The 130,932-nt window shown below is 61.0% G+C and overlaps 1 protein-coding gene and 1 long non-coding RNA gene across 2 annotated transcripts; one reads left to right on the top strand and one right to left on the bottom strand.

Moving 5' to 3' along the window:
- Positions 1-15,297: 15,297 nt before the first annotated feature.
- Positions 15,298-25,173, bottom strand: LOC125089525 (uncharacterized). Its single transcript, XR_007123969.1, has 3 exons — positions 24,516-25,173; positions 18,841-24,280; positions 15,298-16,941 (listed from the first exon to the last, which is right to left on the bottom strand). It is a non-coding gene; the product is annotated as an uncharacterized LOC125089525 (long non-coding RNA).
- Positions 25,174-55,937: 30,764 nt separating this feature from the next.
- Positions 55,938-130,487, top strand: JPH3 (junctophilin 3). The gene is made up of 5 exons (XM_047712444.1): positions 55,938-56,783; positions 85,766-86,543; positions 124,958-125,082; positions 126,997-127,895; positions 129,648-130,487. The coding sequence occupies exons 1-5, from the start codon at positions 56,402-56,404 to the stop codon at positions 129,726-129,728; spliced, it is 2,265 nt and encodes a 754-aa protein (XP_047568400.1). The 5' UTR covers positions 55,938-56,401; the 3' UTR covers positions 129,729-130,487.
- The last annotated feature ends 445 nt before the right edge of the window (positions 130,488-130,932 follow it).

The raw sequence follows: 130,932 nt of genomic DNA, 5'->3' as shown, positions 1-130,932 counted from the left end.
TGGGCCCGAGTCTCCTCTAAAGCAGCTGCCATGGCCAGGGGGGTGCAGAGCCCTGGCCCTCCAGCGGGGTCGTGAGCCACGCTCTGGCCCAGTGAAGGGAGGGGTGCGGAGACGGCCACCCTGAGGACCACAGGGACTTGGCCAGCAGTCAGGAAGGAAAAGTGGAGTGTGGTTGTTTGAGGAAGGGGCGCCATCCTGGGGTGTAGAGGCAGCCCCACATCTTCCTTATGAATTGCTCTGCCCACCGAGAGAACGTTGTATTTATTAAGGTGCACGTGGTAGGGAGCTGGGCAAAGGAACCCAGCGAAATGGGAGTCATGCTGCATTTCCAGCTGTACTTGGGTGGGATCTGGAGAGAGCAGGAGAACATCACGATGTGCAAACTGATGCCTCGGTTACCTTTGTTCACGTGAGGAACCGACTTTTTCCCCAGGGCCGGCTCTGTGCTCAGCACGGGCTGTTTTATATACGTTCTCATTCGGTGAGCCCCCAGCTCTTGGAGGACAGGGACTGAGCCTCCCGGGCAGCATCTGGCGCACAATGATGTGTATTAATTAGGATTACATCTTGGCTACTAGAACAGAGGCTGAAATAACAGTGGCTTAACCCAGGAAGAGGTTTCTTTCTTTCTCTCACAATTGCCCAAGACTAAATAATTCAGGCTAACATGACAACCCTCCCTGCTCTGTTGTATTTCGTCTCGCTGTGCTGCCAACCCCAATATGTCATATCCACCCCGAGATCTAATACGGCTGCTCCAGCTCCTGCCAGCACATCTGCGTTCCAGCCAGGGCAGAGGGAAGCCAAAGGAGGGAAAAGGCGCCCCCTCCCCTTTGAAGGCCCAGGAGTTTTACTCATTCCTTCTGCTTACATCCCATTGGCCAGAACTCAGTCACATGGTCAGCTAGCTGCAAAGGAGTCTGGGAAATGTAGTCATAGCCAGTGACCATGTGCCTAGGGAAACCCAGGTTTGTAATGCTAAAAGGGGAGAGTGGCCATTGAGTGACAGCTAGGAGACTCCGCCTAACATTCCCAAAGCGGTAAAGTTGGTAGTACTCCCTGCGGGAGTTGCCGTGTGTGTCCCAAGAGCTCAGGCTCCCGAGCCAAACATCCAGTGACTCTACCCTTTAAGAGTGGCGTCACCCTGGCTCGATTTCCAATCTTTGTACCCATCAAAGAGGGGTGACGATAGCACCCCATGCCGTCGATCGAAGATACGTGCGTTAACATCTCTAAAACTGCAGCGTGTTTACAAGTAGGACGTGTTTCACTGTCTCTGTGATTCTAGATGGTATAGAACTTAACAGTGCATCTTACGACTACTGGCGTCTGATATTTGATGAAATGCAGTTGTTTTGAGGATGAAATATGGAGCCGACACATTCTGTGTACGAGTAGAATTATCTTCTCAGGAGATTATACAGAATGCAGACATCAGTATTCATATTTTTCACTTGGCTAGTGCCAGGACTGTAGGAAGGACTCGGTAAATGCCAGCCATTGTTGGTACCAAGCAGTCCCATGGGGAGAAGGAAGGGGCTCGACAGCTGGGGCTGACGTACACCCAGGGCTCAGTGAGTCTGTAAGCCCCCATCCTTCAGCGAGGCAAGAGCCCAGCACGTCCTTCCTCATCCCACACTCCACTCTGGGTCTTGGGATCAATTTGGCAGTTGGTGGCTGGATGGAGGGGTGGAATCAGTCTACTTACTTTGCTCCAGCAGAATATCGCAAACCGAGCCGGGGTGGTGTGGAGGTATTTGGAGACAACGCATTCATTTCCCGTAGTTCCGGAGGCAGGGTGCAGCCCGGTGGGCTCTGGTGACCTCTCACTGTATCCTCACGTGATGGGGGCAGAGCGGGGGCAACAAGCACCTCCTAATTCTCGGAAGGGCACGGGTTCCATTCCCGGGGCTCCATCCTTACGGCCTCATCTAGCACATCCCAAAGACCCCCCTCCTCATGTCACAGCAGGGGTAGGGTTTCAACGTAGAATCTGTGGACATTCAGTCCACAACACTTACCTTCTTCGGTTTTTCATCGTAAGCCCTCAAAGACTTTTCTGTGGCTGCCTTACACACGACTACAAACTAGAACGCCTTCAAACCAGAGAAACGTGTCCTCTCAGTCCTGGAGTTTGGAGGCTGAAGTCGTGGTGTGGGCAGGACCGTGCTCCCTCTGGAGGCAGCAGGGGCTAGGGTCCTTCCTGCCTCTTCCACCTTCGGGGGACTCCTGGCCTCCTGTGGCTTGTGGCTGTGTCCCTCCACCCTCTGCCTCTGCTGCCACCTGGCCCCTCCTCCGTATGTGTGTCCTGTCCTCCTTTTACAAGAAGCGGGCCCACATTAGGGCCCGCCCCGATCCCATACGACCTCCTTATAGGCCTAGCTACACACCTGTTTCCAAACAAGGTCATGTTCCGAGGTTTTGGGCAGATGCGAACGTTGGGGGGCCACCCTCTTCAACTCAGAGCGCCCCTCCTCATGGCCTGCTCCCCGCCTGGCTTTGGTGGATTCTGCTCCTCACCTCCTCCCGTTTGCTTTCTTCCTCTCCCCGGCACATCTGCCAGTTCCGCGTGGCATCCCCGACACCGCCCGTTCCGAACATTCTGTTCCCCGCAGATGGGGAAGGCGGTGCCACCAACCCTCCCGCTAGCTGCTGTTTAAGACACAGTAAGCTAGAGGAGAGGCGAGGGGAGCCCAGTCCGGGAGCAGTAATTAATAGGAAGGAATGTCACCCGGCGCGAACATCCCTCGGTGCAGAGCAAAATTGTCACTGAACGCCTCCTCGGAAGTCATCTCCGATTTATTTTTATTTTGTTCTTTCTTTCGGCAAACCTTCCAGGTGGGCGCTGAACTTGCCAGAGTGCAAAGAAATGACAAAAAAGGAGTTTGAGTGAGGCGTGTCGGCTTTTTCCTCTCCTGAGGGTGGAAAAGGAAGCACTCAAGGAAGTTGGTTGTGCGTGTGGGTCACCCACGGGCGGGTGGTCTCCGCGGGGACAGAAGGAAGCCCCTTGAGGGCCCATGGGGCTGGCGCATTGAAATCAGCTTCTGGACACATGTGGGCCGCTGTGGCGCAGCGACGGGTTCGGAATTCTTTAAAAGGCACCCCACACTCAGGTTTTGTTAGAATCGTGGAAGAAGTTTTCGGAGGTCAGTTTTATTATTTAGAAGCTGGAAGGGAACCGAAGAAATCCAACGGAGCTCAGTGGTCCCCAGACCTATTTTAGCCCTGTCAAACACCTTGAAAATTTTGGTGAATGCTCCCTTTCTTATTCTGAAATGAAACTCATAGGAAACCTAATCTATCCAGACGTCCACTGCAAACAAACACCCACACGAGGCCCTTCCTGTAACGTAAAGGAAAGGTCATCTGAAATAAAGCAGTATGGATTTCAAAGACAGGTGTTTGGGGCTGGACCTACTAGGCAACACAGTGGTCCATCGCTTGTATGGTTGGGGGAAGCTTGGTGACACCAGTGTGTCCCACGGAGGCTCAAACACCACGAAGGCATTGCTGCTGGCGATGTGATTTTTCAAAATGGTGGCCAACTCTTGGCCAAGTCCAAGTAGAAGCGATGGTTTCCCCTTTACTGCGTGGTCATTGCGGTCCTGGACAACCCAGCGTACATTACAGCCCTACAAAAAGCAGACAAACAGGAAATGGAGCTAGTTTCCTGACCCGTAAATCATAAGAGGGTCTTTCATGCCCACGAAGGTCGGGTGGGACAATGGAAACTTGGAAAGGTTAGGGGATTCTCCCTTTTGGGAACTGTCCCACTCATACAACCCCTACAAATTTCTAGAATACTCTTTGGGGGCAGTAGTGCCCCTGTTGAGGACCAGTGACATGTGGGGTCCCTCCTTTTTTAAGGTAAGCGAAAGGAGGCTGGAGACAGAATGGGGCTCACCGAGGTTGCCCCTCAGTGTAGCCACAGAACCGAGTTTCGAAGCAAGAAACCTGTCCCCTTACCCCGGGCTTCCTTCCCGCAACAGAGGGCCCTTCCTTCCAGATTGTGTGCTGGGGTAGGAGGCCGATCTTAGCCTAGGTAGCCTTGCGAGATGCAGAGTCCCCAGAACCAGCATCCTGGAGGAGGACAGAGGGGCCCTGCGGCAACCCAGATACCACTCTATGACAGAGAAGCGCCTAGAACACAAGTTTTGGGTCTGATGGACCAGGGTCCACGTCCTGACTCTTGCTGTCAACTACCAGTGGCTTCCTCTCACTCTGAGCCTCCATTTTCTCACCTTGGAATGGGGTTGACCATCTGACCCAGCTGTAGGGGCATTGAAGGACTTAGTTGGAAACGTGCATGTGAAGGGCTTCCTTAGCCCAGGACCCCGGGCAACTGGGCCAGTTCCACTCAGCGATCACCAGAGGCTTGTGGAAGGCCCTCGGTTGGGCGTGCGTGCACGCGTGTGTATGTGTGTGTGTGTGTGTGCACGCACACGCATGGAAGCCCTTTGGTCAATCCTGTACTTTATTTGCTTTTAGTCCGGCGGCTTTCAGGACAGTCAGACGGTTGCACAAACATCATCACTACCTGCTCCCAGAATCTCATCACCCCCAAGAGAAGCCCCGAATCCGGTGCAGCCACTCCCCCATCCTCCTGCCCTTCAGCCCCTGGCAAGCGCCGATCGGCGTTCCGTCCCTGCAGACTTCATGTGCACGGAACCCTGTCGCGCCTGGAGCTTCATGACCGACTGCATTCACTCAGCAAACCTTCTGGGTTCATCCCCAGGGTGGCCCGAGGTGGGATGTCACTACTTCTCACGGCTGAACGGCTCTCCCCTGGGTAGACTGCACTCTGCTGGGGCATTCGTTACTTGCTGGACACTTGCTTTTGCCCCACAGTTGGGCTCTTATGAGTAATGCTCCGCTTTTGACGGGATTACGCCCGGTGCGTGCTGGGTGCTGAACTCGGGTGAGCTGAGTCTCTTCCGCATCTGGGCCTTTGCTGGGGGTGGAAGGACATGGATGGGACAAGCCTGGGTTGGGATCCAGTTTTGTATAAGCCTCTGTGTGCCTTGCTGTCTCTGCATCTCTGTCTCCTCAGTGAGCAAATGGACGGTTAGGAGGAATCAAGATAGGGTTTTGTACCCGACTAGCCCATAGGAGGTGTTAAGTACATGGTCTCATGCATCTGAGGGCAGCCCCTTTAATGCCTAAGTGCCGCTCTCTGGTGAGGGCGGGGTGTCCCCCTTCCACCCGCTCCCATTTGTAGGGTCCAGTGGGTTTCAGGGAGGAGCACTCTGGAGCCGGCTTACAGCTTCCCAGCTCCACAGTCAATGACCTTGATCGGTAGCTTAGATCAAGTGGGAGTCTTAACACCCTGGAAATCTGCAAATCTTCAAATGAGGGCTCCCCCCAGCCCCTGAGAGCCTGTTGCTAAACACTAACCAGCACACCATGGGTGCTCGAACGTTCTGTCGGGCTTACCTGGGTGGCAGCAGGCCAGAGAAGTCAGGAGGGGCTCAGGTGAGACGGCCTGTGGGCGAAATCTGAAGGTGCTGGAGCAGATGCGGTTTTCGGCCCCGCGTCCCCCGCCCCCCGACTCCGGCCACAAAGGGCCGGCCACCTACTGGGGAGGTGGACACCCCCATCGGAACCTGACCCTATAGCCAGTAAGGCCTGGTGTGGGGGCTGCTTTGGGAGAATGCTTTCCTCCTCCCAATAAGTCTCTTTTTTGTTTTTTTTATTTTATTTATTTATTTATTTATTTATTTTTAAAGATTTTATTTATTTATTTGACAGAGATCACAAGCAGGCAAAGAGGCAGGCAGAGAGAGAGAGAAGGAAGCAGGCTCCCCGCTGAGCAGAGAGCCCGATGCGGGACTCGATCCCAGGACCCTGAGACCATGACCTGAGTCGAAGGCAGAGGCTTAACCCACTGAGCCATGCAGGCGCCCCCCCCATAATACATCTTGTAACGCCCAAGATACACCTGTTCCTGGGTGTTTCCACGTCCTCATACGTGATGCCTCAGATGACAACCGCCATCACGCTCCATGTGCAGACGAATGTGCCGGGGACGAGCAGAAGGAAAGAGGTGGGGGTCCTCAGGGGCACCCTTGTCCCCCAAACCAGCCCTGCAGCTGCCCAACTCTGGACTGCTCCCATTAAATTGCCACAATTCTTCATTGTTTAAGCCATTTTGAGCCCAATGTTCTGCTGCCTGCAGCCCGCTTCATCCTGACTCAGGCAGAGAGGAGCGGAAGGACACTGGGCATCCCCGAGAGTCAAGGGCAGCTCGGATGCAGGCGCTGAACCGTGCCCTAGAGCCGGCCGGACAAGGGTTCTTTCAATTCAAGCAGCAGCGGAGAAACGGAGACAGTATTAGAAAAACACATCAGCCAGAATGGGCTCACGAAGGAGGGAGTCGGAACGGTCCCACAGCCAGAGGATACTGAACTTTCATTCCAAATCCTGGCACAGAGAGAAGCCCGGGCCCAGTGCGCTTCACGGACGGCGTTCTACCAGACCCTTCAAGTCCACCGCCGTGGTCTGAAAAACTCTTCCAGCGAGTACAGAAAAGGAGGAACATTTCCAGACTCGTTCTCTGAGGCCACCGTAATCCCAATGCTGAAAGAACACGGACACCAGTAGTTTGAGAAAGGAAAATGAGACATCAACACTACCCATGAGCCCAGACCCAGGAATCTTATAATACTGGCAAACCTCGTCTTTGATCTATAAAATGGTATCACTTCAAAACAAATGTGAGTTTACAGCAGGGATACAAGACCGATATGGTAAGTGAGAGTCTATGTCAGTCGTCACAGGAGCAGACTGAAGGAGGACACCGAGGCAGGAACAGCAGTCGCTAAAACTCAGCCCCCTTTTATCTTGAAAACTGGGAATGAAGAACAAAAGTAAACTTTGGCTGGGGCACCTGGCTGGCTCAGTCAGTGGAGGGAGCAACTCTTAATCTCAAGGTTGTGAGTTCAAGCCCCACGCTGGGCATGGAGCTTGCTTAAGATAAAAAGTTAAAAAAAATTTTTTTAGGGGCACTTGCGTGGTTCAGTGGGTTAAGCCTCTGCCTTCGGCTCAGGTCATGATCCCAGGGTCCTGGGATCGAGCCCCACATTGGACTCTCTGCTCAGCGGGGAGCCTGCTTCCTCCTCTCTCTCTGTCTGCCTCTCTACCTGCTTGTGATCTCTCTGTCAAATAAATAAATAAAATCTTAAAAAAAATTTTTTAATGTCTTAAAAAGAACGCAATTAAACTTTCTTAGTATGATATACCACACCTACCAAAATGCTTTAGTAAATACCATTCTTAGCGGGGCCCATTCAAAGCAGTGTCTTTAAAATCAGGCTCAAGGCAAGGATCCTTCAACATTGTATGGGGGCAGTTACCAGCCTAGGGAGTGAGAAAAACAGTAAAAACTCTCAGAGTTGGAAAGGAAGAAACAAAGCCATCAGTACTCTCAGATGATATGACTAGTAAAAACCTGAACCTACAGGGGTGCCTGGGGGGCTCAGTCAGTTAAGCGTCTCCCTTCAGCTCAGGTCATGATCTCAGGGTCCTGGGACCGAGTCCCACAATAGGCTCCCCGCTAAGCAGGGAGCCTGCTTCTCCCTCTGCCTGCTGCTCCCCCTGCTTGTGCTCTCTGTCTCTCTTTGTCAAATAAATAAATAAATAATCTTTTTAAAAGTCTACAGAAAAAAGAATTAGGAATGATAAGAGTTTAAGGTTTAAGGTTATGTCCAATAATTAAAAACTCAGATCTAGAGCCACAGGAACAGAACAGCAAGCGGCTGGACTTAGGCAGAGGCCCCAGGGCATGGTCCATCACAGAGCCACTGGTCTCCAGGATGGGATGTGCCCAAGGCCAGAGCTGGTGCAGGAATGTGGGTGGGTGTGGTTCCACCTGGCCGGAGAGGAGGCATGGCCGGGTGGGGAGCAAACGTTTCCTGGTGCTAACCTCCCAAATTGCACGCTTCACTCTCCACCGGTCCCGGAAATACCGTCTCTGGGTTTCAGCTAGCCTGCAACCCAAGGTCAGCTCAGATTCACGTTTGCGAGCCAGAGGCCCACTCAGACCCCACGCCCCCCTGCTCTGCTGTCAGTGAGTCTGGTGTCCTCGTACCGTTCTCCTCTGTCTCCGCGTGCCTGCCGCCCGCTGGCCCCACCGGGGAGAGAGGATGTGCTTGAGCACGCCTGTCCGTCACCCGCACTCACCTGCTCTAGTTCTCCTTCTCTGACACCACCTCACCAACTACCCTGAACCTAGTCTCCAGAAGAAAAAAGGAAATCATGCAGTATGGTGACAAGTCTGTGTTCTGAGTGGGGCTTGGCAGGGACCACAGGTCTGTGCTCTGTGTGGACTCAGGGTGGGGCAGCTTGGCTCCCGAGGGTGATTCCGTGGCTGGGAGCTGAGATCTGCGGAAGGTTCTCTCACTCGGAGGGCTGAAGGGACCTCACCCAGGCGCCGGCATGGTACCTCTCCATGGGGGCCGCCTTCCGAGAGCTAGCATCCCGAGAGAACCGGGTGGAAGGTGCATCACCTCTTTGACCCAGTGCCAGATCTGGAATAGCGTTACTCTGACCACGGTCACAAGCCCACTCCAACTCAAGGGAAAGAGATCTAGTCCCCACATCTTTTGGGAAGAGCAGAAAACTCCCAGTGTAGAAGAGCGTGCAGTTGGGAAGTAATGTTGGGAAAACACAACCTGTAACTCCTTCCCTGGCTCCCGACCCCCCTCTGTCTCACAGCCCCATCCTCCGTCCATAGAGGAAGCCCGTGACCCAGGCTGGGCCAGCCGTAATGCCCTGTCGCTCCAGCTGCAGGGATCGGGCCAGCCGAGGGCACGTGACCCGGACCAGCCTGGCAGAAGCCAAGCCCATGGCCACAAACCCCGTGTTGGAACGGACAGCGCGGCAGAGAGACACGGATGACCCTTCCTGTGCTGTCCACCCAAGACTCTCGTCCTCAGGGTCTTACGAGAAGAACGACAGCCTAGCTGGACAAGCCACGGAACTGAGTTTTGTGTGACAGCCTAGCGCAATCCCGGTTTACCCCGGTTTATCCCCGGAACAAACAGCCACTTCACGTCCACGCCGCGTTTGTCAGGGAAACGAACGGAATGCCCAGCATCCCGAGGACGGCGACTCTGTTTGAAGAGCTGCTGGCAGAGGGACCACGTCCTTTCGTTCATCTTTCCAAGCACTGGACAGGAAAGACTCTGGATAAACTTATCTGGGATGAGTGAGTGAGTGGAGCAGACTGACGAAAGCTCCGTGACGGGGGTCCGGTGTCAGATAAATCTGCGTTCGAAGCCCTCTCCCTCCTCTCACCGGCTTTTGGATCTTGGGGTCTCGGCCTCGGGGCCCAATCTGTGGAGCGGTGATGCCACGATCAACCATCCCAGGCTTGCGGTGAGGATGAGCAGGTCCAGCGGGGGCTCTGTCTGGTGTTGTTGCTGACCCGGGCAGGAGCAACGGCGGCGCTGAGGACAGAAGAGGTGGAGAACAACAGGGAGGTGCCCCCACCTCTGTGCCCGCAGGGGTGGGTTCTGGTTCCAGCATTTACATGTTCCTGACCCTCAGGCAGGGCAGTTTGGGCTGGGCTCAGCCGGTGACTCTTCCATGGGACGGTGTGGGATCCCGCACGTGGCTTGGTGATCTGGTGGCTCCCCGGGGCTACGTGGTCAGAGGTGGCCACTGCCGCAGGCCTGGCGGTGGGTGTGGCTTGCTTGGCTCTCCTCTGCTCCCCATGGCCTCATCTTCCTTCTGCAGACTGGGACTCCTCGTGGCCGTCCAAGAGAGCAGGAATGGGGACCGCAGGGCCCCTCAAAACTGAGGTCAGAGGTCACACATCGCTCCTGCCACACTGTGTGGACCAAAGCCCTTTGCACGTTTGCCTGGTCACTCCATGGAGGGCAGGTCCCTAGGCCTGCGTGTTTCAGCAACTTCTCCCAACCGCACCCGCCCCTTGCTAACCTGCCCCCGGAAATCTGCCGCTTTTCCTCTCAACAGTTTTCTACTGCTGTTGTCCTAGAGAGCCGCAAACCTTGTGTTTGAGTTCTGGAGGTCCCAAGTCTACAGTGGGCTGCAGGTCTGCGTTTCTTCTGGGCCTCTGAAGGCAGATGTGTTCTCAGGCTTCTCCTGTAGTTTCTGGAGGCGCGGTGCTCCCTGGCCTGCGGCTCCCCGCCTATCTTCCCAGCCAGTGGCCTGGCGCGTTTGCCCCTGCCGGACCCCTGCCTGCCTCTCCTGCCCCTAAATTGCATTTATGCGTCACCTGATTGTCCGGAACAATCAATCCACTCATCTCAACACCCTTCATCACATGGACACGGGCCCCTTTGCCTCAAGAGGTAAATACTCGTGGGTTCCAGGCGCTTGGGACCGGACACCGTGGGGTGGTTACTCTGCCGCACAGAGTCTCACGTGCTCTCTCTCTAGTCTGGTAGCTTCCGGACTTTTCCCAACATATTACCCTTATGAGGTTTAAAACAAAAGAGCCTGCCCCACTCTGTAATAAAAGGCTGGGCTCCCCAGCCCACCTCCCAGGCCACCCCCTGTCTGCGGCATTGGCCTCGGCCCACAACCTCCCCACACCTCTGCTCCCCACCTGCACGTGGGGGCTGCTCGTGTCCCGTGGCTGCTTTAACGAAACGGCACGTGCTGGAGGCCAGTCGTCCAAGGTCACGGTTTCCGAGGAGGACGCTGGCGTGCAGGCTGCCACCCTCCCGTCGCGTCCTCACATGACGGAGGGAGCGGTGCGCTGTCCGACGTCTCTGATCCTCTTGGGGCGGGGCCCCAGGGACTCCTTCTAGCTGGGACCACGGCTGCACGTTCAGCCGCGTTGGGCTTCGACGTGAACGTCCTCCCAGCCACGCACCCCTGCAAGCCAGAGGAATGGAGATCCCTGCTTCCCTTCCCGGCTCCCACCCTCCTTCCTGGCTGCTTTCGCTTTCTGCCCTCCACTCTTCTTTTCCACGCTGCCATTCGTCTTTTTTTTTTAATTGAAAAATTAATGTATGCAAATGATTAAACAAGATGCGGATGCTACAGAGAGGTTGGCCTCAAAACTACGTCTCCTTCTACCCAACACCTTTTAGGCTGCTGGACCCACCTGTCCCAAGCTAATAAGCAAAATCATCCGTTTCTTGTGTGTGTCTGCGGAGATGGTATCTCCCCGCACGCGTGTGTGTACGTGTGCCCGTGAACACGTGTGTGCACACAGGTGTGTGTTTACAACATGGCACGTGTCTCTTCTTACACAAATAGCATCTGTGCACCTCGTTCTTCTTAAAAAGCTTCGTTCATCCCAGAGCCTGTTCTGATCCCTTCGGACAGACACACCCCCTTCTTTCTCTCCATGCACTGGCGGCTGGTCTCCAGGTACTGGGCAGAGCGTATCCACCCCTCGCTCCAGAGAAATGCGAGGTCCTTCCGGGTCTTCACTGAAGTCAACAGGCACGATCCTTGCCAGCTCAGGAGTAGCGACATCCGTGCCCGAGCTCCTCTGAGCCTGCCCTAGTCCCCAGGTCGGCAGAAGGGGTTTTGAACACCCACGTCGCCCCCTGCCACCACGCAGCCGGCTCTGCTAGGAACATCCCTGGGGTTTGCAGACAAGATGGAACCGCCCCAGGTATGTTCTCTGAAGCAGAAACTGCTGCGGGATGGGGCTAGGCTGCCCCAGCCCAGAGGGACAGAAGAGGGCTACGACCTTGCTTCCCGAGCGTGCCCGTTTCCCGTGGATGGTGGCCCGGCCTGCCACCACCACAAACCGCCCTGCCGAGCCCACCCCATTCACACCTCAACGAGTGATCTAGAAATTATTTATAGACCCGAACTGCACAGAAACCATTGTGTCTGCTGTTGCTGTGGAAACCGGGATGTGGCGCAAGCTTGGGCTTGAAGGGACCACAGAGGCTGGTGAAGGCGGCTGATCTCCAGCCGGGAGCCCCCAGCTCACACACACCATTGGGGGTCACCAGGAATGAAAGGAGTCCTTCGATGGTGCTTCCGGGGAGGGCTGGCATGTGTCCTGGAAAGCAGCACCGCCCGAGTGTTCAGCTGCTGGCTGCTGGGTGGGTTTTGTTCAGACCTGGTGATGAAATCGTCCAGAACGAGGTCCCCGAGCCCAGCGAGCGTTGGTCAGCCGTGGAGCCTTTCAAGATGCCGGTTCCTCACCTCAGGCTGGCTGCAGCAGGCTTCCAGGGGTCCACACGTTACTTTTGGATTGGTGGAAGACCATCGGAGTCAGTGACCTGAGCCCACGCACACTTGGTCCACTCCCTGTCCTAGACGCTTTTGCTAATGTCGCAGTTTCCGCTGGTTTTCTGGGTGGAGACCAGACGTGTACAATGGAAGTTCCGTCCTTCCCCTTTCAAAAAATACAGATACTCTATCCACTCTTGGGCACCTTGTTTTTTTCACTTAACAGGTTTTACTTTATTTTTTGTATTTCTTTAAAGATTGTGTTTATTTATTGGAGAGAGTGAGCGCATGCAGGGCAGAGGGAGAAGCAGACTCCCCACTGAATGGAGAGCCCGATGAGGGGCTCCATCCCAGGACCCTGGGGTCATGATCTGAGCTGAAGGCAGATGCCCAACCGACTGAGCCCCCCAGGCACCCCGACACTGTATTTTTTAAAAGATTTTATTTATTTATTTGACAGACAGAGATCACAAGTAGGCAGAGAGGCAGGCAGAGAGAGAGGACGGGAAGCAGGTTCCCCGCTGAGCAGAGAGCCCGATGTGGGGCTCGATCCCAGAACCCTAGGATCATGAGCTGAGCTGAAGGCAGAAGCAGAGGCTTAACCCACTGAGCCCCCCAGGTGCCCCAACACTGTATTTTAAAGGTGTGCCCAGATCAGTGGCCATGGCTGCTGGGTTTTTGTAACCGCACAGAGCTGTCTCCTCTGATGCGGGTCCTGCACACTTTCCCTGATCGTTTTTCTTAGGACAAGTCGCCCAGAAGCAGAACGTAATATGCAGATTTGTTTTCAGGTGACTATTAGGTGTGTCCGTCCCCTGGGGAAATGGGTACAGGCCAGGGGGGAGGAGGCCACACAGGATGCCCGTGTCTTGGAGTGACATAAAGTCCCAGGTATCCCACTGGTGAGGGCAGAGGGCCTGCAGGAGCTCAGGACATTCTCCGAACAGTCCCCACAGGCCTGGCTGTGGGAGATGGAAACACACCAAAGCTCCAGGTTCACAGAAATGACAAGCATGGATGCCCCCAAACCAGGCAGGAGGCCAGACCCTTTGCCCTGAACCAAACTGGTCCCTGTATTTGAATCCCACAGGCGGCTTCCCAGCGGCTCTGCCCTAGCTCGGGGACCATCCCTATCTGTGGGGGACCTCCGTGAACAATGGAGTACAAGGGGTCCGCAGAGTACAGATCCATTCCCCCCAAGCCTGGTGCCCAGCAGACGGCTGCTGTCAGACCCACTCCCCCCACTCCCCCCTGGCACCAGAGCCTCGAGAGCAGGCACCCAGGCTGCCTGGCCGGCGTGCCTGAGCCCCGGTTCCAGAATCACCCAGTTGCCCCCACGTTTTATGGATCTGTTTGTGCCATCGGTGTACAACACATTTATTGGCATTAACGTGGTGATCGATTCCGCATGTTGGATAGTAAAGGTTACGGTCAGGTATGCAGGGTCCTGAACATGCTGGCCTCTGCGGTCCCCCCTAGTCACTCCCCACACGGCTGTGTGAGCTCTGCATGTCATCCTACGGCTGGAGGCCCGGCCCCGGCAGGGACCGCGTACTTCCCGGGTGAGCCACGTTTCTGCTAAGAAGCTGCTTGTCAGGACTTCTGACTGCTGGCCACCTGTCTCGCTGTGACCGGCCTCACGTCTTCCCAGGCCCATGCAGATCCTGCCGTGGGCAGGCAGGGGCCCTCCTTGTCTTCTCCTGCGAGTCTTCAAGGCCACGCAGCAGGTGGGGTGTGAGCCGGCCCGTGGGATGTCTCAGGGCCGGTCGGAGAGCACAGCCCTGTGGGTGCAGGAGGCAGAGACGGACTCAGTGTTAGCTGCGGGTGCGTTAACCCTGACGAGGAGGAGCAAAGCATCAGAGGAGGTTTCTCTTTGCGTCTCTCATGTCAAGGTCGGGGTGGCAGGGCTCAGCATCTCCTCACTCAGAACTCTCCGACCGCTGGCGCTGACTTGCTCACCAGGCTGCAGGCCGGCCCTGCGGGAGATCTGCACACAGAGCGTTCCCCAGGCACTGCCAGGCAGAGACCTCAGTTCTGAGGCTGGGGTGACCCTTTGGAGGTGTCCCAGGCATGGGGGAGAGGCCAGGCCTTCGTCTCCTGCAGGGACTACTGGGGTCTGTGGCTCGGGGCAAGGCCTCTGTCTTCCGCTGGGGGTGTTCCTGGAGAGGGCAAAGGTGGAGGGCCACCTCCCAGCGGCAGGTGGAGTAGGTGAAGGGCCACGTTCCCTGGGGCACATGGTGCCTAATCGGGCTGGCTTACGTCGGGCTGCACCCCAGCCAGCTGAAAGGGGGTGCGAGGGTGGGTGCCACCCAGGCCCAGGGAAGCGTTCGAGAGCGGCACCCCTCACCTCTGCTCAAGCCCCTGGTGGGAACCCGGTCCCCTGGCTGCATCTCCCCGCAAGGAGGCCGGCCGTGTGGTGTTTACTGTGAGCTACGTGCGCCTGTCGGAAGCCGGGGTCTCTGCTGGGAGAGCCAGGGGCCCGCTTAGAACCCAGGGGCCCTGAACATGACTGCTGCGAAGGAGAGACGCAGGCCTGACTGCTTGCGGTGGGTAGGAAAGGTGGGAAGTTTAGAAGAACTCAGGAGGTCCGTGCGTGTTCATTTTCTAGGCCGCATAATCGTTATCACAAGCTCCGTGGCTGCAAACACCCAGCTGCTGTGGGTCGGGAGTCCAGGCCTAGCTGTGCCTCGTTCCTGCTCCAGGCCTCGCTGTGGGCTGCAGTCCTGGTGTCGGCTGGGCGGCGCTCTCGTCCGGAGTCAGCGGGGGAGGCTGGCTCCAGGCTCACTCAGGTCACTGGCGACTGATGGACCCAGGCTCTCACTTCATCACGGGCTGCACCTGGAGGCCACGCTCAGGCCCTGCCTCACAGCTCCATCCACGGGCACTTCCCAGCAGGCCATTTATTTCTGCGAGGCCCTCGGGAGGCTCTGTCTCCCTCCACCTGCTAAGACAGAGCCTTGTGTGATGAAATGTAGTGGCGCCCCACATTCCGTTGGTTAGAAGCAAGTCACGGGGGCGCCCGGGTGGCTCAGTCGGCTAAGTGTCTGACTCTTGGTTTCGGCTGAGATCACAATCTCGGGGTCGTGGGATCGAGCCCCGAGTCAGGCTCTGTGCTCAGTGCGGGGTCTGCTTCAGATCCTCTCTTTCCCTCTCTCTCTGCCCCTCCTCCTGCTCTCGCAAATCAATCAGTCAATCTTTTTTTTTTTTTTTAAAGAAGCAAGTCCATAGGTCTTGCCCACCCTTGAGGGGAGGGGATCCCACAGGACGTGGTTCATGGCCAGTTGCCGTGGTAGTGTCTGCCACAGCATGAGGCTTGAAAACAGTTTCAGAAGACCCTTGTTCCAGACCCATCTCTGCTACTGCTGTGTGACCTCAAGCAAGCTACTCACCTTCTTTGGGTCCCAGCGTCCTCACCTGTGACTAAGCAGTAAAGGTCAGTAGTCAGCGGTTTCAACATTAAAATAGATGCACGTTTTTCTTATGTTCGAAGATGGTGTTCAGCTAGCAGTGCTGTTCTTGTGTTAACCCTAGGAACGCTCCTGACCGCGGCTACCACGCTAACCATAACCAAGTGTGCCACAGTGTGGACGGGGCATAGCCACGTCTGAATAATTCTCCAAGGGCAGGAATGCCACCCTCACTTCACGGACCAGGACACCTGGCTCAGAGAGGCTGAGGGACCTGCCCAAGCCACCCAAGCCACCCAGCTAGAAAACGGCAGCACTGGGCACTCGGCCCAGGCAGGCCCAACTTCAAAGCATGTGCCCTTCCCCCGCTCTCCCCTCTATCTCTAATTGGCAGCTGTCACTGCTCTCTGACGGAATTTAACTTTCCAGCAGGCAGGCTGGGGGTTAGGAGGCTGCTTGCTCTGACCTTGACAGAGTTCTGGGGAAAACCTGGGCCCATCACCACACCCTCCTGCTAACCCCTCCCCTTCGCCACCGAGCAGCCCCTTTCAGCAGAACTCAGGAGGGGACAGCTTGGCTCTCTGGTAGCCAGGCTGGCCCTGGAGTGTGCTGAGCGTCCCCATACATCTTTATGACATCCCGTCTCAAGAGAACAGTGACCCGACCGGTCACCACCAGTGAAACTGTCTTCAGAACCCGCCGATGCATTTGCCTGCCTTTAACTGGGGCTTCTGTCTCCACTGAAGGCAGCGGGGGTTTCTGAAGGGGAGAGGTGGCTGTTGCCACCCACAGTAGGACTGCGCGGGGAGGGGCTCATGGGGTATCATTTACAGGGGCATGGCAGGCAGAACGCCACCACGAAGACGCGGTGCTCCCACGTGGACAGCTGCTGAGCTTCATCCACGCTGGGCCTGGGGCGCGCAGGGGACTGGGGCTGGAATGTGGGGGGAACGTGGAGCCATAGCCTTAAAGGGTGTGACCTTCAGGTGAGAAGCCTGGCCGGACGCCACCTGGGGAAGGGTGTAGAGGACGAGACACTTGGGCCTCCTTCTGCACCTTCCCACTTAGCTGGTAGCAGGGCACCCTCTGGGCTCCAGAAGCCAGAGAGCAAGGAGGGCTGTTTCTGCAGAATGTATCGGTCAGCTCCGAGGGCGGAGAGCAGGGTGGACGGGGTGGAGAGTGGGCGGGCAGGTGGTTTTGGTGAAGGATGTCGGAACAGGGGTTGGGTGGGCATTGGCATCAAGCTTTGCGGCGGGCTGAGGATGTGACCGACATCGCAGGGCGAGCAAGTGACAGCGCCTGTGCGTTTCTTCGACTTCCTGGCCCGGAGCTGGGTGCGGGAGGAGGGCGTGGGGAGGAGCGGACTGTTCTGCAGGAGAGACGGAGGGCTGGGGTTGGGGGCCAGAGAGCAGACGGGGTGGGGGGAGCATGTGAGGAGCGCTGGAGGCAGAGAGAACGGACAGGAGCCAGCAGGTGGCAGGAGGCTGCGGTGGGGACCGAGGTGACCAGCAGTCTGACTCTGTGATGGCACGTCGCCGTCAACACCCAAGAGGCCTGACAACAAAAAGCAACATGCGTCCATCTCTGGGGGAGAGGAAGCCGCATCTTCCTGACCTGATGGCTGGGAAGGAATTAACAAGATCCTCAACGCACAAACTGTGGAAGAAAATATTGGTTGCTTTGACATTAAAAATGTGAAAATTTCTGGGGGCCCCTGGGGAGCTGTCAGTCAGGCATCTGCCGTCGGCTCAGGTCATGGTCTCGGGGTCCTGGGATGGAGCCCCTTGTCCGGCTCCCTGCTCAGCGGGGGCGTCTGCGTCTCCCTCTCCCACTCCCCGGCTCATGCGCACACACTCTCTCTCTCTCCCCCCCAAAATAAGTAAATAAAATCTTTAAAATGTAGAGATTTCCATTACAAAGTGAAGACACAAGTCACGGACTAAAAGTCACTGGCAGTATAAGCCGCTGAGTACAGAGACAGAGTAGCATCTGAGGGACTTCGGAAAACCTGTCAGGGAAGACCGGGAGCCAGACGGAGAGACGAGCAAAGCGCACAGGCCAGTCGGGCAAGCGGAAGACGGGGCTTGGGTCCAGAGTGCGGCACACTGCGGGGCTCGCCGGCCCGCGGGAACACACGGGCTGGGTCACAGCGTGCCACCTTTTCACGCCCAGCAGGCGGGCAGAGCACCAGGCGTGGTCAGGATGGGGGACGTAGGCATGTGGCACTCGCAGCAGGAAGGCCCCGTGGGCATCCCTGTAGCAGAGATGCCACGCACGCGCCATGACCCGGTGGTGAGTGCTCTGCGGAGGGCAGCCACGGGAGACTGCTCCGGGCGTGCAAAGACACACGCATCAGCGTTCATGGTATTGTTTGTCACAGCAAGCAGCCTGGGAGCGTCGATGGGCGGGAGAATGAATCACTCGATTATGGTAAATTTGTACAATGGGATCTTGGGGACTTGACAGTTAATGAATGAAAGCCGGTAAACCCCCCGACATAATGAGTCAGAAAAGCTGAAGGGCACGTGTGGCACAGCTGCTTGCACGCCGTCTGAAAGGAAGCCCAGGGAAGGTGGTCTAGGGCTCACCCGGAAGCTGTGTGCAGTGCTGAGAGCCGGACCCTCCCCCACGCTCCACCCGTCCCGTCCGTGGGGCTCCACTGCTCAGGCCCGGCGGGGACGGGGTGGGAGGCAGCGTGTAGCAGTGTGTGCATGGGGTGGCGAGTGTATGTGTGAGTGTGGGTGACTGTGCCCAGCAGAGGGGGCAGGGGTGTGTATGTGAGCAGGGGTGAGTGTTGGTGGGGAACGGAGTGTGTGTACACATGGGCACATATATGGGCACGTGTGAGTGGGCATGCTTACATGAGTGTGGGGTGTGAGAGCGTATGTGAGTGCGTGACCGCGTGTGGGTGACGAGGGTGAGTGTGTGACACGTGAGAGCCGGTGTGAGTCTGAGCATGAACACGCGTGCATTGTGATAGTGTGAGCGGCGTGTGACAGTGGGTGTGTGAGTGTGTGCTAACGTGAGGCTGAGCCCTGAGGCCACTTGTGGGAAACCCTGAGCAGCCGGCCCCCCAGTGCGGGTGACTTGGGGGCCATCCCTGAGGTCCCCATCACTGGGCTTGGGCCACTCTAGCAGCTAGAGCCAGAGGGGGGCCCAAGGAACGGGATCGCTGGCCTCCTTAGGAGCCGCCTTCAAGGGAAGATCGCTGTGATGGGCCCCAGACACGAGGACCTCTGGCCCCCCAGTTCTTCAGGAAGGTTCCTACCAGGTGCACTTCCTGGTCCGTCCAGCAGGTGGCGCTGCCCAGGCAGTTTGCAGTGGGATGTCTGGGTCTGGGCCCAACCCCCTGTGCAAGTTGGGGAAACTGAGGCAGGACTTCTCCTGCCTCCAAGGCTTTTCCTTCCACACCAGGGAATTCACTCCCACAGGTGCCGAGTGTTCATGGGGACTTGCTCCATGCTCAGGGCTGTGAACAGGGGTGAGCAGAGCAGGGCTCCCTCAGGAGTTCACGTCCCGGAGACGGGACGGGTGCGGGTCCTGTGGGAAGTGCCTGGCCCTGGAACAGTGCCCTCATCCCACATCCAGCCCAGTGTGCACGGGAGCCCCCCGCGCCAGCTGGCCCCAAGCCCCCCTGGGATTTACGGTCATGGCTGTGCGCCTCAGCTCCCTCGTTAGCACCTGGTCTCTCCTGTCTCCATGTTTCTGGGAGAGGCAGCATGTCCCAGTGCACAAGAATGGGGACACAGATGGACATGAGACACCCTGCAAAGGCACTGGGGCCCCTCCACGTGGGCACCTCAGCGAGCCCTTACCTGTGGTGCTGGGGGCGGGTGCGTTCAGGACATGTTTGAGTCCCAGACGCTACTGTGGGTGTGGGTCTTTGGAGACGTGCTCCGGTGAGGCTGAGGTCCTGTCGGATGGAGTTGGGGGGCTTTAAATCCAATGTCAAATGTCCTTAGGAGAAGAGACACAGAGACAGACTCACCCAGCAGAGAGGCCCCGTGAGGACAGAGGCACAGGTTGGAAGGACAAGTCTGCAGAGGAAGGCCCTGGGTTGGTAGCCAGCATCAGCACCCGGGGGCGCAGGAAGGATCCTCCTCTAGAGGCCTGAGGGAGTGTGGCTCTGCTGACCCCTTGATCTCAGTCTTCCCACCTCCAGAATGGGAGAAAACAGACTTCTTTGTGCCCAGCCCCGCGGTCCTGGTCTGTGGTGCGGGTGACTTGGGGGACCACTTGCTGTGGCTGCCCTGTGCTGCTCATGTGGAGGGCATGCCCAGGACCGGGAGGGAGCCTCTGGCTCACAGCAGCCCCGAGGGGCAGGCTGGCTCCCCACCCCCTTTTCCTCCGAGACCCAGCTTGGCGGGGCCAAACATGGGCCAGGTGGGTGCCTCTGGGGCTCCTAGCCAGACTTGCCCAGATCTCAGCTTGGCGGCTGGATGCAGACCCCTCAGCCACCACGTTCATGCACACGTGTCCCGGTGTGTCCCCCACCCCGGCCCGTGCATGCTCTGAGCACACGCCTGAGTGGCGCTCCAGGCTGAGGCACAGTGAGGCGTCCTGTGCCTGCCACTTGCAAGGCAGGGATGTGCCCTGGGAGCCTCCGCTGTCCCATCTGTAAGGGGCTAGTCCTAGCTGGCCCACAGGGCCATTGTTAGGATGACCCCAGACATTGCCGTCCCGTGCGGGGAGAGCAGGAGCTCCGTGAGTGGCGGACCCTGACTGTGGGTGTGCATCGCAGCCGAGAAGACCGGGTGGGCGAGCTGAGGGATGGCAGCTCGATTCCCACCTATGAGCGGCTGCCGGGCCGCAGGGAAGCTGGTGGTGGTTCAGGCAGGAGGGGTGGGTCTCGGGCAGCCCGAGGGCCAAGAGAGAAGAAAAGTCCGCCTGCGGGCAGGGCTCACGCGTACCGCTCCCGCACAGCCAGTGGGTTAAAACCTGATTATTGAAGAGACACAGGTTCCGCCAGCGGATGAGCAGGTGCGTGAGGTTCACAGCCGGCCTTAGCTTCGGATGCACGGAGTCCAAATGGAAGGCTCCCAAAGTCGGGGTGCAGTGGGGGAGGGGGCGGCACACAGGGGATCACATGATTTTCTCGCAACGTGTGTCAGCGATCCAGTTTCAGAGACTGACCTTAAAATCCGTTCACGCGAGTATAGGTTCTGACCATACGGCCCAGGGCAATGGTGAGCACAGGCAAGAGCAAGTGGGGGGCCTGAGGTCTGATGGGGGGAGGACATGGATGGCAGCGCCGGGCGCCACATAGGGGAGGGCTGTGTGGTCTGGCCCGCGAGGCCCCCTCTACGACCAGAAGTATCTGCTTCCGTCTGCAGCGGGAATAGGCAGCTGGAGCCCCAGGGGAGGGAAGTTGAGGTTCGATTTTTGTTGCTTTTTTTAAGGTCCGATATTTCTGTAGGACCCACTTGCTGGGCGTCTCATGGGGCGCTGTCCTCCTGCTGTCAGTGGACACGCAGACCACAAAATAAAGCAGTTATTCCCGTCTGATTTGTCACTCCAGTGTAAACTTTGGCGGGTATGGCTGTTCTAAACGAACCATCCAGCACGGGCCTCGGGGTCCCTTTACCCTGGTAAAGCCGGGCCAGCCAGAGAGCAGTTCCAGACACAAAAGCCAGTTTGTGCTTGAAGACGTCCCCCCCCCCCGGTGTTATGTATCACGGGAAGTATTGGGAACAGCAGACGCGTCCAGCCACAGGGGATGGCCGAGTGCTCAGCGCGGTTCCTCCAGACAGAGCGTCACCGACCGTCCACAGACGCAGCCAGAAATGTTACCGTGTGCTCTCGAGACCCAGCAATGTCACTTCCAAGAAGCCCTCTCCAAGGCACACCCAAGGGAGAGTCCACAACCTTTCACAATGATTGTGAAAAGCTGGACTCCACCTGGCTGCCCCCCGCGGGGTTGAACGCGGTTGAACCAGCTTCCGAACGTGGAGTGCGGAATGGAGCGCAGAGACCGATGGGCAAGTTTGAAGAATTCAGGTGAGGGTCGATCTGCACAGGTGCGCGGGGGGCTCAAGGCGGTCAGCAAAGGACGTGGGAACCAGCAGCCGTGCCTTCCGGGAGCGCGGTCCCCTGCCCACCTGGGGAGAAGGAAGGGGCCTCTGTGTGGGGCCAGCAGCTTCGCAGGGTCCTGGGACAGAGGCCGCGGCACTTAACGATGGATATGAGTATGTGCAGAACTTCGAAACATGATTTATTTTCGTGTCTTTGCTCTCCTATCACAGGGGCTGTGTGAGACCATGCAAGAGGTAAAACATGACTGCACGTACATGTGTGAACATGTATGTATGTGTGGATATGTACGTGCACACACACGTGTGTACATGCATTTAAAGTCAGAAATATCACAGCACGCACACATGTAGGTAGGGTCTTTAGTGTGTAAATAAGTGAGCAAATACCTTTCTCCAGGGAGGGTTTTTAAAAATCGGACTGGCCCGGTGAGAACCAGAGGGTTGACAGTGACAACCCCTGGGTATTAGGGTTAAGGGCAATCTTTTTTTCTTCTCTCTTCCTCACACTTTTTATTTTCTGAATATTTTGCAATGAGTCCGTACTCCTCTTACGAGGAGAAAAATAACTATTTTGCAATAAATGCATAAATAAATGTTACAAGGGAATGCCAGTGTTTACCAGGATTACGAAACGGCACCGACAGACCCTTGCAGAGGTTCTGTGAAGTGGGACAAGATGGAGGGCTGCCCCGGTGTGCTCGGTGCCTATATGACACGTGTGGACGGCGGGGACCCTGCCTGGGTGGGAGATGAGGGGCGGCCCCCTGATGGGCTGCTTCTGCCCTCTTTCTCTGCCCTCATCTTTGATGGAAGATTCCCCCACAAAAATGAATCAAATGGCTTTTCAGAGAGGGCCGAGAGGAAGGGAGCTGGACGCCGTCCCCAGACAAGAGGAAGGGGTCACATCAGATCTAGACGGCCCTGGAAGATGGGACAGAGTCTGCTCTCCCAGTTCCCACATGGGGAAACTGAGGCCGAGAGGCGCTAACCCTCCTTTCTCACTCACTGTGCCCTTACTGTTGTCACATGGGCTCCCTGCCAGAGCCCTTAGACTGGATGCTCTGGTAATCCCCATCTTACTGAAACAGAGCAGTTACGCAACTCGCCCGAGACCGCACAGCCAGAGCAGGCTTTGAAGCCCAGAGCCAGACTCAGAGGCTGCATGCTCGGCCCCGACAGCTGCCTCCAGGAAGGGCCTGACCGCCCTGGCCCACGGTTCTGTCCTTGCTGCTGAACTCCCCACCTGTGTCCAGGCCATTCTCTTGCCTGAAACACCCTCACTTTTCTGCTCTGTCTGAGGGGAGGAAGGGCTGGGCTGCTCTGTGGGCAACATCCCTTCCCATACACTTGGACTTGCCAACCAGCTGGGGGCCATATTGCTCACACCCAGCTTCCCCGGGCACCGTGGCCACTCACTCACCACTGGGCAGCACCTCTGCTTCCCAGACAGACAGCGTTTTCCCATCCTGCCTACACTTTCTGGAAAACCAGTGTCATGGCTGATGACTGGACAGGCCTGGCCCTGAGTGGCCTTCCTGGCTGGCTGGGCCCTGGGGACATGGTAGGCACAGAAATAGCCTTGCTTCTCCCCAGCTGCTAAAAGACCGCCCAGCTGCTGGCACGAGGTCTGAGTGCCCGACTGCCCTGTTCTCTGCTCAGGACTGGCCCTGTTTCCTTCCTGGACAGAACAGAAAGCAAATCCTCAGTCTGTGACCCCCAGAGTTTCCAGGCTGGGACTCGAGGTGGGATGGGATGAGGAGCCGAGGCCATCACCTCCAACAGCCCGGACATTCCCGCTGCCACTTGGGCTGGCAAGGTTTAAAAGTTCCCATTGCTCGGGAAGGACAAGGACAGGCTAAAGGGTCTGCCAGCCCAGCAGCGAGGGTTGATTCTCACTGGGGCAGGGATTCCTATGGGGTTCATGGGTCTGTAAACTTAGATGGGAAGAAGGAATTACACCTTTGCCCCAGACCCCAGCCTCAGCAGGATTAGCCAAGAGGCAACTTTGCTGCCCATGGAGACTTCAGACGGGCATATCAGCCAGAGTCAGTGCAGATATCTCAGAAATGCCGTCCTCACTCCAACCTTCCAGGCAGGTACCGTGATCATCCCCTTTACAGAAGACAGAACCAGGGTCGGCAGGGACCCATGACTCAAGCTTGTGAATTCCAGCACGGGTCCATCTAACCCCACCTCCCCAGCCATCCTCTTATTTTTGGACATATTTCTGTGTGTGTACCTTTCCCCCTAAGTACTTTGCCACGCGTATCACAAACAAGATGTCAGTACTGTAGACGCTTTACTTCTGGAAATGCAGATCTCTTGCCCCCTTCTTGCCTATCCCCACACCCACCCTGCAGTCACAAGCTGAGAGATCTTGGGCCAGGAGCCAGCAGGACCCCCTGAGTTACCCCCTAGACCCCTGGTCCCCTCTTCCTTGGAGAATCTGAGGACAGAAGCTGGTGTCTTAGTTTTTGCCCGGGCTCGTTCCTCTTGAAGCTTCAGTGCAAGCCGGGTGCTGCCTTTCTGCTATGGAGACACACATGCAACGTCTTCCCCTGGGGGGTCCCGGCAGCTCTGGCACCAGTGCCCCAGCTCCTCAACTTGTACGGCCTGATCCCATAGGTAGTGAGCCCTCCGTCACTGGAGGCATGTAAGTGAAGCCTGAAAAGAGCTCTGGAGAGGGTGGGGAGATGTTGTAGAGCACATTCGAACCCAGAACATGGCCTGACTGGCATCGGGGTTTCTGCACCTCTGCCCGTGGGCATGCCAGGCGGGAGAGCTCTGCAGCTCTACCCCATGCCCACTGCAGGCTGTTTTGTGGTGTCCTGCTCCCTGTCCATTAGACGCCAGGAGCACCTCCCACCCAACCAAAGTGAACCCCCAGAAGTGTCCCCTGGGGGGAACTCACCCTGTTGAGAACTTCTGAAGTAGCGGGAACTGAAAGTCCTTTCTGTCCTCAAATCCCAGGACCGAATCTGCTCCCAGGACAGCCCCCTCGTCCTCTCTGTTCCTGGCGCCGCAGCCTTTCGGTTGCTATGGAAACTGGGCCTTTTCTTGCCTCGCCATCTCCTCGCCCTCACTGATACCTTCTTTCAACTCAGGGAACCCGTGTGGGAGCCCGGGGGCGCCCGCAGACAGCCCCCCGGTTCCTCTCCTGCCAGCCCCGAGCGACCGACCCGGGCCTCCCCAGGAGCGAGGATTCAGGGAGAGGGGCCGGCGCGGAGGGCTCCCTCCCTGAATCGGCCGCAGGGAAGGAGGGGCAGGGGGCTGGGTCGGGTGGGGCGGGGCCCGCTGCCAGAGGGACGCGGGGGTCCGACACCCGAGTGGAGATAAGGAAGCAGAGGTGGACGGTTTGCGGTGTGCTGCGGCTGCAGAGACCCGCCCTGGCCTGGTCCTTGCCCTGGAGGCAACAAACCCCACACCGGCCTTAAGCAGGGGTGAGTGACATACCCTGGGAGTGAGAAGGGGGTAGGAGAGGGGCTAGGAGACAGGTGGGAGGCAGTTGCAGCAGTCCAGGAGGAGGCAGTGAGGAATGGGCCCCGTGGTGGTGGCCAGAGCGGGGGCTGGGCAGGAGGAATGCAGAGGGAGAGCAGGTCTGATGCAGCGGGAGGAGCCACGGCTGGGGCCAGGCCTCCTGGGGGTGGGGCCAGGTCTCCTGGGGGTGGAGCCAGGCCTCCTGGGGGTGGGGCCAGGCCTCCTGGGGGTGGGGCCAGGCATTGGGGTGGGGGCGGAGGGGGAGCCATATGTGGTGGGGGTGGGGGCCAGGCCTCTTTGGGGTGGGGCCTTAGGCCCATGGGGAGGGGCCAGACATTGGGGGAAGGAGGGGAAGGGGCAGTCATATATTGTGGCGGAGGGTTCGGACTGCATATGCTAAGAGTGGGGCCCTATACCCTAGGGGGTAGGGCCATATGTCCTTGGGGCAGGGCCAGGCCTCCCGGGGGTGGAGCCAGGCCTCCCGGGGGCGGGGCAAGGCCTCCCAGGGGCGGGGCCATGTGTCCCTTGGGAGAGGCCCGGCCTCCTGGGGGTGGGGCCTATGTCCTGAGGGTGGAGCCAGGCCTCCTGGGGTGGGGCCGTATAGCCTAGGGGTGGAGCCAGGCGTTCAGGGTGGGGGTGGAGGGGAGCCATATGTCGTGGGGGTGAGGCCAGTCCTCTTGCGTGTGGGGCCGTGTATCTTAGGAGGCCGGGCAGGCCTTTGGTTGGAGAAGGGAAAGGAAAGCGTCCTTCTTGCCGGCCCAGCTTCCTTTTCATGGGCTCCCTCCGTGTTTCCCTCCTAACCTTAGCCATCGGCCCAAACAGTACCTGCCGAAATCCTTACCTGGAAAGCGTGTGCCTGGAATGGTTCTGTCCGTGGGGTTCGGCTCACGTCCCCGGGGTGAAGCGGCACGTGGAGCACACACTGCGCCTGGTCTGGGAGGGACTGGAGGCGCTAAGGCAGAGGCCGGGCTGTGGGCCGCGTGCCACCGTGCGGGTGGGGAAGGAAAACAACGGGTAAGGCTGTGTGCGTGTGTGCCCATCCACGTTTCCGGGGCGACTCCAAGACGCTGGCCGCATTGCTGTGTTGCTTCCCTGTGGGGAGCTGGGCACTGAGAAAGGCCGAGAAGGAGACTTCTCACCTTATTCCTGAGCCAGCTGCGAGCTGCTTGTGGGCACGTCAGGGAACAGAACCGGGATCAGCGTGGTGAATAAGGAGCCCGTCTCATCATGGGACCCAGAGGCAGGCAGCTGGGGCAGCAGGGACCTCACCTGGCTCCTGTCCTCATGTCTGCATGACGGCGGCTGCACCACCGCCCTCCGTGGCCTCCACACTGGAAGGAGGGCCTTGCAAAGCACAGAAACCAGCTGAGTGGGAAGGGCTCTTCCAGAAGCCTGTTCATGCCATGCATGAGCTGTCAGCGGTGCTGGGTCCCACAGCCCAACCCAGGGAAGGCTGGGACATGGGGGTTTTCAGCAAGGACTTGATGCCCCAGACAAAATCAGAACGCTGGTAGCAAAGAAGACAGAAGGCATGGAGGCAGGATGGGCACACTGTGTGCCTTTTGAATTTTGTACTAGGAAACTCCCTCGCCTACTTAAAACAAACAGCCCTCTCCGGCAATTGTCCTGTCCCCGTGGCCCCCAGCTTGCGTCCATCCCAGAACCTTGGTCTCTGCACACAGCACCCCCATGGGAGCAGATGCAGGCACAGTTTGGAGCAGGGAGGCTCAAGGCAGCATGGTCTTCCCCCTTCCTGCAGCGGGAGGATGGTGCTATGCCAGGGACAGGTGAGATGGCAGATGGTGGCTGAGCGGGGTGGCAGTCTGCAAGGTAATGAGGTAGCTCATTATCAGGCAATTTTTGTTGGTGGCTAAGAGCCCAGCCCCAGTCCAGCTCACTCAGCCCAGGGAGGTGAGGTCTGGGCCCGGTCCTGCCTGTTTCGAGAAGGCTCAGCTATGCCTGCATGCAGAAGGTCCTTTGGTGCCCCCCCTGTGAGGGGCCAGGATTCCCCAATCTGCTGCCTAGATTGGTGTGCTTCAAAGACAGGTGCTGGGCTCCTCCGCCCAGAGAGGAAGATTCAGCAGGTCAGAGGGGCCCCGCAGCCTGCCGTTCCAGACAAGCTCCGGGTGCTTCTGATGCAGTGGCGTCCCTGGCTCAACCTGGGATCCACATCCACAGAGCTTTGCCGAGTGCCTGCGGGACTCCCTTTGCATGCGCTGCCTCCCGTACGGTCCCCGGGATTGCCAGCCACGAGATGAAACTGGCATGAGCCCGTTTCACAGACAAGGAAATAGAAACCTAGCCTGTGAAGTCCTGCAGTCAAGGTCACACCGCTGTCCGGAAGGAGCCTCTATCCTGGCAGACAGGCTTGCTCCCAGGAGCGGGCAAAGTCTGTGCCTGTTGGCCCGTGTGACCTCCGTGACCTGAAGGTGTCCCATGGCTGGTCCTCTCCAGCAGAAGACAGACTGATGCCTTAGGGCCATATCCTCACCTGAGTTCCAGCCCCATCAGACGGCAGGCACCTGCATTTGTCAAAGGAGCAGAATTAATATTATGTGACCGATACACATTTGTATATATTGCACACCACACACATAAACACACATTATGTATTTGTATATATAAATCTCTCGCCCACACACACACGTGTATATATGTATGGAGGCCTGCATTCCAGAGTGTTCAGGGTGGGCTGGCCTGGGCTGGAGACCCCGAGGACAGCTGATGCTACCGTCCCAGTCTGTTGTGTGCTGGCAGAATGCCCTGCCCTCTGACTTGGAGGAGGTCAGTCTTTTGTTCTATTCAGGCCTTCACCTGATTGGATGAGACCCACCCTTATTGTGGAGGGCAACCTTCTGTACTCAACCCACAGATTTAAAAGCTAGTCTCATCTAAACACATCCAGAATAAGGTTTGACTAAATAAATATCCAGGCACTGTGGCCCAGCCACCTGGACTCATAAAATCTATACCTCACTGTGCCCAGTAGGTACTTGTGGAATGAATAAATCCAGGCCCATTCTGTTAGGGCAGAATCGTCTTTGATGGGCAATAGCCTGGACATGGGAAAGCCTGCTGTGTCCTAGGCCAGCCCTTGCCCTACTGACCACCTCTTGGTGTGGCCTCAGCCCTGAGCTCCCATTTGTTCCTTTGCTGGAGGGAGACCAGTCTAGACAGGGGCCAGCTGGGAACCTGCCCGCTGCTCTGCCCAAGCAGAGGTGTCCAGCCCCGCAGGGCATGGTGGCGGCCTCCCCAGGCAGCCGCCAGCTCTGCTGCCCTTGGAAGTGTCCCGGGTCTGAGCACTGACCACTGGCTCTGGGAGATTGTGGACTGGTGTGCCCACACACTGACCTTGAGGCCCGAGGCTTGGCTTCCCTCTCCTGTTATGTAGCCTGCCCCCCGGCAGGGTCCCAAATGCTCACCCCAAGTTTTCTGTGCCGCAGTGGCTTTGCCATCACCAGGGAGCGCAGTCAGGGCCCAGGCTACCTGTGGTGGGGGCGGGGGGCTCTGGACTCCGGCTTTCTGGGTTTCAGTCCCCACTCTGCCACCTGGCACAGCGTGAGCAAGCAACGTGGCTCATTTCCTCTGCTGCCGCATGGACAGCACCTGGGTGGCTGCAAGGGTCCAGCGGGCGGTGTGGGCAGGCTCTGAGGGGCCTGCGGACGGGAAGACATTCATGGGTCAGCACTGTGGTGCCGTCCACAGAGGCCAGCGTCCCTCGGCCCTGCCGTGGGCTCCCTGAAGGGAGGCCTTGGGGGCAGCGGTGGTGTGCCCGGGTGTTCATCGGCGTCTCCTCCCACCGTGCTCTTCCCTATAAACACCTCCCCTGAGGGCCGCGTCAGGCTGGCCGCCGGCGAGGACTCAGTCCACTTGCCTGCGGGGCGGCCCTGGACAGTGACCCGCCTTCTGCTGCCACACGGCTGTTACCGAGAGTCCTCATCTGTAGTGTGGGGGTGACTATCGTGGCGCGCCCTAGGATGGCTTTGGAGACGAACGGGACTGTAGGAAGCGGGCTCGCCCTGGAGCTTGGCACAGAGAAGGACTCAAAACACAGGCGTAGTGGCATTGCCGGGGGCGTGTGGATTAGAAATCCCAGCTCTCTCGAGATTGAGCTGGCCCCTTGAAACTTCCACTTCATTCCTCGAACATGAAACTCGCTGTTTCAAGGGTGCATTCAGTGGTGTTCGGCACATTCTCGGAGTTGTCACAATTATCAGCACTACTTACTTCGAGAACTTTCCATTGCCCCAAACAGAAACCCCGTCCCCATCAGCAGACACTCCCCACTTCGCTCCCCAGGCCCTCCGTCCCTGGATTTTCCTCCTCTTCATGCACAGCTTGTGTGGACAGACCCTCACAGCAAGTGGGGACTCTGCACCCCTGTTTCCCCCTCCCTCTTGTAGCACGGGTCAGCCCTTCCTGTCTTTTCACTGCCCGCTAACATCCCACTGTCCCCACAGCGTGTGTACCCGTGCTTCAGCCGATGGACACTTGGGCTGCCTCCTTACGCTAACGTTGGAAACATCTTTATCTGAAGACTTTTTATTGAAATACGACACACCAGCCAAGCACACAAATCCCGCCTGGGCCGGGGGCTGCGTTCTCAGAACGAAGGCATTCATGTAACAGTAAGAAACAGATCATCGCCAGCCCCGTTAGCCCCCGCTTCCCGGCCTCCTTGACACTGTCCACATCGAGTGAGCGTCAAAGTGACCTTCAGCACGGAAGGTTGGCTTCTGACCCAGCAGGCATCTCTCCAGCTCACTGCTGTCTGGGACTCGTCCGTGCTGCACGTGGCTTCCGCTCGCTCCTCTTCATCGTGGCGTGGTGCTCCATCGTCCAGCAGACCACGTTTGTTTATCCCTCCTGCTGCGGACGGATAGTGGGTGGCTCCCGGGGACAGCTGTCACCAGTTGCGCACTGTGGACGTCCCGGCACGTGCCTGTGGAATGACAGGTGCGTCCGTTTCTGCTGCAACGGGGGCTTGAAGTCGTGGTGTGTGCGTGCTCAGCCTCAGGAGGCACGGCTGGCTCAAAGCTCCATCACTCAGAACCCCCGAAGTGTCTGAAAGTGCCCGTTACACGTGCCCTCGGCCTCCGTCAACATTCGCTCTGTTTAGGCTTCCTCGAGATACAAGGCGCAGACCGCACGATTTGTCCGCGTCCAGCACGCGGTTCGGCGGAGCTGAGCGGACGCAGTAGGGCTGCACGGCCGTCGCTGGGGCCAATTTTAGGACATTTGAATCACCCTGAAAAGAATCCCTCATGCCCTGGCCATCAGCCTCAGACCCCACCTCGTCCCACCCTGGGCTGTCTCTGATTTACCTTCTCTCCCCGCACAGTGCTGTCAGATGGGCCGCGGTATCCTGGGACGGCTTCACTTGACGCAGGGTTCTGGGCTCCCGCCTGGTGGCACGTGTCAGCATGTCTACGTCGTTTGCGGCTGATTCGTATTCCAGGACAGCTCGTGTTTCGTTCGCCTGTTCAGCAGGTGACTTGGGCTCTGTCGTGAGTGGTATTGCCGTGGGTATTCTGGTCCAGGGTTTTGTGCGGATGCATGTTTTCATTTCCTTCGGGTCGATACCCAGGAGTGGGAATTCTGGGCAGTTCCTCCACATTGAACTGTTGGAGGAAGTGCCAGACTTGGTTCCCGCTGTGGCCGCACCGCTGTCCCCCCGCAGCAGCCGTCTCCGCTCCCAGCAAGGACCATGACTCCACCAGGTGCAGCCAGGCGTAGAGAAGCCCCAGGGAAGGTGGGATTTTGTCACCGTGGGCGCGCTGGCGGGGAGCCGTGCTGCGATCGTGTGGACGGCCCGAGACAGCCAGCGTCTGGGGAGAGTCCAGTCCCGCCTTCATGTACGCAGGGGCCACACCATGTCTCAAGGCAGCGGTGTTGGGCCGAGAGTCAACAGTGGAGTCTGTGGCCACAGGCTGTAGCTCCTCTCCCTGAGCTGTTCCGAGTCTCTGGTGGCAGGAGTCTCCCGGGAAGGGCGCTTCATCCCACAGGGTGCAGAAGCCAGCATTGGTGACTTGTGCAGTTTCTAGGGAGTGTCACACAGGCCCGGCCGGCAGTGCTGTCCAGCCCCGACTGGTGGTCCTGTGCTCCTGTTTTGCCAAAGCCCAGGTTTTCCTTCTTGGGGAGGCTGGGACTGGTTACCAGTCACTCACAGAAAGTTCCAGAAGTTGTCTTTGACGTGGAGAAACCCCCCAGAACAGAGGAAGGGGGTCTGGCTCCTGACTGCAAAGTGGTCAGCCCTCCCAGGGGGCCGTTGCCGCTTGGACGGAAGCACAGAGGGTCCAAGCGGGCTCTGGTCTGTGGAGACACCAGCTTCGGCATGAAGGCATCGGGTGCTGGGCGGTCCCTGGGCACTGTCGTGCCTGTGGGGGAGGCCCTTCTCCTCACCTGAGCTCTGGGCCTCTTCCTGGAGCGAGACGCATGGTCTGCTGGAATCTGGGCTTGGCTGCGTAGCAGGGGTTTGGATTCAGCCCCTGACTCCCAAGTGGCCTTGAGCAGGTCATTGGCCTTCCCAGTCTCAGTTTGCCCATCAGCAGGAGCACAGGGTCAACCCGATGATGCTTTGGGCTCTCCTAGCTCTCTTGGGAAGTGGACCCCGGCTGCACACTGGTCTTTGGACAACAATCCTCCCTCCAAGGCAGCTAGCAGGGCCTGTGGCCCTCCCAGAGGCCGCGTGGGATGTGTTTATATTCTGGAGCAGAAGAATGCCTGGTTCCTGGAGGCAGGCCGCCCTGGCCATCCTGCCTGTCCGCCTGGGACCGCCAGGAGTCTGTCCACGGAGCCCTTGGGCCTCCCAGTGGCAGGAAGGAGAAGGGACAGTTCCTGGGAAGCTCCAGACATTTCCATCCCTCCCTCCCTCCCTCCCTCCGTCCCTCCCTTCTTCTCTCCCTTCCTTCTCTCCTTCCCTCTTTCCTTCCTTCTTTCCTTCCAAAGATTTTATTTATTTATTTGAGAGAGAGAGAGCGTGAGAGGGAGCAAGCATGAGTGGGGGTGGACGGCAGAGGAAGAGGGAGACACGGGGGCTCGACCCCCACAACCCTGGGGTCATGACCTAAGCCAGAGGCAGACCCTTCACCTACTGAGCCCCCCAGGCATTTCCATTTCAACAGAGACAAGAACTTGCCCAAAGCAGTGAGTTTCTCTTTCCTTTCTTTCACTCATCGGTTTTAGTGCAGCGGCCTGCACGCGTACGCATCTGATACACTCACTCCTTCGCTGGAGGACAACGTGGAAGTCTGTGGTCAGAAAGTGGCCACGGGGGTTGCAGGCTGGGTTATCAGCTGTGCTGCGGGGGCCGCATTGGGCGAGGGCTGCACCCTTCTCTAACTTGGCCTCCGCAGAGCCCTCGGGAGGCAGGTGCCTTCTGTCCCCTTGAGGAGGAGGAAATGCGGAGGGCCATGGACCCAGGACCAAGTGCCTCAGGACTACCCATCCCCCAGGCCCAAGCCGGAGGTGAGCCTCACCTGCCCATGCTCCAAAACCCCCGCCCAAGGCAGGGCAGCACTGTGGGAGCCCCTGTGTGGGGGGGAAGCTGCAAGGGGCCCGTTGTGCCCTGAGAAGTGTGGGGAAGACACGGCAGAGCAAGCCACCCTCTGGACCTCCCTGCAGGCGGCCAGACGGCCCCCCATGCAGGAGAGGGAGCTCTGGGAGACTTGGTGAGGCCGTGTGCAGCGCCGTGGTGGGCCCCACCCCACAGGGCCGTGCGAGGGTGCTGGGCACTTAGCAAAGCTCACTCTATTCGTTTATTTATTTTTTAAAGATTTTATCTACTTATTTGAGAGAGAGAGAGAAAGAGCACAAGCAGGGGGAGGGGCAGGCAGAGGGAGAAGCAGATTCCCCGCAGAGCAAGGAGCCCGATGCAGAACTCGATCCTGAGACCCCAGGATCACGACCCAAGCCAGAGGCAGACGCTTCCCCGACAGAGCTGCCCAGGCACCCCGAGGGCTCGGTTTGAAAAGGCTGTCATTGCACTGGGCCACTGCAAGCCCCTCACTTCGTAGATGGAATGGGGCTGGGGCCTCCGTCTCGGGGCCGTGATACTAAGCTAGTCCGATGGTGAGGACGGCAGCACTGCTGACCAGCGGTGGGACGTGCACATGCTGATGGCACCAGGGCTGACCCGAGCCGCTCCAATGTAGGGGCTGGAGAAGAATCCTATCGTTTGAAACCCAAACCCCCGGCAGCCCCCACTGCCTCCCGGAGCTGGTGGGTGACGGTCGTGTGGGCGTTCCGGGGCTGCCCAGTGTAGCCGCAGACCCAGTGGCCAGGAACAACACAGCTTATTCTCTGGCGGGCTGGAGATTGGAGGTCAGCTGCGGCCTCCCCGGGCGGATGTCCAGGTGCCTGCGGGCTGGCTTCTTCCGGCGGCTCTGAGGGGGTCTGCTTCCCTGTCTCTTCCAACTGAGGAGGTGTCTGTGCTCCTTGCCTCGTGGCCCTGGACCCACAGCCTTTCCTCTCCCTGCATCCCCACCACCCTGCCATCTGCCTCTCCCACAGGCAGACCTCCTCTGGCCTCCCACTTCCAAGGCTCACCTCCCACCTCCAGATCCTCAGTCCCACGGCACATTTGTCCTGTGGGGTCTCACAGCCCCAGAGTCCGGGGACTGGGATGGGGACATCCTGCAGGGCTGTTACCCAGCCAAGCACAGTGACATCGTGAACCCCAGGGTGCACATGCCCTTCCACAGACCAAGACTAGAGCTGGCCGGAGAAGGATCTAGAAACTTAAGAGTGGCGGCCTGTTCTTCCTGCCATGCAGGGTGAGACCCAGAGCAGGCGTCCCTAACTCAGTGAGCTGCGAGTCACCCCAAGGGGAGGCCCCAGGAAGTAGAGACCCCGACAGCAGGAGGCCTTGCTGGCACCCAGTTCGCGCCTCACCCCCAACTTCCTCAACTTTGTCCCTGTTGGGGCTCCCGATAGGCCAGGTCCTGACCCCGATCGGCACCTGTAGAACGGGTGCATGGCATACTCCTTGGCTTGTGGGCGGCAAGAGACACAGTCGGGAGGGGGCCCTCTGGCCTGCAGACTTCTGAATGGCGTCCCTGGCTGTGGCCAGGGCAATGCAGCTGCGTCCCTCCTGAGTCACGTTCCCAGCCTGGATGGGGTCCCTTCTTATCCAGGTGACGGGCTGCTCTGTGGGGTCAGAATGGACAAGAGCGCTGGATAAAGAGCCCATTCGGCCCTGGGAGGCCAGTAGGACAGGCCCCCAAAAGGAAGGTGGGTGAGGCAGGGTCAGGGGATGGCCTGGGAAGTCCAGGTCCAGATCAGTTCTCAGGATGAGACCCACCTTCGGGCTGAGAGAGCTGAGCTGGGCCCAGGACACAAACACGGGCCCCCCCAAGCCACATGAATTGCACAGTTCAAGGTTTCCATGATTTGTACTCTGAAATCTCTCTTTGCGGTGTTTTCCTGCTGACCCTTGAGAGTCCTTGTGACCTCTGACTGCTGACCTCCTCTGCCTCCCATCGGTCACAGCAACAGCCACCACCCTGAGGGCTCAAGGGGCCACCTCATCCCCTGCCGTCTGGTTTCAGAGCCCTGCCTTCCTCCTGGCGACAGCTGGCCCTTGGCACGGACCTGCTCCTCCAGCCTGTGACCTGAGCTCCGGCTTCCCCTCTGCCTCTCTTCCCTGGAAGAAGCCCTGAGAAACCAGGTTCACCTGACTCACAGCTCCCTGGTGCACAGGTGGCCCAGAAGACGCTGGCCTGGGTGACCACTGTGGTCTCTACACACTTGTGGCTTCAAGCTAGGCGCCATCACGGGGTGGGGGGTGCAGGTGCACCAAGTGGGCTCTGGGTGGATGCACCCTAACCGGTACCCCAAAGCCTGGTGGATGGCCCAGTGCAGGGGGCACTGCCTCCGCTAGGGGCCAAGCTGGAAGTCTCTGGAAGGAGGTTGTTGGTCACAGTGATCGGGGTGCAGCCTGCCCTTGGTGGGGGGCTATAGTAAAATTAGCCTTGTCCCTGGCGGCATGGGCAGCAGAGTCAAGTGGGAGAGGCGGCCTTAGAAAAAAGAGCCACTCACACGGAGGAGGACAGCAGCCCTCTGTGGTGTCCTCCTATCTGCTCTCAACTCAATTCCCTGCTGCCCCCAACGGGCCTGATTGATTGATTACCTCTGCCTCCCTCCCGTGCCGCCTCCCCCTGCCCGGAAGTGCATGCTCCTGGCTGCCCGTCCTGCCCCTGTTTTAATGACAGTGGCCTTGGGTATCCCATGGAAGCCCAGGGCTGAGCCCTCCACCCAGCTCAGCTCATCACTCCCCCGACTCTTCTCAGAGGCAGGGACAGTTACAAAGTCCCTTTCAGCATCCAGGCCTGGAGGAAATAGTCACTTGCCCAGGGTCACACCCCCCGTTGGCTCCGAGGGCCCCATTCAAACCCCAGCACGGCCTCGTGCTCCTGCTCTTGGCTGTGGGGGCTCTTGCCGCTGCTGGCCCTCGTGTTCCTCTAAGTCGGGCTGGGCTGCGTCAGGCTTGGCAGACGATGGCTGCGGGTCACGTTGAGCCCCTGCCAGGTTTTGTAAATAAAGTCTTACTTCTGGCTCTTTGATTCTGCAACCCCGAGTCCCGGAGCGGCCGCAGGAACCGTTTATCTGCCGAAGCCCCACTGTTTACTGCCTGGCCCTGCTCCGGAAAGGTCGGCTCAGCCCTGAGCTGCCTGGGACAGGACGGAAGAGGAAGGGGCTTCTCCCTCCTGAACCTCGGTTTCTCCACGGCCTCTTCTTGAACCGGCTCCGAGAAGGATCCACTGGTTTTCTGGAAGGCAACTACTGTTGGGTTGTCCCAAGGGCGGTGGGCACGAGGGTCTGTGAGGCACTCATGCTGCTCCTGTCTGTGTTGGAAACCGCCCCCCCCCCGGCTGAGAAGTAAATGATAATACAAATGGAACACGTGAAAAGGCAGGTCACCTAATGACCGTATCTCTACGGGTCAGTCTCTCAGTTGTTTTATTTGGAGTCTGCACGTCTGTTTGGGGAACAAAGCCTCTTCTGCAACGGCCTCAGCAGAGGCCCTCGTGGGGGCACCGGGGGGAAGCAACGAAAGAGGCAGCAGACGCGGTCCGGCCGGCCGTCTGCAGGGAGGGCCTCCCGAGCGGAGGGGCCGCAGCGACAACACCTTCCAGAGGTTTCTTTGGGGAGAAATTCTGTAAGCGCCGCCAGCCAAAGACCAGGCCTGGCAAGCTGCGCGTGGACGTGGGAGCCGGCCGCGTGCTCGGCCCTGCAGACGTGGGTCCTGTCAGGCCATCCTCCTCCGCAGTGCGGGGCGGCACCCCCACCCCGAGGGCGCAGGGCGAGCGAGCGGCCGTTGGGCTCCAGGACTCAGTCGAGGCGCGATGTCTCAGACGGGCTCCGAGGCTGGGGGCGCGCGGTGAGTCTGGAGGCCGGCGGGTCGGTGAGCGCAGTCGGTGGCCGCGCCCGTCACGGAGACGTAGACCTCTGTGTGCTGTGAGCCGCTGCTTGCTCCCTTCTCCCCTCGGTCGTGGTGGTGGGTCTCCGGCAGGCGGTTGTCGTGTGGGGGGACCCGCCGTGCCCCGGGGCAACAGCATCCTGGGCTACCTTCGGTGTCCGGCGGCACGTGGGCTGCGCGCCGGGGGAGGCTGGACATGCGGGAGGCTTCTGAGGCCAGGCTGGGAGCGGCACACAGTGTCACTGCTGGAGTCCCGCTGAGAAAACTGTCCTGTGCCTGCGCTGTCAGCGTGGCTGGGACGTGGAATCAGCCTGTGTCCCCAGGAGTGAGAGGGGAGCTGTCGGGTGGATGACTGGCCACATGTTCTTGCTTTGTTTTTAATTTATTTTTCTTCTTCTTTTAAGATTTGATTTATTTATTTGAGAGAGAGCAAGACAGCACGTGTGCACAAGCAGAGGGGAGGGCAGAGAGAGAGGGAGAGCAGACTCCCCGCAGAGCAGGGAGCCCAGTGGGGGCTCGATCTCAGGACCCTGGGATCATGACTTGAGCCAAAGGCATGCATCACCGACGGAGTCCCCCAGGCGCCCCTCGTGCACCTTTTCTGTGCCGGGCACGTATTCTCTGTAACCTTATGATCTAACTTTATGATCTAAAATTGCATTTCTAACCTAATTGACGAATTAAATCTCAATAGCATTCCCGCGACACCTTCTTTGACAACCAGAACATTTGTATACTCAGTCCGGACGGAGAGCAGCTTGGAGGATTCTACGGGGCGTTTCTGGGACTGGAGGCTCCCCGATATGCAGGCCCTGGTGTGACTTCTTGGCTGGGAAGGATGTTTGCAGACAGTAGGGCAACAGGGCCAGCTGAGGCAGGGACTGTCGCTGCCGGCTCGAAGCTGCCCTCCCTCAACGATGACTCGGGGGCCTGCTGGGGGGCTCGCAGTGGGACAGCGCCCGCCGTCTGACCGGTGAGAACACAGCCAAGCACAGTAGGTTTTGTCTTCCCACGAGAAAAGCACGCTCCTATCTGCGTGTGAGAAGGGCTGTGAGGGGGCCCCGCAGGCGGGAAGAGCGGCAGTCCTGGGGTTAGAGCGCGAGTGTGCATTTGGTCAAGGTGCTGCTGAACGCACATGCGGGAGAGCAAGTAGGTCGGAAGTCAAAGGAGCACAGAGGTGCCGCTTCTGCCTGGGCCCTGCTCCTCCGCCCAGGGGCCGCCGCCCAGCTTCCCGAGCCGCCGTGAGTTACTTAGTTCGGTGACGGTCAGCGGCGATCACGGAGCGCCCAAGCCGGGCTTCTGCCGGGAGCGCTGTCGCCGTGTGCGCACATCAGGCTGGTTCACCTCCTCACTCTGCGGTGGACTTGGGGGTTTTCAGTTCCTTCTGACGTTTATCTGCATTTTCTTGTTTTTCTGCAATGTGTATATATTGCATCGTGAAACACATCTTTTAAAAGATCACAGCGCGGAGGGGAGAAGCCCCCTGATGGCAAGGAGAATCCCAACGGCTCTGTCCTGGGCTTTCTGGTTCAGGAGCAGCTTCAAAACACATCCTTTCTGGCCAAGGCCAGCCTGTCTGGTGGCCGGAGCAGAGAGTGCGGGCAGCTGTCACCACAGGTGACGTCCTTCTCCCGTCCCATGATCCGACCCTGGCAGGCAGACGAGCCGGGAGCCAAGAGGGAGCGGCCTTGCTCCTCTGCAGGAGCTAAGCTTACCCTCCAGAGGTGCCTCTTCCCGCCTTCAGCCTCCGCTGGCCCTTCTCCCACTAACACGCCCTCCAGAAGGCGTGGTCAGGCAGGAGCTGCCCTGGGGAGAGAGCGGTCCTGGCAGCCTCCGGCTGGAGAAAGGACACAGTGTGTGTGGTCCTGGCAGAGGTGTCCTGCCGTCTGGCGGACGTGCGGGACTCGGGGCTCTGGGAGGGTCTGGAGCCACACCTGTCACCGAGGGCCATGCTGTGGCATCTCTCCCTGCGGTCCCTCCCCTGGACGGTGCAGTGAGCACGGGTACCAGTACACTCTGGGATTTCTTGCTGGCCTCGCTGCGAAAGAGGCAGCACACGAGGAAGGAGCGTCACTGACCGGCGGCCTGGGGAGGGGGCGGGTGGCAGGAAGACAGGTGGACGTGGTCGAGCACCTCCCTGGAACAGCAGAGTTCGAGCTTCAGAGTCAGCGGTCGCTCTCGTCCCGTCCCGCACCTACAGCTCTGGGCCTCCCTGAGCCTCAGTTTCCCCATCTGCAGACGGGCGTAATGGCAGGACCGAGGCCGCAGGGTTGTGCAGACTCAGTGGGTCCCAGCACACAAAGCCCCAAGGCTGATGCTGGGCCTGCGAGTGCTCCGTAGCTGCTGTGAGGTGTGCCGCACACACACGCACAGTCCACTCAGGCACACATGCACACACCAGCATACGTATACTCACCCCACGCACCCGGGGGTACGCACATGCGTGTGCACACACGCGCACGTGCATATACCTGCCCACGCAGCCACACGCGCAAAACATGCAGATGCACGCACTTAGGTGTTCATGCACACACACGGACATGCTCACACGTGTGCACACAGGTGTCCACAGAGGCCTTGTCTACTCTCAGGACCGGGGTCACCAGGACAAGGGGGTGCTGCCCCCAGGACTCTGAAGGGGCGCCTCGCTTGCCTCCCCTGGTCAAGCCTGACCTGTGTCTTGGGGGGGAGGTGATGGAGCGGCAGGCAGCCCCCCCGAACCAGAGCGTGTGCCCAGTGCAGCAGCCTCAGGAAAGCCCCTTGATTCTGGCTAATCCTTCCTGTATATGACCAGGCGTCCCTCCTGATGGCAGGGCGGGTCCTCAGCTGACCAGAGGGCACGCCCACCGGCTTCCACTGGGTTCTGGGAACAGACCCTGAGCCAGGATCCCTGTGGGTTCAGTCAATCTGGAGGTGAGGGAGGACGATATGGGGTGTTCATTCTGACCGCTCTAGGATGCCATCCCACTGTTGTCTTTGGGGGCCAGCGTAGGACATAGCGTGGGTCTGCCACACCACTGGCCATTCAGTACAGGCTGCCCTGTGTACAACCTGCGTATGAACCCCCAGCACCTCAGCCCACCCCATGCCTGCCGAGCGTGTGTACGTCTGCTGAGGGGTCCTGCTCTGGGTCCTGGGGCTTCCCAGCCACGTCTCTGCTCACCCATCGGCTCATCCCTGCAGGCCGTCCTCACAGGAACAGGTGCTCACTGAATGTCTTCGTCACCAGGCCTGGGTGCGGGGTGAGCACGCCCCCGCCCCTGCCCGGCTCGGACCGCCAAGCAGACCGAGTCCGAAAGTCTCATGGAAAGTGACCCCTGGAGAGCCCGCAGTCTGAGGGCTTGGTGGGAGCTGGCAGGTGCGGGGGGGGTCCTCCAAAGCAGACGGTCCCAGGGAGTCCACGCCCTGGTATCTCCCCAGGAGAAGCGAAACCTTGGTGCCCACAAAACCGTGCGCGTGCGTGTCTGCGGCGGCACTCACGACATCCAGATGTGCCAACAAGCAAAGCCCACCCACTGAGAGCCGACAAGCAGAGGCGTCTGCCCTCACGAGGCCACCTTCCTCAGCCATAAAGACGGGTGACACGGACGCAGGCTGCAACGCGGATACACCCGAAAACGTCTTCCGACGTGAAAGGAGCCTGCCTTAGCAGGTTCCGTAGTGCTGGTCTCCTCTTGGAGGAAACATCCAGAAGAGGCAAATCTGTAGAGACAGAAAGTAGATTCGCAGTGGCCAGGGGCTGGGGGAGGGGTTGGGTTTCCTTGGGGGTGATGGAATGTTCTGGAACGAGATTGTGGTGACAGTTGCAACAGCTCCGTGCCTGTACTAAATGCCATCGGACTGTTCACTTTAAACAGTTAATTTTATGTTGTGTGAATTTTACCTCAATAAAAAAAGAAAGAAAAAATAGAGTTAGCAGGGGGTGGGAGGCAGCGTGTTTCCATATGGAGCCTAGAGAAGGCCCCAGGGACACGGGAGGGACCCTCCCTGCCGAGGAGCCCCTCCCTGCCTCGCCCCACCACACCCTGCCACAGGCCTCCCAGGGACGCGGGGCTCAGCCACAGGTCCCAGGCCTCCCCCAGGGCTGGGCCACCGAGCACCTCCCGCCACGGCATTCATAAGGGCTGACACGGGCGCAGCACGCTCGCTGAGGGCGCTCCACTCGGCGCCGGCCCTCCTTGTCGGCCTCGATCCTCTCCGTCGTCCTGGAGATCGGCGTGATTCTGGAGCCCACTTTCCGGAGGGAGCCTCGGGGGCAGAGATGGTGGGAGGAGCCTGGAAACCCAGTCTGTCTCCAAAGTCTCTTGACTTGGGGGCAAAATTCCAAACATCTTCTACGACAAGGACTGCTGGGTTCTGTGTCAGAACTGACATCGGGAAGGAAGCGAGGCCAGGAGACCGAGGGACCGGTCGGAGCTGGTGTGAGATGGTTCTGTGGTGTGGGTTCCCAGAGGGCCAGATGGTGGGGCTGTAAGGGAACCGGCTGAGGACGGCAGGCTGGGGGCCACGGAAGGGGACCGGGAGGAGGCGTTTGCCACCGGGGCTCATACGGACGTGCTGCCCAGCTCAGCATGCTGGGTCAGGGGTCCACACTGGGCCATCACCACCCCGTCCAACGGCAGGACACTACGAGGAACAGATGCCTGGAAACTGTCGGTGGTGGGGCCAGGTGGGTGCCCAAGTCGGCCGGTGTCCTGGCACCCAGCCTCTGAGGGACGCCAGATGGGTTTATTTGTTATCACCTAACGCAAAACGAGGACCCCCAGACCCAGGAGCTTAAAACAACACACGCGTGTTAGCTCCTAGTTTGGGTGGGGCCAGGAGTCTGGGAGCTGCCTGAGTGTTTCTGGCTCCTGACGTCTCGTGTGGTTGAGGTCCGGGGTCGTGTGGGGCTCTAACTGGGGCCGGAGGGTCCCCTTCCAAGCTGACTTCGTGGTTGTCGACGGCCCCAGGTCCTTGCTGGCTGGTCACGGGAGGCCTCTACCCCTCGCTGCGTCTCTCCCTAGGGCGGCTCCCATCCTGGCCGCTGACTTCCCAGACTGCGCAAGCTGAGGAAAGGAGAGAGAGAGATGGGGGGGGAGCACTTCAACTCTGACTTTGATCTCCTTAAAAAACACTCAAAGCAAATACGGAAAAAAAAACCTAACATTTGTTCGATCTGGGAGGTGGTACACGGGCGTCTGGTACAAGCCGAACTCTTCCTAATTGGGAACCTTGAGTGTCTGTCGACAGCGGAGCCGCCAGGAGGCCGCTCTGGGAGAGGCGGGCTGAACACTCCCCCACAGACGCTACCGCGCCGGAGACTGCCGGGGTCGTCATGCGCCCCGTTCGTGGTTTGCGCGCGTGTGCACACGTATGCCCGCCACGCGTGTCCCCGAGTGTCTCGGAACAGGGAAGCGGGCATGTCCACCTGCGGTGGCGTCTGACCCCATCTGAGACGCTGCGCTGCTGGTGGCAGTTAAGCCCACCCTGCTTCCCGGGGCCCCGCCACCCTGCAGCCCGCCGGCGGACAGAAAGCCCGGCTGCCCCGTCCTTTGGTGCTGTTGTAGGTTCACAGCCCACAGCCCCTTTCCGAGTGGAGGAGCCCTCCTCCCCCGGCCCCACCCTCCAGCCACGGGAAGCCCCAGGCCAGTCTCCTTTGCCGGCTCCTTCTGGCCACTTCGCAGCCGTGTGGGAGCTTCCGTGCTCTCCCCAGAAAGCCTCATCACAGGAGTAATGGCCTGTTCCTACCCTCGGAGTGTGTGTGTGGCGGGGGGGGAGGCTCATCCCTCTTGACATCCGGACCTAAATTTGGGTGGGGGTCTGCCCTGTGTCTTCAGTGTGGATGAACACAGTGACACCTGGGATGTAGTCACCTCCCGATTCTGGAAGGCAGGGCCCGGTGACTCTGAGATCTGGCCGTGTGCTTACTATTTTACTACTCCTATCTGCTAATTATTTAGTATTTTCTAATTTACTATGAGCATGTTGGTCTCCTGGAGCCCTGCCCCTGGGTTAGCATTCTCCAGGGCCTGGAGCCCTCGGTCTGGCGGCCGTCCCCACCCAGCCCGGGGCGCTTCGCTGGGGCTGACCCTCAGAGTGTTGGTGGGAGAGAAAAGAGGAAGAGGGCGGCCCCCATGGACACGGAGAGAGGCCAGGCTTACGAAGGACCTCCTCCCCCGTTAGCTCATCGCCCCTCACAGGCGTGTGGCTCACGAAAGTGTGCGAGGAGGCACAGCAGCCCTGTTACGCTGGAAAGAGGAAACAGGAGCGCTGACTCTCTAAAGCCCCCAGGGTACTGTCTGGGACTCCTCTGTTCTCAGAGAGACAGAGGGACCCAGAGCACCTGACACTCGGTGGCATCTCAGATTCCATGACCTGGGGCACCTGGGGGTAGCAACAGGTGTGATGAGATGTGTGCTTGTGTGCAAATATACCGGCTTCGCGTGTCCCAAGAACGGGGGAGTCTGGAACCACGACTCCGAATTTGCTCTGAGCACTAACATTGAACCGTGTGGAACTGCCTTTTTTCTAGAAGGCAAAAATGGCCCAAATCAGCAATTTCATGTGGTCCGTTTTCATATTCCATTTCCAATTTCATATGGAAAGCAAGACCCTCTAAGTGTTCTGTGGCCTCCCCCCTACTTTTACCAGGATTAAAGTTATTATTATTATTATTATTTTTTTTTTGCTTCTCCCCTCCCCCAGCCCCAGCACAAGGAGCCCACAGGCCTCAGCAGCCTCTTGCGGGTAGAACGGAAACCCCGGCAGACACTGGCTCCGGCTCCCCGTTGCTGGGGTTTGCAGCGGAGAGACCCGCCTCCGGCTGCACGGCGACTCCCGTCCAGACGGGGTCTCCCTCGGCCCGCCGTCCTCTCCGGGCTCCCTCGGTGCTGTGCTGCGGGGACCGGAGCCCGCAGGCCCCGGAGGCTGCAGGACAGGCCCTCCACACACAGGGCTGGCCCCCCGCTGCCTGGCCTTGTGCAGAGAGCTGGACTCTCCAGTCCTCTCTGGGCGGATTAGATTCGCAGGAATCGGCTGCATAAATGGCCAAGCTGGGCGAGCGGCCAAAGACGGAGGTTCGGGCTCTGCGGGGTGGCAGGAGCCGTGCCGGACGGGGGCCGCCTGCCAAGAAGCTTTCTGCAGCCTCCGCGTCCAGTGCTGCTGACCGTTCACGCCCTGGCTGGGCCTGTGCTCTGCCGGACCCTCTGAGCGCCAGCGCAGGGTTCCCTGCAGAGGGAACCCTGGGGCATGCAGAGAGCTCGGGCCCCTCCCAGCCCGCTGAACCAGTTTCTCCTTTTTCCCAAGAGTCCGGGTGGTTCTGGTGCTGCGGAAGGTTGAGCCACACTGTGCTAAGGGGGGCTGTCCCGCGGTGGCAGCAGGCTTGCGGAAAGCACGTGCCCTCTGACCCAGCCCTTGCGCATTTTGGGATGTATTCAAGGGAAGTGATCAGAGGTGCATACATGGGAACGTTTGATCTGGGGAGGAGGCGCTTACCACCGATGTCCCGTTCCATCCTTGCAGCAGCCCTGGGCTATGGCTCTCTGAGGCTCCCGCAGCGAAGGAGGCCCGCGTCGCCCAGCCGGGACCCGCGGGGTTAGGAGCTGAGGTCAGACACCGTTTGCCCGCTGTGTGGGTGACTTGTGTGTTCGGGTGGGGCAGGACCATTTGCCTCCCGCCCTGGGGGCTGGCCAGGTAGGACGCAGTCTGTACAGCCGGCAACTCCTCAGAAGGTGAAACAGAGTCATCGCATGACCCAGCAATGTCATCCCTGGCTTTCACCCACAAGAAGTCAAGACATACAGGCACACCAAGGCTTGAACGCGAACGTTCACCACAGCCTCATTCACAGGACCCCAAAGTGGAAACAATCGAAACGTCCACCAACGGAGGGACAGATGCGCACACTAGGGTCCGTCCACACCATGGACTACGACTCAGACACCTGCTATGGTGTGGATGAGCTGTGAGGACGTCGTGTTCAGTGAAAGAAGACGGTCACAGAAGGCCCCTCTTGGAGGGTTCTATTTGGTCAGCAAATCCATCACGACGGAAAGCAGATTCATGCTTTCCAGGGGCGGGGGCTGGGGCAGGGAGGAACCGGAGTGACTGCGAGTAGCTCAGGGCTTCTCTCTGGGGTGAAGAAAAGGCAAAATTACACTGTGGTGGGAGCTCACAACTTGATGATTGTACTGGAAACACTGATTTATACACTTTCCATGTATGTATTATACGGCAAGTGAATTATGTCTCAATAACACTGTTTAAAAAAATCCTTTCGGGGCGCCTGCATGGCTCAGTGGGTTAAGCCTCTGCCTTTGGCTCAAGTCATGATCTCAGGGTCCTGGGATCGAGCCCTGCATCGGGCTCTCTGCTCAGTGGGGAGCCTGCTTCCATCTCTCTCTCTGCCTGCCTCTCTGCCTACTTGTGATCTCTGTCTCTGTCAAATAAATAAATAAAATCTTTAAAAAAAAATCCTTTCGCAAATGTCAGGAAACCCAGCTTGGAGCGGTATAAGCAGAAAGGGAATTCGTTAGTTTCTGTATGTCAGTGAGTGAGTAAATTCGAACATAGGCTGGCTTTAGGTCCTGCCTGATTCAGGAGCTAAAACAGGTCGTCAGCACCTGGTGGAGACTCCCAACACCCGGGCTGAGAACCGGGGCATGGTCTGAACGCTTTGGCCTGCTGGGGGCAACAGATCCTGAGCAACCCTCTCTCTATCCACTGCAGGCTTGAGGTGGCTCAGGAGGCAGGCCCTGGAGAGGCAGAGACAAAGGACCTCCTGGCTTGCCTATAGGGAAGGTGAGGTCGGGGGACAGGCTGGAAGCGGGAAGAAGCTGTCCCCGCACTTGGTTACCTCTGAGTCACCCTCTGACGCTCAGCACACGCCTGACCACCTTATTCACTCAGCCACGAGAACATTCATTACTGAGCACCTGCTGTGTCCGGACCCTGAGCTGGGATAGAATGTGAATCCCGCAGCCTTGGTGTCTGTCCTTAATCATCCAGCAGAGAATGGTGCTGGGTAAGCAAGCCTGGACCGTACAGTGTGCTGGGTGCTAGGTCCCAGGGGCTTTGGGAGCAGCTGGCCTGGCCTTAGATGGGGTGGGCGTCAGGCCAGCCCCCTAGAGGAAGCAGTCACTAAGCTTGAGCCATTCAAGAGCACAGCAGGAAGGGGAGCAGGACCTTCGAGGACGGAACTGGCCTGGGCAGGGCAAGGAGGAGGAGCAGGAGGTACGGAGGGGAGCACCAGGAGGCAGAGGGTTTGGCAGGCACCGGCCAGGGAGGCCTTGTTCACTGTCAAGGAGGCTGGACGTGATCCACAGGCCCGTGGGCTCTGATGAAAACTAGCATTACTAAGACAGTGTGAAGGCACCTGGCCTGGCCTGTGTGGAACTAAGCTGGTCGACAGTGGTCAGGGCTCCGGTCCACAGTTCTCACTTCTGGATACATGTCCCCAGTCTCTGAGCCTCTGCATGTCAGCTTGGACCCTCCGATACGCCCCCAACCGGGGGGAGCTCAGCCCCCTGACCAGGGCCCTCGTTCACCGTCCGTGACTTTGATCTTCCTCTTTGACGAAGGAGCAGATCCGGGAGCTTCCTGCCACTGCGCAGCTCACTTGTCTTCCCAGGGATGGACAGATCAGGTACGCGGTAGGTAACGAAAAGGCAGGAGGAAACCACTAGCTGCCTCCTTCTGAAGAGATCTAATCACACTTATTAGCCCTGGGAAGCAGAGGAGGAGGGGCAGAGGAAAGGAATCCAGCTGGGAAGCGTCTCTCTAGATGTCTCTATGTCCACGCGCCATCTGCTGACAGGGAAAGAGGCCTCTGTGACCTCCCCGCTCCCCTGCCAGGAGTCCGTGTGCCCGCGTGCCGTGCCGGAGATACCGGCCGGTGTCTTCCGAGGTCCAGATGCAGATCGGAAACAGCCACAGCTGAGTGTCTTACCGGCACCTCCGCGCCCCGCCTCTCACGTCTGTGACGCGCTTCGATTCAGCAGATGTTGGGGGATGCCGACCGTTCACCCGCGTCTTCCTCCGCTCGTTCATCTTCTACTCAAAATGCTATGGTCGCATTTCTAATGCCAGACACCGTGCTGGGAGCGGGTGGGGATGAGAGGAACCTGACAGGGGCCCGGCTGGCTGCACTCCCCCACCCCGTGTGAGGGGATGAGGCCGTGAATTAAAAGACAACTACCGGGCAGAGCGACGTGCGCTGTAACGGGGGGAGCACAGGGGCTCACAAAGCTCAGAGAAGAGGCACCCCCAGGCCTGCGGATCCCAGGGAGGGAGGTTTATGGTAAGGGTTCCTGGGCACATGTCTCGGGATACACAGACGGTAGCCCTGAACTGGCAACAGTCCAGATGTCCAGTTACGGTGATGTGGGCATCCATGCCATGGGACACTGTGCAGCGAAGGGACAAAGGGCCTGAGAGTCACACAACCATGAGGATGAACCCCGAGCACAATGCTGGGCAGAAAAAGAATACGTATCGTCCAAATCCAGCCACATAAAGTCCAACAGCTAAACTGCAGTGCGGAGAGACGCACGTTCACGGGGGTAAGGCTATAAGGGAAAACGAGGTGATGGTAAATTCAGATGAACGGTTCCGTCTCAGGAGGGGAGACGGTTATGACTGCGAGGGGCACGCAGTGGGTTTTGGGATGTGAATAATGTCCAGCTCCTGGGCCTGGGTGCTTAACTGTCCACAGACATTTGCTATATAACCATCTGTTAAATTGCACGAATACGGGGCTTGAGCACAGACAACAGCTCCTCTTCCCCAGGGAGGGGACGTCTATGCACTTGAGACAGAGGAACATGGTTGGACACATGCTCATGCTCTGCTGTCAGCTGCCTTGGTTCACTTCCACTGGGGCAAGTGACTTGACCTGTCTAAGCCTCAGGTTTCCTCATCTGTAAAATGAGGACAATAGTAGCAGCTTCATGAAGTTGTTTTAGGAAGAAATGTGATGGTGAATGTAAAGTGCTCAACACAGAGTCAGGCACAAAGATGTAACCAGCACCAGCATCATAACCATTATCACTCTCATCTTTATCATCACCACCATCACTGTCATCATTGTCACCATCATCATCACCAGCATCACCATCATCACAATCCTCGTCATCACTAGCATCACCATCACCACCACCATCACTACCATCACCATCCTCACCACCATCACCACCATCACCATCATCGTAATCATCACCACCATCACTATCATTACCACCCTCATCACCACCACCATCACTACCACCACCATCATCACCACCATCATCACCATCACCACCATCATCACCACCATCCCCATCATCCCCATCAACCCCACCATCCTCATCACCATCATCACTGTCATCATTGTCATCACCATCACCACCATCCCCATCACCACCATCATCACCATCATCTCCACCATCACCACCATCACTATCATTACCATTCTCATCACCACCACCATCACTACCGCCACCATCATCATCACCACCATCACCATCATCACCATCATCACCACCATCACCACCATCACCACAGCCTCTGTTTTTTTCTTCTTGCTAATTCATCCAAATCACTTCACATTATCTTCCTTTTCCATTTCCTCCTTCCTTCCTCCGCCTCTCTCTTTTTCCTAATAATCTTCACTTAGAAATTGAATGGCCGGTGAGAGTGCCCCTGGGGACATAGATAGCTCTAGATCTTGACAAAGAAGGAAGAATAATTATGCCTATTATTTTTCAAATGTCTTCCATTCTCAATTTCTTTTTTTTTTAAATGATAAATGTCTTATTTATTTATTTATTTGACACACAGAAAGAGTGAGCACAAGCAGGGGGAGTGGAAGAAACAGGCCCCTGCAGAGCAGGGAGCTCGATGCAGGGCTCGATCCCAGGACCCTGGGATCATGGTCTGAGTTGAAGTCAGAGGCTTAACCCACTGAGCCACCAAGGAGCCCCTTCCATTCTCAATTTCAAATCATCTGTCCCATCAACAGAATATCCCAATTTTTGCCTCAGAATGTGCTTCCTCTACTTGTGCTAGAAAGGCCAATCATGTGTTCTTCCCGCTATCACAGAGAGGTCTCCACTCTCTGACCATGACTGACGGTCAGGAATCAGTGCCTGACTCAAGCTGCCCCCATTGGAGTCTCTCCTGGGAATTTTGATTGATAGAGTCCAGTTCATTGATGTTAGGGCTTGGACTGAGAGGCAGAGGAGAGAGCAGAGTGTGGCAGACAGTAGAGAACAGACACACAGAGCAGGTGGACCAAGAGGAGAGACAGGGGCCCAGGATGAGGGACAGATGTGGGTTCTGACTTCGTGGTTCTCTTCTGTCCAGAGCCTGCTTTCCCCTCTATCTTCAGGTTGGGAGAGGTCACTATGTCTTCAACAGGCGCCACATTCCCATCTGTGCAGGTCTATTAGTTGCAAAATATCCCTCTTTAAGGGTTCTCCCCCAACCTCCTTTTTTTTTTTTTTTAACTTGGATGGATTTATCTTTAAAGAAAACTCTACATTAGTCATCTAAATAGAAAATCAGTAGCACACGGTACTTTCCGGAGACTGGAAAGATAAATACTGCCGACAAGTGACAAGACCAGGTTTGCTCATATCTATTCAATTAAGATTAAGGAGTGAGCGACAAGTCAAAAAGAAGCCTAATTAAGTTACAAAGTGTTTCAGGACTGCAAATCAGAATCACAATGAAATACCACTGCATTACCCTAGACTGGCTAAAATTTACAACGCTGATATTATCAAGTGTTGGTGAGGACACGGAGCAACTGGAATGTTTGCCCCATGATGGGAGGCAGGTTGCAGACTGACTTGACCCCTTTCAAGAACTAAATACTCAAGTACCCCAGGCCCTAGGAAGTTCACTCCTAGCTGTATGCTCAAGAATGGGTGTCTGCCAGAAGACACATACAAGGGTGCTCATGCCGGATTGTTCAAAATGACCTCCAACTAGGAAACAACACATGTGCTGATCAACAGGAAACAAGAGAAATAATTTGCAGTATATTCACACAGCGGAATATGATGCAGCACCGAAAGGAACACACGAACCCCTCAGGTGAATCTGAGACACGATGTTGAATGAACAGAACAGACGCAGACCTGTTCGTGGGTGTGAGGCTCAAGGATAAGGCAGAACAGATCCACGCTGATGCAAGTCAGCATAGCTGTCTCCTGTGGGGTGTGTGGTGGGGAATATTGGTGGGAGGTCTGAAAGAGAAACTCTTATCTTGTACTGGCTGGTGCTTTCGGGGCCGCTGTGCTCGGTACATGTGTGGGGTGGGCTCCGGTAAGAGCAGTGACAGAGCACACTTGCTGCTGTTACCGCTGTTGCTCCAGATGCCATGATTCCAGCCGCTGAGTGGGAGGGGACGCTGCTGGCCAGCACGTGGCCGTATGTCTGCTAGGCGCCCAGACTGCGACTTCTGGGCAGGCCAGCTCGTCGGCCCTTGCCTCTGACTCCTCATCTGCAGAGTGGTGGCCCCCCAGGGACTGATGTGTCTTGGGGGAGGTAGGGATTTCGGGGCACTGAGCCCAGCTCGAAGCAAGCCCCCTGGCTGACCGTGTGGAGGATGGTCAGGGATCTGGGTTTCTGGCCCTCCAGGTGGAGGGGGCAGTTAGTTTGAATGGACTTGCAAAGTCAAGCTTGGAGATCTGACTCCTCGAGCGTTTACTTGCCTCCCTTAGGGCGACTCGTTCATCTGTTCCTGCCCCAGGTTCTTCATCTGTAACATGGGGATAACAGCATCATTTGGAGTCTTTATGAGGAACAGATGAATTAACCACTGGCACTCCACAGCTGTCCTGTTGGCCGCCGTTACCCCTGTGTTGTCTGGAACTGAGATGGGAGCGAGCCAGCTCCAGCATGAGGAGAAAATGCTCCCCGCAGGGTGGCTTAGCGTGTGCTTTCGAAGCTCAGACTAGGCATCTCAACCTTTCTCCTCGGCAGACTTTCGCCCCTGGAGCTGACCAGCAGCTCCTCAAGTACAAAGAATTCCCGTCTCCTGTCCCCGTGGATCCGTCCCTGGGGATGGCATGCCTGCCTCAAGGCCAGGGTCTGGCAGCCAGAGTCCCAGGAGGACATTCCCCTCAAAGTTCACCTGACCTTTTGGGGGACAAGCCCTGGAGCTGGCACTTGCGAGCTGTATGCGGCCTGGGGCTACTCACTTTAGCTGCCTGAGTCTCAGTTTCCCCATCTTTAAGAAGGAAGAGATGGTCACAGTCTGCACCCAAAGGGCCATGCCAAGACTTAGATGGAATGACATTCAAGGTCTGCACGGAGAAACTGTCCAACAAAGCCAGTGATCCTGACTGACCCTGATTTTGCTCCCACCCGGGGCGGGCATCTTTTTCTACCTCTGGTTTGGGGAGAATCAAGAGCCCTTACGCAATCTCGAGGCACCCCACGTTAACTGCCATCTTGTGTGGTACGGTTTACTTGTCCATGCACGTACGGCCGGGAGGAACATTAAAACCGGAGGATGAGCTGTGGTGGTTGGGAAGAGGACAGGCAACACCTCCAGCAACCTTGGGGTGATCTTCATCCTTGGGAACGACCACCCCCAGAGAGGGCGAGGAGCTATAGCTGTGAGTTGTTGGGCACTAGTGAGGCACTAGGGACCCCCAAACTCCTTCCTCACCTTTGCCCCAGCCCTGCAAAGTAGGAATCAGTGTTGGTGACATTTTACAGAGGAGGAGAAAGGGACGTAGAGCCATCCTCATGGAACATACGGACTGTTCTGGTGGCTACTGCTCTGTACCAAGCCACCCCAAGACTTAGTGACTTAAACCAGGGTGTTACAGACTGAACGTTTGTATCCTTCAACCTCCAATGTGGCTGTATTTGGAGTAAGAAGTAATTAAGGTTTGGGGCGCCTGGGTGGCTCAGTGGGTTAAAGCCTCTGCCTTCGGCTCGGGTCATGATCCCAGGGTCCTGGGATCGAGCCCCACATCGGGCTCTCTGCTCTACGGGGAGCCTGCTTCCTCCTCTCTCTCTCTCTGCCTGCCTGTCTGCCTACTTGTGATCTCTGTCTGTCAAATAAATAAAATCTTTAAAAAAAAAAAAGAAGTAATTAAGGTTAAATGAGGTCATAAGGGTGGGACGCTGATCCCACTGGATTAGTGTCCTTTGAAGAAGAGTCACCAGAGGGTTTTCCCATTCTCTCCCTTCTCACCCCACCCTCAACCCCCTGCCACATGAGGTCACAGTGAGAAAGTGGCCCTCTGCAAGCCAGGAGCACAGCTCTCCCCAGAACCTGACCCTATTGGCACTCTGAGCTCGATTTCCAACCTCCAGTATTGTAGAAATAAGCTCCCATAAACTGAGTGAAAGCACTCAGTGTACGATGTTCTGTTTCGGCAGCCTGAGCAGACTAAGACACGGGGCTTGGCTTGCTTTTTATGTAAAGGGCAAGGTGTTGAGTTGTTTATGGGCCACATGGTTTCTATGGAAACTCTTCAACCCGGACGCCGTGGTGTGAAAGCGACTGTAGCTGTGTGTACGTGGGCGGGCCTGGCTGTGTTCCAGTCAAGCTTTGTCCCTAAAAACAAGCATTTGGCCCCTGACCTTGTAGTTTGCATGACCTCTGCCTGGCTTAACATAACATTTATTTGGTTCAGATACTGAAATTATGATGGATGAATGGATGAGGAAAATGCATGTGTGTATAATGTCATGAAATATTATAAAGCCATACAAAAGGAAATCGCGTCATTTGCACCAGCATGGACGGACCTCGGGGACATTATGCTAAGTGAAATGAGTCAGACAGAGAAACACAAACACCATACGGTCTCGCCCATATGCGGAATCTAGAGAAAACGAAGAAAACTAAACTTACGGGTGCAGAGAACTGACCGATGGTTGTCAGAGGGGGTGGGCCGAATGGATGAAGCGGGGTCGAAAGGCACAAACTTCCCGCCGTAAGAGAAACAGGTCACAGAGATCTAATGAACACTGTGGTGCCCATCTGAAAGTTGCCAAGTGCGTAGACCTGGAAAGTTCTCCCAGGAAGAGACACACTGTGTGGCGATGTAGGGTGATGGGTGTTGGCTAGACTTCCGGCTTGGTCACTTTGCACGCACGGATCCCCTATGTTGCCCCCTGAAGCTCTGGCATTATGACGCCACTTTTTCACGTTGAAACCATGACGAGGCACGGGAGGAAAGCTCCGTGGGTGGGGTCTCTGTGCGTCCACGGGCACGTGCAGAAGCCGTGTTGCCATTTACGTGACCTTCCACGTCACATTGCATCACTGGGGCGAGACGCGGCAGCAGGAGGCGTGTCCAAAACTCAGTGGCGGGTGGGGGGTGTCCCTTATCTGGGGGACCCAGGAGCCTTTCTGCCACGGAGACTGGAAAATTTCTGGGCCCCGGGGAGAGGGAGCAGGTGAGGGAGAGAGTGCCGGGGCGTGGAGGCCAGAGAGCTTGCCGGCTGGGAGACCAGCCCGTTTGGACAGCAGTCCTACTCTGGCCCTCTGTCGTTCCCTTCCCTTCCCTTCCGTCGGGCACTTCCCAGAGGCAGCCCCCGAGCTGGTCTTTTAGACAGGTGAGTATGGCAGCGCGGGTCACCTGAGGAGTGCCGATGGGGTCGCTAAGGTACGGTTCTTGTCCCAGAGCCTGGTGCCCAGAGCCATGAAATTCTGCGTGGTGCTCTGGCTTTTTGATTTTCCTTCTGGTTTCTGTTTTGAAATTGCTGGGGGTGGGTCCTTTGTTTGTAGCCTTACAGAGTTTCCTCCAAAATGAAATCAGTACCACCCGCCATCCATTATGGGAGAATGATTTCCAAATGGGACAAAACGAATGCCTCTAATGCCTGCACTTCAGAGACTGAAGTCGGTCAGGGCTGAAGCTAGCGCGACCATGGCCATGCGTGGGAGAGGAGGGAGGTGGGCTGGGGGAGGTGGGGCACAGTCCCTCGGAACTGCCGGGGGAAGGGTGTGTATTAGCCAGAGGTAGAAGGTGCTGACCAGAAATTGCTCAAAGCCTCCAGTCCTCATTTTCCAACAACATCTTGGTCGTGACCCACCGTTCGTGTGAGGAAAGGCTGCTGAACCAGCAAAAAACCTGGGTGGGGAATAAAATGGAAGAAATTAAGTGCAGAGTGTAAAGGCAACAGCAATTTTATGTCAGTGAGGTTTGGGGGGAGCCGGCCAAAAGTCAGGAGTCCCACGTAGGAATCCACGACCTTCGAGGAGGGGCTGGACTCCTGATAACACCACTGTTACCCCTTCTCTCGTGCCTCCCATGCCCCAGACGCCGGCTCCTTGAACCCCCAGGGCAATTTGTGGGAACCAGTATCTGCCCATTTTACAGATGAGAAAACTGAGCTCAGAGGTAGTAAGTGACTGCCCAAACCGCACAGCTGGCCCGCTCCAGAGGCAGAGCGTGAGCCTGAAGCTGGTGAAGAAGGGCGGGTTTGTGCACACATTCACAATATGCAATTTTTCATTTACACCGAACAGCCCTAAGACACTACTTCCTACAAATAAACAAAAGAAAATAAATGCAAACATAGTAGGAAGTCTGAAATTCCTAGGCGCAGCCAGGATGCCGAGAGCCAGGAGGACTCCGAGAGCTAGGAGGACATGGCACTGCGGGGAGAGAAGGAAACTGCTCTCAGCTCTGTTAAATCCCAGATCAGATCTGCTTGACCCAGCAATTCCACCCCTAGGCCAAACTCCCTAAATATGCCTCCACAGACCGGGTGGGGTGTGTGTGTGGGGGGTTAAGGTGGTAACTGCTCTCCAGCAGGTGGAGGTTTAGGGAGGGAGGGGGCTTTGGAGCCCCAAGCAAGAAAGTTGAGCTTGAACTCTGGGACTCCTGGAGGGGCTGGTTTTCCTGGGAGAGCCTGTTCAGCCAAAGATGGGATCAGTCTTCCCATCTTTGGGAAGCAGGAGAAGGTGTGAGCTGGGCCTCCGGTTAATTGGGGCTGTCAGGCTGTCTGCCTGGCTTGCAATTCCTGTCTCCCTGACCGCGGAGTCCCAGGCCCGCACTGCAATTAGCCGCGACCCTGTGCAGTGTCGCCCCTCCCCCCGCAGCACGCGGCCGCTGCCATTTGCTGCCATTTGCTGTCCACGTTCCGGGAGAGCTGAGAACCGGGCTCCTGTCTGCGGATTTATGGCCCAGGAAATGCATTTTAAATTGGTCCCAGGATACTCGGATCCAGGAACCAGACATCATCCCTTGGGGGTGGGGTAGGGGGAGTATGCATGGAGAAAGACCTAGTAACGCCCTGGTGACGATCCCACTTTGCTCCCCCACAGCGCAACCGCTCCAGGAGTTGGGGGGCTACCTGTTGGTCAGGGCGCAGGGAAGGGACAGCATTTGGGTATCTTTACGCCAGGACATGTGCGTGTGGCCGGACTTTCTATTAATTTATGGGGAGGGGACATTCACCAGCTACATGTTTTCTGGGGCGATCGCCCCCCTTCCTGCAGCATGTGGAGCCAAAACTGCCCATAAGGAAGAAGGATGGATTATTTGTCTTAGGGAAAACCACCTGTGGTCTGCCAAGAGCCTCTCCAGTCAAGCCAGGGACAGGTGTCGCAAATAGGAGACAGGGGGCGAGGCGCAGGGTGGGAGAGAGGAAACGCGAGGGGTGCCCAGGAACGCCTGGGGCCTGCTCTGCCAGGCTTCACCTCGCGGCTCGCTCCCGGGAGGGGGAGGAGAGCGCCCTGGGTGCTGGGCGCCTTCCCGTTACGCAGTTCCTGTCCCTTTAAATCTAAGTCCCGGGAAAGGGGGGGCTGGGGCGACCTGTCCGGACCCCTATTTCCAGGCCTGCCCCGTCGAGGGGGAAGCCCGGCGGGGGGGGGGGGGAGCGCCGGCTGAGGGGGGCGGGAGGGCGGGCGCCCGGGGTCCCCGCCGCTGTCCTGCGCTCTCCGCCCCAGCGGGGCAGCGCCCCTCTCCAGACTGTCCGCGCGCCCGGGGCAGGGGGCCGGCTCAGGCGCGCGCGGGTCGAGGTGGGGCGGGCGTGCGGGAAGCCCGTGCCGGGGCGAGCGGGTGGGAGTCGCGCACGCAGAGGACCGGGTCGGGGGCGGGTGGGGAGGTGCGCGAGCGGAGGGTCGGGTCGGGGGCGCGCAGGGGGACGCGCGAGTCCGGGGCCCGGGTCGGGGGCGCGCGGGCGCTGGCGGGCAGCGGATCGGGGAGGGGGGCGCGGGCGGGGCGCGGGTCGGGGGCGCGCGGGTCGGGGGCGCGGGTGGGGTGCGGGCGCGCGCCGCGCCGGCCCGAGCGCGCGAGCCGGGCCCCGAGCGCACGCCGCCGCCGCCGCCCGCCCGCCCGCCCCGCCGCATTGCTGCTGCCGCCGCCGCCCGGCCCGGCCCGCGGCCCCCAATATGGTGCAGCCGCCCGCGCCGCCGCCCGTGCCGCCGCCGCCCGCGGGCCCCGCCGCCGCCCTCGGGCGCCCGCAGCGCGGCAGCCGCAGGTGGGGGGCTGCGCCCCGGGCCTGAGCCGCCCGCCGTCCCCGCCCCGGCCTGCGCGGCCAAGCCCGGCGGGCTCGCCTCCGAGGGGCACTTGCCGCTGAGGTGGAGCCGTTTGCACCAGACGCTCCTGCTCCTGCCCCCTCCCTCCCCCTCCCCTCCCCTCCCCCTCCCTCCTCCCCTCCGGTCCTGTCTCCAGCGGGAGCGCGAGACGCTGGTCAGGCTCCGCGGCGCAGCTCGGGAAGGAATAATCGCCCCCGATTGACTTAGATTCCGCCGGAGCCGGCGCCGCGGCCGCCGCCGCCCGGGACCCGCTCGCCGTGTTTTTCGCTTTCTCCATTCTTCCTTAAAAGAAAAACCAAAAAAAGGCAAAACAAAACCAGCCAGCCAGCCAACCAAGAACCCGGTTTGTTGATCGCCTTGGTTTTTGTTTTGTTTTTTTTTTTTTTTTTCACCGTTTGCGGGATTTGCAAACCGAGTTACATGCATGTCCAGTGGGGGTAGGTTTAATTTTGACGATGGAGGGTCCTACTGTGGAGGCTGGGAGGACGGCAAGGCGCACGGCCATGGCGTCTGCACCGGCCCCAAGGGCCAAGGCGAATACACCGGCTCGTGGAGCCACGGCTTCGAGGTACTGGGCGTCTACACCTGGCCCAGCGGCAACACGTACCAGGGCACTTGGGCGCAGGGCAAGCGCCACGGCATCGGCCTGGAGAGCAAGGGGAAGTGGGTGTACAAGGGCGAGTGGACGCACGGATTTAAGGGGCGCTACGGGGTGCGGGAGTGCACGGGCAACGGGGCCAAGTACGAAGGCACCTGGAGCAACGGGCTGCAGGACGGCTACGGCACGGAGACGTACTCAGATGGAGGTAGGTGCCATGGGGGTGGGGGTGGGGGTGGGGGGGCAGGGGCCGGGGGCTGTGGGGGCGGAGGGACCGTCTTCTCCTGCCTCTTCTGTTTACCTCTGGGGAAGTTGAGCTTCTCCCTCCAGTGGGGCCCTGTGCACCTGGAGCATTTCCTGGGGCTTCCTGGAGGCCATAGTTGCCCTGGCTACAGGTTGCCCCACTGCCTGGTGGGGGACAGCACCCCCGTACCAGCTGAAGGGTGTTGGGGGCTTTCCAGGAGCAGAACCAGGCCCAGAACCATGGGGCTGAGCCCAGAGACTGTTAGTGCATGAGCCAAGCGCAGGCCAGAGACCTGCTGGAAAGGCCAGACTGGGCCCTGGGCCCAGGGCCTCATCTGGGACCCACCAAGGGCAGAGGGGAGCAGGGAGAAGGCCCCTTGCCCTTGTTGGTAGAGCTCCATGGTGCCAGGCTGCCAGGGGTCAGGCCCCAGCTCTGTTCCTTATTTTCCTGCCGTGCCGAATGGCCTCCCTTAGTCCTGATCAACCCAAGCCAATGGAAAGGGAGCGATTGGGAGAGGGACACAAACCCAGAGCAACACAACACGGCAATAAACTTCTAGGTGGTTGGACGCGGGCTAGCACAGCCAGAGAGGCTGCTGGAGGGAGGGAGGGGGAGGCCCATCTGTTTAGCGAGAGCCCAGGAATCTTGCCTTCCAGTGGCTGAATCATTTTCAAGGTAGTTTAGGGAATGCTCTGTGCCTTCATTCCAGCATGCCACCACATCCAGGGCTGAGCCTGGCTGCAAGATGGTTTCTGTGCACAGAGCCCTGGCCAGCTTTGCAGCTTCTCCTTGTCCCGGACACTCCAGTGTCCACTCCTCCCTGCCTCTCCGAGGCATGGAGTGTTTACTGTTCCTGGAAGCTAGACCCCAAACAAGCCGGCTCTCCAGATGCCCCCTTCCCCCATCTGGGAGCTTATCCCCAGAGTGGCTCTGTGCCTCCCTCTGGGTAATTTCTCAGGCATGGATGCCTGGGGAAGGCGTGGGGCACGGAACTGACTCGTGTGCTTCTGCTGGGCATGGAAATCGTGAACGTATGTGTGGTCTTCTCCCTGCCTGCTGCCTTAGCATCTCATGAAGCAGGCACCAAACACCTGCTCCCCGGCCACATTCAGGACTGACGGAGGGCTGGAGAGTAATTATTATTTTGGCTTATGCAACCGAGAGGCAGGGTTCATTACTACTCAAAGGGGAGGAGGCGTGGGGGGGGCAGTTAATTATATAATGCTCCTGCCTGTCAAAGCCGTGCCCAGCCTCGTCCCAGGCGGCCTCTTCTGTGCTCTTGTTTTCATGGAGGTTGGAGAGCGTCCGTGACCCTGGGGCGCAGGGGCTGGACCGAGCAGACAGCCCTCTCTGGGTTTCAGGCCGTGTGTGCATGCAGGAGTGTGTGCGCGCGCGGCGAGGCTAGGGCAGCAGATGTGGGTGGCTGAGGTGGGCGGCTCTGCAGCCCGGCGCTCCCAGCTGGGCTCTGTGGGAGCCTAGGGGTAGTTGTCACCCTGGGGGCTCTGGCCGTGCCGCTCTGAGGATCTGTCTCTCCAGAGGTGCTCCCAGCTGTGCCTGAGCCAGGAAAGCAGCTTTGTGGCCTCCTGTGGGAGCCTGAGGAGGAGAGGAGCCAGGCCCTGTCTCTGTGGAACTCCCCAGAATAGCTAAGAGTGTGAGCTGGCCCTCCAGGCTGCCCACCTTCCCCAGACATCTTGGGCGGCCTGCAGAAATCCGTCCTTCATTCAACAGATACTGCTATAGGCAGGTGCTCTGGGCTCTGGAAACCAGCGGTGAGCAGAGCAGACAAAAGTCCTGGTCCTCAGTTTCATTTCAGAGGGAAGGGTAGTAATTTCCTCTGTGCTCCCTGGGGGAAGAGAGGCTCTGATTCGGTAGTTGCCCCATGAGTTTAGGGTCTGATGCTTCCTGAAGTGGATCAGTGTTCTTGGGTCTCTGTCTCCCATCCAAGTGGCTGCATAGGGTTTTGCTCCCTAAAGCTCCTCACTTAGGTCCTCCCCTGGTGGGGGTGGGGGTCAGGTCCAGTGTGCAGATGAGGCCAGAGTCCCCAGCCTGTAGTGGCAGAGTCATGGTGGGAACAATTGGTTTGGTCCTGAGTGGAGCCCCATTTCCCACATCACACCACCTGTAGGCCAACCAGGTAGCAGGGTGCCCGGGCTGACTGCTCCCTTTTGGTTGGCGACATGGCATGACGGAAAGTTGGGATAATCGGACCAGACATCTGGGGCCACCTTTCTGCAGCATGGCCCGTGCTTCTCACCAGGAAGGAAGTGACTTGCCGTCCAGCAGTGCATCAGGCAAGCAGAACCCAAGGCGGGTGTTGCGGTGTGGGTCTGGATGTGGGTCTGGGTGCCTTCTCCCCAGTCGGCGGGTGGGCGTGGCACCTCATGCCCAGGAAGGGCAGGCGGAGCCTTAATGAGTTCGTGGTCCTGACTCCAGTCCGACTTTTCCTTTGCACGAGGGATGGGAAGATCAGGCAGGCATCAGCACATCTCCTGAACTCCAGCCCAGCTCCCAGTGCTGACTTTGGGAAACAGCGATTTTCATGAATAATGCACAAACGGCAAATGTATCCTACATTTGGCTGGAATTGGTATGGACTCCATTTCAACTGGGGCCCCTTCTGCCAACCCCTCCTCCTCTGGGTTCATCCTCCCCCAAGTGCAAGGAAGGCGTTTTCTACCGAAGTGAGCCAAGTGATTTCCACAGTTGGTCGGTCTGCTGGGGACCCCTTGGAGATGGCGAGGCCCTGGGGCGCGGGGGCGGGAGGAGCACATGCTGTATTTGCAACTGTTCTGCTGTGTGACCTTGGGCGAGTTCCTTAACATCTCTGAGCTTTTGTCTCTCAGTGCGTACGAATGGCTGATAATATCTGTAAAGTAAGTGGGGATTGATTGAGGCGTGTGCATGGCTGTGCTGGGCTTACAGTAAGCTCTCGTGGCCACGTATCGCTCTTCTGTTCTCACGTGACACCTGGAGTGAATGCCACTTATCACGGTCCTTGCTGAACCAATAGCCAGGTGTGGTCGCCGTCATAATGATGCTAAATTGCAACATTAAATGCTGAACGCGTGCCGGGCGTGGGGCAAGCGTTTGCATGCATTCTAGCCTTTAATTCCTCTGCGGGGTTGGTTTCCTCGTTCCCCTGTGTCCACACTGGGCAGCGGAGGCTCAGAGAGGGCAGACGGCTGGGTTGGTGGGTGTTGGGCAGCACCAAGATTCGCGCCAGGACAGTGATTCCAGAACCCCTGCTTTTGTGTGGAACACGTTCTCAAACTCCCTTGTGCAAAACTGCCTCCTCGTTCCTTCCTCTTCCTCCGCACCCCGCTTCCCCTCTGGGTGCAGCAGCCTGGAGTTGTCAGCAGAGGCACAGGTGTGCACCCAGGTGTCTCCTCCCTCCCGCCCGGGTGCGCGCGTCCCCTTCTGCACGCGCTGGACTCCTGAGCTTGGCCAGACAGGTAAATATTTCCTCCTGCAGCCATGTCTGCAGGACCCCTTGGACCAGCGTTCCCCCCACAAATAAACCCTCCCACAGCCTGAGAGATGTGAGTCATCTCACACACCAGGCCTCCCCCCTCAAATGCAGATTCCGTTCACTGGCCCAGATCCCTCGGCCCACACAAATCACACACGCCCACGGTCAAAATTCCAGGCCCTCTGCGCCTGTGCGCATACACACGCACAATACACCTGTCACCCAGAGATGTTTCCACCCTGTCCCCCAAAACACAGCCACGTGTACCCTCCAGATCCCTCCCAGCGCCTGCTCCTGAGAAGCAGGAATCCCTGGGAAGGGAGAGCGCCAGCCTTCCAGGAGGGCTCAGGTTACAGAGGGGGCAGTGATGCATTGTTTCCACTTTAAACACGCGTTTATACTCTCCGTGCCCCTGTTACTGGGGAAGCGGCCCTCATCCAAACAAAATAAAGGACCAGGGGGCTTATTTTTGATACTAGACCATGAATATGCAAAAGCAAACTTAAAAAGAGAGAAAGAATCCAAATGCCCAGGTTAGGAAGGAAGGAAGCAGGTTCACGGACACGGGCGACGGACAACGTAGTCCACTGGGGATTCGTTTCAGAAACAAAAGCAGCACTCAGCCGCCGGAGATAAAAGCCTGTCCTCGCAGATTCTGGTTCAGCCACTTTGGCAAGGGAAAAGGCTCCAGGAGGTGAAAGGAGGAAGAAAAAGCAAATAACTAGTTCTTTGTTGCCAATAATAGCTGAGAAAGAGTGTTGCCGCACGCTCCCCACACCCAACAGCCCTGGAGTGAAGTGGGTGCTTTAGATCAGGAGCCCCACCGCACGCTGGTGAGGAGATGAGGGTCAGCACCCTCCGGAAATAGCCCAGCTGACCGAGGGAGGAAGGGGCACGGCCCGGAAGACAAAGAGTGCTGGTGGCTGCTGGGGGAAAGCCAGGAAGCTCTGCCGCTGTTCCTGGAGGCTCGCTTTCCCCCAGGCCTGCACAACTCTAAAGTCAAGTGGCCGTGGTCTCTGAGCTGACAGCAGGTAGCTAGCCCAGCATCCCAGTGACAACAAGATGTGTGGGTCTGTGGGATCTCCAGGGGACGATGTTTGTTTGGACTTCCCACCGTGGTCACCCCTCTTAGATCAGCCACTGCCCCAGTTTAGGGTCTCCTGCCTCCTGCGAGGCACGCGGTGGGTGGGTGAGCGCTGCCCTGGGTCCTGGCTTTGCCTCCGACAGGCTCTGTGCGACAGGCTCTGTGCGTCCCACCAGGGGTTCTCTTGGACTCTCTGTGTCTTCCTTTAGGACAGAGGAGCGGTGGGTCCCTTCAGCACCGTGGACAGCACCACACCCCCCGGCTGGCTCTGCTTCCTTCTCTCGGGACAACCCCTTGCAGCCAAGAGGCCAGACTGACCCTCCTGGCCAGTGACCCCCTGGCTCTGACCCGTCCAGCACCCTCGGCCACGAGAAGTTTTTCTGTCCCTGCCTGTCTCAGGTTGGGTGCGCCTCTGTGCTCACGGGGCGTGCAGGGGCTATGCTGAGGCTGGCAAGGGAATGATGTTGCCCATGACAGCCAATGAGGCCACCATGCCACCTTCCTCCTCAAGTCAGAACCCGTGGGTTCCTCCTCTAGACCCACCCGTGGCTGCTGGCCACACGTGGCCTTTCCAATTTGAATCCGAAAGAATTTCGAGGAAATAAAACATAAATAATCAGAGTTTGCCTCTCACTAGCCGTATTTCAAGGGCTCGATAGCCACATGGGACACGTGGACAGTGTAGAGATAGAACACGTCCCCATTACAGAAGGTTCTGTTGGAGCGTGAGCCTCTTGTGGGGAGGCACGGGTCTGCGCCGGCATGCTGTTTGTGGAATGAACCAAGGCCGTGCCTCACCTCCATCTCACCGCATGTCACCTCATTGCACGCACCTGCAGCGGGCATTGAGAGCTAAAAGGAGAGTTCCCTGAGACTGTCTTGCCGGTGGGGTCAGCCTCGCTCCCTCTTCTCTGACAGCATCGCAGTGACAGGTTCCCAGTGGGTTTCGCTTTGCTCCTGGCTCCGTCCTTGCTCATAAGACGCTCTGCCATTGTTCCCGTGAGCAAGATGGATGGCGCAGAGCAAAGGGGACCCGTTCTGATGGTGTGCTGACGTCCCGAGGGCGCGGTGCTGTTGTGGCCAGAGGACACGGCGGGAGCACTGTGCAATGAACAGCGTTCACGGCAAAGCGCTGGGAAGAAGCCGAGAAACAAGTGGCCGTTCCTCCACCGGCTTTGTAACTCTCTTTGCTCTTACGGCTGCTCTGGCTTGATTGGTCCAGTCGCCGAAATGCGTTTCCTGAACCCTCTGTATGCTCGAGGGGGAAAGCCACAGAGTCCAGGGCAGCCTTTAGGAAGTCGACCTGGGATTACTTGCTGACCCTCCTGTGCCTTCATCCGTTGGGGCTGCTGTCCCAGAACCCTAGAGACTGGAGGCTTCTAAACAGCCGTGTGTATCTCTCCTAGCTCTGGGGGCTGGGAAGTTCGAGATCAAGGGGCGGGCGGGTTGGTGTTTGGTGAGGGCCTGCTTCTGGGGTGCCAACTGCTGCCCTCCCTGTGTCCTCACGTGGGGAAAAGGGCCGGAGGAGCCCTCTGGGTCTCCTTTATCGGGCACTAATTCCATGCCTAGGGCCCGACCCGCACATTCAGTTGCTAGCACAAGGAATACGGTATGTAGTTAGCAGCGATGTCGAAGACACGAGATGATGTGACTTCTCCCAAAAAGTCTGGAAGTGAAACTAAAATGTATAATATAACCCAGGGTTTCTCACTCCAGAGTTTGGGGACTCTGGGGAACCACTGCAGGGGAGGGGTCTGAGAAGGGAAGTGGGGTTGCATGTGTCCTTGAGAGCAGCAGAGGGGCATCCCAGGGGAGGGGACCACTGGGCTCAGGCTAAATCATGGCGGGTTGGGGTCTGGGCTCCGAGACTGGGTTGCTGACTCTGCAGGAGGCATGTCCTCGTAGTGGAGTCATAATACTTTTTCCATGTGCTGGCTCCCACCTTCCTGGGTGTCTGGAGGTCTCCCTGGTGCTCCTGGAGGCCTCGGGAAGGAACCAGGGTCCTCTGTGCCCCTGGGGGAGCAGGGGTTGGGCAGGATGCTGGCCCCCCACCGTCGTTCCTCGAGGTCAGTGCTTTGCAAACTTGACTGTGCATCAGAATCGCCTGGAAGGTGCCGAAAACAGATTTGCTGGTCTCACCTTGAATTTCTGGCCTGAGATCCTGCCTGATAATGTGCGTTTCCAACATGTTTCAGTTGATGCTGCTGCTGCTGGTCTGGCGACCCCACCTTTAGAAGCCTGGCTCTGGGCTGGGGCTTCTTTTTTCCTTTTTTTTAAAATTCGGTTAATTAACACAGGGTGTTTTATTAGTTTCAGAGTTAAAGTTTAGTGACTCATCAGCTGCGCGGAACACCCGGTGCTCATGCATCCCGTGCCCTCCTGAATGCCCATCCCCCCCACCCACACCCCCACCCACCCTCAGTTAGTTTCCTGGAGTTAAGAGTCTCTTATGATTTCCTCTTATTTTTTTCCCTCCCTTCCCCTGTGTTCGTCTGTCTTGTTTCTTAAATTGCACACATGAGTGAGATCATATGATGGTTGACTTACTTCACGAAGCATAAGAGCCTCTAGTTCCATCCACGTCCTTGCAAATGGCAAGATTTCATCCTTTCTGATGGCTGCACGCTTTTCCATTGTCTATATGGGCCACATCTTCTTGAACCGTCCATCTGCTGATGGACATCTGGGCTCTTTCCACACTTTGGCTGCTGTAAACACTGGGGTGCACGTGCCCCTTCCGGTCACTGTGTTTGTATCCTTTGGGTTAAGTATCTTGTAGCACAGTTGCTGGGTCGTAGGGTAGCTCTATTTTCAACTTTCTAAGGAACCTCCATACTGTCTTCCAGAGTGGCTGTAAGGCTGGTGCTTCTTTTTTTTTTTTTTTTTTTAAGATTTTATTTATGTATTTGAGAGAGCGAGAGAGCGAGCAGGAGAGAGGAGGAGGTCAGAGGGAGAAGCAGGCTCCCTATGGAGCCAGGAACCCGATGCGGGACTCAATCCCGGGACCTGAGCAGAAGGCAGTTGCCCAACGAACTGAGCCACCCAGGCGCCCAAGTGTGGGTTTTGTCTTTGTTTTCTTTTTGTTTTTGTTTGCTTTTGTTTTTTTAAAGATTTTCTTTCTTTGTTTGACAGAGGGAGAGATCACAAGTAGGCAGAGAGGCAGGCAGAGAGAGAGGAGGAAGCAGGCTTCCCACCAAGCAGAGAGCCCGATGTGGGGCTCGATCCCAGGACCCTGGGATCATGACCCGAGCCGAAGGCAGAGGCTTTAACCCACTGAGCCACCCAGGTGCCCCTCAAGTGTGGGGCTTCTTAACACCAGCTGTACAGCAGAGCCACTGAGGCTGGTTCCCCGGGGAGACCGTTAGATGTGCAGAATCCTAGCACCGTCCCCCCAGCCCCAGCCCAGGGGCCTCCAGGGCCGGAAGCCCACGTTTGCGAGATGTCCGGGTGGCCCGAATGGAGGACCTAGTGCACTAGTCCCAACCTCCGCAGCACGTGGAGTCATCTGGCTGCGTTGGGAAATGCTGATGCCCGGGCCCCACCCGGAGACACTGACTGAGCTGGTCCGGGTGCAGCCTGGGCATCGGGATTCTTTGACAACTGTCCCGGTGACCCTGATGTAGAGCCGAGGTGGAGGGCTACTCGCCGGGGGCGTCGCTGGGAGACTGGCTCGGAAGACACGGCTGGAAGGCAGGGTGGCCCCTGACCCAGGTCCCCGATACGAGCTGACAGGGCTGAGCCGCTGCTCTGGACAGTTCTTCAAACGCCGGGTCTAGTGGCTCCTGGAGGAGATGTCGGGCTTCACTTAGAGTCCAACAGACTTGCAGATTCCCCAGCATTGCCGATGCCCCGGCAAGGAGAGCTGCTGTGTGTGCGTGGCCCCTCCTTGCCTCTGCCTTTACCTCCTCCTTCCTTACAGGGTGCCCGCCCCCAGGTTTAGGGCCCCACCAAGATCCAGAACAGTCTCTCAGGATCCCACAAGGCCTATGTCTGTGTGAGGGCCCTAGGGTTAGGACGACGACATGACCGTGTCTTACAGACCCCAGTTTGAAAGTGCGCCAAACAGACACGGGCCCCTGGAATCCCCAAGCCACGGGATCGCTCTGAAGGAAGGACACTGACCACGTGTGAACGAACGTCTGCTTCGTTCCGGGTTCTGGCCGGCGCGCTTTGCCGTAGACCTTGTTCCTTTTAGTCCTTAAAGCTGTGCTTGGGGTGAGGCACGCTCTCCCACGTCTGAGGCATGTGCTCACAGCCTGGGGCGACTTGGCGAGGCCACGGGGCTGCTGGGTTGTGGGGCTGGTCTAGCGAGGTCTGCAGCGCCCGGGGGGGGGGGGCGGCGGGGGCTCCACCTGGTGGACACTTGTCTTGGCCACCCCCTTGCTGTACAGTTGAGGCAGCAGAGGACCAGGGAGGTGCCCAGGTCTGGTAGTAACAGAGAGGCAGGGGAGGGGGGGCCTGGCCTCCTGAAGCCGGGCTTTCCGTGGCAGTACGTAAACTCATGGTCTCTTCCAGGCTCCTCCAAGAGTGTGGGGGAAGCTGCGGGTCCTCTCCCAGGATATATGCAGGTTCCTGCACACACGAGGCATTTTGTGGGTACTTGTGGGGGTTCACAGACTCCCCAAGACTTGTCCGTGGACCCCAGGATAGGAACCGCCCCATTCTCCATGGCAGCCCAGGCTCGCGGTGCACAGCAAGTGGGAACGAGAGGAGGGCCAGAGCCAGCGGCCTCCTATAGCCCGCGAGTCCAGAGCAAGGGCCCGGCCTTCCCTGTCTCCTCTGCCATGAACGCAGCCCTCCCCGTGTCGAGGCTCCAGGGCCCTCAGCTACTCCCACAGGACTCCCCGGTCTGCACCCACAGACTGCATTTGGCCCTCAAACTTCTTCATACTCCTCCTCCCCACCAGTCCAACAACACTCAAGCCTCAGCAAGCATCTGGCCACGAGCTGGGAGCTGCCTGTGCCTTCTTCCATTCCATTGGCCTGGGAGGAAGGCAGGACTCCCCCATTCTGGAGGTGAAAACTGAGGCCCAGGGAGGCCAAGGAAACGGGGATGCTGGTTCAGGGTCTCAGTGTTCTGCTAGTGGTCTGCTCCTGACCTCCCACCCTGGGCTCGCAGGACAGGCTCCCCAGGAGGGAATCTAGCAGAGGGCATGCCTCTGGGGCTGTCTGGGGCAGGGATCCTGGGGCCCACACCTGAGAAGCCCCTGTCCGTCCCTGTTGGCCTCTGCCTCGGGTGAGGACCATTAAGGGGAAAAGAGGAGACCCCCGAAGGTGGCAGAGGGGTGGTCTCACTGTAGGGAGCCCGGGAGGGATTTCCTGTGGGGAGAGTTTCAGGTCCTAAGGGAGGCTCGGGCGGGGGCCTCCATGGGAGGCACACACTGCAGACCAGAGCCGGCTCTCTGGGAGGCTGGTTGCAGAAGCCAAGGTGAGGGGCTGTGAGTTGGTGCCCCGCTGCCGGCCTGGGGGCTGTGCACGACATTTCTGTGCCCACACCCCCCCCCCCCCCCCCGCAGCTGTTTGCTTGCTTCCTGGTGAGTTCAAAGGCCTGGCTGTCTGTGGGTACCTCTGGGGGAGAAAAGGCAAGAGCTGAATGCATTTCAATGAGGATGGTGTGGGGATGCCAGACTCTCAGGGAGCCTCCGAGCCCTCTGGGCACACCTGTTCCTGGGAGGGTCCCTTCCCGGTGGATTGGAGGCTGGGGGTGTGTGTGCGTGGCAGAGACTGGTGGTCCCTCCCTGGGACCCGCAGCAGGAAGAGCTCCAGAGATTCTGGTTGGCTGATGCGTGGATGATAGGACGGCCAGTGGCATGGAGAGCAGGAGAAAGGGCACGTGAGGCCCCGAGGAGGCCGGAGCTGGTGTGGCTCGTTAGAGGCCCAGAGGGTGAGCTCGAGGGGGTGGGGGTCTGAGCACAGCGTCCCGGACCCCGGAGGGAAGGGCACGGAAGGATTCAAGCGCAGCACCTCGTCGGCTGGTGTTCGTGTTTTTGTGATTGAGTTTGAATTCCGAGATGCTGGTAGACTCGCACGCGGTGGTGACACCGGCGGAGGCATCCCCTGTGCCTTCCAGGCAATCTCCCTACAGGAACCCCTGACGTAAGGACCACACGGGCTGCGGCCGGGAGACCACGGAGACACAGCGTTTCATCAGCGGGGAGCCCCAGCCGCCTTGCCCGGCCACACCGTGCTCGCTCCCCTCCCTGACTCCCACTCCGTTGCTCTCCCTCCTGGCACTTTCTCATTTCCAGAATGTTCCATCCATGGGACCGGGCGGGGCGCCGCCCAGGTCGTGCGTGCTTCCACACTCCGTCCCTCTTTGCGGCTGCAGACCAGGGTCCTGCGGTGTGCGTGTGCACGGACCGCGGCTTGTGTAACCACGTGCCGTCAAAAGCCACGAGCCGTCGAGGGGCCGCGATGAGTCCCATCCCTGCAGACTTTCACGGAGAGGCTGTTAGGTGAGCGTGAGCCTTCGTGCCCTTGGGAGACACGCCTAGGAGCGTGGCTGTTGGACCGTTGCCATCTGTGGTTTGTGTTTGGGTCATCACATTGGTTGCTGGATGGGGATGGAAATGGGGGCCAGAGTGGAAGCTGGGGACCCCTGGGAGGGCGCTGTTGTCCGGGGGAGGGGAGATGATGGCCTGGGTCTGGGTGGGGGCAGTGCATCGGGGAGACACAGAGCCCTGAGGGTTGGCAGTGGGCTGCGCAGGCGGGCGGAGCCCGGGACAGCCAGCTCCCAGGTCAGGGCCGACCTCCTGTTTCAGAGGGGGCTCCGAGGGCAGGGTGGGGTGTGCGGTGGGAGAGACTGGAGGCAGCCGGGTGAGGGTGGAGGGTGCAGGGAGAAGGTACCTCTGATCGAGGAGGGGGCACCGTCCACGGGGAGGTGACATGAAGTTGGGAGGGACCAGAATGGAGGGAAGAAGCTGCAGGACTCAGAACTGGGTGGGAGAAGGGAGGGTGATGGGGCGGGCGCAGGCAGCAGGCCTAGGGGAGGGCGCTTCTGGGGGTGCGGGCAGGGGAAGACAGCAGGGACGGAGACGGACCGGGATTCAACCCCGGGTTCCCCCTTCTTATCCGGGGGGCCTCCTTACCATCCCTCCACCCCACGAGGCCAGGTGCACGCAGCTGTGCCATTTCACAGATGAGGAAGCCACGGTTGGGGGACGCGGGGACTTGCCCACGTCCCTTCGACGGTTCGGATTCCAGCAGCAAGGGAGTCACACGACATAGGTCCCGAGCCCCTGCAGGAGGGTCCCGCAGGCAAAGGTTTCTGCACGTCCCCTGGTCGCCCCCTTGGGCTTCCTGTCCCAGACAGGTGGTTCCGTGTCACATCGGCACCAGGAGGGGACAGACGGTCGCAGTGTCATGGATTTGATATCATCCTTGTGCAAGTACAAGTGACCGGTCGCAAAGGTCGTCTGCGGAAGGGTACTTCAGCGGTGTCTAGTCTGTCACCCCTAATTTTAGAACATTTTTCTCCCCTGAGAAAGAGACCCCATCTGTGCAGTGTCCCGCCCTGGGCCACCCGGACCTGCTTTCTGTCTCGGGAGCGGCTGGGTCCGGACACTCGGTGTGGACGGGCGTCTCCCTGAGGACTGGCCAGGCCCATCTGTCCACGTGTCCGTGGGCCACGCGCATGTCTTCGGAGACGTGTCTGTTCAGATCCTTGCCCGCTTTAAAATTGGGTTATTTGTTTTTATGTTGTTGAGTTGTCAATTTTTAAAAATGCATTGTAAATAGTGATGATGTCCAGCGCTCGACCCCTCCCCCGGGATCCCGTGTGGCCACTGCCTGCCCCAGGGGACAGTGGATTCCTCGAAATAAGCTCAATGCCTTTGTCCTGCCCCGGAGCACCGAGCGTGGAGCCAGGCACACAGTAGGGCTTCAGCTGATGTTGACTTGACGGAAGCAGGACCACTGCCCACGGGCGAGGCGGTTGGGATGCTGGGCAGGCCGTGCAGTGGGGGCTCGGAAGGGTCTGCTTCCCCAGCCGGGGAGAACAGCCTCGGTGTCAGCACGCGGGCGTTTAGTGAGCGCTGACTGTGTGCCTGGCAATGGACCGGCCCCGGGACGAGGGGGCCGTGTCCATGCACCTGTTACATGACTTCCCGTTCCTGCTGATGGGATGGAAGGAGCCGGGTCAGGGGAGACAGGAGAGACGAGCAGGTGTGAGAAAGCCTGCGGGGGAAGGGCTTTCCCCGGGAGATGGTGGGGAGAGGTAGGCAGGCTGGGGGGGTCCCAGATGCTCCAGGAGGAGGGTTTGTAAGCGTGTGTGGGCCGAGGGAGCACGGGGAGCTAGCATGGCTGTGTCCTATAGCCCCGTGTCGGGGCTTTGGGCCGTCCCTGGCCGTGGAGGCTGTAGCCGAGCCCTTTGGGTCTGCCCAGAGCCAAAACCCTGGAAACCTGGAAACCTGCTGGGGATGGAGGGCCGGGCCTGGTTGCACTCCTGCACGCCATGCCACCCGGACAGTGTGGGGCGAAGCAGCTGCGTCTGCGGGGCAGGGCCCCGGTCTGGAGGAAGTGAGCTGTGGATCCCTGAGAGAGTGCGGCAGGAAGAGAGCGGAGGTCAAGGTTTCCTCGGGATTGGACGCGGCCCTGGAGACTGTGACCATGAAGTGTCCACCAGCGCAGAGTGTCCTGTCAGCCGGAGGCCGGAGCTGGGGGAAGAGGAGGGCAGGAGTGCGCCGGTTGGGGATGCGGGCAGACGTTAGCGGACAGACAGGGAGGGAGGAAGGGAAGGCGGGAGAGACCAGGAGAGGGGGAGAGAGAGACAGAGATGGGGAGACAGAGAGAGAGATAGGGAGGGAGACCGAGAGGCCGCAGGGGTCAGCAACGGGGGCCTCCTGCGCCGCCGCCCCTCAGGAGGGCCAGCAGACCCCTGCCTGCAGGCCTTTTCCTCCACCCACAGTGGCCGGAGGAGCTCCTGTAGAAACATCCAGAACCCCCTCAGGGGTGTCGAGGCCCTTCAGCCAGGGCACCCAGGAGTGCGTCTGTCCTGAGGTGGGAAGGTCTGGTTGATTCCTCCTTGCAGGAATTCCCACGGGAACCTTGGAGGGAGGAGTTGTCTGAGTCTGCGGTGGGGCCGGGCTTTGCGGGGGTGGTTCCGTGCGGGTCTGAGAGCGGGTCCGGCTTTGCAGGATTCACTCTGCTCTTCCTCTGTGAGCCTCAGGGACTCTGGCTGGTGGCTGAGGAAGGAGTTTCGGGAAAACCCAATGTCCAGGGCCTGTCCTCCTGGACTGGGACAGGCGTCCGGAAGGAGTCATCACGAGGGTGTAGGTGAAGGGCTGTGTGCTGGCCGCCGGCCGGCCGGGCCCCTGCTGCCCCTCCCTCTGCTCTCCTGGTCTCCCCTCGGAGCTGCTCTGTCCGGAGACGCTTGTGCAGCCCTCCGTATCCCTGCTTGCTCTGGGCAGCGCGTCCTGGGTGCACAAGGACACACTGCTGGCTGGGCCTCCCAAGGCCCGGCACGAGCTTGGAGCTGGCGTTTTTCAGGGTTGCAGGGGCAGGCAGGGACCGGAGCCCTGTCTGTCCTTGGCCTGGGCCACCCTTGGCTGGCCACACTAGCGTCCAGCGGGATAGGTGTGAGGTTCGTCCCGAACCTCTGGGGGGCAGGCCTGGGGTGGGTAACGCTACCCCAGGACATTGGCAGCCGCTCTCAGTGCTGTTTCCATCGCTGACAGAATCACAGCTTTGGCGACTGACTGCTGTGCTTTGCTGCCCGTCTACACCTCAGGTCGAGGCTAGTGAAAAAAGGACGTGAGTTCCTTCTCCACAACCCCTGGTTCCATCCATGGACCCCCCTGGGGGTCTGCACACCCCAGGCTGGGGGCCTCCGCTCCCACCTCGTCCCTCGGGAGCAGATCTCATGTCTGAAATCCGACTGTCCCCCTCTGTGTCCTGAGGGTATCCTGACCGGGCGCTCGACACTGCACAGGCCGTGGGGGCCCCTGGGCTGCGGAGCAGGAGCCCCCCAGGGTGCCCAGGAAACGGGATTGGGAGGGTCGTTATTTGACGATTCTGGGGACGTGGAGGTGTGTTCCCACTGGCAGGGATGGTCCCCCCAGGAAGGCTGCCTCCACCTCACACCGGGGCTGCTCTTTGCCGGGTGCAGAGTCGGTGCAGACAGACTCCACCTGGCACACCACACTCACGGCTGGCACACAAGTCCGTGATTCCTGGTGGGCCCAGAGTCGCACACATTGCTTCCGTCGGCTTGAGGGCCTTTCGTGTACCCAGCTGTCCTCTCCCTAGCTCCCCCCGCCCCTTCACAGCCACCAAATCTTCTCTCTGTCACTGGGTTTGCCAGTCCTGGACCTTTCATGTACACGCGTCACACCCCCTTGCAGTCCCTTCCGTCCGTCCGTGCGGTCACACGTACCAGAGCTCTGTTCCCTCTACGACTTGCCGGCGTTCCAGGCACGGACAGGCCACTGCTGGCTCTCCCAGTCATCCGCTGGCTGAAGGGTGCAGGTGTCTGTGGGACGGGCATTTTCTTCTCTCTTGGGGATGCACCTAAGCATGGAATTGCCGGGTCATAGGGTGACTCTGGGTTTCATTGTTGGAGGAACTGCCGGACTGTTTCCCAGTGTCTGTACCACTGTACATTTCCGCTCAGTTTATTTTTAAAAAGAATGTTCTGGAAGAATCAGAAGTCCTTACTGGCATCCCTCCCGCTCCAGGGGGTGAGGGATGGATTTCTTTCTGGACGTGGCAAAGTCTGTGTTTGGAGAAAACCCTAACAGGGCTGGAGATGGTGGCTGTGCAGGACACAGGGGGCACTCGCTGTCCCCTGCACGTGGTCCCCACCACAGTCCTGCCCCTTGGCCCCCACCTGAAGCCCTGCTCTCTGCCTCCTCCTGCCGGTGGTGTTCCCGTCATGTGTCTCTGTCCCTCTAAATCCCAGATCCAAGAGGTTCTTTGTTCTCTGCGTGGTCTCTGCCCAGCTCCTGGACGGTTCTCCGCAGGCAGAGGTGAATGTGTGGTCACGTGGAGTGGGGGTCTTCTCCCCGTGCTGCAGAAGATGGAGGCTTCGGTGTGGGGAGGGGGACCGAAGAAGCCCCCTAGCTAAGCAGTGACCGTGATCCCGCTCTCTACAGGAGAGGTCTCGCCGGTAGAGGAAATGACACAGACGTGCAAACTAGCCCCTGCGACCACCGAGGAGCCCTCTGTTTTTCTCTGGGATGGCAGACTCTGTGGAACCTGCATAAAGGTGACAGAGTTCTGGGGGACCCCCAAGAAGATGGTAGGGACCTGGGGGTTCCCCCTGGGATGATAACAGGCACAAGGGGCCTCTGTGGGGCCATGGCCATCGGGGGCTCCGTGGGGCTGTGGCAGATACAGGGGCCTCTGGGGGCCGTGGCCAGAAGGTGGGGCCTTTCAGCGGCTCCATCCTTCACTCTCTGGCCGAGTCCTCCTAGGTCCCCACGTTCAGTCCCTGCCTTGCTGCAGATCTGTGGGTTGGGTACCATTGTCCCCCTTTTATGGACATGGAATCTGAGGGTTAGTAACCCGTCCAGCCTCATGGCTGGGGGTGGAGCTCAACTTGCGTCCAAGTGGCCTTGTGGGGGGCCTGCCCCTGGGAACTGGCAGCCCCACGTAGACCCCACCTGCCCCAGGTCCTCTGGCCCAGAACTCAGGATACTGAGGCCTATGGAGGTCTTACGGAGGCTTAGTGACAGCCTTGAGGGGGTTGGAGCCCCTGTGTCCCACTGTGGCCGTGGGTGCGTGTATGGGGTGATGGACCGCAAGCCACGTTGAGAACCTCGTCTTAAATGCAGCCCCCAGGCCCCAAGGCGGGGTGCTCAGCCGGGCTCCTGGTGTACCTCTGGTGTGTGTGTGATGCCCCAACCCTGAGAAGCGACACAGAGGGAAAGGGAGCGGCAGGGGCTTCTGTCTGAAGGCTGGATGGAAGCTTGACCAGCAGGCGGCTTTCCAGCGACAAGATTATTGGTTCTCACAGGACATTGTGTAAACAGGAAAGTGATTGGTGGGCTGCTCCTGCCCAGCCTCCTCCCAGATGCCACCCCCTCCCCTGAGTCTGTGCTCTGCGCAGGCCGAGAGTCCGATCGGTTCCCAGAATTCTCCGGGTGCTTCTCATGGGAGAACGTGGGTTCTCGGCCCCAAGGGGCACTGGTCACCTGGAGGGTCACCTGGGTGTCGGCCCACCTACAGGGGCTCTGCCTCACTGGGGCTGGGGCCCTGGGAATCTGCATTTCAGCAAGTCCCAGGTGGCGCAGATGCTGCCTGGGAGACCCATGACAGACCCAGCAGCCATGATGTGCGGACAGCCCTCCAGTGGACCCTCTGCTGGCTTACTTCTCAGACCACCACGGCCTCCTAATGAATTTTACTTAAACATGGTGATTGCCTTGGACCCAGCACCATCCTCAAGTGCTTTCCAAGTGTGAATTGATAATTTTCCCATAAGAAACACATGGCGGGGGGGGGGGGGCGCTGTTGTCATTGTACCCATTTCACAGATGGAGACAGGTAAGGCTCAGGGGTCAAGGAATCTACCCAGGGTCGTGTGGCCACACTCAGACCTGCCTGACTTCTGAGCACTCTGGTGGAGGGCCCTTTCTGGAGAAGGGCTGATCCCTCATTTCCTGCCCGTGGCCCCTGTGGCCCCCATCCAAGTGTTCCCATTAACCCCTGACCTCAGAGGGACTAACCTTGCGGGCCTTGGGAGGCTATGGAGCCTCCGTGCCCACTGGGTGACCCGAGGGGGAGCATAGACCCAGGAAAGGTGTTCCCCGGATGGTGGGATTCGGAGTAACACCGTCTCTGTGTGGTCTTTGGTTCTGGGGATGGAGGAGTCAGGGCTGGGGGCACGGGTGGTCCCCGCTCCCTGAGGCCTGGCAGGATGGCAGTCTGGAAGCTGGTGGGAGAGACAGCCGGGTCCTCTCAGTCTGCCTGTCAACCATTCCCGGCCCTCAGAACGAGTCCTCTCCACGTGAGCGGGTCTGCGCATGGGGGGTGAGAACCGGCAGGCCTGGGGGGACGTGTGTGGTTGGAGCTGGGGCCCGCATTCCTCGTTGCTGACTTCTCCCCTACCTTTCGGACGGTGGTGGAGGTAACTGTCCAGAACCCGGGCCTGGGTCTCCATCAGGCACACCTGGTTAGGGTCCTAGCCCAGCTGTGTCCTCCGTGTCAGAAGTTTGGCCCAGTGACTGGGCACCCAGACGGAGAAGTCCTTGGCATGGCGCAGACACACTGTGTGCCCTGGGCAGTGTGGGCTGTGCCGTTCCTGTTGGTGGGGAAAGGAGCCTCCGCCCTCCCCTGTGAGGTCAGGGTGACGAGGCGAGCAGAGTCAGTCTCCCTGGGGAGTGCGGCTTGGAAGGAAGGACATGGGGACCCCTGGCTGGGGTCCGCAGACCCGCTGCTGCTTCAGACTTGGACCGCACGGCTGACCTCACGGAGCGTGGGCCTCCCCCTAGGATGGGGGCTGTCAGGGGTCAGAGGTTCCTGTCCGCTCTGGGGGCCAAGCGGGGGAGTCAGATCTCCCCACTCTCCCTGCTCTGTGATCTTGGGAAAGTGCCCTCGTCGCTCTGCACCCCCTGGGCCCATGTGGAATGACCGCACGGGGCGCTCTACCATGACTGCTCAGCGAGCCGCAGCGGCCCGTGCCCTTCAGACACTGCGCTCGTGGTTCTTGACCGCCGGGCTCCCCAGCAGGGTTTCCAGGTGCATCCACGCTGACGGGAACGGATAGAGGGACGTCTTCGTGATGACCAAAATCCTTGAAGGAACAGTCCTTATTCAGAAACGAGGTTTTTGTTTCCTTCTGTGGAAAAGCACTTCCCGTGAACTGATAACTGCCCAGACTTGGAGGCAGCAAACTGCCCTTCCCTGGGCGTGGGCGACCATGTGCGGCGCAAGCCCCCCCGGAAGCCGGACGCCTCTGGGGCTGGGGGCCGCGTGCATGAGGCCAGCCCGGAAGGCTTCACCGTGCACCGTCCCTGCTCTTTGTGCTTCCCACTCAATCTTTCTGTAATCCTGAAACTGTGCTTAAATTTAGAAACAAAACAAAACAAAACTTCTTCCTGTAATGGACCTGTGTGGGGAGTGGAGGGGCAGCGTGGACACCTGCCGTGGACCCCCACGCTGAGGACGGGGAGAGGCTGGTCTCGAGCCTAGTTCCTGGCCTTCGTGCCCCCAGCACACTCAGATGTGGCCCACCCACCTGGGTGGCTCCTTGTGCCCGGCCCCTGCCCCCAGGAGGCCGGGTGCACCGCCCACACCTCTGCTGGCTGGAACGAGGGTGAACGTGAAGGCCGGGCTTGCTGCTCTCTGCTGGGATCTGCTTTAGCTCTGCGCCCTCGGACCCCAGGGCGCTTCCCAGCCCGAGTCCCGCCCTCCCTCCCAAGGAGACCACTGACCTCGGTGAGGCTTGGCCCCTTTTCTCCAGCTTTCCCCAGCAGCCTGCTCAGGCCCCGGGCTGAGCCCTCGGCAGGCTGGCGTCCTCTGCGGGCAGCGGGGCCCCGTGGAGGCACTCCCATGAGGTCTGAATCCTACCCAAGCCTCGGCCTCCACAGCCAGAGCGGTGAGGACAGGATGACTACTAAGGGACCCTCTTGCCAATGTCCCTCCCTTCCCTTCCCCGCTCACAGCGTTCACCTGCATCAAGATCACGTGTGCCCAGAGCTGCAGGTTCCGTCAGGGCCCCAGACACACACCCAGGCCCCTGCCCAGCCCCACCTGCCCAGAACGTCGAGCCGCTAATTTGTGCCCTCGCTGTCAGGTGTGGATGTGGGTTCCGTGGAGGATTTTCGGTCATAACTGCAAGGCGAACACGTCCGGGGCCGCCCAGCCCTGGCCCATCCCCCTGCGCGCCTCTCCACGCCACCGCGCGCAGCTGAGCCCGTTTGCCTGGCTGGCGCCCTCTCCCAGCTGCGCGGCGCTTGCGGTGCCCCGACCCCTCCCCGCCTTCCGAAGGCTTTTCCGTGGACGCACGCTCCCTCGTCTACCCGTATGTACACACACGTTCTGTGGAGCACACGTTTTCTGGATTTCCCTTCGTTGTCTCCAGGAGTCCCGTGTCTGTCCCCGGCTCCCCCTCTGCTTCCTGGACCTCCCCTGCGCCTCTCCCCACCTCTTGCTTTCTCGTGGTCCACTCCCTCCCTCTGCTCCTGCAGCAGCTTTGCGAGGAGGGTCCCCAGAAGGTTGTCTCACAGTCTTCGCTGCGGAACAGGTCGTGTGCGGAATTCTAGGCCAGCATCGCCCCGACCTTGGGGCGGGGGCAGCTTCCCCGGATGGCTTGGTTTCACGGCTGCGGAGGAGGCCTATATGGATCCGATTCTCCATCCTTCACGCGCGGTCGCCCCCGGGCTCCCGCGGTGTTTGGCACCTTCGTTCTTGGGGCAGGGGTGGGGGGGGTTCCTGAAACCCGCCACGCCGAGATTTGGTGGGAACCTTTCCCTCCTCGTGCTGGTGTCTGTGAGCCCCTTTGGGGCTGGGACGCGTCGCTGTCCAAGCCTTCGGTAACGTCCCGGAACCCCTGCTGTACGGGCTTGGGGCCCTGGCTGACGCGCGCCGGCTCTGGTTTTCCTCTCAGTGCTGTGCCTGCCTCTTCTTTTTGTTCCAGGTTCTGGAGTTTTCCCGAATTTATCTTCCAGCTCATGCTTTGAATTTCAGGCGCTCGCTCTTTGCCCTGACTTTCCCCTTTTGCCGTCGTTGCGTTTATTTGCTCCTTGTGGGTGCAGGACCTTCTCTCTTCACGGATGTAACTTCTGGGCTCCTGACGTCTCCCGCACTCTGTTTTTTCATGATTCTCGCCAATCCCTCCCTCTCCCCGCTGCATTTTTTGTATGTTTGGCTCTTTCTTCCTGCTAGAGGCTTTCCCCAAACGTCTGATGGTCCCTGGCGGGTTGTCGTCGTTGTCGTTTCAGTATTTTATTGAGCGTGAGCACAGGCGGGTGAGGGCAGAGGGGGAGAGACTCTCTGACTCTGGGGCTCCTTCCCAGGACCCCAAGATGCTGACCTGAACCGACGTCAGACCCTTAACCACCTGGGCCTCGCAGCCGCCCCTCGCAGTCCAGTTATTACAGTGAGATGCTGAGCAGCCGTCGGCCCCATTCAGCCCTCCCGAGGCTCTCTGCCCCTGCCAGGCCGGGGCGATCCCAGACGCCTACCCCTGGATCGCCTGGGAAGGCCGGCAGGGTCTCTGTTTGGAAAAGGGCCTTTCTCCTGGAAGTCTGTGTCTGGCTCCTCTCTCCTGGGGACCCCCAGGTGCGATCTTCTGGGTCTGTGTCTCCGGAAACTTCTTTCTGCCTGCTACAGGACGGAACGGGTGTGTGTTCTCCACACCCTGGGTCTTATACGGGTTTGTCGGGGCTCCCGTAACCCCTCGGCGTTTGTCGGGTCCCAGTCTGGAGGCCCAAATCGAGCTGCCGGCCGGTGGGGCTCTCCCGAGGCCGCTTGCCCCGTCTTCATGCGCGTGCTCCCCTCTGCACACACTCCCGGCTTCACCCCCCTTTCTCGCAGGAACAGCTGGGTTGGGGCCCAGACTAACAGCTTCCTATTTCTTGCTCAAAGACCACATGGAATTTACCATCTTCACAGTTTTCAGGACTGCAGTTCACTGGCACTAACGCAGACTGTCGGGCAGCTGTCCCCACTGTCCACGTCCAGCAGGCTGTTCCCGTAAGGCCCCCTGCTCCCGTTAACGGCTCCCCTCGGGCCTCGCACCCACCGTCTGACTTTCTGTCCTTGATTTGAGCTGCTTTAAGTATCTCCTCCAAGTGGAATTGTGCAGTAGTTATCTTTTCCCTAACGTAGTGTCCTGCGTGTTCCCCCGTGTCCTGGCACGAGCCCGGATTCCCTCCTTTTAGGGCTGAGTGATGTTCCGCGGCGTGGGTCGACCTCATTTCCCTTACCCTATCGGTCCGTAGACCCTTGGCTTGCTTGTGCTTCTTGGCTGCTGAGAACGCGGCGTGCAGAGCCCCTGCCATGCACCGCCCCCAGGTCGGGTCCCCAGGCTCCTCCGGTCACCCTGGGTTTATTTTCTGGGGGAGCCGCTTGCTGTCACCCACGGCAGTGGCCTGTTATGCGCGCCCGCCGACGGCGGCAGGGGTTCCGTGCTCTTACCAACACCACCTCTCGTGGTTTTCACCGTGGCCGTCCTGGGGGGCGTGAGGCGGGGTCCCACTATGGGTTTGACGTGTTTTCCGGAGGGCGAGCGGCGTCGAGAATCTGCCCGAGCGCCTGTCACCTCACTTCATTCCACTGCGGTCCTGTCTGCAAAGGCCGTGTCGCCAGGTACGGCTGGTCCTGGGGTACTCGGGGCACGAGTGCGATGTGGGAGATGAGTGCTGCACCCCCCGCCCGCCGCATCTCTTCAGCGCCCCGCGAAAATGGATTTTTAAAAATGACACTTCGTGGTGTTGGTGATGAAGGGGAGATGGTCGCTTGGGTGGGGTCTTTTCCAAGGGCAGCGTATCAAAACCCTGAGAACTTCTGTGGAACGAGCAAGTTCATTCCCGGAGTCATCCTGAGCATGTGGGCTGCGTACGACGACAGGCTCTCAAAAATGAGGTACGACCTCAAGATCCCACAGACCACGGGCTGGCAGCTTCTGCGCCGTGGAGCGTTCCCGTGTTGGGCTGGCTGCAGCCGTCACTAAGGATGTCGTCATGGTGGAAAGCAGGCCAGGGTACCTTGTGGAAGAAGGTTCTAGAACCTAGTGTGCCCACGTGTGCAGTGAGGCTTCCGCCTTGGCTCTGCTCCCTGTGGGCTGGGCATCCTTGGGCCAGGCTCCTCCCCTCCTGGCCGGCCTCTGCCACGTCCCTCACCCCAGGGGCACCCCGACCGGGGGACGGCGGCAGGTGCACGTTGCCAGCTCTGCTCTGACCGTGCTGGTTCCTCAGGTCAGAGTTCGTGCCTGGAACTGTGGTTACCACCCCCCAAAAATCACAGCAGGTGGCTTTCGTGTTGGGGGGTGTGTGGGAAGCATTAGCTTTCCCTGTTTCAAGGTCTTGCCTGTCTTGGGGGTTCTGGGCTTGCCCCGTGTGTGGAAATATGGGTGCAGCTTGACTCCTCGGGGTGCCTTCCTGCCGGTCAGATGGTCCCTCTGCCCACCCAGCCTGGCTAGGGTGCCGGGATGGAGGGGCTCCCTGCAACCCCCCAGCCATGATGGGGGGCCTCCGTGCGTCCCCCACCCCGGGCATGAAGGCCAGGGTGCCGGGATGACAGGGTCTCTGTGAGTGCCCCCCGGGCGTGAAGGCAAGGGCACGGGGGTGGAGGGGGCCCTGTGTGTCCCCCCATCCTTGGGCTGCTTTGTCCACCTGAGGACAAAGGAGCCTGGAGCCTGTAAACACGGTGTTACTGGCAGGGAGGCGCTGGTTCAGCGTGGGGCTCTCACAGCCAGTCTGACATGTCCTGGGCACACTGACACCTGGAGGACAGACGGCGGTGGGGCGGAGGGGGGGATGGTTGGTGGTATCATAGGGAGTGTTTGGGCAAAGGGACGTATGGGCTTGGAAGGAGTGAGGGGTGTCGCACCTACGTGTCTGGCACTGAGGAAGGCTACTGCTTTCTCTCCTCTCCTGGCAGGAAGTGGTCACGCGGGCCTCCTCAGTTCCCCGCTGACCTTCCATAGGGAGAAGGTGCGTGGCCACAGTCTGGGGTCCAGTCACCTGTGACAGGAGGGGCAACGCTACACCCGGTGCCCCCAGGAGGGATCGGCCCTATAGGACGCAGGCCTGTCCAGTGTGGAGGGAAGCTTCTGGAGGGGAGGGCACGGCCTGGGCCACACCAGCTGTCGAGCCTCCCTGGGGTCCCAAGTGTGGTGTCCGCCTCCCGGGGAGCCTGTTAGGAATGCAGCTCCAGCTGTAGCGCCCGAGTCGGAGGGTCGGGGAGGGCTTGGCAGGCCCCGTGGGGGGTGCTGGTGCCGTGCTGGCGTGAGACCCCCGGCCTTGTCCGGTTTGCTCTTCTCGCGACTGAGTGTCGCTGGCTCTCATGAGCGAGGTTCAGGGAAGTTTGCTTGCTCACCTCAGGTGCCCTTGGACCTCCTGATTCCAAGTTCCAGGGGCTGGGATGGAGGGATCCGTCCCTCATCTTTGTTGCGATGGGTAGAAGAGCGGGTGCTGGGCCGTGGGCAGGTCCCCTGCCTTCCTGATCTTGCCTGGAGGGAAACGGGTGCCCCCAGTGATCTGTCTGCATCGTGGTGTCTTTCTGTGCGGGGTGGCCCAGGGTGGAAGGGCTCACAGGAAGGTACCCTGCTCTGGGGACCCTCCCGGCATCCCACGGCACAGCGGACTCCTGCGTTTCCGTACACGGGCTGCGTGGGATGTCGGACAAAACCATGAGACACTGCATTAATGTTCTGCCAATAGCCAGCTGGACTCGCCACGTGGACTTGGTGGGCTAGAATTGAACCATTTGTCCCCCCACTCCACCAGCCCCAGAAAGGAAGGAGAGGCGGAGGACTGGCGCAGGGAGGAGGCTGGGAGAGAGGGCAGTGGGCAGAGGATGGGAACCCCCTCTGGGAGAAGCCGCCTTCCCAAGGCCTATTTGGGGTCTGTCCTCTTGATTCCGACCTGCGCTCGGCAGTGGGTGATGAAGGCCGGGCTTCCACGCAGGTCCTAGCCGAGCTGGTCTGCCATTTCCACGATGCCAAATGCAGTTTCTTACTGACCCGGCCATAGCCTCGGAGATGGGGTCCCACGGGGGCAGACATGCACATGGACCCAAACTGCGGTCTCTGGCCACGCCCAGCCCTGAGCACGTGTGTGTGCTACTTGTGGACCTAGCATGGGGCGCGGCTGTCACCCCAGGCCACCAGATCGGGGCTCTGGCTGCCTGACCGGCGGTGCACCTGCTCTGGGCTCCCTCGGCCAGGCCCCGTTGGCCGCAGGACTTTGTTTGGAAGCCCATGTCTCTCTGCTCTCCGAGCCCCCGGACCTCCGTCCTCTCTCCCTTTGCCTGGTTTGGGGGAGTTTGAAATCCTACTGCCCACTAAGGTTCTGTGCATTTCTCTGCGCCGATCATTACATTCTTTAAAAAAAAAAAAAATGATGTGAAATCCACATCCTGTGAAGGCAACGGCCCCCCCTTTTTCTTTAAAGAGCATGAGCGCGAGAGCCCCAAGCGCAGGACCGAGTGTCGCTGTCGCCCAGCTGCTGTGGGGACTGGGTCTCAGAGGCCGCAGTTTGTCCCAGTCACGCCGCTCCTCCCGCGGACTTGCGTGGCTCGTGGAAGGCCAGTGTGGCAGGACAGGGGTGCTGGGAGAGAGGGGGAAGGACGGTGGGCCCTGGGGTCGGATCCTGCCCGGGAGCACCTCCCTCCGTTCCCTCACCTGCGAAGTCAGGGGGTACCAGCTCCCTAAGGTTTGGGTGAGGAAGAGTTCCGGGGAGTGCTGGCGACCTTCCCGCGCCCGCACCGCACGGCTGTCTTCCGCCTCTTACCCACGAGGACGCTGCGGTTAAAGCAGACTCTCCCAAGTTCACGGATCCAGAACATGTGCTGTTGGGACTCGAACCCGGGTCTGTCCTGCTGACGCCTCCCCAAGCCCCTGCCCATCGCAGCCTTCAGCAGCCTGTGCCTGAGGTTCCTGGGAGGCCTTTGCTGCTTTCCTCTTTTAAATTTTGGCGAAGCGGACATAAAATCTACCATCTTAACCATTTTAAAGTGTACAGTTCGGTGGCATTAAGGGTGTTTATTCTGTGTAAGCGTCACACCATCGTCCTTCAGAGCTCTGTCACCTTTCTGAACTGGGCTCTGTCCCCCGGCACACTCACTCCCTAGCCCTGTCGCCGGGCCCCCGTGCCCCCCATCTACTGCCCGTCTCCGCGGAACCGGCTCCTCGGGGGGCCACATGACGTCAGAACTGCTTAGCGCTAGTGCTGTTGGGACAGGCTGATTTCACGGGAAGCGTCATGTTCCCCAGGCCCGTCCATGCTGTAGCAGGTGTGACAACGTCCTACTCCTAGGCCACATGATATTCTGCTGCATGGACGGGCCCCATTTTGCACACGGGTGACACCTTTTTAACTTCCTTCTCAACGGTAAGCCTCGGCCTCCTCTGAGGGGAAGGAGGTGTGCGGGGCAGGGCGAGGCTCCCCTCCCTCACAGGAGGTCCTGCTCTTGGGGAGGGGCCTGCCATCCCTCGTGCCCCGCGTCTGCAGAAACTGAGGTGTCCTCATGGAACGTCCCAGCTGAACTCGGATTTCATATCATCACCAAAAGTTCGTCTTGTGTAAGTGTGTCCCAGAGACTCAGCTTTAACTCCGCGTCCTGGACTGCGTCTGACAGCCCCGTCCCTGAGCCACAAGTAGAAGGAGCCTCCTGGGCACTGGGGAGAGAGTCCCAGCGATGGCAGCTTGTTCGCAGCCTGAACTAGGACAGGAGTTCTGCCCGCCCGATCGGGCCCACTACCCCCAGGCCTCCCCACCCCCACGGCGCCTGGTCCCGGGTTCCTCCTCACAACCCTCGTGGGTGCCAGCCATGGACGGGGTCTCTGTGCCAGCGTGGGCCACACAGAGCCTGCGGAGTGACACAGAATCTGCCATCGCCTTTGTCCCACCCCCATGACCATCCCCCACTTACAGCCAGCTTGACTCCGGGAAGGTGCAGCAGACGTTGTGGGGCTGGTGGGGTCCCCCCGGGGGAAGATGCCCACTACCGGGACAGGCAGCCCAAGGCAGGAAGAGCTCCTGGTCGGGGCAGGGGTGGGAGGAGGGGAGAAGGTGGGGAGCACCCCTGCTGCTCCACGTTTGCCCCTCCACTTGGGGCAGTGGGCCCAGGACGGCCTCCCCCGGCAGGGCACACCCCCACCAGCTTTGGGACTGCCAAATGACCGAGCAGTGTGGGGGTGCAGAGGCTCGCCCCTTCGGGGGGCGGTGAGTCTGTGGGGTTGAGCTGAAGGATGCACACGGCGGAGACCCCCATCGCCTCGGCCCTCCCTCCTTCACCCGTCCCTGCAGGGGACACTGGTCTCCGGCTCTGCTCCTAGACAGCACCTGTGTGTGAGTCACTGTTTTGACAGACCGGCTGCTGTCTGTTGGAGCAGAGGGCTTCCGGGTCCCTTGTCCTGGCCCCTTGCCCTGGAGACGTCTCTCCCCATCCCCCATCAAGGCCACGCACCAGCCATGGACCGGGGTAACCCATGGTGTTACTGCGGGGGGCGGGCAGCTGGGTTGGGTTGGGTGGGATTCGAAAGGCACGGTGGGGGTAGAGTCAGGGCAGGCTGTGTGGACAAGTGTCAGACAAGCCCTTGAGCGGTCAGGACTTGTTCTGCCTTGGGGTTGTGGGGGACGGTGAAGGGGGTGACAGACCCCTGAATGAAGTCTTCTGGGGCCGCGCTGCAAGACTTTGGATTCTGCACGTGGATTGTATCTTGCCTCCGGTGTGGGGCGGGCATGTGAAGGGGAGGGCCTGCGTGAGAGACAGTAGGGAGCAGTGGGGCGTGGGGCAAACCAGAGGGCACACTCTGTCTAGAGGAGGTGGCCGCTGCTGAACTGTACTCCATTTGCCGTCTGGGAACAAGGATTTAGGGTTGCCAGATCCTGTAATTGTAGGAGAACGAAGAGCTAAACTTTTGTGTGAAACGTCTTGGTTTTGAAATGTTGGCATTCCAGTTTTGTTTTTTTTTTAAGATTTTATTTATTTGAGAGAGACACACACAGCGAGAGAGGGAACACAAGCAGGGGGAGTGGGAGAAGGAGAAGCAGGCTTCTGAGGACCAGGGAGCCCAATGCAGGGCTCGATCCCAAGACCTCGGGATCATGACCTGAGCCGAAGGCAGAGGCTTAATCCACTGAGCCACCCAGGCGCCCCATAATTCTAGTTTTTTATAAGAAGACTGTTGGACAAAATAAACCTGTATATTGGCGAGTTTCTGGTTTATAGCCCCTGTGACAGGGAGTTGGAAGAGTGTAAAGCCCTTCCAGGGTGGGGAGCCCCTCGGCGGACTTGGGTTGAGACCTAGTCTGGGAACGGACTCCACACTGAGGGCTGCCCTCTTCCTCCAGTGACTTACTGCATGAGGGCTTTCAGATCCCTTCTATGCACGAGGAGACTGAGGGTCAGAGAGGTTCCCATCACACAATTAGTAAGTAGAGCAAAGGATACGAGTCTGCGTCTGTTGGTTTATTTTTCCTTCGTATTCTGTTGTGGTGGGATATTCTATATATTGGAAAATCTGGAGTTTTAACCACGCATTGTGTGGTTCAGCGGCATTGTATTCCCGGGGTCACATAGCCATCCCGTCTATCTACTTTCCAAACTTCTCCATCACCCCAAATAGAAACTGACCCCATCAGAGAACAAAACCTGTTTCCCCCCGACCCCGACCCCGGGCACCCACCCTTTTGTCTCTGAACCTGACTGTTGGAAGGGCCTCCTGTCCAGGTTCTCGGGGGGGCGTGTGTCCTTCTGGGACCCACTTGTTTCCCTGAGTCCTCCGGGGCACCCACGTGGTAGCGGGCGGCAGTTTTGTGGCTGAAGGACACTCCACTGTGTGGACGGGCCTCGTTTGGGTTTCGCGTTCATCCGTAGAGGGACACCTGGTCCGTTTCCACCTGTTGGCTGTTCTGAGTGTCGCCGCTGTGAGTTGGGTGTGCAAATACTGCCTTGGATTCTTCTGGGCGTGTCAGGTCTGCTGGTTGCACTGCCCTCGTGTCCCACATGCTGAGGGGTCCCACTTACTGCTCTTCCAAACCCTTCTTGGATACCTCCAGCGACTGGGAGCTTGCCACCTCCCAGGCCAGCCTCTTCATACTAGGTTTGTAGCCCGGATCTGTGTCCCCGTGGCTGGATTCCCAGGCCCCACGACTGCTGGGGGCGACTCAGCAGCACATGTTTCTCCCTCCTCCACGGGGTGCCTCCTTGTCTTCCCGGGTTGGGCCTTTGCCCGCATGTGGGGGGAGCTCCAGTTCACCCCTGGCCGCATCAGACCCCTGGCTTTCCCCTCTCCAACTTCCAGGACAATGGAAGGCCACCGTAGAGAGCACGGTGTAAGCGTCTTTACTAAAGACCATCAGTGATACAACCACGAAAACACTGCGGTCTGTCTGCCTCCAAGCAGACTTCACCATGTTGTCCCAAGACAGAACCACAGTGGCTGGTCCACTGTGTTCTGTCCCCCTCCGTCTCCCAAGATGGAACCATAGCTCCTGGGTCTGCCATGTCCCGTCCCCCTCCATCTCCCAAGACAGAACCATGGCGGCTGGTCCACTGTGTTCCATCCCCCTCTGTCTCCCAAGACAGAACCATGGCGGCTGGTCCGCTATGTTCCGTCCCCCTCCGTCTCCCAAGATGGAACCATAGCTCCTGGGTCTGCCATGTCCTGTCCCCCTCCATCTCCCAAGACGGAACCATGGCGGCTGGTCCGCTGTATCTGCTGTGTCCTGTCCTCTTCCACCATTGCCCTTGGGCTCACCCGTCTCTCCTTTTTCTCCGCAGGGACCTATCAGGGCCAGTGGGTCGGTGGCATGCGCCAAGGCTACGGGGTGCGGCAGAGTGTCCCCTACGGCATGGCGGCAGTCATCCGTTCGCCCCTGAGGACGTCCATCAACTCTCTGCGCAGCGAGCACACCAACGGCGCGGCGCTGCACCCCGACGCCTCCCCGGCAGTGGCCGGCAGCCCGGCCGTGTCCCGAGGGGGCTTCGTGCTGGTGGCCCACAGCGACTCCGACATCCTCAAGAGCAAGAAGAAGGGGCTGTTCCGGCGCTCGCTGCTGAGCGGGCTGAAGCTGCGCAAGTCCGAGTCCAAGAGCAGCCTGGCCAGCCAGCGGAGCAAGCAGAGCTCGTTCCGCAGCGAGGCCGGCATGAGCACGGTCAGCTCCACGGCCAGCGACGTCCACTCCACCATCAGCCTGGGCGAGGCCGAGGCCGAGCTGGCCGCCATCGAGGACGACATCGACGCCACCACCACCGAGACCTACGTGGGCGAGTGGAAGAGCGACAAGCGCTCGGGCTTCGGCGTCAGCCAGCGCTCCGACGGGCTCCGGTACGAAGGCGAGTGGGCCGGCAACCGGCGGCACGGCTACGGCTGCATGACCTTCCCCGACGGCACCAAGGAGGAGGGCAAGTACAAGCAGAACGTGCTCGTCAGCGGCAAGCGCAAAAACCTCATCCCACTGCGCGCCAGCAAGATCCGCGAGAAGGTGGACCGCGCCGTGGAGGCCGCCGAGAGGGCCGCCACCATCGCCAAGCAGAAGGCGGAGATCGCGGCCTCCAGGTAGGCGGCGCAGCGGGGTGGGCAGGGGCGCGGCGGTCTGTTGGGGCTGCTGCCATCCGCAGGATGAGACGCTGGTGTTTCTGGACTGGTGCCCTGGGGCACCCGGGGGCTCCCCGGAGATTCCTGGGTGGGGGGGGGCGGGCAGTGGTTGGTCCAGCGGCTGCGGCTGGTTGGTTCCTCCGGCTGAGAAGACCGCCCGCTGGCCCCTGTCCTGGCGTTCCCGTGGGGTCGCCGTGGGTAAAGGAGGGGCCCGTTCTGCTGGCGACACAGAGGTGTGAGGTCGCCATGGTCGTGCTCCTGGCGCTGTGGGCGTGTGGGGGAGGGAGGAAGCCTCCCTGGTTGTCCGTGGGCTCTAGGACATAGCCCCAAGGGGAGGGACTGGCTGGGGGTGCCCGGCAAGAGGCCCACGTGACCCTGGGCACTGTAGGCCGGCAGCCAGTGTGAGGTACGCCCCTTCCTGAGTTGGGGTTCCTCAGGGCTGCCGGGCAGTGGGCAGCCGTCCCGAGCTGGCTGTTGGGGGGCACCGTGTCAGCTCTTGGGGGATTTTGGTGTTGGTGCACGGTGCGGGCTCAGAGCTAGGAGGAGGGCCTCAGGGCCCGGCTCCCGGAGCTGCTGGGGTTGGTTGGCAGGGGTCCTGGGGACGGCTGCCCAGGCCGGAGGTGTCTAGGAAGACAGACCCCCTGTCTTTCTGGGTGATTCTGGGTTCCCAGCCAGGGGCAGGAAACCTTCTGGCTCCATCAAGGGTCAGGACAAGGCCCAACCTTGTCGCTAATTAAAGTTTTAGTCCGTTGGGCTCTGGTTTTCTGTGAATTTTGATCCTTAGTGGAAGAACAGAAACAGTAGCTGGGGTTTATCAGCAGAATATCTGCGGCTCCCGAAGTCTGAGGCTTTAGAGGGAGAGGAGATCCCCTCTGAGAAGCCAGGAGAAGGATCAGCCCCTCCCTGAGCACCCAAGTCCCAAATCGCTCCCCCTTCTCCCCAAGACGCGTCTGGGCACGGAAACAAATGGGGCCCGTGTTGATGGCGACTCCCCTGGAAGCTGAAGATGAAATTAGGTGTGATCGTTATTTTTTCCTTCCTAAACGTGACACTCGCTCGTATGAACACGGAGCGTAGAAGGAGGACGGCATCTGCAGCTCTGGTGGGCCCTGGCGATGGGCTGGTGTTGGGTATATGTGTGTCGTGTGGCCTGTTGACCTCCACGGACGAGAGGCTGTTCCAGGGCTGGGGCACCACGTGGTCGGGGACCCGGGGTCCTTGTGGGAGCTCCCGTTCAGCTGTGGATCTATTCTCGGCCCCCGGGTCTCCTGCAGAAGTGACGTTAAAGTCCAGAGACCAGGAAAACGTCCTTGGGACTGAGGGTGTGGGATGCGGGGAAGTTTTCTGACAAATCCCACAGAAGTGGGGGCCCGAGATCATGTCGTGGGCTGAGCTCAGAGTCCGCACACCTGACGGGCTCCCCCAGGGCTGGCTTCAGTCCGTGAGCTGGGAGTGACGGCCCCTGCCTGCTGAAGGTCAGAGAAGTCGGGCGACGTTTCTCCGTGTGTTGGGTCAGCTCAAGGGGGCTGCAGACCCTGGTCTGGCCCAGGCCCATCACCGCTGAGCAGCCTGGGGAAGGTGCTTCCCTCTCTGGGCTGGGTTCCCTGTGGAAGGACAGGATGAAGCAATGGACAGTGCCCGCAGCCTGTGAGGGGGGGCTGGCCAGACACCCCAAGGCCCCCCTCACTGGAGCGTGGAAGTTGCCTTGGCAGCTGCAGGGTGGGTGGTCCCCAGGCGGACTCTGGTCATTGTCACGACCAAGAGACAGCCAGGCCATGTGGGCCGTCACAGAGCGGGGCCACCACTCCCTCCTTGGGTGCCGGCCGGGTACAGGTTACTGAGCGATGTCTGCGAGAGACGGTGCAGTGTCTCCTTCCCTGGGGGCAGCTCTGTGGGGAAAGCTGCCCTGTGGATGGGGACACGGGCTTTCCTGGAAAATATGGGTGGGACTATGGCACACAGAGCTTGAGCTCTGAGTGGGGGCCCCTTATGTGGGCCCACAGCTGAAGGGGTGGTGGGGTTGGGGGAGTGTCCGCAGCCTGGTTCCCAGTCCCCGGTCTGTGCACGGGTATCCCGGGGCTCTAAGGCACGCGGAGCCCAACACCATCCCCCAGAGATGCTGGGTCTGTCTTGGGTGCCACCTGGGCTCAAAGCTCCTTACGGCTTTCTGGGCCATCGTCAGTGCCACCAGCACCAGAGGTGGTAACGTGCTGAAGGCGGGGCCCCATCCCAGAGCTGCTGGTTTGGCGGGTCTGGGCACAGCCTGAGAACCTGCATTCCTCAGAAGCCCCGGGAGGCTGCACCCTCCAGCTCCCCCCAGGACGGAGACGCTGCAGGAGACAAGAAACGGGTGGGTCAGGGCCTGCCGGGGGGGTCGGTCTGAGGGGGCCGCGGTCAGAGCAGAAGGTGCTGCTGTCCTTCCTCAGTGACTTTCTGTGGCGTCCTCTTCCCCCGTCGAGGTGGACGGCTGCCACCTGCCCTGTCATGGGCGGGAGACACCCTGAGCCCCTGGAGGAGCCTGTTCCAGACCACTAGTACTCTGGTGGACCTCAGCGTGGACGCCTCCCATTGTACTATGCTCTGGCCCCTCTGCAAAGTGTCCTTCACCGGACGCCAGATGTGTCCCTTCCGTGCCTGCCGCCTCTCCATCCTCCCTCCCGGTGCCCGTGGCAGATGTGACAAGTTGATCGCAGCACTCCCGGCAGGGCACTGGCCCAGTGGACAGAACCTGACGGTCTCACCAGAGCCACTGGTCTTTCCGAGGACCAGCCAGGGGCTTGTTGGAACTCCGGATGCAAACCTGTCCACTCCTGGCCCAGAGGCTGTCCACCGGAGTGTCCAAAGGCTGCCCTCTGTCACGCGGCTCTTGTGGCTCCCCATGGAGGAAAGCGCTGGTGGGTGCCGAGCTGGGGGTGACATCCCGGTCCGTCCCCCCCATCCCGGGAAGCCTCGGGACAGAGGGCAGCTCCCCGGGCTGCTGAGAAGGTGGTGACGGATTGCGGTGAGCCCCCCCCGGTGTGTCTGCAGGGCGAGGGCGGTCAGGGCCTGTGACAGTTCAGGGGCCCCCGGTGGTGGTTGCGAGCGGGGTCCCCGTCTGCCCCCTCTGTGGAGCCATGCGGATGCGTCCATGGAGAGCTGTCCATGGATGTGCGGTGTTGTCCGAAGGGCTGAGGTGTCTGTCACTGCTTGCTCTGTTGGGGCGTGGACTCCTGGCCAGGGCTGTTCCGGTCACGGCCGAGGCCCTGGGGAAGAGTGTGTACTGGGGCGTCTGCTCTGTGCGCTTGCTTCGAGCGAGTGAGGAGGGAGCGAGTGAGTGACCGATCGCATGGGCCGTACCTGCTCTCACCGGCAGCGGCTGCGGGCCTGGAGGTGTGATGGTGGCCGTGGCTTCGGCGGGCAGGACACGAATCTGCCAGACTCCCCAGCAGCTAGGGTCACCCCAGCTACCCGTCCTTTCCGTGGGGACCGAGGGAACCCTCTGGCTCCTTGGTGCCCGTGGATTCTGGCAGGAGAGCCGTCCATCCCGGGCCCAGCAAAGCCGCGCCTCCTGGCAGAGTTCAGAAGGAAGAACGGCATTTTCCCACGTGGTTCCTCTAGTGTCCCAGCTCCCGGGGTCTGACATTGCGTGGGCGGGGCCAGGTCCTGACCGCCAGGGCTCACTGTGCGGCCGTGGGCAGTCACTGAGCTCCACAGGGGCGGAGGCTGATGTCCCAGTGGCTTTCTGCATTGTGGGGGTTACACAGGGTGGGGTCTGCAGTGCTCAGCACAGGGCCGAGGGGTGCTGGGCATGTGCAGACGAGGATGAGAGCTCGCAGCGTGTAGCACACCCCCCTCCCAGGCATCCCCTACCCCTGAGACCCCCACAGCGGCCAGGCGAGCGTCTGGGGTCGCTCCCGATTTGACTGGGGCTGGTCGGGGACAGCAAGCCAGGACGTGCTGGGCAGGGGAGCAGGGATAGTGACCCGAGAGCCCTCTGTCCCAGCCCCCCACTCCCTGGGCTGGCTTTCCTCTGGAGTGACACCTGCAGCCTGGTGCTTGGAGCCAGCAGTCCCTGGGGAGTGGCCGTGGTGATCAGGGCGAGGGAAGAGAAGGTGCCAGGGCGGCTGAGCTGTTCAGGGGGGGCTCTTTTCCCGGGGGGGCAGCCCCAGGTGGGGGTGGGTGTGCAGGCATGAAGGGGGCGCCGTGCCCCGAGGCCCCGGGGTGGGGCGGGCATCCCTGCTTCTGTGCTGGCGGTGGCTGGGCGGCTGTGGGCGCCTGTCCCTGTGTGCCGAGGCTGACTGGGTCCTCGCGGCGGCCAGCAGGCCGACAGGTGCGTGTGCTGGCCCTCGGTGGATGTGTGTGTGTCTTGGGACGCTTGGCTGAGTGCATAGAATTGCAGGGGGGAGGAGGTGCGAGGGACCTTGACCAGGCGTTTGGACGGGAGATGTCATTCCTGACACAGGGGCGGCCATACCCCTCCCGCACTCAGGCAGACGGGGCTCCCTGACCTCTGTGCGCTCACGGTCCTCCTGCTGGGCAGCCTGCCCTTCCAAGGTGGGGGTTGTCCCTGCCAGCGTGGCCGGGGCTGCGGCGGGAGGTGAGTTGTGTGGGCGGCGTGGCCGAGGACAGGCCCTGATGCGGAGGGCGCAGTGGCCCGGTCACAATGAGATACACCCTCGGTGCCGGCTGCCAGGCCCTCCTGCTCTTGCCCTGGCATGGAGCCCAGCAGGGGCTTGAACTCACAACCCTGAGATCAAGACCTGAGTTGAGATGAAGAGTCCGTCGCTTCACCGACAGAGCCCCCCCAGGCGCCCCTGACAACCATACGCTCTTGTCCGGCTTTTCTCCGTGTCCATGTAGACACAAGACTTGCACTCTTGTGGTTTCCTGTTACGTGACAGGACCGTGCCGTCCGTGGCTCGCTCCTCTCCAGACCCGTGTGTTCCTCGTGGCTACACCACATGGGTCCAGCCCTGACTCTCTGAATGAGTTTTGGGTGCGCCCAGTCACTCGGTCTTAGGGGCAAGGCCACAGAGGCTGGGTCTGTCCCCTTCGCTGCCGGCTGGCCATTCTGCCCTGCAGCCCCCCGGAGCCGGCCTTGCTGGCTGAGAGATGCGTGCGTTTAGTCTGTGCTGATGTTGTGGGGGCCTGGCGGGAGGGCTGCCCGGTTTACTGTGGTTGGGGAGAGGAAGGGGGCCCGTGGCAGGACGTGGGGCGACCTCGATGGGCAGCTCCACCACTGAGGCTTGTCCATGGAAGAGGCCGGCGATACCCCAGAGACACCGTCCTCCTGATGGCTGGACCCTGCGGGTATGTGACCTTCCACGGCAGAAGGGACTTTGCAGACGTGGTGAAGGGTTTTGAGAGGAGGGGCTCGTGCAGGATTGGGGGCGGTGGGATTTTAAGGGTCCCGGAGCAGGTATGCATCGGCTCAGAGAGGACTGACAGCAGAGGCAAGGGTGGGTGACGTGGCCACGAGGCAAGTATGTGGCCGCTGGAAGAAGGGAGGAAACTCAGCCCTGCACCCCCAGGTTCTAGAAGGGTCCAGCACCGCCCACCCTGTGACTCCGGCCTGCTGAGACCCTGGCTTCTTCCATCCAGAGACAGAAGATTCTGTGTGTGCCGCACGTGTTGGGAAGGGCGTGCCCTCTGCACTGGAGGAGGGCGGGGTGTGTCACCCCAGTCCCCTCTCTAGAATGGGCAAGCCCGTCCCCTTCCCACCCTGCTAGGCGGCCAGCTCCTCCAGGCTCTGCAGAGCTGGACTCTCTGCGCAGGGTACGAGGACTTCCTGCCTCCGGAGGAGGGCCGACCACCTGCTAGGACAGGCCTTCTGGTGGGCGAGAGCCATCTGTTCTGGCTCTGGCCTCTGGACAGGAAAACCGGAGGAGAGGCTCAGGACTGGGGTGCTTGATCCTGGGAAGGGGCTGGGGCCGGCCAAGGGCTTGCTTAGGGGTGAGAGGCTGCTGCCTCCCAGCTTGTGTGCCCCAAACCTTAGTTCCTGCCCTAGAAGTCCAGGAGCTCCCGGGTGTGGGCCTGTGTCCTGTGTCCTCTGGTGCTTGGCAGGGGCTGGCTCCTTTCCATGCCTCCACCGCACCCCGTGGGGCCTCCCCCTCGCACGCGGGGTCAGGGATGTGGGATGTCGAATGTGATTAGGCTCGTGGCCTGCTTGGCTCCGCGGCGTCCCACTTGTCAGACAGAAGGCACGGAGCCTGTGACTCAGCCCCAGGCAGTGATCCCACCTGGCGCTCAGACAGGCACCTCGGATGACGAGGAAACAGGAAGCCAGCCCCGCGCTGGCCACATCCAGGAGAGCCCTATCCCGGGTTCCAGGGCTCAGAGGGGGGCTGGGGGCCGCTTCCCCTGTCTTCCCTGAGCCCCCGCCTCTCAGGAGAAGCTGGGGCCTCTTATAGGGCCCTGGAGAGAGGGACTTCAAATCGGTCTCAGCGATCTGTCCCCGGACTTGGTGACCATGGGACACCCCCCCCCCCAGTGGGACCCCAGCCCTCCTGCTGCAAGGGGATCCTGTTTCTTCCTCCTGCAGAGACGGGGCGCGTGGTCCTGCTGTGCGCTGCTCTCCAGGCTCCAGCAAGGCTTGTAGGCTCCCCAGACCGCGTCTTCAGCTCCGTATAAGGGGTCGGAAGCAGCAGGGGCCTGGTGGGGTCTCAGGGACAGACAGGACACTGGGTTGTCCTTCCCTGGCACGTGAGAGCAGGCAGGGAGAGAGGGGCAGAAAGCACAGCAACCCCCCTACCCTTGACCCCTTGATGGTTGCCGAGGCTCCGTGTCCCCCCGAGTGAGCCTCGCCCTCGGAGCCGGGGAAGCCACGTCCACATCAGTCAGATCCGGGGAGTGTGGTTTCAGTCCAGCCGGAATCCAGCAGACGACGGTGGCAAGCTTCACATCTGTTCCCGACTCCGCCCGCCCCCCTACTGGCCGTGCCCTCTGCCATGGGACTTTGGGGTCCCTCCTGTTAGAGGCTCAGCCGTGTACTTTGTTTGGTCAGTGGCCTGGGGTGGACGTGGTGGCCAGCCCCCAATTTGCCCTGTTGGGCTCCAGCACCGTGACAGCAGGGGCTAGGTGTGGGGACCCCGGGAAGACCCCGACGCACCGGCGGGAATAAACGATGACTTCGAGCCACCTCCCCGGGGGTCTTGTTTTCCCGGCGATGTAGCCGGTTGACAGAGCATCCGCTGTGGTTCTGGAAGGATGAGTGTCCCTGCTGCGCCCCAGCCACGCTGCACTGTCGGTCCTCAGGGGGACCCTCCTGACCTTCCCTGTGATCTGTGTCCCGGGGCCGCCGTGACAAAGTGCTACCTGCGGGGGCGGGTGCGATACAGCAGGGGTTCATTCTCTCCCGGCTCTGGAGGCAGAGGTCTGGAAACAAGTGCGGTGGGTCTGCTCTCCCTCCAGAGGTGCCAGGAGGGTCCTGTCTGCCTCCTCCTGCTCTGGGGGTCCCGGGATTTCTTGGCTGGTGGCCATGTCCCCCCCCATCTCTGCCTCTGTCCTCACTCGCCCTCTCCCTGTGCTGGTATCCGTGTCCCCTGGTCTTCCAAGGACACATCCTTGGCCTAAGGGCCAGCGTAACCCAACCTGACCTCCTCTTAATTAGATCTACAAAGACCCCATCCCAGGTAAGGTCACGCTGAGGTTCAGGGTGGGTGTGAATCCGGGTGTAGGGTGGGGTGGGGGTGGGGGCCCTGGTTTAGCGTGCAGCGCTCTGTGCCCCAGCCAGGCTGTTCCCACGCTTCGAACGCCATGTCCCCTGCTCCTTTACCCCCTGCCCCCTTACCTCCTGCTGTCCCAGCGCCCGTCCGCGGAGTTGGCTGTCCTCTGGAGAGCTGGGGTCCAGGTCATCGCTCGCTTGCTTAGGCTGCTCAGACCCTTTCCCCTCCCCACAAAGTGTCTCCAGTTCTTGGGGTCCCGGGGCCCTGCCTCAGCTTTCCTGGAGTTTTCCATGAGGCACCGTCTACCCAGGCACGTGGTGTGGTAGACGCCCACCGATGGCGAGACGGTCGGGGTTATCTCAGCCCTGACGGAATCTACCACGGCTTACAGAGGTCACGGCTCCAAATGCCCCAGCCACTCCTCCAGCCTGAGCTTCAGGCTTTGTCTGCCGCTGACCCCAGACGGTGACCCTCAGGGCCTCCCCCTGCCTCTCGCAAGTCCCACCAATGGGCTCTGCCAGGCAGTGAGCCCCCCAGCCCTGCGTGAGAGTCCTGGCTTCCAGCCTGCCAGCCTCGAGGCTGGTGGGAGAACTAGGGGGCGGGGGTGGTGGGGCTGACAGGGTTGGGGTGGGAGGGGAGCCCTCACTGCAGGAGCGTGTCGTGGAGCTGATTCTCCGCTGTGGAAAGATCCCTACCATTGGCCAGACCGAGCTCCTACACGTATGCCACACGGGGTTTCAAAGGGCAGTTTTGATGCCTCGTGGCTTTCTGCAAACCTAGGTCTGTGGAAACTGGGAGCTGGCGGTGTTATTCAGGACTTGTTTGCAAAAGCAACAGAGTCACAACTCAAATCCGTGCAGGACGAAAGGGGCCGGGCTGGTTTCCTTCTGCGTGTTCACGTCCGTTTCTGGCGGGTTCCCCTGTACGGGGCAGGAAAGACCAGCAGGTCCGCGCTCGGCAGTCCTCGCAGTTCTGGGTCCGGAGGGAAGGAGACCGCACGGGCTCCGGCACGCACGTCGGAGTGGTAGGGAAAGTCTCCGAGCGGCCGGCCTGAGACATAGGTGCACCTCCAGCACCTCCAGCGTGAGGCAGGCGGCGGAGGACTGGTGCCTGGACGGCCGCCCAGCGGGACGGGTTGTTGGGAGCGACGGCGCCTGCCGGGGGAGGCCGGGTGCACGAGCCCTGCCCCAGCTTTGGAAGGGGGCGGTGCAGGGATGCGTGTCCTCATGCGTGTGAGGAACGTGGGTGAGCCTCGGCCCGTTTCCTCCTGCAGCGGCGTGTCCCTGCAACGTCAAGTTCATCCTTGCGGCACAGGTGTCGGTGCTGTCCCGCAACAGCGCCCCGCGTGTGTGTCTGCACCTTCGGGATGAGTTCTGCTGCTGTGCATGGTCGCCTATGGAGCCCGGTGCGGACGCGTGTCCAGCTTGCTTGGGCGTCCCCCAGGGAGCGCAGTCGCTGGGCCTGCCGCAGTCCTTGGTCCAGTGTTGCGGGGACCCGTCGTGCCGTTCGCCGCCGCGGCCCGCCTGTCTTACGTTCCCGCCGACGGCGCGGTGGGTTCTGGTTTCTTCCCGTCCTCGCTGCCTCTCATCGTGGTGGGTCCGTGGCTTGCCACCCGTGGGTGTGTGGGGGCCTCTCCCCAACGGCGAATGACGGCGGGATAAGGACATGCTTGTCGGCCGCTGGTGTGAGGGGACACCATCTGCAGTCTGGGCTCTAACAGTCGTGTTCTCGGTCCCGTTGGACACGCTCTGTTGTCGGAGTCTGGCTCCCGCGTGAGGCTGGGCTCCTGCTGGGCTGGGGGCTGCCTGCCGTCCTGTTCCTCAGTGTCCAGCGGCGGGGGGTCCTGGGATGGGGCTTGGGGAGGCGCCGAGGGAGAGACCCCTTCTGGAGCCGACCATGAAACTACGCAGCGCTGACCCGGGCGGCTCTGAGTCCTTGACCCCTCAGTGCTGCCCTCGGGGCGCTGTGCAGCCTGGGGACGGACCCGAGTCTCTGCAGTGGCCACCAGGGAGACCTGGTCCCTCCCGCCCCGAGGACCCGCTGAGCTCACCTGCTGGAGACTTAGTTGTGGGGCCTCCGCAGGGTGGGTCCCTCGGGGAAGGACGTGGAAGCGGCTCGGTACCCTCACCCCTTCCCGCCCTCAGCTGTCCCCAAGCACCCAGCCGGTGACCACGTGTCAGGGAGGCAGGGGGATGTCAGCCCGTCTCCCAATCTCACCTCAGCCTCTCTGGCACCCACAGCCTCTGCCCCGGAGCCCCCAGCCCTGGGCCCTCCCTGTGGGTGTGTAGAGGTTACCGTCCAGCTCTGCCCCCGGGCCTCCCTCCGCCGTCTGAAGAGCACCTGCTCCTTGTGGGGCCGAGAGGCCACGGGTCTCACACAGGGGCTGGCGGCGGGGTGAGCGGTGTCCCCAGATTCCCATCCCTCCAGAGCAGCGGGGCTCAGGTGCTGGGATTCACCCCTGCGACTTCTCTACCCCCTGCTGGAGCTCTCGGCCCCTCGTCTCCTCTGCGGGGACGGGAGGCTTCCCGCCCCGCTCCCCGGTCCCATAGCCACCCGGCCCGTCCTTCCGGGCAGACCCACCGCTTCCTCTTGGCTTCCAGCTGCCCTGAGCGGGCATGGTCCTGGGCCAACAGGAAAAGTTAAAACAGGGCGGCTCCATGGTCTCAGGGTTCTGGGATCGAGCCCTACATCAGGCTCTCTGCTCAAGCGGGGAGCCTGCTTCCTCCTCTCTCTCTCTGCTTGTCTCTCTGCCTACTTGTGATCTCTGTCAAATAAATAAATAAAAATCTTAAAAAAAAAAAAAAAAAAAAACAGGGCGGCTCTGCTCCCTGGCCTGCAGGTGCTCCGTCCAGCCTGACCATGCGGGCTGACTTGCGGCCACCAGCCCGCCCCCTCCATCGCATGCGCACTGCAGTCCCTGGGGCCGGGTGCCCTGGGCAGGGGCAGGTGGGGTGGGAGTTGGCATGCAGCCACCCTCCCCGGGGGCCCGCGGCTTCACACGCACGGCAGCCTTGGGAGCCAGGGTTGAGGATCCCGGGCACTTGGGTCCACGTCCCCACCTGGAAGGGAGCCATGGTCCACTAGGAACACCTGTTCACTTAAAACCTAATTGTGGTAAAACACGGGTAAGGTCAGTTTTACTGTCAGAGCCGTTTCTGTGTGGATGTTCAGCAGCACGAAGTGCGTTCATAATGCCGTGCAGCCTGGCCCACCAGAACGTTCTCATCTTCCCAGGGTGCAGCTGTGCTCAGAGGGGAGCAGCACCCCCATCCCTCCCCTCCCTGCCCCTCCCCCTTCTACTCCCCGCCTCTGTGGATCCCACTGCCCCGGGGCCTCGAATGAGTGGAACGTACGGTGTTTGTGCCCTTGTGACGGGCCGGCCTCACTGGTCTGTCTGTCCGTCCATCCGTGCTGTAGCAGGTGTCACCATCGCCTTCCTGTCATCTGCGGGGACCCTGCTGGGCTCACCCCACAGCGGCCACCCGGGTCGCTCCTGCCTTTTGGCTGTTGTAGGATGATACTGCTGTGAACAGGGACGTGTCCTTGTATTTTTGCTTTGTATTGGGGAGAATTTCCTAGACACGCAAGTGCAGAGGAGGGTCTGTGACCCCGCAGGCTGCTGCCCCGGCTCGAGCCCTCAGGAGCTCAGGATTGCTCTCGTCCACCTGACCCCGGACCCCGCTGCACCCCAGGGCCACTCTTGGAGCCAATTCTAGGCATGTTGCCGTCTCCCCTCGAAGGACAAAAACAATTAAAACCGGGCTCCATGTCATCCCCTCTGAAGAAAGAGCCCCGAAGACTAACACCGTTAAGAATCCAGCCAAGCCCTCCTTCTGCTGCTGCGCTGACCGGTCTCTCGGGTCTCGCTGAAGCTTCTCCCCCAGCTCAGGCCCCCGACTCCCGGCAGTGCACATGCCGAGCCAGCCAGGCTGTGCCGTAGGACCTCCCCGCTCTGGGACTGACTGACTGCTTCCCGGGGGGGCTGAGCCTGTGGCTTGGTCCCGTGGTTTCCCTGAGACCCGTAGACCAGGAGGCCTTACCAGATCCCCGTTCTGTTTGCCCGTTCCCACGAGGACGCGTCCCTCTTGGTGCCGTCAGTGTCGGCCGTGGCTGCTGCCTGGTCTGTTGTTTCAGGAATACCGGGTTTTGACCTGGTGTGAACCAGAGTCTGTGTCTGTTCCGTCTGAGCCGTCGACCGCCGGCCCTGTTTGCTACCCAGTTCGCCCCACCTGACAGATGCGTGGGTCACAGAAGCTGAAGTCCCTCCTGGCGCAGCTGGCCCTGCACTCGGGGAGGCCATTGGACACTCTCAAGGCTGCTGGCTGGTCCCCCAGGGCACCTGAGGGAGGTCCAGACCCCTCCACATGCCGGCTCCCAGCCCGGCAGACGCGGCTGCCTGTCACTCTGGAGGCCTGCGCAGTAGCCGTGTCCACTCACTGTGACCCAAACAGGCAGAGGAGGGGCCGTGCTGGCACGTGGGACCCTGTGCCCAGAGCTCCTGCTGTGAGGCCGCAGTGAAAGCTCGTGTCCCGTGTGCAGTGGGATCCTGTCTTCATGAAGGAAAACAGATGTGTGTGTGCGTGGGTATTCACATGCTCCAACTCGGCTTCTGAATCCCCGTCACTTTCCCAAGTGCCCCAGCCTTCCCGTGCCTTCGCTGTGACCGGGATGGCACTGTCGGCTTGGAGTGTGCGGAGCAGGGCAGGGCCTTGGGGGGCGGCGTCCCTGCCACGGGATCACATGACCTGCTCCCCTCTGCCCTCCCCATGGCACAGTCAGGGCCCAGGAGGTCCTCAACTCAGGGAGGGCCTGGTAGGGCACCTGTGACCCCCTGGAGTTGGCGCCCAGTCCTCTTCCTGGACCCCAGGGGTTGGCTGAGCTGGAGACTATGACAGCCGAGGCCAGTCCCCAGACCGGCTTAGAGGCAAGGACTGTGGGGCCTGCTGTCCTCGAAGGCTGGGACTTTGGGAACAAGAGAATTTCAGGGAGTGGAAAGGAGAGATCAGGCAGTTGGGGTCCAACCCCACTGGGCATTTTCTGTGACTCAGACTGGGTTGTCAGACGGGTCTCCAGATGCCCACGGAGGTCCAGAATGACTAAGAGACCAGCAGGTGGGGGCGCCTGGGTGGCTCAGTTGGTTAAGCAACTGCCTTCGGCTCAGGTCATGATCCCGGAGTCCTGGAATCGAGTCCCACATCGGGCTCCCAGCTCCATGGGGAGTCTGCTTCTCCCTCTGACCTCCCCTCTCATGCTCTCTCTCTGTCTCTCAAATAAATAAATTAAAAAAAAAAAAAAGAGAGACCAGCAGGTGTGGAAGCATTGGGGCGGCCTGTCTCGGGGGCTGGGACCTGCAAGGGGGGATCGACCCAGCTGTGTGGAATGTCTGTGCCAGTGCCGAAAGGCGATGACAGGGACCCTCCTCTGGGAGATCTCACCCCTGCCCGTCTTCAGTGCCTCCGGTCTGGTCGTCTCTGCAGACAACAGATGGGCACATCAGCAGCTGTGGAAAGAGGAGTCTGGTCTCTGTTCAGTGCTTCCAAGTCTCTAGGATACAGTCCTCTGGCCTTGGATCCCCCTACCCCTGGCCGACATCCAGCACGGGTGACCCACCACCCTCTGGGCAGCCTTCCCCTTTGCACATTCTGTTCCCTCTGCTTGGAATGCCCTTCCTTCCGCCCAGTGAGCTCCTACACAACCCTCAAGACCCAGTTCAGATGCCTCTCTCTGAACTCCTCCCCGGTCGGAGGAGGAGCGTCGGCTGCTCTCTGTGGTCCCTCCGTGTCAACATCTGGCTTGAGGTGCAGTTTTTAATCTGTTGGGACCATGGGCTCCCTGACGTCAGGGCTTTGCTTCTCTGTGAATTAGGTATAGGAAGGAAGGGGGAGGAGTGGAGTCTTGCTGACACAGACGGACGTATCTGAGGAGGGCACATCACGGGCCGTAGGGTCAGAGCCTCGGTTTCCCGATCTGTACATCGGGCACTACTCCCAGGGCAGTGGATGGAACAGGAGGATGTTCTTGGAATATTCAGTCTGTCCCTGCCGCCGGAAAGCCCTCTGGGATTGCAGTAGTCCTCATCCTGGGGCTTCCAGGCTGGTGCAAAGCCGCAGCAAGCTTCCAGAACAACCGTCCAGCAGGCTCTGGGTCCTGCCTCACCACATGCAGACGCTGGTCCCTTGGGTTCTGATCACGGCTCTGCCCAGCCCGCAGGGGACCACGCAGTGCTTTGCTCACCTGGCAACGCCTGGCAGAGTCTCGCAGTCGATCCCCGGCGAGCCTGGAAAACATCCCCACAGACAAGCCGCTGTCTACCGCCAGCACCTGAAGGGTGTGCCTGGCGGGTCGCTGTTGCTCAGTGTGGCCGTGGCTGGTGCCCGCTGGAGCCTCGGGGACCGGAGGGATGGTGCTCTGGGGCCGGCAGGGGCTCGGGCACGCGTGGTGGCCCTGCTCCGCCTTATCCTTGAAGACCCTGTTGCTCCACACGGGGTGGGGACCTCGGTCGGCGGCTGTCCGGTCACGTGGAGGCTACCGGAACTGGCTCCCGCGCGGGCCCCCTGCCCTAGGCTCTTTGCTGCTGGGCCCCGCGTCCCTGCCTGCGGAACGGGCGTCCCCCTCCTGTTTGACCTTCATTTCCTGCTCTTCCAATTCTGTGACTTCCCAGGGTGACGGTGTACTAAGAGCCCCCGTGGCGTAGCACTGGCCGGCATCCCGCCTCCATGGAGGGGACCGTGAGGCCGTCCCGGGTCGACACTCTGCTGCGCTTGCCCCCCAGGAGGCTCCAGATGAAGTTGGGGCACTGGAAGTGACCACGCCACCCCTGCCACCAAGCACATGCTCGGGGGTCGTGGGTGCCCCTCGGCTGCCACCGCTGCCGGACAGGCTCCCCTTCCTACCCACCCGGTGGCTTCTGCAAAACTGTGTTGAGGTCACCACCCCCCGCCACAGTGGGGCCTCGATGGTGGGTCCCAAGGGTCGCCGACCAGCTGTGCCCCTTGAGGTCAACCAGCCAAGGTGCCCTGACTGCAAACCTCCGTCCTCCAGCTGGTCCCTGCGGGTCAGGCACCCCGGGGTCTCTGTCCCTCCTCGGGTGCCTCGTGGGACCCCACGCTCCTGCTCCCAGCCTCTCATGGTCCCGGCCCGTCGGGTCCCCCTTCCCCCACTGTGCTGTCCGGTCTGGCTGCCATGAGGTACTGCAGACCGGGACCTCCTTGTTCACGGGGACGCGGCTTCCTGAGGACCTCCGTGTCCTCACTCTGCACACGTTCCCAAGCATGTGGGGGCTATGCTGCCCCCGTCTCCTCAAGGCCACGTGGCCAGATTTGTCTCTCCCACCTGCCGACGTCCCTCCTTTTCTGGGTGCCAAGGCGCTGTCTGCGCGTGAGACCGTGTCCGGGGCCTGGCGTGAACCCGGCACTGGGGCTGTGACCAGCGCATACCACACAGGTGCGCGAGAGCTGGATGGTGCGCCTGACCCCGGAGGCTGCAGAGCTCCTGAGCGCCCAGGCGGGACTTGAACCCACGTGCAGCACGTCTGGATGGAGAAGTCGTCCTCCTCTGCCTTCAGGGATGGGCTTGGAAGCATTCGGACGGAGACTCTGTGTCTCCCCTGTGGGTCCTGACTGGCCCGAGGGCTGCCTGGCAAGGGAGGCCTGCAGGTGACCTCCTGTATGGGGCCGGCCGGCGGGGGGTACAGGGCTGTGCTCCTGCCATGGGGAACGGTGTGGACCCTCGTCCTTGTTCACACCGCCCGCTGGGGGGCCTGGACCCGCCCCACTGTCTGCCCCGCTGTCTGCACTGCGCCGGCCCCCCACAGCCCCCCGCAGCCCCAGCGTCCTCTCCTTCTGGCTGAACACCGTCCGTTCCTGTCCAGCGGGCGGCCTGGCTGGCTGGCGCCGGCGAGAGAGGACGTGAAGTGGCTGGACGGGGAGCGGTCCCCAACAGGGCCCTTGTCACCAGACGGCGGCCACCACCGGCATGGCCGAGATGCGTGGCGCCCACAGCCAAGGCCTAGCTAGCCCGCCCTGCGTCTGGAGCGGCTTCTGGGTGGGCTCTGGCCGCTGTCCACTGACTGGTGTGGCTGCCAAGGGCTGTGGGTCCAGAAGGACTCAGGGGCCAGGCTGGGGCTCGGTGGATGGGCCCTGACGGACTGGGGCCACCAAGAGGCACGTGTGTGTCCCTGCTCAGCCGTCTCGGAGGAAAGGCAAGGAAGCAGACACGGAGCTCTCTCCACTGAGCTGTCCTCTCTGGGCTTGGTGCCTGGGGCAGGTTTTTCCAATGTTCGTGCTGTAGTGACAGACACAATATACATTTTACCACTTTGATCATTTTAAGTGACCAGCTTAACCGTGCTTTGTATATTCCCAGGGTTGTGAGGCTGTCCCCGCCACCGTCTGCAGAACTAGCCCCAAACTGACTCCCGCCTCCCCTGGCCCCACTGCCCCCAGCAGCTCTGTCTCCACGGACAATTGGCTCTAGGCCTCACATCTGTGGGACATCCGTGGACATACATGGGACACCTTTGGGCGTCCATGGGACATCTGTGGATGTCCATGGGACATTTGTGGACATCTCTGGATATCTATGGATGTTTGTGGGACATCTGTGGGAGACCTGTAGGTGTCCATGGGACATCTGTGGACATCCATGGGACACCTGTGAGATATCTGTGGACATCTGTGGAACATCTGTGGATGTCCATGGGACATCTATGGGAGAATCGTGGGTGTCCATGGGACATCTGTGGACATCTGTGGAACAACTGTGGATGTCCGTGGGACATTTGTGGGAGATCTGTGAGTGTCCATGGGACATCTGTGGACATCCATGGGACACCTATGGGATATCTGTGGACATCTGTGGAATATCTGTGGATGTCTGTGGGACATCTGCGGGAGATCTGTGGGTGTCCATGGGACATCTGTGGACATACATGTGGATGTCCATGGGACATCTCTGGGACGTCTGTGGACATCTGTGGACATACATGGACATCTGTGGGACATCTGTGGACGTCCGTGGGACATCTGTGGGACGTCTGTGGACATCTGTGGGTGTCCGTGGGACATCTGTGGACGTACGTGGACGTCCGTGGGACATCTGTGGACATCCATAGGACGTCTGTGGACGTCTGTGGGATCGTACACTGTCCTGCTGCGATGAGCTTCTCTCCCTGAGCACCATGTCCTCAGGGTCCCTCTGGCTCTAGCAGGTGTCAGGGTTTCCGGCCTCTTATGGCTGATGGGTCCTTCTGCCGTGGGGACGAGCCATGTGTGGTTTGCCCATCATCCCTCGATGGGCGCTGGGCGGCTTCCACCCCATGGCTGCCGTGGACAGTGCGCCGTGCATGCATGTGTACGGCTTCCTCTGAGATGCTCTACTGTCCGTGCTCCCGGGATGTGCCCAGAGGCGGGACCGCGGGGCCGCCAGCAGTGCTCACTCCGTTCTTTGAGGAATCACTGGGCTGGTTCACACGGCAGCTGTACCGTCCTTTGCTCTTGCCGGCAGGGCGCTGGGCTCCGGTTCCCTGTCCCTGGCCGACACTCACTGTGTTCTGGTTTTCTGATGGCGGCCGTCTTAACGGGCGTGCGCCAGGAGCACTTTGCCCGGCTTCCGTTAAGTCTCCACGAGCAGCCCCACCATGCACCCAGCGGGGTGGGCAGGAAACCCGGGCCCAGCCAGGCGCCCCCCGTCCCAGCTCACCCTGACCCGGCCCTGCTGGACGCCCCCCCGCTGGCCACCTGCCCTGGTCCCATCTTCTCCGGAGCCTCATCCCTCCCCTTCTCCATGGCCAGAATCTGTTCCCAGAGGCCAGACTTCACTGTGGGACCAGCTCAGCTCGGAGCCTTTCGTGCTTCCCACCAGCAAGACCCCCCGAGCTCTGGCATTCCTCCCGCCGCCCTGCCCCTCCGGGGCACTCGCCCTGCAGCCAGGTCCTCTGGCTGGGCGGCCCCCCGGCGTCCCCCACCTGCCGTCTTCACCGGGGCCCAGGCATCACTCCTTCCGGACCCCTCCGGGCCTGTGAACAGTCTTAAGGACAGCACCGTGTACCCCCAACCCCAGCTCCCGCCGGAGTTGTGAACCAGTGTGGGCTGGGTGAGAAGTCGGGGAGCCAGTCCCCACCTGTCTGCCCTCTAGGCTGCCACTCTCTGCTTTGGAGGAGAAGCCTTCCTGGGCCTCGCAGGTGGGAGGGGGCTCAGGCCCTGGACGTCCACCCATTAACCCCATGAGGTCCTTGTCGGAGGGAGGCTGGAGGGTCAGAGTGGGGACGGGGGAAGGAGATGGGACCAGGGCAGCAGAGGTCAGAGAGTGAGCGGAGTGCCATCACCTGTCTGAGACTTGGTCTCCCTGTGTGCGTAGGAGCTGGTGACAGGCCTGTCCCCAGGCTACAGTGGGGCCTGCTGATGGTGACTGTCTTGTTAGTATGACAGCCCTCCCAGAAGGGCTCCCCAAGCGGACAGCAGCCCTTCCTCCAGCACAGGCTGTGACGCTCCCACTGGCGGGTGGACATCTGCGGGGAGGGCAGAGCACGAACCCGAGGGGGGATGTCCAGGGCCGGGGGCAGAGCTGGGGGTATCCGGGACCCCGTGCCAGAGGGGCCTGCCCGATCAGGTCTGCCCTCCCCTTGGGCACAGGGCCCCGAAGCGTCTGTGATGTCAGCCTGTCCTCAGGCAGAACCAGGCACCGTGGCCCCAGCTGCTGTCCCGTGGTGCCCCGGGCCATGCATGTTGGAACGAGTCTACAACTGGGTCCCCACTGCAGCCCTCAGGCTCAGAGGGAAGCCACCATCCCAGGCAGGTCTCCGGCCTCCCACCAGCAGCCTCTTCCAGGATACACAACTCTCACACGTCCCTCCCTCCCTGAGCCGAGATGGGACAGCAGTGCCTGCCCCATGCGGCGTCCTGGGTACTGAGTGACCAGCCCACACGAAGCTGGAGGGACATGTCTGGGGGTTCCTTTGTCCTCCTGGGACACATCTGTGGGATCTTGTGCAACCCGTCCTTGCTTCTCTGAGCCTTGGCTTTCCCATCTGTCAAACGGGACAACAGCAGCACTGGCCTGGCAGGGCTTAGAGCAGTGCCAGGCATGGAGCAGGAGCTGGGAGCTGGGGGGGTCCTCGGGCCCCTGCCCGCAGCGGGGCCACAGCTCCGGACACTCTGGGCCCTCCTATGGCGGCCTATGGCTGTTGCAACAGACGGAAAGGTCAGTGGCTTCAAACAACACATTTGTTATCTTGTGATTCCAGAGATCTGAAGCCTAAATCAGCCGTGAGCCGGGCTGGTTCCTTCTGGAGCTGCTGGGAGCATCCCTTCACTGCCTTTCCTGGCTTCCGGAGGCGCTGCCTCCTGTGGCTCATGGCCCTGCCACGGCCCTCGCGGTAAAAGCAGCTCAGCTTGGTCACCCGGCTCGCTCTCCGACCTCTGCTGCCCTGGTCCCTCCTCTCGCTCTTGTCTGCCAGGGACCCTGTGGAGACAGGTAGTCCCCCTGGGAAGTCCAGAAAATCCTCCCACCTCCAGATCCCAAAGTAAACCACATCTGCAGGGACCATTTTGCTGTGTGAGGGGACACCCCCAGGTCCCAGGGAGTAGGGCACGGACGTCTTGGGGCCTGGGCCCGTCTTCAGGACTTGTGGGTGATGGTAGCTTCTCATTGGAGGGAGCGAGGCCTCGGCCCCGAGCGTGGCCTGGCCTTCTGGGGGGCCAGGCTGTGGTAAGGGCCAGGGAATGTGTGCCTCACCCCCAGAGTGCCCCAGCCCACCAGGGGTCAGAGCAGGGTCGGCATCCAGGGCTCACGAGCAGCTGGATGGGATGGGATCACATCTGCCCTTGCACTAGTCTCCACGAAGCTTGGGGTTTTCCCAGCTGGGCGTCTGGCCCCGGTGGGGGGAGCATCGGGCCATGAAGCAGCACCGCTGTCCGGGGCAGTGTGGGCCGCGACCGTGGCTCGTTCCACGTGTCCACCGAGAAGCATGGGAGGGGCCTGGCTCTCAGATGTGACTTGTAAATAACATTTGCAAATAATTGGTCTCGGCGGCCGCACAAGCTGCACTCACATATCACCAACCGTCCTGAGAGGGGCCCCAGGCCTCGCCTGCCTCCCGTGGGCACAGGGAACTCTGCTGCGGCTGAGTCTGTGGCTCGGAAGCTGCTGGCCCAGCTTCCCCGCATCGCTGGGACGGCAGAGCCCTGCTGGGAGGAGTGTGCCGTGGCGGAGCCTGGCCTGGTGGCCGCCCCGCCGACTCAGGGGAGCCTGAGAACCAGCAGGCCTGTCGTTTCTGTTAGCAGCAGACACTGGGCAGCCCCAAAACCAAGAGGACAGCTGGATTCTCCCCATCTCCTGATTTTGCTGGGCTCGTGTCTGATTTTCTGGGACCATCTGCTAACGGGCCTGGGTGGTGGCTGGTTTTGGTGGACGTGGGCACTGGTGTCCCGGTTTGTGTTTGGGCTGTTACAGGCCCGGATCTTATCAGGTGCTCGGAGCAGGAGGGAAGGGAGCCTTGGTGCCTCCACGGTCAGTCCTGGGTCATGGCCGCGAGTCCACTGAGTCTTGCTGAAGGTTTGGGGTGAGGGGCGCACTGTCTCCCAGGGTTGGCTGTCTGCTTCTTCCTCATTTGCCCCTAAATAAAAGTGTTGCTCAGGTCCTAATCACCTGCCACCCAAGGCCCCAACGGCCTCCTCCGGTCTCCTTGGAAGTCCTGCCCTGTGACCCGGGCCAGCTGTGCTCTGCCCCACAGAGGACGAGCACAGGCCCCTTGCGACAATGTCAGGGCCCCGCGGAGTCTGGCATGCTGAGCTCCTGGCCCGGCTCACGGCGGCGCTCACGGCCTCGCTGACACATTGTGCGCTGGGAATGGGGGACCACGAGGGGAGGTGTGATGCAGTCGGCAGACCAGGTGTCGGGACGGGTGGCTTTTTTGATGATGTAATTTTAGGGCAAGTTCTGCCGGCACGTTTGCTCCAGAGACATGGGCAGACAGGCAGCCACGGACCTGTGTGGGGACAGGGCGCACCCCAAGCCTGAGAGCTGCCCCCCTTAGCCCCCTGCGGCGGCCGCCCTCCTGCCCCGTGATCCCTACGATCCCGGCGAGCCGGGCCGTGGTTAGTGCGGGACTTACACGCTGGAGCCCCGAGCGCAGGCGAAGCCGGGCTGCCGTCCCATCAGGCCCCCCCGTCGCTGGTGAGTGTTGGCTTTTCCCCGCGACCCCTGAGGTTTGTGTCCTGGGATCCCGCGTGGCGGGGTGATTTGTAGGAACCTGTGAGCTGTGTCCTAGCACTGACCACACTAGGTTTATTTTTACGGGAGGGAACGCCGAAGGATTTAGAGCTTCAAGCTATCACCTCTCCGGGGCTGAACCCCACTTGCTCCGCAGCCCTGAGCAGCAGGGGTCGGGGGCAGGCGAGGTGAGGCGAGGACCATGGCACCCAGTCCCCCACACCCGCAGAGCTGCTGGCATCGCTGGGCCTCCCCAGGCGGCTCGTGAGGAGACCAACCAAAGTGGGGTTCGGGCTGTCTGTGGGGAGACCCCCACACCCCTGACCTCTCCCAGGGGCCTCTTCAGGACAGTAGTCTCTCCTGACCTGTTGATTTCCTGCACACTCTGCTGTTTCAATTAATACGTGTAACGATGGAACATTTTTACAAATATTTAAATTTCTGGACACAAGGTCAGGTGCTTCCGGGGCCACTCTGAGGGGTGCAGGCCCAGCTCCCTGGTGCTGACGGGAGGGCGGTCCTGGCAGAGGGTCACCCACAGGTGGGTCCCGCTCCACACAGACCTGCGTCTGCCCATAGTATCCGCTCCTGGGGCCAGGTCCCACCCCTGGCCCTCGCTGTGCAGCCCCTGCCGGTCTGCTGAACGTCGTCTCAGCTGTGCGGGGCACTTGCCCTGCCTCAGGGCACGGGGATGTGTCACTCCTCCATGCCGTCACCGTCCCACTCCTCGGATGAGGACCCAGACACGCAGGTGTGCAGCCTTAGGCCTGGGCCTCCTTCCCCTCCTGCCCCCGGGTGTCCGGCCATGTGCTGCCACCGGAGGGCGCAAGGGAGAGGAGCCAGCGACCTGGTGAAGGCGGGTGGGACCCTGGTCCTGCAGGTGGGTCACAGGTGGTTCACAGGTGCCGCGGTCTCTGCTGCTGGACAGGCCCGTGCCCCGGGGAGCCGCCTCGAGGATGCATGGTGGTCGCTGAGCGAGCGGCTCCCGAGGAGGCTGCTGGCAGGACAGAAGGGCCCCAGAGCCGTCAAGCCTCAGGCTCGGCCACACGCCCTCACTCCCGTCATGCTAGTGAGATGGGCGTCATGGTCCAGGTGGCACACGGGGTAAACTGAGGCCCTGAGCTAGCAGCCTGCTGCTGCCCGGCCCTGAGCCCTGCCCGCCCAGCCCTCTGCCGTGTGCCCCATTAGAACTCTCTCCCCCAGAGTGGGCACCAGGGGCCCGAGCGTTGGCTGCCTGGGGATCTGCTCTTTTCTCTCAGGAGCTGGCTTCAGGGGGCGACCCAGAAGGGGGCTGACAGAGGCCTTGGTGTCTCCCCAGTAGGCCTGTCCCAGGGTGGGGCCCGTGGGACACAGCAGCCCACAGATGCCGGCGTGCCCTGGGCACGGTCTCCCATGAGCCCCGCGACATTGTGGGGTCTGCCTCACATCACCGGTGCTGTCCGCCCCTTCCCCGCAGGCCAGCGGTCCGAAAGTCCCGGCTGCAGGAGCTGGGTGTAGGCATGGGGCGCTTGTCCCTGCGGCTCTGCCGACCCTAACGCCGCCACCCTCCTCCCGTCTGCCCTGCGTCCCGCTCCCCCTCGTCCCCCCGAGCCCGGCTGGCACCTGGGAGGCCACGTCCCCTCCTTCGATGTGGCCACTTTCGTTCTCTAGAATGTTCTGACCCCAGCTGGAGCGTGGGTCCCCATGACTCCGGCCTCCACTCTGAAGTCGGATCACACAGCTGAGCCCGGCCCCGACTGCTGGGCTGTACCCCTTGCCGCCTGCCGCTTGGGTGCAGAACTGGCAGGCGTAACCCTAGGATGCCCGTGTGCGCCATTCAAAAGAACCTGCCCCGTGGTGACCCTCCCCTGCGGTGACCCTCCCCCACAGTGACCCTCCCCTGCCTGTCACAGTGACCCTGGGAAAGCAGGAAGCTTATTACCATTCTGCAGATAGGGCAATGGAGGCCAAGGGGACTGGGACCCCCGACAGCTTGGCTCGGCTGGGACTGAGCCCAGGAGGCCTGGCGACAGCCCTTGGGTGCCCGTGACAGCTGCGTGAGTGTCTGTCCCCTTGGCCCCGTGGTGGGGCACTAGGGGCCGGAGTGCCAAATGCAGCCCCTCCCCAGGCAGTCGTGGCTGCTGGCCCCTCCCTCCAACCCTCGCCTCCGTGGCCGTGTGCGTCCTTCCCCTCTCTCCCCTCTTCTAAGGACATTCATGATGGCATTTGGACCCTACCCCGTAACCCAGGATAGTCTTTGATCTCAACACCCTTAACGTAACGGTGTCTGCAAAGACCGTCTTCCCAAACGGGGTCAGCCCTTGACCCACAGTGGTGGCGTGCTGCCCAGGGCCCACCCTCCGAGTGTGGGCAGAGGAGAGGTCACATCTGATCTAAAGGCCTCCTCTCGATCCCCTGTCCACCGCCCCCCAAACCCCAGCAAAGAAGGAAGGAAGGGTGCTCCCCCCATGCTGGGGTCAGGGTGTGCCGATCCGTCTTGTGGTCACGGGGGGCACAGGATGGAATCGCAGGCGGGGCCTGGCCCCGGGAAGCCTGGCCTGGGTTCTGCCTGGTGACAGCTGGTGGTCTTGGCCGAGGCACCACCCTCTCGGAGCTCCACAGGTGCGGAGGTTGGACACTGACTCACGGAGGGCCCCTTGGTCGGGTCCATGCCTTCTGGACAGGGCATGGATGGAAGCGTCTCAGGCTTTGCTAGCTCTGGGGTCTCGGGTACAGAGGACGCCCCCTTTCTTCCACAGCCCCTCAGAAGGCGAGCTGTACTCCTCTCTCCAGGCCCTGGGCTACGTCCTCCACCGGCCAGAGCAGCAGACCCCTGCCCGGTCCCTGAGGGTCACTTTTGCTTTGGGGCTCCCCTTTCTTGTACCGCACCCGAGCCAAGCACCCAGGCCGCCTCTGCTCCTGCAACACCAGCCTGTGCCTCGTCAGCCGCGCTTCCTCCGGGAAGTCCTCCTGGTGTCCCCACCCCAGGTCCCCTGCCTGAACGGTGTCGCCTCAGATGCCGGTGGAGGAAAAGACAACATCTCGCGGCGTGGGAGGGCCGGGGGAGGGTTCCCTCTGTGCGGAGCATGCCCCGACAGGCCAGACCTGCCTCCCAGCAGACGGCTTCCCCTGCTGTGAGGTGGGAGGACACCCCTGCCCTGCCCTGTGTGTCTGGGGCAGTCATGGCTGCTGATCGGGGCCGGCGATGCTCGCAGCCTGGCGGGGCCTGTTCCCCACTTCCCTGTCCGGTTGGCTCGATGATCGGCCACTGAGGGGTCTTTTGTGGCCGGCCCATCAGGCTCTCCCCACTGCAGACCAAGAAACTGGGCTCTGGGGGTCCCTCCCCACCCTTCTCCACCACAAGGCAGGGACCCTGGATGCCGTGCTCAGCCAAGCTCCTCCATCCAGCTCGCTCCTTGCACACGGCCGGACCCGGTCTCCAGGGGGCCCCAGACCCTTCGCAAACGTGTCCTCAATCCCCCCGTGTCCAGGGAGGTTATCCAGAGACGTGCACAGAAGCCTTTCCCAGCTTCTAGGGTGGGCCGGAGAGCCGCGGCGTGCTGCAGACACTGCGGTCTCGGGCCAGGTGGGGTGGGGGTGCAGCGGAGGGTCTGCCCTGGGCCCCCACAGTGGCGCGGCCCGGGTCTTGGCTCCCCTCCACCCTGCAGGATATCCTGTCGTGTCAGTGGGAGATGGGTGTGGGACCCGTGATGCCCCTGCTGGCCAGGTGGGCTGGTCAGGCTGAGCGCCCACAGGTGTCAGATCTGCTCCTTGCCTGACTCGGGGAGGGCTGAAGAAAGTGGGGAGCTGGGTCCCTTGGGGCTCATGCTTGTGCTGGGACCGGTGCCCCATCGTGGTGGAGAAGAGCAGGCCCCTGGGCCACTCACCTGCCCCTCGGGCAGGTTGCCTAACATTCTGTGTTTTGGGGTCCTTTTCTATAACGTGGGATGATCACACAGCAGGGGCCTAGATGGGGGCCATGTGGAAAGGGCAGGGAGCTAGCGGAATGCAGCCTGGGGTGAGAGATCCGGCTGGCTCTGGGGGTGGGGGTGTGCTGGGGCCAAGTGGCGGGTGTCTGAGCACCACCCAGTGTGTGGGGAGGGGAGACCAGGCTGGACTTGCTGTGGGCCGTGTGTGCAGACTCCCGGGATCCCCCGTGTTCTGCGTCCGGCTGCACGTGGAACCCAGCCTCCTCCGGGGCTGCCTGGGGCTGCCACTGGGCCAGCCCATGTGCCAGGCTCCAGAGCTCTCTGCCCTTCCAGGGACGGGGTCACGGACATGGAGAGCATTCTGTGGTGCTGCGTCAGTGGACGCCAGGCCCACGCCCCTGACAGCTGGTTGCTAGAAGCCCGAGGCCCTGACCAAGACCAGTGTCCCCCCCACCCACAGGAGGGATGCGGGGCTGACGAGGGTCTGGACGGGCATGGGTGGGGGCCCGCCGCTGGAGCCCTGCAGCAGGGATGGAGGCCGCAGGAGGTCCGGGCTATAAATGGCCTTTGCCTTCATTTGTCCTGTTGCTGAGCTGCTGGGAGCAGCTGGCCCACGGGGGAGACCCACAGGGGCGCAGGTGGGAGCCCAGAGCATGGCCCCAATGGGTGTCCCTGCCTCCAGGGATCCCCACGGGCCTGGCCGGGCCTTACGTATCCTGTCAACAAGCATGTTGATTGTGCCGTGTGAGCAGTGAGATGCTGGATGCCAGGACCCGTGTGGGTGGATCCCAGACAAGTGTTTGTCATGCGAAGGGCAAGCTCAGTGAGCACCCGTCAGCCTCTGTCCTGCCTTTGGCTGTGCTGTTCCGTCCTCCCTTCCGGGCACGGGTATCTTGCGGGTGCCCACCGTGCACCAGACCGCCTGCTCCTGGACGGTCCCAGTCCTGCTCCCGAGAAGCTGAGGGACGGAGATGTTCCTGGGAAAGCGCAGAGATGAACTCATTGGTGGGTTTGACAAGGGTCCGTGTTGGCCGCCCCGTGCCGTCGCCTGCACTTGTGCTGGATGAGATCCACGGCCTCCTGCCACGCTAACTGGGGATACGAGCTAGGAGGGAAGAGCTGGGGAGAGCCGGGGAGAGCCACTGAGAGCCTCCGAGGGTCTGGGAGCTTCTAAGCGGGATGGGGAGTGGGCGGGGACCTGCCCCAGCCTCGGAGGGGGATCAGGTGGGAGGGACTTGCCAGGAGAACCGCCTGCTCAGAGACGGAGGGGCCCAGGGGATGAATCCTGGCCCTTCGTGAGTTGGAGACAGCATGACGTCACCAGGGGGCGGCGAGGCGGTCATCGGGGTGGGTTCGGGGTGTGAGGACGGTGCCCTTGCAGCCCCACGCCCACAGGGGCCCTGCTCCGGGGGCTCAGGGCCCGGCTGCCCATCTTGAAATTCCAGCTTCGGTGGCCATGTCATGTAAATGTGGCCTGAGGGAACCACAAGTCACAGTCTTGGAACCTTGGCTCCCGTGGGACAGGGGCTTGGCTGCCAGCCCCGACCCCTCAGTGGTGACCAGGTCGTGTGGGTGAGGGAGCCCACGTTCCACCACTGCCCTTGGGGGCCCTGTGCACTCGGGGTCACCATGAACCAATGGGGTCACAGCACGTTTGGGGGCCCCATGGCAGGGGTCCCTTGTTCCCCATCAGACAGTGGCACATCAGAGCAAGGAGCCTTGCCTTCCCGCTCGCCAGTCCACTGGAGGCCGGAGCGCAGACCCCAGGAGGGGAGAGTGACCACACGGGCCCCCAACAGGGACGTCCGGGCATGATCCCCTTTGCTGCCCTGTTGACTTGGCCCTGCTGGATGCCACACATGGCCCCAGACCGCACCGAGCTGGGCCCCCACACCGTGGTGCTGCTGGCCAGGGTTCCTGGGGAGCGCACCCTTCCTCCCGACCCGCCGAGGCCAGTGGTCCTGGGCCCGGCCCAGACATCACGGCCAAACAGGCTCCTTTGCTAACGAAACATGCCCAAGCGTTATTTCAAAGAGCGGATTTTGGGCAGGGCCTTAGGTTGGCAAACCACAGAGGACCAGGCATGAGCTTCTCCAGCTGGGTTTAGGGTAAATCTGGTCTGGGGGGGGAGGCTCCTCCCAACCTGGCCTTCTGTGCCTGAGGAGGAAGGACGACCCCACCACGTGTGTTAGCTCTTCATGTGTTCGGGATATGCCTGTGCCCAGCCCCCCACCCCCCTGCCCCCACCCCTCTGCCTCCCCAGCTCCCTGCTCCCCCAGCCCTGGCCCCTATCCCCCCACCCCCAGCCCCCCATCTCCCTGCCCTCACATCCCCCGGCCCACCCACCCACGCTGATGCCCCCTCCGTGCCCAGGCCCCATCCAGCACCGACAGTCACAGGCAGAGGTGGCCCGTCCTGCGGTGGAACCTCAGCACCCGAATTAGCCGTCTTTCCACTTGCTCAGTGGGGATGTAGGCTACTCGCAGGGTGGCGGTTCGCGCGCTATTCCTGGCGTGCGGGGGCTCGGGTGTGGGGTGCGGGAGGAGAAGAGGGGGCGCTCGGTCTAAACATAGACCACGGCCGGGGGGCGGCGAGGCAGTGGGGAGAAGGGCAGTGATGCTGGAGAACCAGCTCCCTGGGAGAGGAGAGGCGCCTGGGGGTTGCCATGGCAACCGCGACAAGCCCCCCCCCAAGGCATTCTGGCAGCGTGTCCCCCTGCAGGGGGCCAGCGAGCCCCGGGTGGGGGGCACCTCCCTGCAGGAGCCTCAGTGTTCCCGCCTGTGAAATGGGGGACGTCCTCCCTCTGTCTTCGCGAAGGAGGAGAAACCGAGCCTCATTCTCAGTAACAAAACTGCAGATTAGAACGAGGTTGAATCACTGTCCGCTTGGGGAGGGTTTTTTAAAACGCGGACCATCACCGGACTAGAGCAGATGTGCGCAGACAGGCCGCCCCGAAGACAGATGTGTGTCTGTGCGAAGCAGACGGCAGGACAGTGGCGCGTGAAAACAGCGGGGATCGGCCTCCGGGCCCATCGGCGGACCCTGCGCGGTTTATTTCGGGGAAACAAAAATCCATTAAAAGGAACAAGCAAGCTCTGTGTTTGCTGGTGTGGGACAACCTCCAAGACACAGCGTTGGGGTAAAAAAAAAAAAAAAAAAAAACCCAACGGCAGAAAGGCGAGAGGCAGAGCTGCGCGCGGAGTGCGGACATCTGGGTCCGAGGTCTGCGGTGCGCGGGAGCTGCGCACGGTCTGGGACGCGCTGGGGCAAACACCACGAGGCGGAAACTCGCGCAGACGCTGGTGCCGTTGAGGTTCTGGAGACCAGACGCGCGCCTTTGAGGACGTGGACCTTGAGGTGAACGGGAACCCGCAGGACTGAGCGTGGTCTTCTGGGGGACACTGACGAGCTGCGCAGTCGGGAGGGGAGACTTACATTCACCGTCCACACTGGGAAATGATTGCTTAAAGGATCCATCTTGTTTTGTAAATTTAGAAATGGGTATATCCAGCCACAAAGCCTGACACGGAGGGTTTCAGACCCGCAGGCTTGAGAGCTGTTTCCGTCACCCCCTCTCCCCCTCCATGGCAGAGGCTGCTGCCTCCCACGTCACCTCCCTGTTTTCTGATATGCTGTCGCTGCTCGCTTCCTGCCCCTGGGCCTTTGCACTCGCTCTCCCTTTGTCTCGGAACTCTTCGCCTGGCCAACCCCTCCTTGCCTCCAGCTCAGAGATGCCCATTTCCACCCCAAGGATGCCCATGCCCCCTCCCCAGCCACTGTTAATACATTAGCCATCCACCGTCAGACGTGCTACCTCCTCAAGGCAGGACCCGCCTCGTGCTTTGAGTCCCCACTACCAGCATTTGGCCGATGAGTGCGCCTGGTGGGGTGGCTGGTGGCTCTCTGACCCACGGTGCTGCAAGGTGCTTCTGTGTCTGGGGTGAGTGTTAACCCCCCTTCTGCCTTCTGAGCCCTTCCGGGAGGGTGGTTCTCTAGAGTTTTGTCTGCTTTTATGGCTAAGAATTGCTTTGACCTCAAACAGGAGCTCTGATGACACCAGGTGGGAGGCGACCAGGGTGCTGTGGGACAGCGGGGTGGGGAGGCTCTCCAAGGTGGCACCACGGCCCCAGCCCTCGGCCCTCAGCTCCTGAGTGCAAGAAGCACTTTCAACACAGCCACCAAAGCCAGAGCCGCGGAGCAGGTGCCGGAGCTGGGGCGGGAGGGGCCGGGAGCGAGCGCTGACGGGCCTGAGCTTTCTCGCAGGAGCGAGGTTATAAAATTAGCTTATGGTGACGGCTGCACAGCTCCACGCTCACTAAACACACGGAACGGTTCCCGTCAAACAGGAGGGCGTTGTGGTCTACGAACTGTATCTCGATAGAGCTGCTCAGAAATGAAGCCCACGAAATTGCCACTAACGGGAAGCGGTGGGCTGGGTGCGGTGTGCGCCGTCGCTCCTCCCGCTCCAGAGAGACCCCCTTGCTGGGACCCTAGTGTACCCACTCTGCAGTGAACGGAGGCTCACAGCGGCCCGACCGGGCCCAGATGACATCACGGGGGGGTAGCGCACTGCCCCCCGTGGTTCCTGATCCTAGAACGTGATTCTAGGAAAGGTGGGGGCTGTTTGTGGAGGGGGGGTCAGGGCCACTTCCTAGGGTGAATCTGGCCAGGGATGGAGGGTCCTGACGGGCGGAGCCCTCACGCCCTGTCGCAGGTGGGGTGCTGGACCTCAGAAGACCTGTCCAGCGCAGCCTCAGACTGGCCTTGTCTGGAAGGAGGTAGCGTGTCACTGAGGACCTGGAGATGAGGTCCTCCCGGATGACATGGGCCTACATGCAGCAACGAGAAAGGGAGAGACAGGGAAGCCGGACACAGAGATCAGGGTGGCATGTGTGCCAGCCAAGGCGCACAAGGGACAGCGGTGACGCCGTGCTTGGGGCCTGGTGGGGGCTGCTCCTCCCTGGAGCCCTCTGGGAGCCCAGCCCCGCGATCGTGGCTTCCAGCCCCCAGAGCTGGGAGAGGACACGGCTTTGTCGTTACTGTGGCCCCGGGACACTAGCACGGCCCCAAGCCCCCCCGGGCACAGTCTCGCATCAGGCACTGGACATTTCTGGGCTGGTGTGCAGAGTGCTGGCGGCTGACTGTCCCTCTGTGATGGCACCTCTGTGACCCCCGTCGGCGTCCTGCTGCCTTTGTGACTCAGCCTCCCTCGACTCCCCCGGCGCACGGGGCAGCATGTCCTTCCTTAGCTTGGGGTGTTTTTCTTTCTTCGAGAATTTTTAATAGGAAAAAAATGGGGGTAGGGAGAGGCATGATGGGGAAAGAGAAGCCTGCTGCTGTGTTTGATCTGGAACGTTCTCTGGCTTCCTGGCCGGCTGTCCGCAGGACGTGACGACACGGCGTGTAGGACAAATGCAGAAGGCCTGTGGTGACCTGTCCGCTCGGGTGCACGCCAGGGGCCCTGGGTCAGGCACCCAGCTCTCCGAAGAGCCCCAGGCCTGCGGGACTGTCCCCCCAGCAGTGTTCAGCAGCCCGGCCTGGGGAAGCGCGGGGCCCACCTGCGGCAGCCCCTCTCCCTCCCGGGGAAGACTCCTGCAGCAACCTGGTGGCTCAGCTCCATCCGGGGATTGGGTCCCGCCACGGCCCCTGCCTGCACGAGTGCCCTCAGCCTTCCGCCCGGCGGGGCGCCTGCCTTCACCTCCCCCCACCGTGGCCCCCGGGGGCGGGTCCCAGGAACCGTGAGGCTCAGCTGGGAGGGCCCTGACCACACACGCTCGTGGGCATCTTGTATTCTCGGTCTCTGAGAAGCCTCCGGCCCCGCTGGCTTTGGGGCCCAGGGGTGCTGGCTCCTCCCATGCCCCCACGGGTGGCCTCGTCAGGGCTGCAATCGGGCGGGGCACCCCTGAGTCGGCAGGGCTTGGTGGGCCTGAGAATTGGCCCTTCTGTGGCCCCCAGTGACAGGCGTCAGGTCCTGGGACCTCGTGGCAGGCGGCTCGTCCTCCCACGGGCCTGTCCCTTTCTGGTGGGGGCGGGTCCGGGGTGGGGGGGGGGGCGAGTGGTCCCTCAGTGTGCCATCTGCGACACGGTCGGGGCCATTGGGCTGGGCACAGCGGCAGGGGCGGCTCATGGTTCTCAGTTTGTCAGCTGACGGGTGGCGGCCCAGGGTGGCTGGGGACAGAGAGCGGGTTCCCAGGCTGTGGCCGGAGACCCCGGAAGGGACGCAGAGAGCACCGAGTGTTGTCCACACTGGAGGGCGTGTGGGAGCGGCCTCCAGCCGAGGACTCGTCCGGTTTCTGGGGCTGCCCTCAGCATGGGTGCCCGTGTGCTCCCCGAAATCAGCCTTGGGGTTCTGGCAGGAAGGGACGTTCTGGTTGCAAACAGGAGGACAGGCCCTGGGACCCAGCCCAGGATCGCCAGAGCCAGGAACCAGGGCCTCGCTCTCTGCCGCAACCAGGGCAGCTCTTTCTGACACCCCCTCCCTGCCTACCTCGTGGGTGGCCTGACCCTGGTAGTAGGTAGGGTCAGCTCTGGGGTCTGCGGGCCTGCCCCCCCAGCTCAGGGCCTGGGGCAGCGGGGGACAAGGGCTGACTTGCGGCCGCAGCCCCCTTCCCCATGATGTGCGTCCCTGGGCCCCTGGACCGGTGGGCCTGACTCGAACCAAAGGCCTGAGTGTGACTCGGGGACCAGCGAAGGCTGACAAAGAAGAGACGGGGTGCAGCAGGGGCTCGCGCGTGGGAAGAAACCACATGCCGTGTCAGCTCCGGCGGTGTCCCCGAGCACCACGGCCAGGGGCAGCTAAGCAGACCGTTTCGCCTCGGGTCCCGGGGGCGGACACCTCAGGGCCATGTGGGCAGCTCGGCTCCTCCTGAGGCCGCTCTCCCGGGCGTGTGTCTGTGCCCCAGTGCCCGCTCCCTGGGCGGGGGGCACGCCGACAGCCACGTCTTCACGCCACATCCTCCCTAACGTGGTCACACACTGGTTTCTGGGTTAGGACCCAGTGCATCTCCTGGGGACACCACTCAGCCCTTAGCCTATGCACATGTCCTCTGTGCGGTTGAGTGCCTCCCGGGCCCGAGAAAGACAGAAGCTGCGTGTCCGCGCCGGGAGGGAAGCCCGCCGTGCCTGCGGGGGCTACAGGAGAGCGGCTTGGTCACACAGGGTCTGAAGCGGACCTGCTTCCCCGGGCACCCCACGGGCGCGCCTCCGTGCCACGGCCTGTCTGTTCCTGCCACCACCCAGCCACCCCCGTGCTCCAGGGCCGGGGACACAGCCGTGAGTGGGAGGGGGCAAGACCTCGAGCCAGGGGCACGTGGCAGGCCGGGGGACGGACCCCGCGGCACATGGGACTGTGCGGCTGTTCAGCAACGTCAGGCCCCTCCTTAAAAATGCAGGACCCCCCCCCATCGTCCGTGCCCTGGTCTCTGCCACCTGGGGCCCAGCGCACCCTCTCCTCTCTGTGTAGGGCCACAAGGACAGCTGGGGCCTGGGGTCGGGGGACAGGTGACAGTGCATGGAGCCCGAACGCACTGGAGGCCACAACCCCAGACCCTGGGCGGTGGCACACATGGGGGGACCCCGAGTGGTGCCCCAACTTGGACAGGAGTGCTGGGGGGATGTGCAGGAACGGGATTCTCCGTAGAGGGAGCGCTGCTGTCACGGGCCAGCCCCTAGCGTGTCCGTTCGCAGACTGGGACTGGTTGTGGAGACCCACTAGTGGCCGGCGGGCTCATAGTAACGGGGCTCAGGGCACCAGCACGCGGCCTGGGGAAGGAGGGATCTGGCATGACTGTGAAGTGATCATTCCACGTTGCTTATCCCTGGACCCCAGCTTTGCTCCGGGTCCTGCCCCAGAGACGCTCTTCCTTCCCTGGGCCCGGCGAGGCGGACCTCAGACTCGGATGCTGGCGTGTTGCGGACCGGGTCACCGGAAGGGGCCTGAGTCGGAAGGCAGAGCGCGGCTGCGGGGGGGAGGAGGGGTCGGTGGGTAGGGGTGACCGCTGACGGGGTCAGGGGTCTGGAGGAGCTGGAGATGGTCAAGAATTCAAATTTGCAGTGACGGCCGCACAGCTCTGGGGACGTGCTAAAAGGCCCTGCTTTGTACAAAGGTGACCCGTGTGGTACGTGGTGGCAGAGACGGCGCGGGCAGCAGTGATAGTGGCTGGGTGCCATCTCTGACGTGAACTGTCCATGGTCACCTATCGGGAGCTGGGGGCCCCACCTTGCAGGCTCTGGGGCAGGGCTGGTTGTCGTCTCTGTCCACACAGGGATGTCCCACACGTGGCCCCGAGTGGGAGGGGCAGGTGCCCTGGTGTCAGGGAGGTGTCCTCTGCACCGAGGCTTGAGTCCCTGTGGGGTCCTCACGGGCGAGGAGGGACTGGGCAGCTCAGGGTCTCGTTAGCACCTGACGCGTTTGGAGCCTTCCTAAAGGTGCCCGTGGCGTCTCCCCTCCTGAAAGACGAGCTCACATGTGGGTCAAGGAACGTGTGTGTCTCACTCCCTTCTGGCTACAGCCCTCCAGTAGCACCCCCAGGACCTGCCCCTGGCCTGACGTAGTGTCCTGGAGCAGTGCTAGCCAAGGACAAAAACAAGGGACATTTACTGTCCAGCTCGGAGTCCTGTGTACCTGTGCCCACCGCAGGCTGGAGGGGAGGGTCCGTCCCGGCTCTTCTGGCATCTGCGGGCCCCATCCCTCTGTCGCTGCCCTATCCCTCTGCCATCCTCCCGTGGCCTCCTGCACCATAGGCTGTGTCCCCCCTTATGGGACAACGTTCATGGGACGTAGGACTCCTGTAATCCAGTAGGACCTCCTGGGAACTAAAGAGCCCTGCAAAGACCGTATTTCCGGCGGAGGTCACATTCATCGGTTCTGCGTGGATGTGAATTTGGGGCTGGGGTTGGCGTGCATCCCCTCCAGGCCCCTTCCCAAAGCGGATGCGCTAGGAAGGTGGCAGCCTGAGCCACTTCTCAGAGACTCGTGGTGCGGTGTTGAGCTGGGGAGCCAGGGTCGTCGGGCGAGACCATCAAAGCGTGTGGAAGCCCAGATGTCTGTGCCTCAGTGTCCCCGTCTGTCCGGGATGTGACATTGAACCCCTGTGGAACACGAGGCAGGCGTCCTGTGGCAATGTGTAAGGCCCCTGACCCCTGGTCAAGGGCTGGCGAGGGGAGAGCCCCTGTAGCACGGCCCCCTCGGCCCACCTCTGTGCACCAGCAAAGACCTCCCCCAGGGCCCCTCATTCCCCACCGAGGCCCACTTTAGCTCCCCAGTTACCAGCGCTGGTGAAAGCTGGGTGCCCCGCGGTAACACCCTATGGGGACCCGAGATGGTAACTGTGAGGAGATCTGCCCTCAGGGAGTAACAAGGGACAGCAGACTGGGAAGAAAACCACATTCTGAACTGGGTGGGGAGGGCCTGGCACGGCTGGAGACCCAAGAGCGGGGGAGCCCGCACTGGGTCACACGCCCCCACTGGTCTGGGCTGGGACGGTGCTGGGGCGCAGGACACCCTCAATCCAGGGCAGGGCAGTGGGCCGCTGGCTGGCTGTGGATCAGGTGCGGAGGGGATGGAATGTGGGGACCATCCAGGAGGAAGGGCTGGACGCAGAACAGCAGCCAGGCACGGGGGCAGCGGGCCCAGGTCAGGTGGTCATCTAGGGCGTCCAGCTTCTGGCGCGCGGGTTCTCAGAGCGAGGTCCCAGGAGCACCGGCAGCGTCACCTGGGAGCATCGGGAATGCAGACTTCCAGGCCAGCCAAGAGAGCCGGGCGGGTGGGAGCGGGCCGGGGACAGGGTCCAGCACAAGTGCCAGCAGTGGAACTGGGGACGGGGGTGGACACGGGCAGGTCACCCTATGTCCTGTCCTGGGCTTCCGCCGTGGTTGACGTGTGGGAGGGAGCCCGGGGCCGCGGCTTCCTGCCCGCCATGCCTCAGGGTCCCCGCACGGGTCATCGGGCTCAGGCAGCCCCCACCCCCTCCCCCAGAGAGTCCGAATCCCATTCAGCCCTCGGGAGGTGTCGTGAGGTTTCCTTCCCTATTAAACGCGCTCTCCTTGATTCAGGTTTATTTTAGGATTGGCATAGACCATCCTTCCCTATGTGTGAGCGTGTGTATGTAAACACACGTACAATGTTGGTGAATTAACGTCTGTGGTATTTTACGAAGCGAAGATGTGGAAACCGAACAGTGGCCACTCCAGGGTGCGTGTGCCCGGCTCCCAGGAGCCTGCCCGCCGTGGGAGGGTCCGTGTGGGATCAGGGCGCTGTACCCCACCATGTGGCCTAGAGGATGGCCATGGTGCCCACGGCACAGTCTGAAGGCAGGAACCTGGCTGTCGCCGTCCACCGGGGCCCAGGCCCCACCAGCGAGGAGCAGATTCTCCATGGTGGCAGCAGGGTCTCCCCAGGGGAGGGCGGGGGTGGGGAAGGGTGTTGGGAGCCCAGTGACTTTGTTTGCTGGGTTTGGGACAGAAACAGAAGGGAGACCCCCCGTGGGAGAGGCTGCCGTGGCCGAGCCATGTGTCAGGCCCTGGAGGGGTGGCCCCCCGTGTCGACACGCACGCCCTCAGGGCCGCGTGGGCAGAAATGCTTCCAGCCCGACAGCTGGGGCGACTCAGGCGGGATCCTGCGAGGGGGGGGGGGCGCCCGTAGCACAGACGTGAGGGGGGGCGCCCATAGGACAGACGCGCGCTCACGCTGCTCCTTGGGACAAGGAACCCCGAACTTGCTGCTTTAACGGACACCGAGCCTCACGCGTGTCCTCCTGCAACTCCATTCTCTGGGCAGCCTTGTCCGCTCCAGTCCGCTGGGCTGTGGCTCCGAAAGGGCTGGCTCTGCTCCGACAGCCGCCCGTACCGCCCCTCACCCTCGCGGCATTTCCTCGCGTGGCCACACTCTGCCCCGCGTCTCCGGGTCAAGAGCGCTGTGGGTACACGCCGCCCGCGTTCACCTGGTCGGCGGTGTAATTAGGAAGGGGCGAGCCGTCGTGAGCGGCCCGTTCCCTCGTTCCCGGGGAGGGGTCTGCCCTGAGCCATTCAAGCTGAACTTGGAGAAGGAACCACAGCGGAAGCACTGGGCCCTGTGCCAGACCCTCGATGCTGGTCTTCGGGTCGCTCTCCCTGAACTCACCCTGCACGGCCCCAGCAGCCTGCATCGAGGGTCCCCCTGTGAGGCCGAGAAGGAGCTTTCAGGTCCAGAGCCTGGCCGTCCCTCTCCTGAGCCCCAGGCTGGTGTCTCACGTGTGCCCTGAAGGGCATCCATGACGTTCCCCTGCTTGGCCTGGCCTCCAGGGAGCCCGAGCCCTCCGGCATGCCGTGCGTCAGACCCCGCTCAGCGTCCCCTTCATCTGGTCTGCTGGTGAGTGAGCCCGCTGGGTGCGGGACCCTGCGTCCGCTCGCCGCCCCCCTGGGTGGCTGCGTCCGCGGCCCGCACGACTCCTCCTTCAGCATTCCAGCGAGGATGGAGCGTGCGGCGTGCCCGAGGGACGGGCCTTTCCCGACCTGGTGTGCGAAGGTGTCCAGGGGGCTAGGTTGGTCGTCGGCTGCTCGGGTCCCCTCCAGACGTGCGTGCTGGCCAGCCGACTATCACCGGTCCCAGGACGGGGGCACCAGTGTTGCAGCGGCCACGTGCAGCCAGGCCCACGACCAGGGCCGGTGCTTGATCAACACCCAGTGGCCGCAGAGAAGCAGAGAAGCCCCCACGCTGGGACAAGGTGGGAGTGGGGAGGCGCTGTTCCGGGGCTGGGCCTCCTGTGGGTGCTGGAAACCCTTGCTGCGCGGCCTGGGAACGTGCGTGGGCCACTGGCACACTTCTGACTCTGTGTGTGACCTTCAGCGAGAACCAGCTGGGCAGGGAAGTCAGAGCAGGCCTGCCCTAGGGCTGTAGGGTGGGGGTCACTGGAGATGCAGGGCGGGGGCACGGAAGCCATTCTAGAAGGAGCGCCGTGCGGGTACGTGCCGTGAAGACTCCAGAAACCACCGTGCTGGGCGTTAACTGGGTGACCCGCTGGGCACGTGAGTTACCGCTTGACAACAGGGTCACCACGGCAGAGCACACCAGCCCACGGGGCATTCTGGGCAATCCACACCGTTTCCCAGAGCCTCACTCCACCACTGCGCCGGTCTGGGCTCGCGCCGAGAGGAGCGCCTCTCCTCGCCGGGCCGGTGGCGGGGCCTCGCTTGTGCGTCTGTTCAGGCCACGGGTCACAGTCTGGTGAAGGCCGTGGACGCGACGTCAGGGGCCGGGACTGCAGCCCAGAGGCTGGGCAGGCAGGAGCGGAAGTGGCTTCTCCGGGGCTCCTGGCAGCCCCTGGCGCGCAGGGAGGGTCCCGGGCAGCGGCGACCACTTATCACGTGATCTGTCCTTGGTGATCCGCGGCCTCTCTCAGGGACAGGCTGTGGCACGCCGGTCTCGCCGGGGTTGGGAGGCGGCGCTCTGGAGCCAGGGTGCCGAGCCGGCAAGAGGCAGCGGCTCTAGCCCCGTCCCACCGAGGGGGGTGGGTCTCGTGTGGGCCTGAAGGGACACACCATGGGGTAGTCCTGCTAGCAGGTGCAAGGCAGTGTCCTCGCTGGGGGGTGGCATCCTCGGGGTGGGGGCTGTCGGCGCGTGCGGAGGAGTCTCCCGGGTCATGCCTGAGCTTAGCGACTCAAGGCCCCACACATGAGGTCAGTGCTGCTGGCATCCGTGGGACCAAGGGGGGAAACCGAGTCACAGAGAAGCATGTCTGCTCCGTCGGGCAGTCACCCTGAGTTAAGTGCCAGTGGGAGCAGGGCCTCCTCCCTGGGCGAGCCCATGGGACACAGACGTGATTTCTCGCGGCATCTGGAGGCCACGCTTCGTGCTGACTTGGAGAAAGCTCTCCGCTCTGTGCTGGTCTCCTCCACAAGTACGGGGCCTGTGCCAGCAGCTTCCACAGGTGCCGGGGACGGGCAAGAGGGACCAGCCACAGCATGTCAGCCCTGTACCCTGGCATCCTTCCCCAGGGCCCCAACGGGCCATGTGAAGGGCAGGGGGCAGAGGCACTGGGCGGCCCAGCGGCTGCTGGGCTGGTGCTGTCCTGGGAGGCAGGTCCGGCTCTGACACGGTGTCCAGCACGGCCAGCCGGTGTCCGCCCTGGGCCCGGGGAAGGTGCCTTCTGTTCCTTATGCCCTTGGACCTTCAGACAGCCGACTGGTCCAGGCATCTAGCCGGCCCCATTCCTGCTCCAAAGCCCGGCCAGCCACTTGCTCACCCCACATGTGGGGCTGGGCGCAGCTGCCCCCCGACTCCTCCTTCCCGGGCAGAGCAGCATCAAGCTCCTGCTTGTGTCTGGAGGCTCAGAGACGAGACAGCTGTGCATTCAGTTCTCTGGCGTGTGGACGTGACCCCGGGGGGAGGGAAGCTCCTTCAACAGGACCTGGGGCTCGCCTGGGCTGAGAGCTCTCCTGTGGGCGCAGACGTCCGTCCTCGGCCAGGCCCTGCCCTCGCTAGGGTGTGCCCTGTGCCCCGAGGCCCTGGCAGGCACTCGGGCGGGCTACCCGCTGGGCAGCAGGTTGGCTGCAGAGACGAAAGCATGAGATCCGGAAGCCTGCGGCCCTCCGCCAGGCTTCCGCCGCCCTGACCGCCCGCCCTGCCTCCCCCTGCCAGGACTTCCCACTCCCGGGCCAAGGCTGAGGCGGCCCTCACGGCAGCACAGAAGGCCCAGGAGGAGGCACGCGTCGCCAGAATCACTGCCAGAGAGTTCTCGCCCTCCTTCCGGCCCCGGGAAAACGGTGAGTGCGCGTCTGCCCAGGTGGGCGCCTCCCTCCGGCGCCCGCTGGGCTGCGAGGCCACAGCAGCTCCGACCCCGCACCCCACACTCGGTCTGTGCACTGCTCCTGCTCTCCAGGGGACCGTCCTGCTCTCCAGGGGACCGTCCGCGCCCGTGGCCTAGAGCTTTCTGCTGAACCTCTCTGTCCCGTGGGGGGCTCTCCGGCCCACTGAGGAACTAGGGCTCCGTTTTTCCACTGCGTGACCGTCGCAGGAGACACGGGATGGCTGGCCGGGCGGGACAGCGCGGCTCTTCCCCAGGGGGGCGCTCCCGCCGGGCACTCTGGCAGGAGCTCGCCGCCCCCGGAACAGCAGCCAGACCCACGACCCTCCTTCCCTCAGGCGAGCCCCGTCAGCCTCGACACAAGCAGAACCAGCCGGGAGGCCTACAGCGGCGTTCGTGGCGACCGGAGGCTGGGGAGGCCCTCGGGCGGGACTTGCCGCCCGTCACCCCCCTCCCCCGCCACCCGTTCATCCCCAGCTGGGAGCTTCCTCCGCTCCTGGAGGCTCCGGAGCCACGAAAGGTCAGGGCCCAGAAGAGAGAAGCCGCTGTTCCCAGACCACCCCAGGCTCTCCTGGAGCCCATGGCTCTAGGCCTTGCTGGGACGGGTTCTGGCCTTCTGGGCGGCCCAGAGACGCCAGGCCTGCTTTCAGGAGGCAGGGGGAACTGAGTGGCCTTGGACCTGCCCAGAACCCAAGACAGGGCACAGGTGTTGGAGTCCCACTGCCATCGCCGCCCCATTTTTTGATGGTTTTGACGGTGACGCCCGCAGGAAGGGCTTGTGATCTGGAACGGGTCTGGGCTGAGCATCAGCTCCCGGCCGGTGGCACTGGCCGTCGAGGTGCTGGCGCCGAACGGGAGGGCACAGGCCTCCCGCGGTGTGCGGAGTCCACACGGCAGTTGGACCGGCCACCCCCTGGCCTGCCCACGGGGCGTGGTGTCTGGGGGTGCACTGGCCCCGAGGACGTCCCAGGCACAAGTAGGACAGGTCAGGCCGTGATCTTTGGCCTCCTGTGGTCGGGCACCCAGTGCCTCCGACCCCATGCTTGAAGGGGTGCACTGCCACCCCAGCGTCCTGGCCCTCACATGCCGGATGGAGTGTGCATGGACTAGGAGGGCGGGGAGGGCTGACCATTTATCCCGTCACTCACCAGTCTGGGAGCCCTACTCCCTGGGGCCCATGGGCCTCCCTTCGTCACCCTTCCGCGAGCAGCCAGGCGTCCGGAGCTGGGGCTGGTGCTGCTCACGGCCCCGTCTCGGAATCCCCAGATGCAAGAGGGGGACCCTGGGGCCGCCACGTGCACGGCGGCAATAGCAGGGTGCACTTCTCCCTGCTGGGCTGTGGGGCGCGGGGCCCCTGCAGTCCTTCCTGCCCCAGCTCAAAGCCCCAGCAGAGAAGTGGAGAGGGGAGACCACCCCTGTTCTACACACCGCCCCCGGGGAGGCCCCGAGGCCCTGCAGAAGGCTGCCCGACACCAGAGGCTTCCTTCCACTTTCCGGAGGGAACTGGGTGGGGGACGGGGGACCCCAGAGCAGGAACCAGGCCGGTGCACGCACTTGCATGTTCAGGCCTGGGGCTCCCGTGTAGCTGGGGAGAGGGATGGGCAGCCGAGCCTCTGTTCACTGCTGCGCCTGGGGACCTGGTCAGCCTCCAAGTGCCCTTCGGGTGGGAGGCTTGGGGTTCTACACAAAGGGTTCTGGGAACCACCATGCCTGCACCCCACGGGTGAACGGCGAGCGCCCTGGCCTTGGCCACTGCCCTCCAGGGCCCAGGCCCGGTCCTGGTCTCCTGCGCTCCTCTGGTAAGATCAGGCCTCATGCGACACAGAGGGTCTGAGTAACCCGACCTCTGTGTGCTTCCTGCCCCTCCATAAAGGGCTCGAGTACCAGCGGCCGAAGCACCCAATTTCCAGCAGTGACATCGAGGCGGCCTCCACGGGGACACCCCTGCAGCAGGAGAGCCCCGAGCTGTACCGCAAAGGCACCACCCCCTCGGACCTGACCCCCGACGACAGCCCCCTGCACAGCTTCCCCGCCAGCCCCACGGCCACCCCGCCCCCGGCCCCTGCCTCACGGAACAAGGTTGCCCACTTCTCCCGGCAGGTCTCGGTGGACGAGGAGCGAGGCGGGGACATCCAGATGCTCCTGGAGGGCCGGGGCGGGGACTACGCCCGCAACAGCTGGGGCGAGGAGAAGGCCGGCGGCTCCAGGGGCATCCGCGGCAGCGGCCTCCGGAGCGGCCAGCCCACGGACGACTTCCGCTGCCGGGGCTTGGGCCACAAGCAGCCCGGCAACCCCAAGTCCCGGGAGCGGCGGACGGAGTCACCCCCGACGTTCTCCTGGACTTCGCACCACCGGGCCAGCAATCCCAGCTCCGGGGGCGCCAAGCTGCTGGAGCTGGATGAGGAGAAGCTGAGCAACTACGAGATGGAGATGAAGCCGTTGCTGAGGGTAGAGTCGTACGCGCAGGAGGCCCACCCCCAGAAGAGACGCTACAGCAAGGGGGCGGCCTGCCGGGGCCTGGGGGAGGACCACCGCACCGATGACCGGGGCTTCGGGGCACAGAGACTGCGGTCCAAGTCCCAGAACAAGGACAGTGCCCGGCCGGCGCCCTGCGCGGAGCCCGCAGTACAGAGGCTGGAGAGCCTGCGGCTGGGGGACCGGGCTGAGCCCCGGCTGCTGCGCTGGGACTTGGCCTTCTCCCCGCCGCAGAAGTCCTCACCGGTGGCACTGGAGTCGGATGAGGAGAACGGGGACGAGCTCAAGGCCAGCACGGTAAGTGGTCGCCGGCCGCTGGCGAGGGGGCGGCAACTTCTTCCCGAGGAAAGGGACCTTCCCCATAGGAAGCTTCTGTGGGGGACAGAGTCCCCCTTCCTTTAGAACCAAGAGAGGGTCACTCCCAGGCTTGACCCTAGCAGCGAATGCACTTGGGCTATTCTGGACGCTCCCAAAAGAAATTGGGCCATAGCAGGACCCTGTCCTCCCCTGCCCTGGTGAGGAGACCTTGCCGTCCTTGGGTTCAAGGATGGTCCCGGGTGTCGGAGAAGAGCACGGAGGGTCAGCCCGAGCCACTGGGGCATGGGGCTGGGAACTGGCTCCGGCCACACCTCTCACTTGAGGGCCAGGCGCTGGGGCTCTCCACGAGGCCCACTCACAGGCAAGATGGACAGAGGATAAAATTTGGTGAAGGCGTCCACACTGAGCTTCCCTCGCTCGCAGAGCTGCAGCCTCTCTGGCTCACCCATCTCGGGAACAGCCACATGGGTGCAGCCGGGCTCCAGGTCACTGGGGGCAGGGGGCACTGGGGTTCACTCATGGGTCCTCGTATGTGTGTATGCCTCCCATGGCAGGCAGTTTGGAGCTTAGAATGGAGGCCCCTAGGCTGGACTGTGGGGCCGGGTGAGCTCTCACACACAGGAGGGACCTTCTGGGACCCTTCAGCTGGAGGCTGCAAACCAGGGACAGACATTGCCGGCGCCCCTGGCCCGACAGCCTCTCAGCCCCAGCCCGGGCTCACGCCCCTGCACACTGCATGCCATAGCCTGCAGCACCCACCCACGAGGGCCTGCTCCCCTGCCCCTGGAGGGCCACACACCGGCCCCACGGGGCACGCAGCACCTCGGCCACCTCTGGGACCCAGCAGTGTGGCCGGGCAGGGTCAGCGTCCGTGCCTGTACCCTGCAGGAGCGGCACCGTCTGGCAGGTCAGGGCTCCATGCTCCTGGGAAGAGACGCTGGGGGCAGGGGCCCTCCCCTTGAAACCAGTGTGAGCCTCTGGTCGGTGGGCCGGTTCCTTAGTGCTCCTGCTCCCCGCATGCCAGACCCCACCAGAGCACAGCCCTCTGAGTGCCCACTGGGGCAGGACTAGCTTGTACTCACAACTCCGTGTCCCGTCCCAGCAGCCAGAAACATGTGCACGCCCTACGGCGTGCGTACCCATGTGCATGCACATGTGCACGGGGCACGTGTGGTTATGGTAGGAAGCTAGAAGATGGACAGGTGGGAGACAGGGGAGAAGGTTCGACCCGTGTCCTCCTTCCCTATATTGGTGCTGTAAGATGAAGCCCTGGGGGTGGGCGGGGGCACCTGTATTTCCTCCACTGGCTCCGCCCCCAGGTGCAGCTCAGTGGCCTCTGCTCCCCTCAGCAGTGAGGCTCCAAGGACAGCCCCAGGAAGGCTCGCTGCAGCCTCCACTCCAGGGGCAGCAAAGGCTCGGAGGCAGCCCTAGGCTGCACGGGGACAGCAAGAGGGGCATGAGAGCAGCTGACGGGACGCCTGTGCGAGGGCTTGGACGTCAGCAGGTTTAGGGCCTTGGCCCTCAGGCTGGGGCCTTTCTGGGTGGGCCACATCGGGAACCCCAGGGACGGTATTTTGTCCCAGCCACAGAGGACACTTAAGGTGACCCGGTGCTGGGAGGGGATTCCAGGACCAGTCACTGGAGCCCGGGAAGCAAGAGGACCGGCTCCTGGCTGGGGGGCGGGGGGCAGGCTGGGTGCGGGCTCACCTCTCCTGTCCCCTCCCGCCGCAGGGCTCCGCCCCCATCCTCGTGGCCATGGTGATCTTACTCAACATCGGAGTCGCCATTTTGTTTATTAACTTTTTCATCTGACGGGACGTCACATCACGAAGACAACGGTTGGTGTACAAAAGGGACTAACCCACGACAACAGGGAAGGATCATAACTCGGGCGGCCCGACCACCACTCTGAGTCTTTTCACAGAACGTGACTGGGTATTACTCACAGTTTGCCTTTTTTTCTGGGTAATGTTTTTTGGATTTTAGCCAAAATTCTTTGCTTGTATAACACGATGCTGTGTGGCATGGCAGAAGGAGGCCAGCACCCCGACCCTCCAGCTTGGTGTGGAAGGAAAGGGATCCCAGCAAGTCAATGGCCACAAACTAAGACGGCCACGGTCCTCGCCGCCGTCACCCCCCGCCTGGGACTGGAAAAGGAGGCAGCCGGAGGAAGCCCCCTGCGCGTCCAGCTGCGCCCGGCAGACCGGGAAGCAGCTGCTGCGAGGCTGAGTGCGGGAAGTCTGCTACCTCTGCTTTCCTCCGGGTCCTGGGAGAGCAAGCGAGTGACCCGGGTGGGCGCGCGGCGGGGGAAGAGGGCGCGCCGTCCCCCACCCCAGCAGCTGGGCCTCTGTCGGAATCTGTGCCGTGTGCTTGAGGAAGCGGGGACCTGCCGCCCCTTCCCTTCCCCACCCCTGCCCTCGGCTTCCTCTGGCCTTCACAGCGAGGCCAGCTGCCCACCAAGTCTGAAAGCAGAGTCCTAATACTCCTGCCTCCAGTCTGCCCCCACCCCGCCCCGCCCCCAGGAAGCAGGGCTGCGGAGGGGACAGAGGGCGGGGAGCGTTGTGGGCTCACGCAGCCAGCACAGCTGGCTCGGAGTGTGGCATTTGTACACGTGGCATGCAGAAAGCGTACCCAGGCCCCTTGTCCCCCTCAGACGTCATGGCAGCGACACCATCCTTTCTCGCGGTCACTAAGCACACGGGTTCTCACATCTCTGTCCTGTGCCGGCCTCCGCTCCGCACCCCCAGATGCACACACTCCTTCCAGATGCCTCGTTCATGCTCCGGAGCTGGTCTGGTCCCAGGACAGGAATGTGGGCGAAACCCAGTGGCTTAAAATTCCTGAGCAGCTGTGGCCTGTCCCCTCCCCCTCCCCACACCACTTACTGGTTTCAGTCAGTTCTGCCTTCTCGACCGGTGTCGCTCCGTCATCCAAATGAAAGAACAAGGTTCCGGAAGGTTTGGGCGCCCCGTGGTCCTAGCGCCAGAGCCAGCCCCGGCCCGTGGGTATGGACGTG

The sequence above is a fragment of the Lutra lutra genome, chromosome 17 (genome assembly GCF_902655055.1).
Source record: "Lutra lutra chromosome 17, mLutLut1.2, whole genome shotgun sequence".
NCBI classification, from domain to species: Eukaryota; Metazoa; Chordata; class Mammalia; order Carnivora; family Mustelidae; genus Lutra; species Lutra lutra.
Note: the sequence above shows the minus strand (reverse complement) of the source record. Positions and strands in the feature narration are given on the sequence as shown.

Coding starts and splice junctions, on each gene's coding strand:
- JPH3 (XM_047712444.1), top strand. CDS start 56,402: ATGTCCAGTGGGGGTAGGTTTAATTTTGACGATGGAGGGTCCTACTGT. Junction 56,784..85,765: donor GGAGACGTACTCAGATGGAG/GTAGGTGCCATG, acceptor TTTTCTCCGCAG/GGACCTATCAGGGCCAGTGG. Junction 125,083..126,996: donor CTTCCGGCCCCGGGAAAACG/GTGAGTGCGCGT, acceptor CCCTCCATAAAG/GGCTCGAGTACCAGCGGCCG.